Source organism: Varanus komodoensis, unplaced genomic scaffold (genome assembly GCF_004798865.1).
Source record: "Varanus komodoensis strain SLA01 unplaced genomic scaffold, ASM479886v1 scaffold8, whole genome shotgun sequence".
Taxonomy (NCBI): Eukaryota; Metazoa; Chordata; class Lepidosauria; order Squamata; family Varanidae; genus Varanus; species Varanus komodoensis.
The window spans coordinates 14,630,463-14,774,641 of NW_025336481.1; the positions used below are offsets into that span (position 1 = coordinate 14,630,463).

General features: G+C 42.9%; 1 protein-coding gene across 1 annotated transcript; it reads left to right on the forward strand.

Annotated features, from left to right (window-relative positions):
• The first annotated feature begins 6,466 nt into the window (after window positions 1-6,466).
• BCAS1 (brain enriched myelin associated protein 1) lies at window positions 6,467-58,617 on the forward strand. Its single transcript, XM_044455565.1, has 11 exons — window positions 6,467-6,538; window positions 8,699-8,786; window positions 19,396-19,958; window positions 29,275-29,433; window positions 30,953-30,997; window positions 35,123-35,257; window positions 40,361-40,396; window positions 40,663-40,884; window positions 46,803-46,961; window positions 51,213-51,482; window positions 58,515-58,617. The coding sequence occupies exons 1-11, from the start codon at window positions 6,467-6,469 to the stop codon at window positions 58,587-58,589; spliced, it is 1,824 nt and encodes a 607-aa protein (XP_044311500.1). The 3' UTR covers window positions 58,590-58,617.
• The last annotated feature ends 85,562 nt before the right edge of the window (window positions 58,618-144,179 follow it).

Consider the following 144,179-nt stretch of genomic DNA (forward strand, 5'->3'; position numbering starts at 1 on the left):
CGAACCTTCATAGGAGATTTTGCCAGCTTCTCAAGTTACAAAACAGAGTGTGGTTTTGTTTGCTTGCCAGCGTGGCTGACATATTTGCCTTTTGTTCTTGCGGACGACTGAAGCCTTAAACTAGAATCATTTTCTTTTTCTATAGAAAGCAGAGCTCTAACAGGATCGGGGCCAATCCTGCTGAGTATGCACCTGAGGTTATACTTTCTTCTGGATGCTGTGGCATCCCCCATCCAGACGGATCCTGAGCCACAAGGATCCATAGGGGCAGTGCTCACTCCAGGCTATTCCATGTTCGCAACAACGCTGTGGGGCTGCTTAGGCTGATGGGTCCAAGATCGGTCTGTGAACTGGCATTTATGCGCAGGACTCCCCAGCCATACCTGGAATCCTGCAGCCATCATGTGACACTGGGTGCGTTTGCACATCATGGCACCCAATCATGTTCATGCCCTGAAATTCACAACAGCCAGAATGAGCCTGGTGGGCAGCCAGGATCATCACCTCTCAGTCGTACAGGACATGCAGTGTAGAATGGAGCAGCCAACTTGGAACCCTTGCTCTGCTGTGAAGCTCCCTTGGCCCAGCCTAGCCTACCTCACAGGGTTGCTGTAAGAAAAAATGAGACTGGATGCAGTATATTGCTCTGAATCCCTTGAAAGAAGGGTAGCGTAAAAACATTATAGCAGACCTGCCACCATTTGGAAGTGGCTTGTAATCATCTGTTTATGAGATACATCCCATCTTTTTTCTTTTTTCTAAAAAGTGACTTACATCATTCTCTCCCTCCTGTCCTCAGTCTTATCCCCAAAACAACCCTGAGAGGTAGGCTTGACTGAAAGTCTGTGACTGGCCCAAAGTTTTCTAATTGGCTCCATGGCTGAGTGGGAACTCAAACCCAGGTTGTCTGATTCCCAGTCCTACTCTATCAACCACTTCACTACACTGGTTCTTATATAAGATGCTTTAGCAAGCAAGCAAAAGGAAAAACATACAAAGCTGGCAATAAGCAGAGCTTCTTGTATCTTTCAAGTTGCAAAAACTCCTGGATCAACAAAGAATTCATTCCCAGAGTTCTTTCTTTCGTTTTGCTCTTCCCTCCCCTTCCTGTCACACCCTATAATACTATACAATAAGTGTTGGACATGGATGCATTTGTCATGTATTTTATTGTTGCTGTCTGCATATGCAAGTATTTCATTAAACAGAAATTTGTCTGCAAAAAGCAGCCAGCATAGCCCTTTCATTTGTGCTGACATCTTGTCCATAACTACAAGTTCCAATTTTTCTCAAACCAAGCGATGATCGGTGGCAGGTTTCCATCTAACTGCTACTTGCATTTTAGCAGATCTTAATCATAAGGTTAGATTCCTTCTAAGTTTTGGTATGCAGAGGAAAGAGCAGCTGGTTTGGCCAACATCTCCCAGGATCCCTCACCTGGACTAGGGCTGAATGTAGGCCAGAACATTTCACAGGCCACAGGTTGTGCCCCCTGTGGAACGGCCACCACAGGTAGACATCCCAACAGTTCTACCTGGGCAGGTTGCTCCCAGCACCCCAGTCGCACTCTCATTCAGAACCATGGTGCCCTACCATTGGCCTCCATTGCAAGCACTCAGTGCTGCATATACTGCAAAGACAGCAAACAGTCAGTCCCTTAATTGTGACTGCTGTCTTTATTCCAGGAAGGAGGTGCTTGTGGGATTTTCTTTTTCCCTCAAAAGTAATTTGGCTGGCCTTGCAGACTATGCACCTCGACTTGTCAGGCAGAGTGCTATTTGCTACTTCAACTCAGAGCAAGACATCTTGGGCCATCCATGAAATAATACAGGTGCTTTGTGGAAACAGTCGGATGGCAAACTTACATCAAGTCAATTGTGGAAACAGTAAAATGCCAAATCTCTCCAACGATGCTGGTGAAGGTTCCTCACGCTGATGTAGCAGTGGGCCAGCAGTGGGTATTTGCCGTAGCGGTGGAGATGGCCTCTATTTATTTATTCTTTATTTGTTTGTTTTCTGTGGCTCCTTCCTGCCAAAAAACAGAGGCTAACAACACAACAGAGGTTAAACACAACTTATCAATTAAAACTTTGTATAGAAATAATCAAAATCAGTATACAACAAAGAAATAAACAGCAGCAACCAGGTATTTATTTATTTATTAAAACATTTCTATGTCGCCCCTTGCCAAAGCCTCGGGGCGGCTTACAACACAATAAAATACAATAAAATACAAAAATAACAATATAAAATTAAAATTAACAACATAAAATAAATAAGCAATATAAAAGAAGTCGCCCTGGCCAGATAAATAAGCAAATATTGTTAACAATTAAAATGACGTTTAAATAAAAAGGTCTTCACCCGGCGCCGAAAAACAAATAACGACGGTGCCAGGCGGACCTCTCTGGGGAGCGCATTCCATAGATTGGGCGCCACCGCAGAGAAAGCCCTCCTCCGAGTACCCACCCTCCTAATTTCCTGCACGGAGGGTTCCTGGAGAAGGGCCTCTCCTGCTGATCTCAGGGGGTGGGAGGACATATATGGACGTAAGCGCTCCTTCAGGTAAGCAGGACCCAAGCCATTTAGGGCTTTATAGGTCATCACCAACACCTTGAATTGGGCCCGGACTTCAATGGGAAGCCAGTGAAGCTGACGGAGGACTGGAGTCATGTGAACATAACGCCCAGTCCCCGTCAGCAACCTGGCAGCTCTATTTTGAACCAATTGAAGTATCCGGACCGTCTTCAAGGGAAGCCCCACGTAAAGCGCATAAGGTATAGCTCTTTCAGCAATGGGCCACCTTTTGTGCTATAAGCTTTTCTGAATAAAAATGTATTTTTCCACAGGTAAAAATGAACAGGGAAGGAACCCAGCTAGCATCACTCAGCAGAGAGTTCCAGACAGTGGGTCTCTTCTTATGGTACCCCAGCTCATACTTTGCAGGGGTGGGTACCTTGTGGCCTCCCCAATGTCTACAACTCATACTGTTCCTTATCACTGGTTAATGTTAGAGGAGTATGATGGGAGTTGTAGGCCAAAACATCAGGAAGGCTACATCGCTCTCCCAGTCCTCTGCACCAGTCATACAAATAAATCCCTCCTGTAATCAAACAAGCAAGAGACCCAATGAGAGGCAAGCTACACAGTACGCCAGTAAGAAACATGAAGCTCAGCTGTAATGGCAGCTGCTTTGTCTGAAGAAGAGGAGGGTTGGGAGAACCCATGTTGACTGAAGTAGCAAGTGGCCACGGGAAGCTTGGCCCTTTTCACCAGCAATCATTGTATTTATTACCTTCCCCAACTTGCCTTTCCCTTTGCAAAGTTCCATTTGTCTCTCCAACTGCTGAATGTCACTCGCCTGTTTGAATAGTTCAAGGGTGTTCCTTGTTTACTTGGAGTGACTAATTCCTCTCCGTTCCCTTTTGCTCTGGGCTTCGAAGCAGACAAACTGCTTTTCACAGTCAGATGAATTTGCCTTCCACAGATGTGGGGTCTCCTTTTACTGCTTGAAATCTTTAGGATGGGTGCAGAAATATTCAAGGGGTTATTCTGAAAGTTCTCCACAATCTCCCATGTTGCTGTTCGGGTGGGTAAACAGATAGCATCTGCTTCTGGGTGTTGAAGCTGCTGGCCACACACCCGGATATTGACTTAGCAAGAGGTGCTTAGTCATATGTTCAGCCTATTTCACATGTTCAGCATATCTCATCTCCCCCTTGCCTTCTGTCATGGTCAAATATGGACTGGAATCGGTGTCTCCCAGGATCATGAAGCAAAACTGAAGATCCTGAGCTTTGCTACTGCACTAACAAGCCATGTTGGTTATGGGTTCTGGTTATGGACATCCTGATCAGACTGTGCCTTATTTATTTATTTATTTATTTATTTATGGCAGCAGGAATGCTTTAAAGTAATGTTAAAAGAATAAATAAGTACTGAAGCAGTTCGCAGCAGATATCCAAGCAATGCAAATGGGAAAAGGCAATTTTAATGCTGCATTAAACAGCATTAAAATTAACACAAGCAGTAATCAAACATTCTTTTCATATTTTGTCCTTATTTATTCATTTAAATGGGGAGAAAGAAAAACATATATACATCCATATATTAGTATATATGGAAATCAATGAATACATATGAAATGCATATGAAAATGCAACTTTCCAGTAATTATACATAAAGTTCAGCATAAGCAGATCAGATATACAAATATGTATTCATTTAATGATGGGAGTGTATATGCCACCTGTTCAAATATCGACAGAGCTATAAGGTCTTTAATCCAATGCATTACAAAAGCCAAGCAGTTATCCTTCCTATGTCACAATATCCAACTTTTAGCTGTCAAAAGAAAATGGAAAATCCATTGATGCTGACCATTTCTTAATTTCTATGAAGCAGATAGAACATTTAAAAGAGCATGCACATAAGGGCCTATTAAAGATAGTTACAGTGCAAAATATGTCTGTATAATATTTTCCCAAAAAGAAGCAACAACTGAATATTCCAAAACATTTTTTAAGCATTAGCCATGTTGGAGTACCAGCAATTGGTTGAATTAAGCAAACTATTATAAAAGAAATGCTGCAGCATTCAATAACAGCAGAGGAAAGATCTCTGCTGAATAAGATGCAACCAAGATGTATGGATGAGGCAGGTATAGATGTCAAAGCAGCAATCCATTGACTGAGCAAAATGGGATGATACAGGTATTACTACTACTACTACTCCATTCCTGCTTAAAACCTTGTACATCAGATTTCTTCACCAGTACAAAGTATTTCTGGACAAGGATTGTGGATTGCTTGGCCTGACCAGGTTCAATAAATATTTCCCGTAATGATGCTATGAAGGCTTCTGGGCAAAACCCAGCTGCTAATAAATACTGCAGTTATGAAGCATTGCCTTTCAGTCATAGCTGGCAAATAATATTTGACATGCAGGATAGAGAACAACAAGGAATCATCACCTGCACCCAACAGCTAACCCAAAGTAAAAATCACCTTATCAGTCCAAGTCTACTACAAAACCTTTTCTGATCAAAGTTTCGATCTGGATTGCACATCAAGTCAATTTTGCTTAAGAAAACAGATGACAGTGTAGTGGACATGACATTATATACTGCACATTTCTAACAGTAGAAACTGTATGAGAAATCTTACCCACTCTTGTATTCCTAAAACCTAATGCTACGCATATAGAATGAGGAAACTAGAAGCTTCCCAAAGTGACCAAACAGAAGTTACAATGTACGTGAGAAAGATCAAAATTCAGTACTAGTCAACTGATAAACCTGATGACATGCAGCAAGATCCAGAAAACCAAATTCATCTTTAATTGGAAAGTGCATCCTTTTCAAAGAAAAGTAGGGCAGAGAGGAACTACCCAAACCTTTATAGAACAAAGTCTTGATTTTCTGAAAACATCTGCCAGGTAAAGATAAAAGAATCCCATACACAACCAAAATAATCTAGAATATAACATTCATCTTGAATGTATTTACTGTGGCTCACAAGCTCAGCTTTAATGATGCACTTTAAAGGTATTTGCTTGGCACCACAGAGCCAACTAAGTAGATGACAGGTAGACCTCCTGGGACAGCGTATCACAATTTGGGGGCCCACCACAAATAAAGCCCACTCACAAGCAGTGATTTTATTAAAACTTTATCACTGTAGTGTTACAAAGTGTTCTTTTATTGCATCCCTTGGAATATAATGGTACCCTTGGAAGAGAAGTCCAGTTTAAAAACCAAGAACCTTCAAAAGGGAGAACTGGCTGCATGCAGCTTATCAGCTCATACACCGCTCACTTCTTCAAAGGTTTTCCAGACTATCGTGAGTTGTCACACAGAGATGACCGGTGTGGTGTCATGGTTAGACTAGGACGCAGGACATCTGGGTTCTAGTCCCCACTCAGCCATGACGCTGACTGGGTGGCTTTGACACAGTTACTGACTCTCAGCCTGAACTACCTACAGGGTTGTTGTGAGCGTAGGGAGAGGAAGAGAGACTGGGTAAACTTCCTTGGGTTCCTTGCAAGAGGAAGAATGGTGGGGTGGAAACGTCACACAGAAATAATATGTACAGTGTTACGATTTATTCAAAATAGAGCAATTTTCTATATGTACATCTATACACATAAATGTACAAATGCAGCTTTTATGCAGATCATCACCCTCTTTTGTGTGTGTGCAATCAATTTCCTCTTCCATGGTTATTGACAGGTGGCCATCCTACCTCTAAAGGGTACCATGGACATTTGCACTTTGCCAAAAAATGGGGCAAGATCCATCAAAAAAAGAGGGGGCAGGAGCATACCAGTATGACTCAGAATTTCATTTCTCAGACTTTGACACCGGATTCTGTTATCTATCCCTGCTGCAAAGTATGGCTAAACCCTGTCCAACCAGCCTTTTGTTGCCTAAAGGTCCATTTTTGTGTTCTCAAGCACAGCAGCCACAATGGGGAACAACATATCTCTACAAAAGGAACCTGAAGACCAAGAAACTGTTCAAGGAACTTCATATGTGCAGGTGAGTTTTAGTGGAGACTTTTTGTCTGTCTTGTCTTGGCTAGTGTTCTGTGTGGAAGTGACTTTATGTTGTGAATACAAAAAGGGCATCTTTGGGTGGGACACAACACAGGACGTCTAGTGCTAGCAGTCAAGTGGCATCCTGCAGCTCTCTGTGTTTTCCCCCTTAACAGAGTTTCTGCATTAAAGGAAAAGAAACAAGAAATAGCTGTTAAAGGAGGTTTACCAGTAGAAAACAATGCTATCTGGACCTCAGTAAGCCTCCACGAATGAGGCAGGGTGATGGGGTCACAAGGGCTTCCTTCTGGAGCGCTCATGAGCAGTCCAACACAGACTTTCTAAACTGCAAGCGATGCTGGCTGTATTTAGAGAATGGGAGGGAATCAGCAGGGAGAGGCAATCACTCAGCTACATAGTATTTGAATTTGCTTTTTACTTGGACTCCTACCATTGTGTTGGGCTTTTCAATATAAAAGTCGTGTGGTCTAACCCTCCAGCACCACTAGCTTCTTTTCTCCCTGCCTGGTGTTTGCCCTTTTGTTACTCTGTCCAAGACCTTTTCTGTGCAATGCTGCCCTTCCCTGTTCTTGCTTTGTGTGTCCTATTTGGGTTACCATGCCTTGCAAGGTGCTTCCATGCAAAGAATCCCTTGTGCAGTTTTAACAGGTAGGGCTGTCAGTGCATGTACAAGTTTGTTACCATTCTCCAGAAGGGTAGTGGATGCATGGTGGCAGGAGTGGATATTGGGGCTGCTGATATGGAAAAAATGTGAACAATTCTGCTCTGATCATCCAGTCTGTAGAGTGACCCCCACATAGGTGGAGTTCTCGCTATTCAGTGCTTTAACAAGAAGTATTACTAGCCAGGGCTGCTGGTTTAATAGGGATGCAATGGATTACTTTTGTTTTAAGGACAGAGAGTGATTTCTTCCCATAGTTGTGCTCCCTCCCGCAACTCCAGGGCAGGTCATCATGATTCTGGTTTGTTTGTGAGTGTCTCAGGATGTTCTAGAGCACAGTTAGAGCTTCACTGCCTGGAAGCCTCTGCCAGCAAGGAACGCTGGCTGTTGAAGCCCCAAACATATGGAGATCGATGTTCTGTGCATCCCTGCTCTAAAGAAGAGGGATGAGTTGCAGAGAACAAGTGACTTGAGTTTCCACTCTCGCTGCTTCAGAGTAGGATGTTGCATATTCTGACACTGCATTGGTAGATCGGATTCCCTGTGGAATCGGTCCACAGCTAACGAACTATTGTCACAGAAATAAGGTCTCTGTGCATGAACAAAGTGATCCATTGCACCCATACTAGAAATTACTTCTAGAATCTAGACCCTTCCAGATCTATGCAGGCCCTCTAATTGGGTGGCCCTCCTAATCCAGCACCATGTCATGGCAAGGGATCAGACTGGGCATTGGCTCATCTCCCTCCTCTCCCTTGTCCTTTCCCTTCACTTCCAAACCCTCTCAGTTCCCATGGTCTGCCTGAGCACATGGAGGTAACCTCACCTTCCTCCACCATCTCGATTCTCACATTCGTTTCCCAGCTGTCTCAGTCCTCATCCAAAGAGTTGGTGCAACCCTGACCCTAGAAAGCACTTCATGAATAATTCCTCTTTCCCAACACAGTGTCAGAGCACAGAGGAGCGCAGGCTATTGATGGCTTCCAGTTGAGCTGCTGGTCTAGAATATTCTGAGCTCCTCTCCATGATGAAACGGAATTGTAGAGCTAGAATTATTGGTGCCCTTCATTCAAGCTCTCTGTCTTACATAAGCAAATGGCACTGAGTGGAGGAGGCCGAAGCTTCATGGATGCTCATGTGCATGTTGATCAGGAGGGATGAAAAGAATCTCTGAGCATGCAGCTGGGTGCTCAGAGTGTTTTTCCACATGCTTTCAGGACACCTGCTCTTTTGTCGTCTTGATGGCATGCTGTGAGCCTCATCACTGCAGCTCGTGAATCAGCAAAACTGTTCAGAGGAACAAAGCTGCCAGGAAGCCATGTCACAAAACCACTTCTCTTCAAATTATTGGGACCCTATCAGGGTTTTTTGGTTGAATCACTGTTTCTCCCCAACTTTAACCTGAACTGAGCAGCTGTTTCTTAGTGCAGTGCATCTGTGACAAAGAAGTTCTGGCAACTAACTTTTTGGTTAATGATGCAGGTTTCATCAGAACCTCCTGGCGTCCTCCAAAATGGGCATGTTGAAATCCAGCCTGTACAGACCGATCCTTCTGCAAATGGGGATGCAGGTATGTTCTGAGAAAGAGCCTGTGATACCCATTTGTATCACCTGGTACAATTGTGGCCGTGTTGTGCTGGACACAAACGAGGTGAAGGAACATTATTTCAGTAGCAATGCTATAACTGGTGAATCATCTTCATAATATAATGGACAATGCATTGGATTTGCTCAGACGTAGGAAGTTTGCCAGTTCGTGTTAGGCATGTCATTACTTGCCTAGCCTACCCTGCAGATGTTGAGAGGATAAAATGGGATGACCCTGAGATCCAAGGATGACGTGGAAATGTGTTAAACATCTAAGCACCTTCTCAGATGGTTGCTTGTGTATTATTTATTTATCAAATTTATGTACTGCACCCAATAGTTCCACCTGGGATTCCTTTCTGAAATAGTGGCTATGATAGACACTTTAGGTCAGGGTTTGGGTGAGCCAAGCACACCCCACAGACTGCATGCGGCCTGCTGCCCCATCCCTGCTGCTTCTGAACAAACTTTTGAAAGAAAATGCATGCATGCCAGCTAAATTTGGCCATTTGGGCTCTCCATAGACACCGCAAAGCATCAAAAGAGCCCAATTTAGCTTGGGAATAAGTTAGGTTTAACCACTATAGAACTCTATAGTGGGTCTCTGCTGAGCTTCAGCAGTGAACCTGCCCTTTAGGCACTTTTAAAAACAATCCAGTATGTGATTGGACTTCAAGTAGCTTGGCTGGATTCTCCCTTCGCTGCTCCTTCAACCCTCTGAAGCATACCCAACAGCATGCGGAGAACAGCTGGGGAGATGGAAGTCCCTTCCATCGGTACTTCCTCCACCGCACACAGACTGTTACTGTACTGACCTGCAGTCTCCTGTATCTTATGATGTGCAAATAGGGGTTTCTTCTGGCTTTCAGTATGCCACTCCAACAGCACCTTTTTGAGTACTACTTTGATGCAAGAACCCCAACACCACTTGGGCTCTAACACAGGCTGCAGAACCTCAGACCTAGGAGCCAAATCCAGACAACCTGGGATCCCACTCCAACCCTCTCGGGTTCCTCATTCTTAGATCATGGACTAGACACAACATAATATACTTTATTCTGCTAAGTGAATGATCCTAAGGTGCCCAGGCATCACCTCAAGGCAGGCACAGGTAATTCAGATTCCAAGTGAGCTGACCTCATAGGGGGGAATCCACAAACCATCCTCCCTCCCTCGCACAGGCAGTTCAGAAAGAACTATGCCAGCTGCCTCTCCAAGGTCAGAAAATCAACCTCAGAGAAGGAGCAAAGGAGGTGTTTTGGAGGTCAGGGAATGAAGAAGAAGAGTGGAGCTGCCAGGATATGAGGTCTCCAGATAGCATCCCAGCCTCCTTTTATCCCCGTCCAAAGGCACGTGGCCATCCAGCTGAAATGAAGGGCAGGAGGTTTGGGGAGGCAGAGCGAGCTTCCGTTGCTGTCCCCACTCCTGAATGGATGATACTCCGGATCCTTCAAGTGAGGGCATTTGGGAACACTGAGCATGCAACCTGTAGAAATGTGCCCTGAACTTGCATTCTCATACACTGATGATACTGTGCCACAGATGAACGCTCTCACCGGTTTGCCATTCTTATTTCTGTTATGCGCTACTAATTGCAGAAGATATATACACATTATCTAAATTAAAGAGACATTAATCATGTTGGCACAGACAAGGTCTGAGAGCTCAGAATGACTCAGAGCCAAGGATAGCATGCATGAGATAAAATTTTCAAGACAAAGACCACATGCCTAGTCACACCCTTGGGAAAACCCTGTTATTTGTAGTTTTCTTTGCTTCTGTGTGACTCTATCAGTCCATAAAGGTGTGGAGAAGTGTGTATATATACTCAGGGCATGGAGATCCATTTGAAAAACAAAGGGGAAGAATGTTATGTGATGAGCTGTGATACGATGACTGTCCTCGCTATGGCTAGCCCCGTAAAAGTCAGCCTCCTTAAAATCCCAAATGGGCTCACTGCCCACTTACATTGGAAACACCAGTCCACACAGAGGCAAACGGAAGCATCTGAAGAAATCACTCTCTGCACATTTATTTATTTATTTAAAACATTTCTATGCCGCCCCCATCACAACAAAGCCTCGGGGCGGCTCACAAAGAATACATAAAAACATACATAAATAATAGTAATATAACAATTTAAAAGAAAAAAACATTTAAAAACCTCCAGTGCATTCTCAGCTTATTTTAAAATCCTAATTAATTCAATAATTTAGCAATTAAAATAAGTTTTAAATAAAAAGGTCTTAGCCTGGCGCTGAAAAACAAATAACGACGGCACCAGGCAGACCTCTCTGGGGAGTGCATTCCATAGATGGGGCGCCACCGCAGGGAAGGCCCTCCTCCTCCACTCCCACATGCTCTGGGTACTGTCTTTTTGATATCTGCATCAAATGTTATGGGGTTACAAAATTAGCTATGATCTCCTCTGGCATTAGTTTACAAAGAAGCAGAACAGAAAATGTTGTTCAGCTGAGAAAGGATGAGAGGTGAGCCACTTTTGGATAGCAGGTTGATGGCTTCCAAAACCACTTTTTTCCCCGATGGAATATTTGGACAGTGGGCTGCACTGTTTCCTGGATGTACCTGCTGGATCCATTCACATATACAACTCATACAAACGTGCACATATGTCTGCATTTCTCAAGATGAGAAGAGCCCTCCTCCATCAGACCCAGGGTCCATCTAGTCTAGCACTCCATTCACACCGTGGCCAACCAGGTTCCCACAGGGCCCTACAAGACCTGCACGGCTGCCCAGGTTCCACAGCCACTGGTGTAGCAAACAGCAGCCATTGGTACCCTTCTCCTCCATGGATGGCTTTGACAAATAGGTTGCCATTAGATTGTTTTAAAAATCCTGCCCAAGACCTTACAGGACCACTTTGAAAATCAGTCCTTGTCTGCCTAGCCTTGCCAATTGCTTCCTGTCTGAGTTCACTTGATTATGTTCTGTGTATACTGCATAGGTGGAGGTGCAGATTTTTAGCACAAAAAGTCAATGTGTCGATACCATGTATAAGTTGTGGGTGTTGGCTCAGCCTTGGAATGATTCATGGTATTTGAATAGGTCCTGACTCATCCAGAATTGGACCTATCACTCCTGTCTTCCATGCTGTGCTCTCCGCAAAGGAGTAAAGGAACCTGCCCATGGCTTGTGTGAAAACTCGCACATTCATGCATGGTGAGCTTTCTTCAAACCTGCCTGACCAGCCACTGGGGGTTCAACATACCTCCAGTTTCTTGTTGTCTGATGCAGAAGCTAAAATAAAATACGGTACTCATGGGAAGGACTAGCAATGTGCAGACTACGGCAGGTAGGTTGGCCTGGGACAGGTTAACCTGTCTGGAGGTTAAACCTTCCTGATGCTGTTTGCAAGCAGCTCTTCTGGAGATGTTAAAAAGTTCATTTGAACTTTGAAAAAGTTCATTTGAATTAAAAGTATAAGCACATATCCCTCACTGCTCCCTGTCCGTATTCCATTTGAATCTTTTCTTTCCTTATGTGAATGCTGCTGCATGTTTTTGCAGCGTTTGCAGCCAATTGGATTATTTATTATTATTTATTTACTGTATTTGTATAGCATTGCATACCTAGGCAGATACTTTGTCAACAGTACAAAGCTAAAACAAATAAAGAAACAAAAACAAAAGATTGCAAACTAGAAGACCGGAAAACCATAGCTGCCTGACAAGAAGGGCTTTCCGGAACAAGGATGTTTTCAGAAGGGGATGCAAACAGCATAATATGGGAGCCTGCTTGACTTCCAGGCAGGGAATTGCATTGAAATGGGGTCACCACACTGAAGTCTCTGTTATCAGAATGTTATCTGATGACTTCAGTGACCAGATGGATGATAAAGGAGAAGGCATTCATTCCCTCAGTTATCCTGGTCCCAAGTTACTCAGGGCTTTGTATATTAGTAATAGTACTGGAATTATTATCAGGTGCCATGATGCACCAAGCTTCACCACAACTGCAGTTTAACAAGGCAATTTGGTCGTGCGGATTCGATTCCAAGGACTGTGTTGTGCAGAGCAATACTTAGCTTGCAAGGATGCAGCACCAGCACTTCTGAAACTCACATGGATGCTGATGTCACTGCCGCCCTCCATGCCTTAGAATTTCCTCTTTCCTCTGAGCTTCACTCTAATCCTTGCAGGAGCTGAAGTGAAGGGGTGGGAATCCCAGTCACCAAGTGTTCCTGTCATGGCTGGGATGCAAAATGTTTTGGGCTGGCCAGGTCCTGAAAGGGCCATTAAGACCGATTAGCCTTAATAAAAGCCTGTTCGTGACCATGACTGGTTTGTTAGATCAGTGCAGCCATCTGTGCACTGTTATACTGAGTGCCTACACTGCAAAAATGTATTTCTACACCACAGTGCAATTTTTACACTGCAGAGTACAATTTTTACTCAAGGCTGCCTCCCCCTAAGCCCTCCTGTGATTTTATATCATCTCATAGGAAGTATCTACATATCTTTCCTACATACAAATAATACACTCAGTCTCCTTATGGAACCATACGTACACAAGATGGGAGTGTCTGCAGGCTTGGAGGAATCTCAAGCTTTACAGAAGTGCAAATAAACCTTGAGAAAAGAGAAGGATAAGGAAAAGGTTCCTCCCACTTCCAAAAGGGTTCAGCAATAAGGTGCAGACTGCTCAGTGACTGCTGGAATGAAGACAGAAAACCAAGGGAATGAAATAGAAAGAAATATTTGACTTTACGGCAGGTATTCCCAACCTTTTAGAGACTGTGAGACATCTGGGAATTTGAGAAACAGCTGTGGACGCCACAATAAAATGCCTAATCAGTGGATCACTGCTTGGGCATCTCCTGGTTGCATCTGTGGCTCTTAGGCTGGGCCTCATCCTACAAAGACTTTAGTTTCATGTCTGTTAGAGACCACAGCATCTTTCAGATAAGGGGCTGCCTAATTCAGCTACTTGCTAGCAGTGCAGTGCAGCTAGTGCTATCCTGTGGGTATTTCTTTTGGAAAAGAGGCTACACCGTTGCATTTGTACTGGAAGTGTCAGAGGCAAATCATTCATATGGAGCCCTGACTCTCCGAGAGGCCAGCTGCCTCACCACCCTGCTGCCCCTTGGCACATGCCGAAGAAAGGTATGGGGTCCCGATGACCTTGGCCGTCTCTGATGTCCCTGGATTAACTGGTGTTCTGGGCACATGTGCTCCAGTTCTTGCTGCTCTCTTCCTTTGAATTTTCCTGCCTGCAGTTTTTTCCCTGAAATCAGATGACCCCCGCCACCTGTCAATACATCCCATTTTTCAATTGAGGGTGCCCGGAGGAGACAGTACCCCTTAAATTTTAAAGACACGTCTGCACACAGTGGGGATGGTGGTTAGAGCACATGTAAATTAGCATATGTGCACGCTGTTGTCCTGAGTCCTGGGTCTTTTCAGTGCCTGGCATTTACAGATCCATGCCAGAGCCTAGATAAACAAACAGGTATGCTGAAGGTTTAAGAAAAAGCAGTGTTTTTATTAGAACAGCACTACAAAAATGTGTGTGTGCAAGAGAGCAGGTTTCAAGACACTGTGCCCATTTGAGAGTCTGCCAGAAATGTATACATGTCACAATGCATAAGAGAAACGCCTAAGCACACGGTAATTTTTTCAAGTTACTCATTCTACAATGTTTTTATAAACAACTCTTGTCACTAAGTGTAACATTTTACGTATCTTGAGTTGATACAAGCAAAGCTTCCTCTCTGTGTTCTCTGTTTCTTTTACACTGTTACAAAGTTCATGTCATCCCAACCTAATCATTTCTTTGTATTGATTCCTACCATGTACATGGTATATTAAATCATTTCCCTGCTTCATAGAGATGAACAAATGGCAGGGAAATGGATTCTCTGCAGCCGTTTGCAGCTAAAACCTGGCTATTGCAAAAGCTGGAAAGAGGAGCATTCATTTCCTGTCATGCAGGAGATCTTACAGTACTTTCAATAGATGAAAAAGTGGCATGTAGATGCCAGCTTCAAATGAATTCATATATGATTATTTGCTCTGCTTTTGTTGAAGCCTGTGTACAATTGCGAGAAAGCTGTACACATTTCCTACAAGTTTAAAAAATCAGGGGAAGGAAAGAATGGGTACCACATTGGGTACCTCTTCTCCAGTGCCATCGGAATTGCCTGCGTGTGTGGAAAGACCTGCTTTAAGTAGCGTATGGCTAACTGCCTGGAACGCTCCACATCGCAACATTCTGCTGTTCCAATTGTCTCCTCTTGTGTCTTCTTATTTTGAGATGGGGGAGAAAATGGTCCACATTTTGAAGTGCTCTGAAATAAACTAATTTGCACCTCCTAGGACCTAGACTGATACATGGATTGGAACACAGTTACTGTTCACATTGCACACTTTAATTTTGCAATGCATTTCTTAGTTCAAGTCTTGTATACAAAAATGCAGCTATTAAGGGGGGGTTGCATATAAAATGCATATATTAGGAAACTTGCATATGAAAATGAATGTAAACTTCTGTGCAGGGTGTAAATTTATTAAAAATTGAAGATTGATGTGGAAATTGGTCAGAATGGACTTATGACTGAATGCACCCCCCTGAAGAAAATTAGTAAATATCCTTGCTCAGCACAAAGTTACTTGATGTACAGGTATTATTATTATTAATAATAATAATAATAATAATAATAATAGCACAAATAATCATCATCAGTCAGTCCATGTTTAGGATTTTGGATCATGGTAAAAAATGGTTGAACCCCAGGGAAGATTTATACATGGTTAATATGGGCAAGAATATAAGATGATCTCAAATTATATGTCTCTTAAGGAAGTGGTCAAGCTGCAGTTCTAGAACAAGGGCTGTGTCCCACAGCACATCAGGCCTACTGTTTCTGGTTCTTTTTTCTTTTTTCCATGTCTTTTGTTCTGTTGGTTCTTTTCCTGGGCTTCCCAACACTCTAGCTGATATTGTATATGCTGATACTGTAGTGTATTTAGTAAATGGGTGTGAGAAAAATGCCAATCTACTAAAATAACAGAAGCAGCCCAAGATAGTCAGCCTACTCGAGCCTTTCCTGCATCCTGATGGAGCATCGGCACCTGCAAAATCACCACTGCTACCTGTTTCTTGTTGATACACTGGTGCGCTGGGCACCTGCTTTGTCGCATGGCTTCATTCTGCTGGAACAGATGCTGCTTACTTGGCAGAATTCACCCTGCTTGTTTCTCTGGCTTTTGAAACAGAAGATCTTAATGGGATCTGAGGTGGTGATGACTGACCGAGGAGGAGACGGGATTGTGGTAGACAGCTTGATAAAAATGTCAACTCAGCATGCAGCTGCTGAGTTCAGTGCAAATTCCCTGTTAGGCAGAATGAGGAAAGGAACTGCGAATAAAACTGCCAATATCACAACACCCTTCTAGAAATCTATGGTGCAACTGCACATAGAATATTGTGTACAGTTCTGGGCAGGGCTTTTTTTGTCATTGAATGCACCGGAACAGCATTCCGGCACCTTTTTTTCCAATGGATTTTACGAAGTGATTTTGAATCGTAGCAGATCAGCAGCAAACATCATTACCATAGTGCCTGCTGGCTGCTTTTGTGTCTGCTCTCTGATAGTGAGATAGTGAGGGCGCTGCTCTCGGCTTGGGACGCTCCGCTGTGTGTGCGGTCACGCGCTTCCTGCCGCACCGACACCGTTTTTATTTTTTTTACAAAAAAAGCACTGGTTCTGGGCACTGTGCTCAAAAAAGGAGATTGTGGAATTGGAGAAAGGACAGAAAAGGAAACTAAAATTATCAAAGGGTTGGAGCAACTCCTCTATTAAAAATGGGTTACAATAGGTAGGAGAAAAGAGAAGTGAGGGGGGAATGATAGAATTAGGCAAGGCATGAAGAAAGTGAATAGAGAGTGATTTCTTTCTCCCAGGAAGCTGATCGGAGGGAGATTCATGACAGATAAAGGAAGGACTCTTTCACACAGCACATAGTAAAAAATATGGAATTTACTTCCACAAGATGTATTGATGGCCACCAATTTGGTCAGCTTTAAAATGGGACTAGACATTGGAGGAGGAGGCTATTGCTGGTTACTAATCCTGATGACTATATGCTCTCTCCAGCAGCAGAAACAGCAAACCAATGTACACCAGTTGCTGTGGAACCTGGGATGGGAGGATGCTGTTGTAGACACCTCCTGTTGCGGGATCTTGTGGGCAACTGGATGGCCACTGTGTGAACAGAAGGCTGGCCTAGGTGGACCCTTGCATTGTTCTGCTCTTCTCCACTGAAAAGCAAACCTGGAACAGAATCTGATACAGGCATAAGGAATTAGCAAAATCAGTTTGTTATTCAGCATGCAGGAAAGCAGGACTTGTTTCAGTATCTGACTTGACCTGTACCACGAGGCATGCAAAACACGGCACAGCTCCACCTCGTAGATTCAGGGTGAGCTCACATGAGTGAACAGAGCAGGGGTAATCCTTTTTCCGGCTCTCCACTTCTTTGCTACAACTCCTTTACAGCACTATGGCAATGGAACCCATGACCTGGGGAGGTGGTGGGCTCTCCCACAGTGAAATCATTCAAGAGGCAGTTGGACAGCCATCTATCAAGGATGGAGTCATGCAATGAGGAGGGGGCTGCACTCAAAGCTCTGACAGCCCCCTTCCAGTTCTACTCTTCTATGCTTCCATTCTACACTTAACCCTGCATGGAATTCCTGTTGTTGCTACAATTAAAGTGCAATCCTGTCCCAATTTAGACAGTTCACTTCATTCCCCAGCAACCATGGGAGCGCTGGAATCTGTAGGACTTTTTTTTCCTATCTAAGCATGCATGGGATGGCCTCCCTAGGCATTTAAGCCCCTGGATGTCTCTTCGAGGTGCAGTTGAAAGGGCTGACTAAACATGAACATTTGGAACTAGCTAGGTTCCACCACACAATTGTGGTTCATTTCAGTCCTACTGGAGCACACAGCTCAAGCTTCATGGGCCAGGCTTCAGCCCTGTCATGTTTTGCATGTTTATTGAAAATGTCTCTGTTTACTTTGGTTTTTCTCCAACAATGCACTATCTTTGAAACTACCTGTAATACAGACTTTGCCAAGCTAGTGTTCAACACATCTGGAAGCGGACTGGTTGGGAAAGACTGTTTTAATGTAATACTATGCTATACCTTTTATATCCTTTGATCCTTTTCTGTTTCACATTTCTTTAGTACTTTTTACCAGTGAGAACTGCATATAAATGTTAATTTAATTAAAGTAATAAGAACAAGAAGTTATGCAGACATGCTTTAGTAATAGCTCTTGAAATGAGAAGACTGGTGCTTTTTCCTGTAGTATGTGTAGGATACTTACTTTCATCTTTCCTTTCCCTTTCTATGAATCTGTGATTTTGGATGCACATAAATAAGCATTATACATTGAACACCTTTCCAGTTCATGGCTATTTCTGTGCAAAAATTATCACACGCTTTCAGATCTTTCCATTTCTCTGTTTTGTCTTGTATGCTTGGCTCAAGTCTTAGCACAGCGGTTGAAGAAACACCCCTTTAGAAAAAAAAATAAAAATCTTGAATTTCCTGCCTCAGTGCATTTTCTGAAATCCAAGACATGTCATTCTCCCATATCCCTATACCATGCTTTTGTCATTGTGTTTGGCTTTGAATTTCTATGAAGACAATTATTGGACCAAGGTATTGCCAGATATGGGTACAAAGGCATTGGTTTTGGGTTTTGGACGGGGGTGTACAGTGCACTCACATGGACCTTCATTTCAGTATAACACAGAAATAGTTGAGGGAGAATGGCAAATCAGGATCCAAAGAAATATTTTTCAAAGAAGAGACAGAAGAAAGTACAAGGGGTGGTTAAAGGGATTGGAATGGGCAGGAAGCAGTGGATAGACTAGTTCTTCAAAAGGGGTTAATGGAGAGATTATTCATTCTAAAATAAAAGAATGGGATCCTTGTCTTTCATTTCCACAAACCTAATTCTCAGAAACAGCACCTGGAATCTCCCAAATGTCTAGTTCCCTTTCTTTTGGGAGAGCGCCACACTGTTTCTCACAAAGAGAATCCTCCCTTTGCTTAGTCACCTTTCCCACAACTTGCCAGTTTTCAAAAGGTCCCTGTTTTCAAATGTTAAGGAACTGGCTACACCAAACTTAGAGTAATCCACTTGATCCAGCAAAGGGCTATAATCAGAAAGTTACATTTTTTAAACCTTGTTCTAAAACAAGAAGTGACATAGCATAAAAGGTATTTGCAAATGTAAAGCACTGTACAACTGAGGGCAACTGATTAGTAGTATTTGTATTCTAGCCTTGTCACCCTCTGATTTAGGGAGCACTTTTGTGTCACGAAAGTGTAGAGTCAACCAATGACAATACCATGAACTTTCACAGCCCAAATCACTCCTGCAAGCTGATAGGCCAAAGCTCACACTTGGCAAAGAGAACGACACGGACACACTGTGCTTGTTTAGGCATTGCAGTTTACAATCAGTCCATTAAAAATGCAGGCAGCTATGATTAATAGTGCATCTTTCCTGTTGTGATGGAGAATTGCTGTTTTCTTGTTTGTACATGTAGTGGATGCAAGAGTGAGTGTTGTCCAGGATAATGTGGCCGTTTCTTCCCAGAAGACAATGGAGATAAGCTCCGTCTCTGAGGCCACTGGAAATAATCTTGGGAATGAGGCCAAGACTGCCCCGCCAGCTGCCAAATCCCGTTTTGCTTTTGCATTTTCACGGCCTGTACCAGGACGTACCGGAGAGCAGGCGACAAATTCATCTGTTGAATCAGCTACGCTTGATGTCAGCTCAGAAGCACCCCAAGCAAACAAAGCGTCGACTGAGAGGGTGGGCCTTCCTGCCACAGCTGTGCCAGAAGACGCTCAGGATAAAAACCTAAGCCAAGTCCCTCTCACTGAAATTGAACTCACAGCACCAGCCAAGGCAGAGGATGCCACTTTGCCCAAACCCAAAGAGCTAACCCTTTTTGACCGACTCTTCAGAGTGGAGAAGGGGAAAGATAAGAGCAAAGCACAAGAACAAAGTCAAGTGGAGGAGCAGGTGGAGCAGCCTGTGATAGTTGTCACAGCAGAAGACACTGCGGGATTACAAAGCACCCCGGATCATGTCCTGCAGAGAAAGGCAAGTATATGAGCAATTTTGTTCCTCATTGCATCTGGAAAAGGTTTTCATAGCACAGGATTTCTGTCACCTGAGACACAGAAGTTGTACATCTTAAAGCCTGCGGAAGCACAGTCCTCTGTGGATCAGAAATAAAGCTCATGATGGCTTCGGTCTTTCCTGAAGCCAAATCTGGCCCACAGAACAACACTGCTTCTCCCAGTGACCTTGCTGAATTTTAATCCTACAGGAAAAATCTTTTCCTCAGCTGCACTCATGAGGAAAAGGAAACAATTTCCAATTCTATAAAAGACTGAGATAGTTTGCAGATTGGGCAACTAGGTGTCCTATTATAAAGGGGGCGGTTGTCCATTTGAAGGTAGTCTTCTGTCTGAAGGCCTCTCTGGTCCAAGTACAGTTTTTAAAGATAAAGTACTATAAGAAAAGCAGCTGAAATTGCCCATCAACAGTTGTTGCTCAGTCTGGTCAGGCTTCCCTGCTCTGTACTGCATTTCTATTTAAATATTAGTTATTATTTCTAAAATTGTGTTTGTTAGCATATGCAGGTGTTATGCAAATTTGGGTCCTCATTTTGGGGGGCGATGCATAAGCAGACATTGGTTTTTCTGATCAAGGTTCAGCCATCAAACAGTACTCCATGACTGTGGAGATAGTACTCTGTGTTGGGGTGTGTGTGTGTGTGTGCGCGCGCGCGCGTGTGCATGTGTGTGAGAGAGCGAGAGAGAAAGTAGAGAGGTGGGCAGGACTAAGTACATGGCAAAATAGGCTTTTCCAGACCTGTACATAAAGAATAGACTGAATATAGAAGTGGACCATCTCTGATCTGCAGTTCAAATTCAGTCATGTATTCTTCATAATGTTACATCATGTTCAGGTCATTCTCAGGACGAAGTTCCTGATGTTTTAATAGGCTTATGTGGGTTACAAAATGGCTTCTTTTTCATCTTTCCTATTGCATCCCACTTGTTGATTGTTATGCTGACTTCTGAGATCATCCTTAGAATTTGTGTTGTTGAACATAGTCTACTGTGACAGGTGCAAAGTTATGGTACAATTTCATTTCAAACCTAGTAAATTTTAAACTTAGCTTTTGAGCAACATTATATGAAAAAGAAAGAAACAGGATTTTTTCTCTTCAAATCTTCTTTAAAAATAAAGAACCATACAGTGGGAGAGCAGATGCCTTGAAATTGCCCATCAATTTTGAATTTTGCAATTAAGTAGTTAGACCAATCAGCCAACATATAAAATCAGGTGAAAGTAAGTATAAAACAGGTCTATATTGCTGAAATATGTGCATTAGCCAAAGTGCAAAGAAAGCTGTAACTATTCAGCTGAATGAGCATAAAATTGCATACAAATTTCCATGCATTTTTTAAATGCAGACTTTGGGACAAATCAGACTTAGGATTTCATAAATTCTCAGTGTTCAGACTGAACTGAATTTAAGACTGGGAAAATGAGAAAATGAGAGAAAACAGATCAAAACAGGGCCTATATGTAAACTGAGCTCTGAGCTCAGATTTCCTTGGTTCACATCTTGCCATGAATTCATTTCATAGCCGTAGGCAAGTACAGTCTCTGATCTCAGTTTTGCATAATTATGCAGATAATTACACTGAACTGCCCTACAGAGGGAGTGTTGAACCTCTTTCAGGCCAAAGACCAGATTCAATTTCAGAGGAGTTCTCATGTGGTAAACTACGCAGAGCGCTTGAGCTATGGGGAAAGTACAGAAATGAATCAATTGTAATGATAATGATATCAGTATCAATAATAATAACAATTAATAATAATAAACCACACTGAAGTGATAGGCATGGCTGAAGGCAAAGGAGGTAGGTCAAAAAAAACCTACAGATCTGGAGAGGTTGCACAGATGCCGTCAACCCTTCTCAAATCCAAGGCTGCTCAGGTTTCTCCCCACAACTGCTATTTACATCTTAAAAATGCATGTTACTTGAGCTCACACAATCCCTGCCACATGGACTCCATTAGGACACTCAAGCAACATTCACCATGTAACCTGAAAGGCAAGAATACGTACAGTGCTTTACCAGGGACAAGCACCATGAGATATGGCTGCTTCCTGGCAGATACACCTTCAGAAGTCTGAGTGCTCATCATGACACTCCCCTTGCTCATGGCACCCTCAGATGAGTAGCCAAACCTTCAGACAGCTATGGTTATCCATACCAACAAACAAATGTGAGCAGTTTTCATCTCTGCCAAGATCCTTTGCAAAGCCCCTCCAAGACAAGCCAGATCAAAATACATTGCCATGGTTAGAGCTCACAACCTTATGATGTTACAAAGAGAATTCATTCCACCTGAAACTACCGCAAGCATTGCAGCCAAGTTCTGAGGGACCTGGGGGTTCTGAGGGAAGCCTGGGAAGCAGGTTAGAGGATTAGATTAGGATTTGGGTTCTCACTCAGCCTTGGAGCAAACTGGGTGAATTTGGACCAGTCACTAACTCTCAGCCTAACCTACATCACAAGGTTATCATGAGTATAAAAATGGAGAGGTGGAGGAGGATTATGGAACCTGCCTCAGGTTCCTTGCAGAAAAAAAGTCAGAATATCCATAAAATAAAGGAATAATACCACCATTTCATTGTGGACAGGGTAAGAGGAGGGAGTTTTAAATTCATCCACACTGAGTGTAATGGGAGTGACTTTACTGTGCTAGCAAAACAGCTCAGGGCTATCAGGGAAAAGGGGCCTTTGGTCTCACAGGTCCACATATGCCATAACATATCCCACTGATGGGGAAACATCTATGAAGCTAAGGATTTCTATGGGTGTGCCTACTGGCAGGTATCTTCTTGACCGTCAGGGCATATGAAGGTTCCATGCTAAAGCACTTCAAATGGCAATAGGATTACATCCCAAAGTGCTAAGTAGGAGAACATGCTAAGCATTGTTTTTCTGACTTTGCAGTTCTAATGGCTCTCCTTTTACAAGACATGAATAGCCTCACAAACCCAGCAATTCCCAGCCATGTCTTCTCTTCAACCCAAGTGAAGTGAACATGACCTTTGATTCTGATTTGCACACATGTTCCAGTACAGCGGATTGGGTACTGTGCATGTGGTTTTTTAACTTATCAGGAATTCTTCCCCAGCCTTGTTTTGCTTTGGTTTTATCCTGAAAAACAAAGTGTCAATTCAGATTAAAAGGCTCCCAGGTTATAAGCAGCACACATTCTGCAAAACTGGTTTCTTCAGCCCAACAGATGGCAGACAGCCTAATTTCTGATTATATGGATGCTATATTTATACTGGAAGTCTAAATATTTGATATAATTGTAATTATGCAGCTTTGGCCTCAGGCCCCCACCACTCTTTGAGTGAGCCATGACTGATAGCTTCTGCAGGAGCTTAATCACATCAGAACTTTTCCCACATGACATTATGCCAACACACAACAAGAAGCATTGCTGAGAAGACGGGAGGGAGGGAGACGCCTCCATTTTGGATTTGAGTCCAGAGACTACACAAGCATTCTGTGTTTGGTTGAACCACGGCCTTATTTTTGAGCACCACAAAACTACATTCAGGAAGCTCCATAATTAAAACAAGGGCCGGATTCATGAAATGATGAAGCATTTACTATTCAAGCCAAGGTAAATGATGTGCCTGAAATGTTTCTCTGACTGAGCCATGCTCAATGCGAACAAAGAAAGCCTGGCAGGAAGACATTCTTTTTATTTAGGTTGACTCCCTACTGCCAATGGCTGAGCTGATACTGACATATATCCATTTTATGTTTCTGAAAAACATACCCAGAAATCATGGGACATTGCTGACTTTTTTCTTCTGCAATCTTTTTTTCTTTCTGTGGTATGGATTTTTCTTTCACTATGTATAATCTGTCTGGCTGGTCTGGATCTGGGGTGAAATCTTGATAATTGCCATTATATTATATTATATCGCATTATATTAGCATTTGTAACAGAAGCAGTGTTTGGGTGGCCCAGTCTTTCATTTGGACCCTCAGATCTCGAGGAGACCACCTGCCCTGTAGAACTTCCCATTGCCCAGAGGGGCCCTGATAGTCTCTCTTGAGTTGATCCCCCGGGGCCGCTGGCTTTTTGCCCTCCTGTGCTTCACCTTCTGCTGCCCCCCAACTCGTTTGCTCTTTCTCCCTGAAATCAAATGCTCTCCTCCTTAGGGTGTCCTTAGGAGGTACAGCCCTTTAAAGACACACAGAAAGACTTCAGAACATATGTAAATTAACATAAGCAAATTTGTGCTTTTTCCCTTTTAGCTAGCACCATCCTTGATTATAAACCACCTCTTGCTAAAATTCAGTTAATGCAGTATATGTTATTCAAACACACCCATACATATGAACTATAGGAGAAATAATGAACCAACCACCTCAGAATATCTTTCCTTGCAGCTGTTTACCGATACAGATGTTTATCCCCCTTCCCAACCTTCTCTTTCTGTGTCATTTCCCAAACACACTATTTCAAAATTCCGTAGTTTCAAGAATAAAACTAGGACATCTGTTCCATCTACATTTTGCAGATTGTCAGGTAGGATTTTGAAGATCCCGCAGAAATCGGCTTACTTCTATTTGTTGGACTTCTTTCTCATGCTCAGTCCTGGCTTAGGAAGTGCTGCTGGCTGAGACAAAGTCCTCAGATGCCACTGGAATGCTTTTTGCACAATCAGACAACCTTCCTTCGCAGCACATGCAGCAAAAACAAAGCCCTCGAGTCATGCACCATGTTTGCGCAGGCTCAGTTCCTGGCAGGCACCCATGTGAGCAAGCGGGACTCAGGGCTGCAAAAAATCAGCCAGAGTCTAGGGAGTCCCACCTCTAGAGCAGTTTCCTCACACATCCCTTCTGGCAGGTGACATGCCAAAAATTGGTGCTCAGGGTGACTAATACTGAAGTCCAAATTAAAAACAAAATCTTAACAAAAATATAACATAAAAACAGATACATTTAAAAAATACAATACAAACGATAATAAAAGAAATACACTTTATGCAATTAAGTGTACAAACCTATACTGGGATAATGCTGGGAATGGTAGATTTTTTTCTGTTTAAACATGCATTAATTTGTGCCTTAAAATGTCCATAGAATTGGGACTTTTCATTTAGAAATGGGACTTTGCTCCAGACATGGAACATGGACAGTGGCTTCTTGCTTGTCATGAGATCTCACTTGCCTTCCCTAACCTGGTGCCCTTGAGCTCCCATTTGCTCTTGCCAGTATGGCCAATAGTCAATAATTCTTGGAGCTTTCATTCCAACATTTGGTGGGCCCCAGGCTGGGAAAAGTGGGACCATCTTATCAGCACTGGGCACTGCTGCTTTCTCCTGGAAATAGGAAGTTTTCACAGCTTCTGAGCATAATTCTTCTAGAAACGTTATGTGTGTGTCTCAAATAAACTGAGTGAGGATAGTCAAACTCAGCTCCACACTAATCAGGTTCTAGGTTATGTATTAATCCAAAGTTAACCCATGAACCCAGATAATGTCATATACTATTGTTGGTTTGGAATCGTAATAACCCAAGAATAGGGGTGTTCCTGGATTGTTTCCAAAAGTGGAAGCAGACAAGTGGGTGAGAATCAGCACATTTGCTTGTTTGCAGTCACAAATATCCTCTGATTCATTAACCACAGCTTGCTTAATCACCCGAAACAAGTCACTGCCAAAAATTAGAAAACAAAAAAGAGAAGATGGCATTGGGTACATAAAATTGCCTAACATTTTCATATGCCCATTTATATTTATGGAAGAAGACACTGTCACTGAAATAGAAAAGTAGTCCATTCCACCAGTGTGGGGAGAACTGTGACCAGTTGACACAGATGCTAATAGTTGTTGGGAAACTTCAAGCCCTCTAAATTCCCCCCTTTGTACCTGTAAAGTGGAATTCATGGCCACCCTAGTCCTCTGCCTCACCTTTTTCACAGAAAGATCGTCACTACGATGAGCAAGGTTCCTGGGGCATGAATGCACATTTCCCCTTGTTTAGTAGCAGCTGGTCTTAATCCGGTGCTACATCGCTTATTGCTCAAGATTTCTAAACAACTTTTGGGACAATTCAGGCCACATGAGGAGTGTTACTTTGGCAAAGGGCAGCTTGCAAAAGGGTAGGCGGTGTCAGGGCAGATTAAGTTGGACATTTCCCTGCACTTTTGCAGATTTAAACAGATGCATTTAACCCTTGGGGTGACAGCCTGAAAATGAATCCTTTCTCCGTGAACCTTTCCTGGAGTTAAGACCTTTGTTGTACTGCGATTCATGCATGGAAGATTTGACACACATCAAGAATCTCTGTCCTCAGCCTACTGCTGTCCCACTCAAATGTATGATCCCTTCTCAATAATACGTAAAGCATTCTCTAGAAATTCTTTATAAGAAGGGAATGAAGGGATGGAAGGGGGCAACCGAGGGACAAAAAGGCTTGGCAATGTGGCAAAGCAATATTCGTTGCAGGCGGAGGGTGTTTTGTTTTTCTGAAGAAATAGCACATGAGTTCATAGTAGATTTGGTTTGTTTGTCTCATGCCAACCCAAAAGTTGGCTTTTCTGAAGAGGTCTTATAAGGCCAGGAAGGGAGTGGAGCAGGGACTCCAAACACAAACAAGAGAATAAACTGCAGATATTATGATCCAGCAGTGGCATGTAACCATTTCAGACAATACAGGCACTGTTAAGGAATTCAATGAGCAAAAGGACTGCTGACTTGGGGCCACAGTTAAGGCTACCTCATGTCGGCTGGTTCTTGAAAAAGCCAGGAAATGGGAAAAGAAGGCTGATGCTTTAACAGATGTGATGGTGAAGGCTGATGGTGTTGTGTGCTGCACATATAGAAATGGGGATTATCTATAATTTAAATAGAATTACAATACATCTCACCAGAGTAGGAGAAACTATGAGCTGTCAGCTGCCCAGGTGAAAACTGGGGATGGACAACTTCAAGGGCTCTGGTGCTCTCCCTTCTAGTGACTCTTCTTAAATTGGACTGGGACCAGATTTGGGAACTGGGATCCTTCCTTCTAGACAACTGGCAGTTCTTGGGCATAAAATCATTTTATTTCTAACAGACAGACAGCAGACTATTGGAAGTGTCTCTGATCATGAACACAGAGGTTTGTTGAACCCAAATTAGGAACTATTTCTGGAAACCTTCCTTTTCGGTAACCCTGGGCTCCACCCTCCTGGCGATGCCTCTCTGAAGCAGGGCTTGACTCCTGGATCTACCTAGGTCCTCTAGTTGGCCAGCCTTCTCCCCGTCCACCACGTCATGGTGTCAGGGATTGGACCAGGCTCTCTTTTTCCTCTCGCAGGTGCCCAACCTGCACTTCCAAAACCTGTCAGTTCCCAAGGTCTGCCTGAACACCTGGAGATGGTGGCCTTGGGATGATCCCTTCCTCCTCCACCATCTCTATGTCCACACACCTCACTTTGCAGCCTTTGCCATCCTCATCCAAAGGGTTGGTGCCACCCTGGCCTGGGATGTGCACCAAGAATAACTGCATCTTCCATTCCAAACAACAGAGGACACCTTCAAGAGAAAGGACTGCCTCTTGCAGCCCTTCAGAGAGAGGACTGTAAAGGAAGGCAAATGGCCACCCTATTTGAGAGGCAGCTTGTCAGTAGCAAGCACAACCATATCCATGTACTAAATGTCCCCACAGCCTTTCTTGACATGCCAGTAAATCATCATGGCAGAAGAACAATGTGTCTAAAGGGGTGCATTATAAGCTGAGCCGAGCATCCCCTTCATCATCTGTGAAATGCTGGAAGGTGTGAAATCAGTTAGAAACTGCTGGGCACTCAAGACAAAGGAAGAGAGAGAAGGGGGCAGGCGCATAACAGATGTCAAAACTGAACTTTGGACTGTGACATGACTGTGCAAAGACAGAGTGGAAGAAAAACACATGTCCTTGCTTCACCCATCAGTGGGTTTGGCACTGTTTGAAAGCGAGCTGGAAGAAACGCAGAAGCAGAGACTTGCATGCACTGGCATGCACACATATCTAGATGCCCTCTCTGGGCAGGAAGAGATTTGGCTTCCTCAAGGGAGGGGTGAGAGGAAACACATGAAAAGTTTTATAGGCAGCACAATCAGGTGGCAAATAGGGTCCCTAAAATGGTTGCAGGTTGATTTATTATTTATTAGATTTATACCCCTCCTTCCCTTCCCTTCCCTTCCCTTCCCTTCCCTTCCCTTCCCTTCCCTTCCCTTCCCTTCTTTTCTTTTCTTTTCTTTTCTTTTCTTTTCTTAACTCAGAGTGGCTCACATCTTTCTCCTCCCACTGCCCTCAATGTTATCCCCACAACAACAACCCTGTGAGGTAGGCTGGGCTGAGAGTCTGTGACTGGCCCAAAGTCACCCAGTTGGCTCCATGGCCGAGTGGTATGATCTTAACCACTGCGATGCACTGCCTCTCCTACATGACACTGTTACTGTTTCTGTGTTGGGCATCTGGTGAACTGGATTACTGTAAAAAGGAATGGTAGAGACAGAGAGGAGGGGTAGGCACTGGAGAAAAGGGATGGCCCTCCCCCTTTTCTTTCTGGTCCCACCCACTCTTGGGTTCAGCCCCATCCATTATCATCACGCAATGCACAACAAATTACCCATGAGGCCATACAGCCCAAGAGAGGGGAAAAATAGTTGTTCATCCCTGCAGTATGAAGAGATATTCTGAATGCAGGCTAACAGGGCTTCTCATTTCTCAAGGATTTAGCTAGATCTAAACCAAAACACAAGCAAACCCAATTCTCCAAAGCTGGACACAAACCATTTCCTTTAACCTCTTTCTGAAAATGGTAGCAAAGAGTGCACTAGGAGCTCCCTATGATCTATTGATGCTTTTAGCAAGGTCATGATAGTATCATCTTCTCATAAACTTGCATGAATTAGTTTCTATTTTATTTTCCTGGAAATTCTAGAAATGTGAGCCACAGGGGCTCTCTCTGTGTGGTGTGATCTGACACTAAGAATTCAGAGTTCAGAGCCTAAACTGTATATTCAGTACTCAGCTGCCTCGAACAGAAACATATTTGTTCTGTGTGCCACATGCAACCTGCCCTCTTGTATGTATTGTTCTTGGTGGTTCTGAGCAATGTTCCCCCAGCCAATGGCGATGCTGCATCTATTAGACATGGCTCGCATCAATGCCCCATTGTTCTGGATATGTAGGCTGGAGAAATATGGATGGAATTAGGATTGTGCCCGGGTTGGTGCAAGTGGCAAACAGATTACTTTCACCATCTTTTGCTGGACATTCAGCAAGAGAGGAACTGGAAAAAACCGTGCTCCCTTTTCATCCAGGACGTCATAGATGAGTGCAAGCAAAGTGCTCTGCAGCAGGACTCGGCAGGTGTCAATTCTCAGGCCTCTGAGAATCTCGCCCAAGAAGAGGTAAAGCCAGAGAGCGTTAAGACGGTGTCTGGGACTGACAATTCCGTCATGAGCTTCTTTAAAACACTGGTAAGACTTTGCATTAACTTCTTCCTCTGTAGAAGTGGCATCCACGGTAAACTAAGACTGCGGTCAAAACAACAAAGACTAGTCAAAGACTAGTGCATTATTCTGGCATAAGCTTTGTTGGTCTTTAAAGTGCCATACTTTGTTGTTTTCATTGCAACAGATGGCTGTTCTTCTGGAAATTGCTGTCCAAATGCTTTTTTGTGTGGTGCGGGGGGGGGGGTGAACACAATGGACGCTGAAAAGGTTTGAGGTCAATGTGAAATGATAAAAAGGGAAAATAGTGTGAGTCTGGGCATTGTTTTCCAAGGCAGGACACCACTTATAGGATTTGTTGTAAAAGAAGTTTTGAAATGCAAGTAAGTGCTAGAAGAAGGGATCTTACTTGTGTGCTAAAAGGGAGTGTCTTTTATTCATTAACCATAAAGGTCAGAACAAAAGCATCAATTACTTCTGTTTTTTCAACAGTAGCATTTCCAACGCTGCACAACTTTGCCATCGTTACAGAAGGAGAAGAAAAGCTATCAGACAAATGCAAGCTTCTTTATTTGGATATGCTGCCCACTGAGTTCAATGGCATTTACTCCCTTGTAAATATGGATGTTTGCACGTTAAAGCTGCAATCCTAAACGGATGTATTAGGGACTAAATCCCACTGATGATAGTGGAGCTCACTTCCGAGTAAACATGCATGGATGGCATTGTAAATCTAAATAAGACAGCAACATAAAATAAGAGGAGGTATTACCAAGGAAAGCAATCATTTCAGTGGAGCTTTGCAAGGCTTTCCAACATGTGTTTGGCTCTGTGTTTTAGCAACTTCTCCAGCAATATTTAGAACAGAATTTACTGATTTAGTCCACAGGCCATACAAAAGGAAACAAAATAAAATGCATTTAAATTCAGCATAAAAGTATGCACAATACTTTCATATTTGGTCTTTACTATAACAAAACTAAGAGTTAAGGTTTTTTTTAATTTAAAGCTATGATTCCACTTTAGAGTCATAGTGAAGGCTGCAATCCCAATATAAACACACACCCAGAAGTATTTCTGGGTTTATATCCAATTAGACATGCACGTCTAAGATTATGCTAATAGAAACCTATTCTGTCTAGTCTCTAAAAACTAAACTACAGCAGCCACCTTTGCGCATAGTGGGCATGCTTAGAAAAGAAGGTGCAGCCGTCCCGTCTCCTTTTTCCTTCCCCTCTCATCTGTCTTCTTCACCATGACAGGTGACTGTCCAATTTGTTCTTGAAGACGTTTTTATGACTTCCCTTGGTAGTCAATTCTAGGTCTGAATTGTTTTCACAGATTCTCTTCCTACCACTTACCTTGAATTCCTCTGTGTATTTTTAGGCTACTGACTCTTGCCCGGACTTTGTTTGTGTATTCTTAGTTTTAAACCTGAGGGTGTAAATGTTTTCTATTGGGCTTTAAGCCAAAACTGCTTTCACGGTTTGGTTTAGTGTTTAATATGGCACATTTTATGGATTGGTTTGTCTTCTTGAATTAAAAGGTTTCTCCAAGCAAGGCAGATTCCAAGGCCGATTCTGAGGATAAGGTGAGTGTTGGTTCCCAACAAAGAGGAATCCCTCTTTTTCCTTAGAATACCTGCTTAACTGGATGTCTTGGGATTTTTTCACACGTGTGGATCTCTGAAGCTTGCATTTGAGTTGGTATCAGGCAACGTTAAGGGTTTATCTGCAGTGTTATTGTGATGCGTTACTTCATTTTCATCTTGCCTTTCCTTCAAAGAGCGAAGAGTAAGGCACTTCTGTCTTTTCGTGACTTTGCCATGTTGGTTATGCCCATGGTCATCCAGATTTACAGCTGATGTCGTATTTTTCTGTAGATTGGCTCAAACTCATGCTACCTGATCAAGTCCCTGGTTGATGTTGTACCTATGAAGCCCCTCATTGTAAAGGGTGCGTGGCTCCCTTGTGATGGCTAGGCAGCCATAGGGTGAGTTCCTGGCTCCAACTGCAGAAATGAGATCTAAGATTGGAGCTGAGACTGACCTTGGAGCGCCCTTCCTCTGCTCTCACAGCTGGCACCGTTCTTTCGAAGTGCGACTGCAGAGCTGGTGTGAGTGGGCATTCTGGGAGGCAACTTCAGAGCTGGTGGGCACAGGGTTGGAAAGGGGAGGAGAGAAGTTCAGCTGGGATATGCAGAATCCCGTTGGTGTCTTGACAGCTCTTCCTCGTGACCAGGGGCAGAAGGTAGAGATGGGAGAAGTTGGCCATCTGTGTCATTTGCAAAGTGGGAGAAGTACAGAGGAAATCCCCACATCTAAGTTCCTCCCTCACTCAGTTGGATGTCTGTAATCTTCCAAGCTCAGTGGCTTAGGGGTTGCCAGAGTCAGAATAGGACAAGGGAAATGCAGGCAATACTCCTGCTCATCCATGAAGGTTACTTTGAACTTCTTATTGGGCAGTCTACCCCACAGAGTTGTTGTGCTGACAAAATGGGAGAAGAGAGGAATGATGCACACCACCATGAGATCTTGGATGAAGTAAAATAGCTTAGCCCTATCTTGAGTCTGGGACTGCAGGTGGCACAGTGGTTTAAACCACTGTGCTGCTGGGCTGGTTGATTGAAAGGTCGCTGGTTCGAATCTGCAAAATGGAGTGAGCTCCCGTTGCTCTGTCCCAGCTCCTGCCAAGCTTGCAGTTCAAAAGCATGCAAATGCAACTAAATAAAAAGGTGCCACTTCGGTGGGCAGGTAACAGCGTTCCGTGCACTTCGGTGTTTAGTCATGCCGGCCACATGACCACAGAGACTGTCTGCGGACAAACGCTGGCTCCCTTGGCTAGGAAATGGAGATGAGCACCGCCCCCTAGAGTCAGGCATGGCTGGACTTAACATCAAGGGGAAACCTTTACCTTTGATCTTGGATCTACCCCACTAACTATAAGTTCTGTTTGGTGAACTTTATTAGGGTCTTAATATTTTTCCCATATTTTAATGCATTGGAGACATATTTCAAAATGTATGCATCATGCAAGCACATGTGTGAGACAGTCAGCTTTGCCTGTAGCTCCTTGTTCAATGAATATTACTGGCACAACTGAGGGTTTTATTTTTGCTTTTTTAAAAACAGAAACCACCATGAGATGCATGACATGACCATTAGAAATAACCTTCTTGCTGTTTGTTTTGGCACAAGTCTGAGACTCCATTTCTTAAAAAGCAATTGACACAAAATGAGCCAACCAAGGGCCAACAAAACTGTTCCCACTGAAGTTAGGAAGCTTGCAAGTGTATGTAGGAAGCTACATACACACAGTAGAATCTTCCCTTTCATGTTTCCAGCAACAGGGATACACAGGTGTGCAGAATCTAATGCCTGATGCAATCTATTGCCATCATGACTAGTAGCCATTAATAGTCAGCAGCAAATGTATAGATTATGTGTGAGTCTTATTCTCTGGGCTGCAGGAAAGTCATATCCTGCACGGATAGTATGAATCTGGTTTCCACTGGGCCACATTATTGGTCTGCCTAGCTCAGTATTGTTTGCATCTTTGTGAGTTATTTATTTGCAGCATGTATATACTGCTCTACATCTAAACAAATTCCAGAGATGTGAACAATAAAAAGATTAAAAAATAAGGTAAAAAGCATAAAACAATGTGTTACCACAGGAACAATAAAATCATGTTTGGTCAGTAAAAGAAGGCTTCCTGAAATCAAGGGATTTCCAACGGTGCCAATTCAATTTCAATGACTGCCTGACCTCAACAGAGAGGAAATTCTGCAGAAAGGGAGCCACTGTGCTGAAGCCTCTTCTTCTGGTGGACTCCAATGGGACCAGAGGTCCAAGAGGAGCAGGCCATCTGATGCTCTGTGTCTGGGCAGGTTGGAAAGGGGGAGATGCTCACCTGGCCCCAAGTGTAAGGGCTTTAAGCACCAGCTTGGTAGCAAACGAGTCACCATTGCAGCCTCCTAGCAAAGGGGTTGACTGCCGAAAGGTGGCAGCTCCCACAAAAATTGAACTCTGCATTGTGCACCAGCTTCAGCTTCCAGAGCGGCCTTAAGGGCAGCTCCACATACAGTGCATTGTTGTGATCCAGTTTTTTGTTTACCAGTGTTTGTACCATCATGGCCAAGCTATCCCTGTCCAGAAGAGGCCATAGCTGGTGAACCAGTATATGGTAAAGAGCACTCTTATCTACCAGGATCACTTGGGATTCTGGTGACAGTGATGGATGTAGGAGTGCCACCAGACTATGGCCTGATCTTTCAAAGGGGGTGCAATTCTATCTAGTACAGGCACTGCACCTGTCTCCCAGGCTTGGAAACCACAGAGGGCTTCCATCTTGCCATCAGCTTCAGTTTATTGGTCCTCAACTTAGCCCGTCTAGACACTTTCAGAGTCTAAACACTTCCAGAAGCTCTCCAGTATCCTCCACCTGTGGAATATTTTTCCCCTTCATTTGGTACTCAAAATCTTCTTAACAGGAAGTACAGTTAATTGAAAATTAATTGTTGCAAGCCGTCCTGAGATGTTATACATAAAGGACGGCATATAAAAGGTTTAGATAGATGAATAAAATTTAACAATCTATCTTTCTTTGGGATTTTGCACACAGTCAAAATTTACACGTTTATGCCTCACGCTGTGCTTCAGAATATGCGTTGTCCACAATAATATTCCTCACTCAAATGATTATACAGAAGGGACTGTTCTAAGGCCATCACTGAGAAGGTCTTCTTTCTCTTCTGTATAACAAGATCTAAATTTATTATTCATTTTTATTTTATTTAGGAGATTTATAGGCCATCCATCACTGTCATCCCTGGACGGCTTACAGTATATTATAAATCCTAAACAAAATAAATTGGCTACACCGCAACCGAGTATAAATGGCAGGCACATCTTAATGTATGGGTAGGATTGTCCATACAATCCTATAATCCATATAGGATTTCTCCATATAATCTAGTTCCAAGCTATTTGGGCTCTAACCTTCAGACCAGGTCTTTGAATTGTTGATGGCTCCCCTTGAATCAAAGGGACTTGCATCAGTGTAGTTCCCTAAATGTGCTTGGGCAACCATGAAGTTCATCGAAAACTTACCAGATTTTCCTTAATGCGAAAATGTCAAGGCATGCAAACTTCCTTGAAAAATGTCTTGCCTACTGGTATTGATTTCCCACTGCTGTGGGAACCATAGGAGAGTGCTGGATGCATTTTCAGTTGAAACTATGCAGGATTGTTATGACACTCAACATGAGAATTGATCGGTGCACCACGTGAGCTCAACATGTGGCTTAGAACATGTGTCAGAACAGTCTTCACTAAGCTGGAATGGATTTCTATGGCAAGTGGGTGTCCCCCTGAAAATCAGTAGGTTTCCCTAAAGGCAGAATGTTTGAACAGGGCATATAATGTTTCTTATATGTAATTGTGCACGTGATATTGGAAATCATTCCAAGCTATTACCTTAAGCGTATGCTGTTGGAAGATGCTGTTTTGGTGTGGAGAAACTGAGCAATGATCAGTCAAAAACTGAAAATTATAGAATTTTATATAATATAAAATTCTCGTTAATGAGCCAGGGTGGGGGGATATGTGGACTTGTTTATGACAATACGGTGTGTGTCATTTTGCTGATGGATATTATGAGCAAAAGGAAAATGCAGCATGTAATGGAGACTCAGCTTTGAATGATGTCGCTCAAAGGGATCTCAAACAGGCCAAGGTGGGCAGCTTTCAGAGAAGACGGCGGCTGATGCCCTTGTGAAAAGCTCCAAGAAAAAGAAGCCAGACAGCCCCAGATTAGGACACAGTACCTTTAGCAAACTGTTTAGGCATAAGGTTGGTATTGGAGAGTAAAACAGCCACCACCCTGAACCCTGAATTGCAACAGAGGAGTCTTAAACTGAATGAAAAATCACAATGATTGGACTTAATAAAGAGCAAAATGATGCCAAGTACATAAGTATCCCCCTCAAAAAAATCAGACAAAGGAAAGTGTATCAAGTCTTTTAGAGTGTGAAAATTTGTATCTCAAGTAACATCTGTGAATGCAGTGTTCAGGGGTGGAAAGAACCCGCTGGCGACACCTTAATGTCCCTTTCCTCTTCCCCTCACTAACAACACCCATGTTGCTTTCACGCAGATCTGACAAACAATTTGGTTCTAAAAGTTCCCTTTGCAATTATGCTTAGCATGTGAAGTGATGCATTTAAAGAGTTCCAAACAAATTGACCTATTGGATCTTAATTGCCATTGCAGCAGGAAGGCAGCACAACTTTTATCCTCATGTTGCAGGAGGAGAGGAGGTATGAGGTTGAGAACGTGCTTCAGCTACCAAGAGAAGTCATTCATGTCTGAATGTCAAATTTCCCAGCTTGGTTTCTTATCGCATTGCTTCCATGTTATATTTCTTCAAGATATTTTTACTAGAAAAGTGTGGCTATGTTTGGATGGCATTTCTTGGTTTCACATGTCTCTATGAACAATCTATTTTCCCTGCATGGAGCACCATTGCAGACACTGGTGAACAAGCCAGGAGGTTATGTTCTGCTAACTATAGTTTCCTGTTTCTTTTGAATAGAAATGCTATGATTAACAAATTCAGGAAAAGCCAGGATATTAACTGTGATACTGATTTCCTATTCTGGTTTACTCCAAAGCTGTAAGCCAGAAGTTCCTGGTTCATAAGAACAGTTAACATCTTGGTTTGTTTGCCAGCTCCCACAGAGTGGGGTAAAGATTAGAGCTTATTAAGCTGTGATATGATCATCCAAACCCTCTCCATGTGAGTTCTGAAAAACCTTTACAGGCACACATAAGTTTTTCCCTATGGGGCAAATAACAGCTTTGGAGGTGGCTTTGGAAATTGTTCAAGAAAATGGTATTAAATCCCGCTTGAAATTCTGGACTCCCAATCCAAGTCAACTTCTCCCAAAAAAACACAGTACTGTTTATTTTGTTTTGAATGTAGAAGGATGGTAAATTCAGCCAGGGATCTTAATGTATAGTCTACTTTGGGCACAAGAAGCAGAGGAGTCCAATAGATGCAGAAGAGAATTTTGGTTGCGCTTGTTTCAGCCTAATATCAAGTAAGACTCATTTACATTGAATTTGATGAATACTCAGGAGAGCCCTCCTTCCAAACACATCACAATCCATCAAAAATGGGCCCTGACTCACTTTATATATTGCCATATCGCTGCTTGAACATCAAGCGTGCAACCGAACCCCTTCTGTGTTAACAGGCCTTGCAAAAGAGATCTTACCAGTAGGTTATATTTTTTGGCTTTGACATGCAGAGATGTGTGAGTACAAGAGAATATTATGCCTTTCTTATGGCAATCCATTATTTCCCTCCTTTCTTATATTTACATCCACTCAACAGATGTAGTTAGATCCCTCTGGTGTTGCTTATCTCCCATAGAGCCCAAGATGGTGTATACTGCACCTCTTTGTTAATGCAGTAGGTTGGTTCTGCTTCTAGGTGACCTTCATAACAACCTTTAAAAGAGCATAAGAAAAGAAGAAGATCAAGCAGACCAAGTGTTGGCCAACCTGCTGCCCAAAGGAAACCTACAAGCAGGGCATGACTGCAACAGCACCCTCCCACCCATGTTCCCCTGCAAGTGGAGGATAGTCTACTAAATCCCACTACCTAAGTTTACTGGCTCCGGTAGTGGAGGTAGCATATAGGCATCAAAATTATTAGCCATGATGCTAAATTGCTTTATTCTTCATGAATGTGTCCAGTTCCCTTTCAGGGCATCCAAATGGGTGGCCATCATTACCTCTTGTGGAAGTGAATTCTGTAATTTAACTCCTCACTGTGTGAAGAAGGGCTTCCTTTTATTTATCCTGAATCTCCTACCACACAGTTTCATGGGATGACTAGGGAGAAAAATGCCTTCCAATCCACTTTCAGATTAAACAGGGGTCTCAAACTCGCGGCCCGCGGGCCAATTGCCGGGACAGGCGGGGGCACGGGGGAGGGGCCCTGCGGCCTTCAAAGCGCTGGCGGCGCCTGGGCCGGCCACGGGATGAGCGGCCCACCACCACCGCGGGGGTGGAATACTGGATGCAGCCCAGCCGCACCCAGACTCTACTTCCAGCGGCCCCCAGGTCAGTTGAGTTTGAGACCCCTGCGATTAAATATAGCAATAATGAACCAAATTTTTGCAGTGTTTCATCACTGGACAGTGGGGAGTAAACATTGCTTCTCTCTGTTTAGTCCCTGGTCTGAGAAGAATAGGGTCCTGTATTGACGAAGAAAGTATGGGTGATGCTTGCTTTCAAAGAGTCATTTTAGCCAACTCTTGTTGTCAGGAAGAGAGTCATTAACTCTAGTCTGGAGTTTTTCTGTTGTCTTTTTTTTTTTTTTGGCAGTCTTAAAGAATTCCCAGTTACTACTATAGAAGCAATTAAATATTGAACTGTATCACAGAATTATTGAGTTTTTGAATTGAAAGGGATCTTGAAGGTCATCTAGTGCAAACTCTCATTCAGTCTTGCAACTACAACATCCCTGACTGTTACCCACTCAGCCTCTTCTTAAATATATCTTGCAAAGAAAAGTCCTCCATTTCCCAAGGCAGCTTGTTTGGGTGTCAAAGAAGCACAAGGAATAAGAGTTTGTGGAGCAGAGACTCTGCAGGTGAAGCATTAACAACAAAGGACCAGAGCAAGTGCCTGGTTGATGCTGCGAATTTTGTCTCTCAGATTTGGGTTAGTACAGAATTCTATCCATAATGCTATTGATATAATATTGGATTTGAATGTAAATCAATATTTCCTTCATTACTATATGGAGGTCTGGAGAAAAAGAATGCCAGCATTATATCCTGAGGAATGCATATACACAAAGATCTTTGACTTGTGGATGGAAAATTAATTACTGAATGCAGAAATTCTATTTAGACACCCACACGGAATTTTTGAGAGCATGGGGTCTTATATAATAAGAACATTTATTTGGAATATGGGCTGGTGCTGGAAAGCTGCTTAGGTTCATTAAATAACATTAACAACATATCTGATGTTGTTTTTTAAAAATGAAAGAAATCACCCATCCCCCTAAAGAGGAATGAGCTATAGATTTTCACAACAGCTATAACCACCAGAGTTGTGGGGGCGGGGATGTAAAGCTATGCTCCTATTCATACTCTTAAATAAATCATAGTTTTTATGCTGGAATTAATATAACTAGGATCAACTAAGGGAAAAGATGCCCTCTAGTATGTTGTCTGTGTGTGCAAGTGTCAAGCTTCCATCAAATAATTACTGATATTATACAAGTTTTAAAGTTTTTTTAAAATGAAGTATTTCAGGCAAGGAATTGTCAGAGATTATATGACACGTAAAGAAGAAGAAAAAAGTGTGTCTCACATTTCCTCTTTAGTGATATTCAGGTTGCTTCTATTGGGGTGATCCTTTACACATCACAAAAAGGAAGACATGATAGGCTAATTTATAGCATAGATGCAAAAGTAGAAAGCATATTTCAAGCAACAGTGCAATGCATCTCACCAGAACGGGGAGGACCATGACCAGGGGCCTCGTGTGCCTGCTCGTCTGTGTCCAGGTGCCAACTGTGGTTGTGCAATTCAGTGCTCCACTTCTCCCTTTGGGGCTGCTTTTATTTATCTGTTTGCTTGTTTGCTTGCTCCGTTTCTATACTGCCCAATAGCTGAGGCTGTCTGCTTCTACACGATGCTGCTGTGGGACCATATCCAGGCCCCTTTCACAGAATTGTATGGGAAACAAGACAACATCATCTCCCACTCATCACTTTCCCATGTTTTCTTACCACTTCTTAAAGCTAAAGGCCTGTTAAAGAGGCGGAAAAAGACAGGACAGTGGCACAATGTCTTCTGAATGCTTCCCTCTGTCTGGAAGCGCTCATCTGTGAACCAGACTTGCACCAAACAGCCCTTCCAATAGGCTATTATGCTCTGCAAAGTAGGATACACGGTCCCCCTGTGATACACATCACATCAGGTCTCACAACAGAAGGAAACACATGTTCCTCTTGGAATGTTAGGAGACAGCACAGAGAACAGCATCTGCTACTCAGTCATGCCTCCTGTTTTCTGGTATCCCATAACTTTGGTGGTGGAGATCACTTCTACTTGAAGTCTTAAAGAAAACAGTGGAGCACAAGAAGTACCAATAGCTCATGTTTCCTCTCCTCCTCACAGCTCAAAACATTGGAGACCAACCTCATTTTCTTTTCTCTTCCCAAGCTGACATGGTTTTCAGGCCTCCATGTTGAACCCTAATTTCAGCCCCAAACCATTTTGTCTTTACAAAGTTAATATCACCAAAATAACATTGATACTAACCACTAGCAACTTCCATTTTGTTGCATGGGTTCAAGTCAGTAGTTCATGTGTTTAAATTTGCAGTAGCAATTATGAATGCTTGCCACATTTCCAAAAATAATCCCTGCAGTAGGGATTTAGGGTGGAATGGGAAATGTTGTGAAACATACAACCTTGAAACAGTAATGGGTGAAAGTGGTAAATAATGATGTTCATGTGGCGGGCAGCCCCTTCCCACAGGTTGAAGCGGGTAAAACTCATGCTGGGTGTAGCCAAAAGGGGATAAGTAAAACAACTGATTCTGGTTTCTATAGGTAAAGGGATCTAGGATGCCACTGGTGTTCATACGTCCATTTTCTTTTGGTGGCTTGTGCAGAGAAGACATCACAAGAACATGGGAAGAATCGTGCTGAATCAGACTAAAGGCCCATCTGGTCCTTCATTCGGTTTCCACAGTGACCAGACAGATGCCTGTGGGAGGCCCATTAGCTATAATATATATTTTATGACTAAGTGAACCTCTCTGTGTTCAATCTTTAAACATGAACCCAGATATTTCCTGATACTATGAAATGATAATGTCTTGAATGATTCACCCGTGTATATGTGTTTTCCCCACTTTTAGGCAAAGAAAGATGCCCAACAGACAGCAAATACCAAAGTGAGTATCGCCATCAAAAAGCACAGATCTTGGACGTGCTTTTTGATGTGACTAAGATGTCGATTGCCACGCTGTGGCCATGGCCTGTCTCCTTTAATCCTGCGATATATGATGGCAAACGTGTGAATGAATGACTCTTTGTAAGGTGTAGATGTGCCATGTTGTTATCTCTTTTTTCTTCCCATTGTCATTACCTGTAAGATGTTCTGCCATTGGCAATGCTGATGATCATTGGTTTTACAAATTCTTGCATGTGTACCTTCTAGAGTACTGAGAACCTTGATACAACGACTGTTGTAAAATCGGAAACAAGCATCCCTCCATCACAGGAGATTCCAACAACAAAGCAGAACACAAAAGCCCCTGAACCTGTCACACAACAACCAGCAACAGCAGCTGTGGTTATTACCAATGAAACTCCAAAAGAGATTACAAAGGAGAGATCCTCTTCTACTCCCACACCTCTAAGTAAATTCTTCTGGAAAAAGGTACATGAAGGTTTTAGATCATCTTTTACCTAAGTAGTTAAATTACAGTTATGTTTATCATTAGAACTTTTCTTTTTCATTAGCTTTGCACTGGTCGAAAGCTGAGAGAGATCTTAATGCTTATTGTGTCGTATCAAGGCCAAATTTTTAAATGTGCACTTGTTCTTACCAACACATACACATTTATTGTATGGCAATTCAGAATTACTCATTGAGCAGAACTGATGCTGAGCTAAACAACCCGATGTCTTGTCTGTCTCTTATGGATATCCTGGCCAGTCCTGCAAGCTCACAGTAAAACCAATATAGATATATCAGTAGGCATAACTTTTAATTTTTGCAAGATGATTTACGCTCAAGCAGTGCCCACCAGGAAAACTCCCACTACCAGCTCCTTTTTGCTTTTTGCTATTATTACTATGGCTTGGCAAAGCATAACATAGCTAATAAATTATGTCTGGACATTTTCTTTGAAGAAAAGAGGTGCCTGGAATTTCCTCACAGGATACAATTGCTATCACTAGTGAAAATAAACCCTCTGCATCGACATAACATGACAGCCAAAGTGCATTTGGGCAACAACCATAGCAGCACAAGTTGGATTAGGATCCTCTATAATGCCATTCCTATTTTGTTTTCTTAAAAATTGTGTCCTGGAAGACAGCCTCCACCTGATTGGCAATAGTGCTTTGGAAGAGAACCAAGTTTGACTTGCATGTCTGAGTTGGAGAAATAAATGTTATTACTATGGGAAGAAATGTAACTGCTAAAGTAGCTTCTTGTGTAATGGCTATGAAGAAACAGCATCACGGATAGGCTGGTTAAAAATTGCATTTGGAGAGGGTGCATTTGACAAGAGCACTCATATCAATATTAGTTGTTTTAAAAGTAGGAAAGCTTCAATCCAGACAAGACGGAGGTTCAATCCAGACAAGACGGAGGTCCTGTTGGTTGGCGGTTCGGGCTTCGGAGAAGGTGACCTGAACCTTGTCCTGAATGGGGTTGCACTCCCTCCTAGGGACAAGGTCCGCAGCTTGGGAGTGCTCCTCGACCCGGAGCTTTCACTTGAAGCTCAGGTGACAACAGCGGCGAGGAGCGCTTTCCTCCAGCTTCGGCTGATTCATCAGCTGCGCCCCTACCTGGAGTACGACTGCCTTGCAACAGTGACTCATGCGCTGGTGACTTCCCGTCTTGACTTCTGTAACGCGCTCTACGTGGGGCTACCCTTGAAGACGGTCCGGATACTTCAATTGGTTCAGAATAGAGCTGCCAGGCTGCTGACGGGGACTGGACGTTATGTTCACATGACACCAGTTCTCCGTCAGCTTCACTGGCTCCCCATTGAAGTCCAGGCCCAATTCAAGGTGTTGGTAATGACCTATAAAGCCCTAAACGGCTTGGGTCCTGGTTACCTGAAGGAGCGCTTACATCCATATTTGCCCAGTCGCCCCCTGAGATCGGCGGGAGAGGCCCTTCTCCGGGAGCCCTCCGTGAGAGAAATTAGGAGGGTGGCTACTCGGAGAAGGGCTTTCTCAGCGGTGGCACCTAAGTTATGGAATGCGCTCCCCAGAGAGGTCCGCCTGGCGCCGTCGTTATTTGTTTTTCGGCGCCAGGCTAAGACCTTCTTATTTAAGCAACATTTTAAATGCTAAATACAATTGAATTTTATCTGGCCAGGGCGGCTTATTTTATAATGTGAGTTTTAATTAAGATTATTTTATATGGATTTTAACTTGTTTTATCTATGTTGTAAGCCGCCCCGAGGCTTCGGCGAATGGGGCGGCATAAAAATGTTTTAATAAATAAATAAATAAATAAATAAATAAATAAATCCTATTCAAGTTTGGGCAGGAAAGGCCTGCACCTCCTGGCTCTGCTGGCTGGGGCATGCAGGGAGGTGTAGGGCTTTTCTCGGTCCAAAATTGCATGGGATGGCATCCTAAATGGCCTTTTTTGAGCAATTTCATTGGAATGTATTGGTTGTAATACATTTATTTAGTAGCTGTGGTTAAGTGTAGGATATTATTTTGGATTGTGTTACGTATTTTCGGGTTTCCATTTCTGCCATCAGGATTATTAAATTGCATTCTGCTTAAGAAGAAAAATAAACTTTAAAAAAGGCAAGGTGATGATATACTGACTGGAGGTTATAATGAAGAATAATCATGCTAGCTCTTTCTAAATTTGCTTTGTGGAATCATGATCACCACCTATATATTTCTTCCAGTGAACAGTCTTCTCAGCTTAGCTGATGGAATATCTATTTCTACTACTAATTTGGTCAATGGCAAAATTGCCAATGATTACTTGACTCTTGAATTTAAAAATAAAACTAAATGTTGTGATGAAAACAAGGAGCTGCTGCCAAAAATGGCATTTCCATGTTGAGGTTCCACTTCTTCTGTAATTATTTTGCAAATCTTATCCAAAGTTCAACATTATAACATTATGAGTTTCCTCAGTCTTGCTCACATACTTGGCAGCCATGGGTCATTCAGAGGTCAGAACCATGGTAAATTTTATAACATCATGCTGTGGAATCTGGGGAGACAGTGATACAACTCCAGGCTGCTTTTGGGTTGCAGCCTGGAGTTCATCCTGATGTGTCATTCTTCTCCCAAGAACTGATCTTGTGGGTTAGTTCAACAGAATTGCCCTGTTTTTGCCTCCTTGCCTTCAGTTTGGAGTAGTCTCCCAGTGCCCACCAAGGAAGAACATCACCACAACCAAATACTATTGCTAGGTTTGGGACAAACCCTAGAAGCATCCATCCCTTCAAAATCTAGACTTTCTGTCATGCTTGGCTCAGTCTTGCAATTAATTTAATTTAATGCACTGGCATTGCATACAGGTGGACTCCATCTAACTGCTGATAATATACCATGTCTGGAGTAAGTGAGTTCCACCAGGCATGTCACAGCAAAGTAGGTGAATTTGCTACACAACCAACAAGTGCTGCAATAAAAATATTTTGCACCTTCACATCTTGCATATATCAAGTACTATTTAAATCTATTTCAGTTCCATGTTGGGACCCAACGAAATCTGGGAAAAAAATCAAAGCAATTAACTCAATTTTTAAACATCCACAGAATTAGTTACAGCTTCAGTGGGGGGAGTGATTGTGACTGTGTTGGAAATCAGTTGGGAAAAAGAACTTTGAAACTTAAAGCTATTTAAAGAGACTTCAGCTTACTGTAAATATTTCAGTTAAAATTTAGCATTTCAGTTAATTTAATTTTAAGTAGATTCAGCTACAATAAACAATACTGGCTTGTGGTTTATGAAAGAAAGTAAAAGCTTCATTCTCAATTGTTTAAAGTGTTCAGTGAACTTGAATCTTAAAATAAATAAAATATAAAGTATTATATGGATTTATACAGATATTTAAAAAGCTATAAACAGTGGAGATTATGATAAGCTGAATTCCTGAGCAACTGATATAGACTATTGAGTCTAGAGAAAAAGAAAATAATAACAAAGAAGTCATGATTTAATATGGCTATAGTGCTCCCTCTGTTGGATAAATGATGTATAGCCATTTTAACTTGGTGAAATAAAGCTCAATGATTTGATATGGATATAGAGCTCCATCTGCTGGATGAATGTTGAATAGCCATTTTTTAATTTGTGGGAATAAGTGATTTAGTTGGATTTTGAATATTGACTTGTTGGTCTTAAATTGCTAATGCTGTGAAGACAACCACAATAAAAAAACTCACTCTGTCTGGACATGTGAAATAAGAAGATTTGAGCTACTAGATTAACACGTACAGAGTGAAGAGAAATTTGAAGGATACACAAGGAGCGAAACAATGGCTGAAGAAAAGATATTGAAATCTTTTAAAAAGATTCTGGACTCAAGTATGAAAGAATTAAAATAAGATAATTCTCAGTAATTGAAATGGATGAAAGAGCACTTGTCAGAGGATATTAATGAGCAAGCAAAGGCTATTAATCAGATAAAAATTGAAAATCAGAACGCTTTTACAAAAACGATGAATCAAATGAAGGTGATGGAGAAGAAATGTGAAGAAACAGAGATGTAAGCTAATACATTAGACATAATTTGCCATTTTGGAAAAATAAAAGCTGGAGTAAAAGGGGATTGATTTGGAGATCATAGAAGGAATTTACAATTGAAAAATACATCACAATGACCATCAACAGAAGAAAAGCAACTCAGAAGTGAAGTGCTTGCATGGTTTAAAGAAATCATGCCAGATGAGAAATGAGAAGAAGATGATATAGACAGAATACATTGTGTTGGCCTCCAACTTCAGGTTAGACTAACTCCGAGAGATGTATTCTCCAACTTCTATAAGAAGGAAAAGCTGATAAGAAAGTTGAGTGAAAATTCAGGTCAACTAAAGTTTAAGAATGCACCTATTCAAAAGTTTCAAGTTTTATGTTTCCAGGCTATTTTGTTTAGATGTGCGTTACAAGCATTTAAGAATATTTTGTTGAAGAATAATATTAAATATACTTGGGGATACATGGAGAGTCTGGCATAATGGAAAATATTACAGAATAGAGTCACTGGAACAAAGTTTAAAATTGGCTCATGAATGAGGACTTATGGACAAAGATCAGTGGAAGAAAGAAATTGAAAAGATGGGCCAGAATAGAAGACAAGTTCAAGAATTCACTTCAACAGAAGGAAATAGAGTGGGACAAAATATTAAAGAATAGATGAAAAAAATATTAACAAGTAAGGAATTGCAAGGAATTGGAAAGTAAAAGGTGATTATTAAATAGATGACTGATATAAAGATGTTTGGAATATAACTATTATTCTGTGTCCTGCACTCTGGTATCGCCAAGAAGAGAGCTTGACCTTCCTCTTTGTGACTGATTTTGAGGTACTTACAGAGGAATATCATGTCCTCCCTCAGTCTTCTCTTCTCAAGGCTGAACGTGCCCAGTTCTCTCAGTCTCTCTTCACAGGGCAGTGTTTCCAACCCCTGGATCATTTCTGTTGACCTCCTCTCGACCCTTTCTAATTTTTCTGCATCTTTCTTAAATCCTGGTGCCCAGAACTGGACAAAATATTTCAGATGAGATCTGACAAGTGAGGAGTATAGAGGAACTACTACTTCTCATGATTTGGAAATAATACTTCTGTTAACGCATTAATACAACCCAAAATAGCATTTGCCCTTTTGGTGACTGCATCACATTGTTCCCTCATATTTAGCCTATTGTCCACAAATGATCTTACATTAAGTAGCAAGAATTTTTGGTCCTGGTGGGGTAGCACCATTATTATTGTATTATTTAATTATGCTTATTATGTTTAATTAATATTTTAAAAAGAAGATGGCAGAGAATGGTTTCGTCTTCTCTTCCATGTGCTGCTGCATGAGATATCTAGACATACTTTTCCAGAACCCCTGGTTACAGCATCATTGACCAAGGGGCTCAGGAATCAGGGGAGCTGGTTTTCAGGTGGGCATGATACCTGCTAACTGTCAGGCAGGAAATACTGAACACAGCTATATGAAACCACCTCATATAAAGCCAGGCATTCTTGCTCAGTGCTGACTAGTCTAACTGGCAATGGCTTTTCTGGGTTCTGAGCAGGATTCTTTTGCTTCTGCTCCCTGGGATCTTTTCAGCTGGAATACCAAGGACTGAACCTAGTGCCTTCTGTATCCAAAGTTTCCCCTGTATTATGGCGCTATGGGACCTTTGGATTAAGCATTGCATATGGGAAAAGGCGGGGGGAAATAATCAGTTTCTACCTCCTTCCAAGATGACATGTAATAAAATCTGGCTGGCTGGCTTTTAAAATTTTGAAACAAACATTTATACTCCTGTAGATGATGATGATGATGAACAGTTTTGGTTTATTGAAATACATTGCTGTGAAAGAATACCTGTGCCATTTCCTAACATTTGTTACGAATAACTTGCAGACTCCAACAGATGACATAGAAGTGATAAATACTGAGAGAATTGAAGCATCTCCTGAAGTCCCAGCTAAAGAAGAAACCAAAACCCCAGAAGCTGCAGAAACAAAGTCCAAAGTAGATGAGAAACCTACCAAAACAAACCTGAGGAAATTCTTTAAATTGGTAAGAACGATATTTTTTTCATTTTAATTTTCATGTGAGAGAGATATGGTCCAAGAAGAATTAAAATAGCCATAGACTTCTGTTTGCAGTTATTCATTAGGTGTGGTGTATTGCTGGGTACGCACACATGGGTTGGGCCTGTACAGAACATCAAGCCAAGCAAACCTGTTTTCCCTGTTTCTGGTTTGTTTCTCTAGCACCCATTTTGCTAGTCTTCAGAGCAGTTGCATTTTCAAGCTGCTATTGCTGGACATCTCTTTCTCAGGGCAGACACCAGAACCAACAAGCCAGGGATAAGCCACAGTGAACAGCATCCTTCTGATGCAACATGGAAACTCACTTGTGAGAACACTTGTGACTGAATTAAATTTAACATGGTTGTTATACAAAAACATGGAATGCAAGTATATGCTGTTGTTAAACTATTTAGCCCCACAGTGCCTACCATGACTGACAGAGGTCTTCCCAGGACTCAAGCCTTGGACCTTCTGGGATAACACTTAATTTTGGTGATCTTTCCCCCCATACACCAAATCAAGTAGTCCCCAAGTGAACTCATAGCAAAGGACACCCAAAGACATTGCGGCCAATGGGAAGCCTAAAGTGTAGGCTTGATGAAGAGAGGAGTTGCCAAATTCATACTAAAAGGGCATGGTAAGGAAAGTCTTCCACAGGAAGCTTCTCCACCTTATTCACAAGGGCTAAGACAAAGGGGCCGCCTAGGTTCACCTGCTAGTTATCTGTAAACGCCGCAGAAACACGGCAGCAAAGCTTGTCATCCTTTGTTATTTTAGTCAGTCAGGAGCGATGCAAGGGCAAGTCCTTCGGAAGAGGTAAATGGGCAAGTGCCTGATTGCCAAGTAAGTTCACGGCTCAGTCAATCTTTCTTGGTGATGGGTTCTGCCGAAAGTCCACGCCTGTAGAATTTTCCTTGCCTGGTTACCCTAATGATGGTGTCATTGATTTGCACACGGCATTACATGCATCCTTTGACCTCTTGTATTTCATTCTGTCTTTCTTTCCTAATCATGTTTTGCTTTTGAAGTGGCACTGTTACGTTAAAAAAGAAAGAATAAAAAGATCTTTGGAAGCAATTCTATTCGTGATGAACCTAAAATGAATCAGGTAGAAAGTGTTGCACTGAATCAAGTAGAAATTGGTATAGTGCAGTCCTTGTAGAGGCAGTGCAGCATAGTGGATAGAGTGTCAGGCTGAGAAGTTCCAGGTTCCAGTGCTCACTCAGCCAAGAAACTCTTGGGTGGCTTGGGATCAGTTGTTGACTCTAGGCCTAGCCTACTTCACAGGGCTGCTGTTGTGAGATAAAATGGAGAGGAGGGGAACTTTGCAAGCTCCCTTGAGTTCCTTGCAAAAGGAAGACAGACAGGGCATAAATGTTATAATGACTATTACTGTTGTTGTTGCATTGCATTTCTATTCTCTTGCAAGGAGCCCTCAGCAGCTTACATAGCTCCATGTTATCCTCACAGCAACAGCCCTGTGAGGTAGGTTAGTCTGAGAGCGACTAGACCAAAGGCACCCAGTGAGTTTCATGGCTGAGTGGGGACTACAACACAGATTCCCTGGGTCCCCAGTCCAGCACACTCACGACCACACCACAGTGGCTCCTGATCATCTGGAACACATGGCTTGAATGTTGCTAGAGGAGAACATTTTAGCAGAGAACATGGGCAGTAACAGCCACCTGCTAATCCTTTGTGGGAAATGGTCATTCCTTGTCCTGCTACTGAAGCCCGATGACCTAGGAACCCTATAAGTGCCATCAGGGGTTCTAGAAAGAAGAGCCGGCAGTAAATGTAACACCCTGCCAACTATAAGGATATACCAAATAAATCGGACAGGTTTAGTATTAAGTTCTGCACACAACACTGTCAGTGCACTGGGCCGAGTGTTTCCTGGCCTTAGCTTTTCCGCAAAGCCTTAAATTGAAACAAGGCCTTTCAGGGACTGGTGCTCATATGCACCCTGCGCAGAGTGCGCAGTCGCCATGCAACTTTATTTCAGCTCATGGTGGTCACAGTGCAGAACATGGAGAAAGAGGGGAGCAGTTGCCTGGCGTCCACAGCAGCATCCAGAGAGCCCTTGTTCAGGAGTCCCTCAGGGCAGCTGGTGGCAGGGTGGCCAGTTGCTCCTTCAGTGGGACCATCCCTGCTTGGATGGTCTGCTGTGCTCTCACTCTTGAGGACTCTTTACTGGAGTGCAGTAAAGCAAAGATGCAGGCATTGCCGATGACATTCGGCTCTCCCATCCATGAAACTCTTGCCTCCTGCAGCTCCAACAGCAGCCTGTCTCAACATGGCACTTCTCAGATTTCTCAGCCTTCCAGACCAGCACCTCCAGGGGCCTAAGCAAATTGAATGTGGAATACATGTAATAATAGTGATAAAAGAATTAAAAATCACGAGAAATGTTAGGAGCTCGCATTGTACCCTAGCTGACCCATAAGCATGGAAAATACGACAACCGGTGACCCACCTTTTAAAGGCTGGCCTTGCTTTCAGATGTCCAACCTTGGCATAATGTCCCAGAAGTCCTGCAATGGCTTAGATGGGAGAGATAACTATTCATTCTGTGTACTTTGTAGTATGGAACTAACAGTGCCATTTGGTTTCTTATTCTTTTAGAAACTGTATAGTTGAAGTGTGAATCCTTCTGATCCTCACTCTTTCTCTAGATTTTGGTGTTTTGTTTTTCCCTCCTGTTATAAGGAACTGCTTTGGAATTGTCAATGTTTTCCAAAAAAAAAAAAGTATAAATAAATAAATGGCCATGTTTATTCCATTTGCAATTTCATAAAGAATGTTCTGTGGCATTGGATTTGATCAAATCATGGCTTGTCAATCTTCTGGTGGAATATTGTGATTTCATACAGGGGGAATTCTGTTCTTACCACCTTTCCTTCCTATAGTTTGGTGTTATCTCTCATCTTAATCTGTCCAGTCTCCTTTTTTCCTCTCTCTTCTGGTTCCATGCTTCATTCCTGCTTTATCATAGTGCCATTGTTTGCATGCATGTATGTAAAAGGCCTGTTTTCCTAGGGCTGTGTCCAGATGCCAACTTCCAGGGCTTCAAATACGATGTAGCAGACAATGGGGAGAAGGGGACACAGTCCAGCATAGGAAGCTGCTTTCTCCTAAGTCAGACCATGGTCCTGTCTTCTTCAATATCACCTGCTCTGACAGGTTACAGCAGTCCAGGAACTTTTTTCAGCCTTACCTGGAGGTAGCAGGAATTGAACTTGGGGCCTTCACCATACAAATGATGTGCTTTATTTGGAAACCCAAGAATCATCAGCAACATGGAAGGCAAAACACCTTCTGCGCTCATCCCAGGCAGGTTCCTGTGGATCAGTGGTCAGCTAGCATTGACTTAAGCATCCCACAATAGAGCTCACCAGGCTGTGGAAGATTGTGACCAGGTGACTGCTCTGTTCTTCCATTGCTATCCACCTAGTTCTCACCTTTCCAGGGTTCTTTACCTTCAATTCAATAGAACGGTCCTCTGGCAACCCTTTACACTGAGGACTGTCCTCTGTAAAAGAGGATATATAACCAATTGACATGGTTAAAACCTTGCCACAGCCACAAAGAGCTCTTCCTTGGCCTCATAACCTCATTTACAATATGAAGTTATAACTACAGAGGGCTGCTTTACATGGTTGCTGCTATTATTCTGATGTCATGTGTGCAACAACCTTTGAGCAATCAGAAGTATGCTAGAAATGTCAGGAAATGCCCATTTTTTTACATACCCCAATGCCAAAATAAGAGCCATCTGGACACAGCCCCATGTCAAATGTCTTTCCTTTTTTTCCCATCATGCAAGAAGTCAAATAAAACTAGAGAACTGTGTAAAAGGGGGAAGAAAAAAAAAAAAGAAATGCTTTGCAGAAAACCAGTTATGCACTTTTGCTCACATGAGTAGGCCTGCAATTGCAAACAAGCAACTCTTGTGTGTAATGGTGACAGACTCCATTCCATGTTAATATGCCGGACAGTTCAATTAAATGCAATTTTATTGGAAAGTAGGCCCGGCTGCAGCACCAGCATTAATGAGTTTGCATAGATGGCAGCCTTCAATCTACTGGGTAACTGATTTTTCCTACCCACCCACCCATTATTTGGCTTGCAGGGAGGGGAACTTTAACTTTCCTAAGCTGAGGAGCCCTGCCAAATCAAATGCATTTCTTATTTTAAGCAAAAAAGAAATAACTGATGTTTGAAACTGCTTTAGACACTGGACTTCACAGACAGGCCCTTCACCCAGGCTGAGAACAAGGAACCTGTGGGCGAGAAGACTCAAGAGAGCTCAACAGAGAAGCTGAGCATGCAGAAAGGAAACCCACAGGAAACCAGCAGGAACCAACGGGAAGATCAGCAAAATTCCAGAGAGCAAGAAACAGCTGAGACAAACTCCCTTCAGAATGGAGGGGATGCTGCGAAAGAAAGCACTCCCAAGAGGGCAGAGAAGAGGCAGTCACTTGGAGGGTTTTTTAAGGGTCTTGTACGTTACCTTTTTTCTTCCTTTGGTGATCCTCACAGAGCCGCCATTCCTGGAAACTTTCTTATTTGGCCAGATTGGGGCTTAATGTCAGAATGCTTCCAGGGCTGCATGCTAAGCCAGAAATGGTATGTGAGGATCTAAATGCATTTGATCCTATTCAAGAAATGGCGATCGTTTTAGGAGGCCCTGGGCAAGCTGCCTCCTGTAGCTCTGCCAGTAAATGTATCAGGAGGTGAGTAGAAGTGGGGAGAGGTCACAGCACTCAACCAGTGTAGCAAAGAAAAGGGCTGGGCAAAATGGCACCCACCGCGACCACCATCTTTGTTTCCCAGAATATTTCCGGGTCAGTGAAGATGGTGTTGGCCAGATTCTTATCCAGCCTTCCTCTTTGCTTCACTGGGAACAACTGTGAATTGTCTTTAAAAAATTATTTTAAAAAAGAAGTGAAGAGAATGTTAGCTACCAGACTCAGTCATGCAAATGTTCTGTGGTAATTTCCAACACTAGGCCTAGCAAGGATGGGCAGTATCATAGCGAATACATACTGAAACCATAAAAAGTAGTCTTGTAGCATCTTAAATGCTAAGATTGATTGTGGCATACACTTTGGAAGACTAGAGCCTACTTCAGAGGAAAGTGGGTGCCGGCACACAAAAATTCATAGCAAATTTCTTTGAACTTTTCTGCACAAGGCTGTATCTCCTTTTGGTTTTGATGCAGAACTGAGATCTAAGCACAACTGAATACAACTGCACATCTGGACAGTCATGTGAACTGGATGGGGTCACTCAGTGTCCTGCAATAGCTGGGAGTTGGACTCAACAGCCTTCTGGTCCCTTCCAACGCTACTGTTCTATGATTCTAGGAAGTATTCCCTTCCTTGCTTTTCCAAGACATTTCCTCTAGGTCGCACTGTGGTATAGCAGAATAGCATAAACGCACAAAAAGAAATAGCATTTTTTCTTCTTTCACAAGTTATAGCACAATTTCTCTGCCAAAATGAAAAACAGAAGTGAATGGAAGGTTGCAATGTCATCTGAAGAACTCTTAAATAACTGTGAAGAGAAAATGATGAGTACATAATAAATGCCTTTGTAGAAATGTTATTAGGGCTTATGGGCATCTAAGGAAGATCAGGGCAAGCAGTGGAGGCAATCTGTGCCGCTCTGTCCTCCCACTCTGCATTTTTGCCCACATAGCTGGGGTGTTTCAGCTGGGGGAATGCAGCTGGAGTGGGGTCGGGACACCTCATATCCTGCCCACTCCAATCTCCTCCTTGCCTCCTGCTCCAGCCTTTTTAGCTCCTCCGGCACTCCCTTTACCAACCTTACAGAGCACTGGCTGTGAGTCTGCTGGCACTGGCTGGAAGGGGAAGGGCAAAAAGCAGGAGGAATGGCGCCCAAGGACTGGAGTCTGCCTCTGACCTCAATGCCGGGAATCCAAACCAACCTATGACCCCTTAGGCAATGTCACAGGGCCACAGGATCATTCCCTTACGGGGCAATCCTGGGCATATGTAGGCAGAAAATCAGTCCAGGAACACTCTGCATGCCCAAGCCTGAAGAATGCTAGAAATGTTGTTGTTGTTGTAGTTGCCTTGTATTTATATCTTTCCTCATTTCTTCTTGTGAGGAACCCAAAGTGTTTTACTTAGCTCCATTTTAGCCACACAACCATGTGAAGTAGGTTAAGCTGAAAGGGAGTGACTGGCCTGAAGTGGGGACTAAAACCCACATTTCCAATGAGTTTTGTGGCCAAGTGGGGACTAGAACCCAGATCTCCCAGGTCCCCAGTCCAGCACTTTCACCACAACGACAATCTGGTTCTTTGTTTACGCATGCACAAAATTGCTCTCATAATTGTGAAAGTGCCACAAATCCATTCTTTTTGCTCCAAAGGGCTAGAGGCCAAACAAAATATGGCCTTTACACGCTTGGGTTTCGTTTACTACAGGGCACCCACACTAGGTGGAAGGGAAGAATCCACACTGAAGTGACAATGAAGAAGGATTTAAGGCTTTGCCCCACCATGGTTCTGATCCAGATCACCCCCTAATGAATAGCTGTTCAGAAAAAAATGCACAGAAGAGCCAGTAGCATCCTGAATGGCATGTCTAGGTTGGCTCTCATAGAACTGCTCCTCCGGAGTTTTCATGATTCTGCAGAGTAGCTAGAAATGTAAGGCTGGAGAAATCTATCCCATGAGTGATTCTCCACCTGTGGAACATGCAGCCTGTTGCTGGTGACTCTTGCCTTGGATGAACAAAGGCAGAATAATAGAGATGCCTACTGAATTGCATCCTTTCAACCAGGACAAAAATCTTTCTCAGAAGCAGGTGTCACACCCTGAAATGGACAGAGTGGCGGCCCTTTTTTGTTTCAACAAAATATGAAAGTGCATCTTATTAACTGGGGATTTGGGAAGAAATGGCTTTCCTACACGGCATTTACTCTGCACCTCCTATTCCCTAAGCACAGTTGTTTATGGGTTTTTAGACAACATTGTGATGCTCCAGTTTTGTTTCTGTGTCTAACCAACATTGAGTGTTTTTAGAGCAGGGGAAATGCAGTATTTCATTCAGAAAGTGAAAGTACAACTTCCTCCAGTGCATCTGTTTTATTCTGCCGCACCACAGTGCCACCTAGAGGCTATGAAGCAGAAAAGCAGGAAAAGAAACCTATTTATTCAAGGAGATGCAGCAGATTAACATCTTCTTGGTGAAAAGGTCAGAGGAAAAGGAACACAGCATTTCTTCACTACAGAGGTCCAGTTTTCAATTTTGCACTACACTAGAATGGATACCTATTTATAAAATGAACGGTCCTTAGACAAGTAGCCCAATCAACAAGCCCACATGTAGCATAGTGAAGTCAGGCTCCCATACCTTTGGAATCACCAGGCATTTTGTGCATGTCTATTTTCTACACATTTAGCAAGGAGCACATCATCACCACCATCATCATCTCTATGCCACCCATAGCTGAAGTTCTCTGGGTTGTTTAGAGCCATGGGTAAAACTAAACAATACAACACAAATATCATAAAAAACAAAACAATGTTAAAATGAGTTTTACATTATCTTAAAATAGCTTTAAAACATAGTGTTTTAAAAATGACACTATGTTTCAAGGCTATTTTAAGATATTTTAATATATTAAATTGATATCAATTATTATTTAGTTAATATATTAAATATTGATTATTAATAATATATTAATAATTTAATAAAGACCCTGCAAGGAACCTTTATGGCTGAAACAACACAGTACACCCACTTTTTTCTCCCTATGAAAGAGTCTCAGTGACTGAGATCACACAGGGAAAAGATTCTTAATGCTTTCTTCTCCATATTTGTCTATTAAAAATGACCCTCACCCCCAAGTTGCTTTCCCAACTGTGAAGGGAAGGACAGAGTATCCAAACGGATGCTGCAAATTCTCACCTGCAAAAGGTGAGAATTTGTCCTCAAGCACTGCAGGTGCCGTTTGAAGCCTTGACATTTAAGGTCTTCCCTTTTTCACAGGCAGCACTCTTATAATTCACAAGACTAGCTAAGGGTTACTGAACTGGGGAGGGGGGGAGCTGGGCATTCCTTGCAGTTTGCTTTCTACCCCCATTGCTAGAGATTCAACTCAGTGCTATGGAACAGAAAGGGAGAAAACCCCCCACAAACATAGCTGGATTTCATGTGCATCGACAGCTGACTTTTTTGTGCTCAGACACTCAGTTCTCCCTTCCTGAAACAATGTGGGAGCCAGGAAGCATGGCTTCTGTCTGCATGCTGCAGGTGCACCTGTGCCATTTTCCATTGACTCAAAGTGCACCTCTAATTGTTCTTTGAGCCACGATTTGCAAAATGGGTGTCCTGGTATGCAAAAGAAGTGTGGGGGGGAGAGAAACAGAGAACAATCAGATATTTGCAGGGGGGGGAATCCCACCTTTTTATTTTTTAAAAAAATCCCTCTCATAACCATAAGCTACCCTAGGCTCTTTATTTACCCACAGGTAAGCAGGAGGTGAGCTAGTCTGGATCAGGACCAGCAAAGGTGAGGAGGGGAGCTTTAAACCTTCCCCTTCTGGTAGTCACCTGTTCCAGAAGATCGTTTACTTAAGGACAATAACCACCTCCATAGACTCCAGCGGAAGGTTTCCCCCTTTCATAGCCCTCCTCATGCGCAGGTGCAACTCTCAAGCCCAGAGCAGGAAGTGATGGTTTGCACATCTCTCTCCCTGTGTGCAGTAGCCCCAGTTCAGTTCGGCCCTGTGAGCAATGAAGGAGCAGAAGAACAGCCACTTGTATGTGGTTCAGCCCTCAGTCTGCCCTGCTGGAACAACTTCCTCATGTGTTACTGAATCCTCCACTTCTTCTGGAGAAGGGCAACAGACGAGTAGCCCTGGCTAAGCTTCCTAGTTGCAGCAGCCAGTGAAGGCTGTGTGGAGGAATGGCCCACATCCTGGAGCGGATGCGGATGGCGTATGACTCTTTGCGGTGCATTTGTCTCCCTGACTGGATCTTGACATGTGATCTAAGGCAGAAGGCAACAGTGTCTCTAAAAGAGGATGCTGCTCACTGCTGTGGGACACCATTGCACTGTTTCCTGCTCCTTTTCCCAAAGCCACTGAATAGGGACCTACAGGGTCGTTTTAATTTCCCATGATGCCCTGCAGTGATGCTGCATCAGAGCACACCGACTGCATGCCTAGTTTTAAATAAAAAACAGCGCCTTTGTCACTCCACCACGGAAGGCCTTGCCACCACTGTGCTGCTGCCGTGGAAGAGGAACAGAGCTGCAAAAGACTCCATGTGAGCCAACAGCCCCGCCAAAGAGCAAAAAAAGTCAGTGTAATTCAGTACGTGTTGATTTATCCCTAGCTGGGAACATTTCGTGCTCACAACGTAGGGACTTTTGGGTGTGATCCCTGAGCTCCCAAGGCCTGCCTTGTGCCCCTTCCAAGGCTTTGCCCTCAGCAGTGATACAACGGCGCTGCGATTGATATGAAATGGCTGGTGATCACTCTTTGGGTCTTTAGCAGCTCCTGATTGCCTGCAGCCATATTTTAATGCTGCAGACAGCACTGAAGTGCAAGCACTGGCATGGGGAGAAATAGTAGAACAGCTACACAGTCTAAAGATGGATGATGATGATGATGATGATGATGATGATGATGATGACTTTGTAGTGCCGCACATGACCCATGGTCTCCCGGTCACTCCAGAGAACTGGGGCAGCTTGGGCTTAATAGGGGCCATGTTTCCCAGCAGCAGTTGGAGCAGCTTATTTCTAGTTTGTTCTGGTCACAGTCCTGTAATATGGTGATAAAGTAATGCTGCTCACTTGATCATGTTTGCATCACAAAACCTGAAATATTATTATTGCTGAAATCACAGCTAGCAGGGACTTGCTGGAATTTCAGAAGTTAACACACATCACACTATCATTTATGTATTAGATTTATATCCTGCCTTTTTTCTTACAAAGAACTCAAAGTGGCTTACATCCTTCTCCTCCTCCTGCTCTCGAACTTATTCCCACAGCAACAACCCTGTGAAGGAGGTTGGGCTGGGAGTCTGTGATGGCCCAAAGGCACCCAGTTGGCTCCATGGCCAAGTGGGGACTAGACTACTTGAGCATCTGCTCAGAACAATTGATCCCGTGTCTTTTCCCTTCCAGTCTGCTTTCCATGTATGTGCTGTTTGTTTGATTAGATTGTGAGCCTTTGGGCAGGGCTGTGTACTCTGCAATTGTAATGGGCAAGCTGTCAACCAAGGGTGTTGAACCTCAAGGCCAAATCCATCCCTCCTGAGCTTCCACACTGGCTCTCGGTGCTCCCAGGCCGTTTTGCTCCCTTGCCCACAAGCGTTAATTCTTTGTTGGTTTCCTGGCTTCGCACAGCTTTATTCCCACGGATAAGCTGCAAGTGCCTGTCCAGAGGCTGACTTACTGGCAGTAAGAACATGCTGCTGTCTGTGACATCCTGGCCACGTGCTCTTTGCCTTTGGCTCTGCCCAGCTCCAGAATCTGGTGCCAGAGGGCTTCCCTGAAAGTGAAGGCAGCCCTCAGGCTGAAACGGGCTCAACACCCCTGGTAAAAGTAAATGGCCAGTATTCATGATGCTTATACCTGAAACCATTTTAGTTCATCTCATCCAATTCCCTGCCGTAAGGGGAAAATCGAACTCCCTGGCACTTCTCTGGAAGCAAGAGTAACTTTTCTTTTAATATTCTTTGGATATCAGGGCTTAAGCAAAAACTACTGGTGGAATTTTAACAGAATGCATAGGTAGGGGGTGTAAAGTCCTTACCTTTATTTCTAAAGAAAGAAAAAATGGCAAAATCTTATAGCTGGAGAAAGAAAATCTGAGTAACCTTTTCCAACCCAGTAGCAGACAGAAAGTTGTACAATATGCAGGTTTTCTGGTTGTGAACATTGAGCCAGAAAAGGGCTATCATATGAATGATACGAAATGAAGAGAAAATGTCCGGAGACACTTTCAACATCTAGAAATGTGCTGTGACATAAGCTTCCAAATTGCATGGCCAGGTTTGTATGTATGTTGTGATTTTGCATAAGTGCAGAATGTGACATGCGGAACAGAATCTGAACTTTTATTCAAGAAGAACAACAGAAAAAGCAAAGTGCCTGGGCTTTATGCCTACAAAGCCAAGCTAATGCCTGAATCAGATACAATTTCCAGTGGTTTGAATGTGAGACTTAAAATCCTTGGTATACTCCATAAGAAGTAATAGGAATAAAATGTGCAAAATCAAGCCAATATGCATATTTTTACAACTTGCAGCATTTCTTGGCACAGGATTTGTTTGACATGGGTACAGAAGTAATGCTTTTAAGGAAACATTTTATGTATCACCCTGGCTGTAGCTGATTTCATTGTCTATATAAAGTGGTCTTCCAGCTTTGTGGGGTCATACATGGAAAAGAAGGCCTACCTGAGCTTCCCATATAATCATTTTCTGAGCATCTTCAGCACTATCTATACATTTCTCACTTTCTGTTTTTTCCCCTTCAACAGAGCCCCAAACGGATGCTTGATGCCGAAGTGCAAACTGATCCGGTCTCTATCGTGTCTGTCGTGAAACCCAAGTAATGAATACTCTGAAGCAACTGAAGAATCATCCGAGACCTATAATTTAACCCCTTGCATTAAAAATATGACTCGTTTTGGTCCATCTCTCCTTTGCTTCCCCCTCCCCAACCCCCACACACACTGCTCTACATGGCTGCCAAATACAGGCTGCATGTAAGGCAAAGTTGGATGCCCATTTTGAAATTATATCGTATTTCATATTGTTAAAGCAAGTGAATTACTAAAGGGCACTAAGAAACATATTAATGGGCCATTAGAACTGAAGAAAGGCCTGAGATGGCTAGGTTAATGGGAAAGGAAGAGCCAAGAGCACTGGTCCAAGGGGTAGGGAAAGAAGATCAACTATTGGCACCAGAAACTCATCCCAGCATGAAGTCCCCAGCTCATCTTTGTCAAAAATCATCTACAGGTTCAGGCAGCGACCTTCTTCCCAGCCCTGCTATTAGGTAGAATGAGGCAGTCAGCTCAGGCGGCAGAAGCTGGGAGGTGGCAGGAAAGTTTTGGAGGAGAGAACTGTGCATCCGCACAGCTCATGCTGCTTTCCCTAAGCCAGCCTGAGCACTAAAGTAAGATTTAAGCAGCAGCCTCTGGATGTGAAAAGGAGGGGGAAGCATCTTGTCCATCACCTCTAGCAACAGAATGCCTTGGGTCAGCCCTGCCGCATTCTGCCCCTTCCTACCTCATCTCCCATTCCTGTACATCCTGCCTGAGCATAACAAAGATCGCTGGTGAGCAGTTCATGATGCACAAAGACTTTGGCTGGGGCTAAACCAGCCAGAATGGTCTATTTCAGGTCCAGTCTGGAAAAGAAGCAAAGGTCTGAGTTGTAATCCAAGCCAGAATAAGGCTATTCATCCAAATTGGCCAAATTCAATATAACCAGTATGTATATGCATAATGTGCATATACATTGGTGATTCATATAACTTTCAAAATACATTTTCCAAGTGTGTGCAGTTGAAAAGTGTGCAGTGAGCTAGTCCATTTGTTTTCTACTTGTTAACAATCCCTTCAATGTGCCATTTTAATCTGGATTAACTAATCTATAATATTGATGAGTAAGCAGCAGTGTTGCAAAAGTAGTCAGGAGGCATGCATGTTTTCCTTGTCATAGGTGTGGGGACAATACAGGTTGAATCAAGGGACAGTGTCTAGGAAAATGCAGTTTGCAACAGGACATCACAAGACTGTATGTGGAAAATTAAAATCTACCCACTCTTCTGCCTATGAACCTGTGGAAGGTGTCTTATTCTGTCTGAGTTAATTGGCCGAACTAGCTCAGTACTGTCCACTCTGACAGGAGGTAGCCCTCCAAGGCTTTGGGTTTTGTCAACCTGATACCTGGGATGCTTTAATTCACTATTATATCTGGCAGTTTCAAAATGCAAAGGTTAGTCTCTGTCACTGTGCCACAGGTTTTCTATATTGCCTCTGGCTAGTCTAAGGATTTATTTTTTCCATAACTGAGTTTTGTAGGTATATGATGCAATATGTGGGAAAGGCAGAGAACCATTTGGGAAAAGATAGTCATTTTACAGATATTTGTTACACAGAGTAGATGTAATAATTAATCATGGTTAGCGTTTGCTGCCTTAAATCTGGTGAAGATCCTTTGCAGTAAAAGGATCTTGTTGGCTTAGCTAAGCTCTGCAATCAGAGGATGGCCAAGCTTGGACACTCATTTGAGGCTTCATAAACCACAGTTTATGAAGACAGAATCTATGGCTGGACCAAGCACTCCTCTCCTTCCTTCCCAGTGCTAGTGCATTTCAAATTTGAACTGAGATTAAAATCTTTGGCTCGATGTCAGTTAACAAGCCAGGATAATTAGCCAGAAAGGAAACCCTGAGGCAGTGCACAAGATGGAGGAGCAGAAGGAACACTCATTCCTGGCTTCATCACTTGTGAAGCCTGGAACAATCATGCAAACTAGCCAATGTGTCCAGGGGAAATTGGTTGCCCCCTTGCAAGTGGGGAAACTACCTTAACCATGGTTTGTCCCATGCATGAAACGTTTAACAATGGCTAATGGAAACTATGGTTTGCAAACACCTTTAAGGCCACAGTTTCAGATCATGTGCTAAGCTAAAGCTTAAGGATAGTTTGATCCAATATGCCACTGGATACAATGCTTGTCTATGGTCAAGAAAAACAAGCCATGGTTGTTTGTACATGGGAAAAGAATGTGAACTCCCTAGCCCCCAAGAAGAGCAACTGGCTGCAATACTAACGAAAGTGCACTTACTCAAAAGTAAGCTCTCTTCAACATAGTGGGACTTGCTTCTGGGTAAATATGTCTGACAGTCCTATAAGAAGGTTCAAGTTAAACTTAATAATGGTTAGATGCATGTGGTAAGAGGGAGGGGGGCATTGGGTGGCAACATTATACAGAGGGGAAAGAATAAGCACATCCACAAAAATCATCTCTTGAAGAATTGTACATTTATGAGATTTTAAAGCCATTATTAATTGTTCACAGTTATAAGAGCATAGAATCATACATTTTAAAGGGTCTGCTTCAGATTGATTTCCAACATATTAATATTATTGAAAAGGCTGAAATGTACGGGTCTTCTAATTAATTTTCATGTATTTCTTTCTGGATGTAATAAAATGGAAGAAATTAACTTCTTAAAAGAAAGTAATTAAAGTATTAACAAGAATGCAACACCAGGGGGCAGACCTGGAGCCCTTCATATTACTAACTCCAAAGATGTATTTCAGTTTTCTGTAATTAATGGTTTCTATCATTAAGGAGAGAACCTTAAGTTTTAAATAATTTTTTTTAAGTTTATGCCTGTAATTAAGCCTAATTTCTCTTTAAAACACCCCCCAGATTATGACTGAACACTATTCTGCATACTTTATGATATGCAAGTCCTGTGATATGCAATTTTAATAGCATTTATAGAAAATTCAGATATATACATTATTGTAGAAGTTAAAAGACTAATGTTATAATTTAAACTAGCACCTGAATTCTAGATAGCTGTATATTTTGATTTCCTTCTGATTCAATAAACATTATTTAAGAAAATTCCTATACGGTTTTAGTCTTTTAATTGGAAATTGTCATTTATTGTTCTTTTTTATGTCTAGCATGGATTCATTAAAGGGCCCTATTATACAACAAATAAGCTTTATCCTGATGAAGAATCTGCATCTTGCAGTATACCTAAATCAGTTTTTTTACATCCCATGTTCAAACTGAATAGGTAGAAAACTCATTAGAAGGAAGAATGCACTGACCATGTGAGTCAGTTGGACCCCAATTTAGAATATAACCCATTTCAGTTCAGTTCAACTAAAAGACCACCCATTTTGGCTTAATATGGAAATGCAGTTCTTCATAACTTTCTCTATTTATCACGAGAGATAAAGATCTATAACTTTTATTAATTGTATCAAAATCAAATCAAACTTGCAGGTATAGTAGTCCAAAATGGTGTAATGATGTTCGCTAAATATCAGAAAAATTGCAGGTCTTTTTGTGTACCATACCTCTACATTTCTATATGAAGTTCGGCCATCATTTTCAATGAGGACCTTGACATCTAACAGGTTGTGAGTTGTCCACGGTGTGTCCGCAGGTGGCTGATAAGGCCAATACGGGCACGGAGTGTTCTGCCACATGCCGGGCAGACATGTGTGGACACCACTGTTGCAGCATTTGCAACTCTGGCTTTACGGAACGCTCGCTTCTCTTGTGCTATGGTTGTCCTTCTGGCTTCAGAAGTTTGGCAGCCTTGGTGGATCAGCGTGCGCCATGTCGATCAGTCTTGTGCCAGGGTCTCCCAGGAGGTGGTGTCAATAACCAGGGACTTGAGAGAGGCTTTCAGCGTGTCTTTGCATCACTTCTTTTGTCCCCCGTGCAATCGCTTTCCTTGAGACAACTCACCATAGAAGAGCTGTTTGGGGATGCGGTGGTCTGGCATCCTTGCAACATGGCCTGCCCAGCATGTCTGGGCTTTCATCAGCAGGGTGTGAACTGATGGCAGGCTTGCTCTGGAGAGGGCCTCTGTGTCTGGCACCTTGTCCTGCTACCGGATCCTCAAAGTCTGTGGAGGCAAGTCGTGTGGAAGTGGTTCAGTTGCCTAGCATGCCTCCTGTATACTGTCCAAGTCTCACTGGCACGGTAGTTAGCACTACTGCTCAGTAGACTTTAAGCTTTGTAGCAAGGCTTGTTCTACAGCGGTCCCACACTTTGGTCTGCAGTCTGCCGAATACAGAGCTTGCCTTGGCGATTCTGCAGTTGACCTCGATGTCAATTGTCACTGTGCGGGAAAGGGTGCTGCCAAGGTATGTAAATTGGTCCACCACTTGCAGCTTTTGTCCCTTCACTGTGATGGTGGGCTCTTGGTGTTGAGCTTTCGGAGCTGACTGATGCATCACTTTGGTTTTCTCTGTGTTGATGAGGAGGCCGAAGTTGTCATTTCTATATATAGAAGTTGTATATACATTTCTATATATATATAGAAAGTGGCTGGTTACTTCTTGACAGAATAGGATAAACTTTGCCAGGGTCCTTGCCCCTTCCATGGGAATCATGCCTGTCAAGTTTCTGATAAATAGACGTAGACATTTTTGTTCAAGGGCAACCATCACAGCAGGGGTGGAGAACTTCAGGGTTGGGCTTTTGAGACTATATTCCTCCCATCTGTCCCCATGCAACCTGGTGGGAGCCACAACATTCTCCCTGCCATTGGAAGAGGCTATTACCATGGAAGACTCAACAATTCTGCTGGGAAATAGGGCAAACAGGAGTATTTTCATGAATACAATAGGGTTGAAGGTGCTACAAGAGTCTTTGTTTCTGCTGCCACAGATTTTTCTTCTGGAAGAAGACTTTCTTGAGATTTTCAAAGCTAGTTCTCTCCCACCTTTGCAGTTCGTTGTGCGAAGTGCCCTAACAATTCAGAAACCCAAATCTTGTTTCACCAAGATTGCTGTCTTGCCTGTGGAACAGAGTTGGGTGGAGAGCCATATGCTGATGATACAGTTACATAATTAAGTGGTGTGTGTATGTTGGTGTAGGTGAAAAATGAAGAAAAGCAGGTTGGGCAAAGGGTAACATAGTAATCTTTTTGTGTCACAAGCACACACATTAGATATGGCCCTACTCCATTTCCCTATCCATTCACTTGTATGGTGAAAACAACTGTGGGGACAACCACAGACTCCTTCTCCTTCGTAGAATATCCCACATACCAGCTGAGGAGCACATTAAGTGAAAAGCTGGAATTGCTACACCTGTGCTGTTGAAGGTTTGCTCTGTAGCCATCTGTTTTCACAGAGTTTTTTCCCTCCTCTCTTTCTTATGAATTTCCTACAGATAAATAAATGCATAAAAATGACATTCACCTCCAACCAAATTCTTCATCTGTGCATGCAGCAGACGGAGGTGCTAGAATCCTAATGTTGCAAGTTGCAGCCTTCCCCAACCCTGTGCCCTTCGGGGCAGTTGTACTGCAGCTCCCAGAATTCCCATCCAGCAGGGCCATTGACTAGGAATTCTGGGTTTCACGGTCCAAATGTGTCTGGAAGACACAGGGTTGGGGAAGGTTGGTGTAGAGCAGGACGTACGCTTAAAGCTTAATCTGATCACAGGTACATGGGAGCCACTTACTTTCAAATCCATGGGATTAGTTGGGAAAGTACAACAGTAAAAGTGAGATAGAGCAAACAATTATTCATGCAATTCAAATAATAGAATCTCCTAAATAAAATAAACATTGTGTGCAAACCAGATTGGATACTTTTCAGTTTCTCAGCCTAAGTTCCAGGTTAACAGCGTCCAACCCAATCTGATGGTTTGGAAACTAACTAAACATTTACTTATGTAATATTTGATTTGTTTGAGGAATTCATCTCCTACTTTTCCCTTCCCCAAAAAGAATCAATAAAATCAGCATCAAATAAAATAAATGGTGGAGTGAAGAATAACCAAAGACAGCTTTTCTATTGGAAGTTTTGGTCCTTTACATGACATTTGCATCCTTCAGGGCATCCAGTCTATTTTCCAGCTGTTGTGGTTTTTTTAAAGAGAGAAGATAATGCAATATTTTCCTGCATGACACCCGTATTTGCTATGCAGGCCCTGCCTATGTAAAGTCGCAGTTCCATCCCCTACCATGGCGCCATGTTATGCTGTGCAATGCAGCATATATAAAGGCAGAGAGGAAAGAACTTTGGGGAGGCACTTTGGGAAAAGGACTTTCTCCCCCGGCAAGAGAAGTGAAAGAAGCAGCCTTGTTAAAGCCCTGGTTTGAATGCCTCTCATGGGCAACTGCAATATAAAATTGATCAGCCACAAAGACAAATGCTTAGTTCAAGAAAACAATGTTTTCCCCTGCTAGCAGAGCAGAGATAAAGAGAAAGATGGTTAGAATGACTTTATGGACTGAATGGTTAGTATGGTGCTGCTACTTCTCCATGCTGCTCAGGAGAGGCTAGGATTGGCCTTCGCTGAGACCCAGTGTAAGGTAATAGTTAAGAGTGGGGATTGGGACTCAGGAGATCTGGGATCTAGTCCACACTCAGCCATGGAGCCAACTGGGTGGCTTTGGGTCAGTTACACCCTCTCTGCTTAACCTACTTCAAAGAATTGGAGCTGTGAGGATAAGATAGAGAGAAGAATGTAAGCCACTTTGAGCTCTTTGAAAAAAAAAGGGGGAGCAGGGGAGAAATATAATAAATAAATGGCCATTTCTGCTATTCTGGACTGGGATTTATTGTGAATATGCCGATTTATTAAAGAATGCTACAAAGTTATCATGAATGCATGAACACTCGTCTTTATAACTATGCAACCAGAGGAGCCACTGCTGTGAAGGTCCAAGTGAAAGGCTGGATGCAGGCGCAGACCCAGGAGGGGCCAATGGCAAGAGACGCCTGGAGTTGATGCTCCTCTTCAGCAATGCAGCCTACTTCTTCCCCTGCCTCTATTCCTGTGCCAAACATCAGTGAAAGTGAAAAAGTGAATTATAGCAATGCTGAGAAACAGGATGAGGGGCAACAGCTGCTGATGGCAACTGCGATGAAACAGCAGGGTCACTGACTGGCTGTGGAATTGCAGGTGCAGGTATCCTCTGTGATGGCTGAGGTTCACCCCTTGCATGCTTGTGTCTCAACATCTCTGCCTTAGCAAGCCCCAAGAACTCTTTTGCAGTGACCAGAAGAAACTGTGCAGTTTTGTTACCCCACGGTGTCAGCTTCTGTTCCTGAGGTCGATCTGTTGCAACACAGCCAGGTATACATGGTGTATATGCAACTGCGTTCCAGGGCTGGCCTACCATGGATATCTGCTCCCACATCAGCCTTATGACTGTCCCATTGATTTTCAGTAGAGTGCAGAGATTCCATTTGGGCGGATATGTGACTAGTGACCCCCAAGCTCGAAGTTCTATGGGAATATCTCCAGGACAGAGCTGCCTTAATTGTGTTTCTGATCTGGCTTCTGCCTCCAGTTCTGCATCTTCTCCATCAGTGTCTTGACTCATGCGTGTTCCTCACTCTGCCCTTATCTCTGGACCCATTATGTCTTACCAAGTTCTCCATCCATCTCCACTACTTATGGTCCTGGTGTTCCCATCATAACTCTAAAAGCTGTTGTTACAGTGTCGGACTTATAGCAGCCATATAATGGCAAAGCTTTTGCACATTTCGTCCTGATAAACTCCACCCTGGAAGCTAGTAGTCCAGTTCTTTTTAATGCCCCAGCAATCCCCCCACCAGCGCCCTAGAATGAATAAGGCCTTAGAGCGCCTTCCAGTGGAGAAGCTGCTTTTTAGCTGTTCTTACAGCAGCAACAAGAGCCACCCAAAACTGCTTTTCTTGGTAAGAGCCTTCACCAGAGTTGCCACCCACTTCAGTCTTCTAGGGGAGATACGCAAGTACAGGCGTGGGGACGCCATACGGGGCAGGGAAGGCTGCTTAAGCAATCAAGTCAGGAGTATGGGGCGCAAGCGGGGAGGAAAAGTGAGAGCAGCTTTTCACAGACCTGGAGGGTGTGATTTGGAGGTGGTGGAGGTGGCAAAATCCAAGTAGCATCTCCCACAAAGCACAGGGAAGGTGTGGGATGCCGTTGTTGCAATGCACATTCACCCCAAGGAGTCAAAAATGGTGTGAGGTGTGAGACAGAACCACACCAACATCCACATCAGCGCTGACACAGACAGGCAAAAATAGCAGCACTAAACACCAAAAAGTATGAGAGTGTTTCACATGGAGGGGGAAAGGCATCATGGGATACAAACTGCATTGCAAAAGCACTTGGGCTACATAACCCTGCCAACTGGTGGGCTGGGCAGAAAGGAGCAAAACCAGCCTGAATGTGGTGGGATACCATGGGTTGTTCCATGTTGGCTTATTCACCACCCAACCCATGGTGGCTTATTCACAGGATGGCTTAGCATGATGTGTAAATGCACCCACCGACTTGGGGGGCCTTTTAGGGTGCCTTGCCTTGGGTACTTGAAAGAGCTGAAGCTGATAGTGCTTTGAACAAATACACTGGGGGGCGCAGGCTTTGAAATCCCCGGGCAGTTTACCACCATCCTCTTCCTACACCCTGTCAGTCGTGTTCCAAGTTGACATAAATCCAAGTAAGTCTGCTTAATTGGACATTTGGGGTTGTCTGCAAGCAAGTTGACAACTAGTGACTGGAAAAAAAGGAATAAATATTCTGTACTGTACTTCTGTTTCTGCTAAAATTCTAATAGCAACCTGTTTCCAGGAAACTGATGATTCATTGGAAATTATGCTTCTGGCTCACCCAAATCTCGATTCACAAAGCAGTGAGTGTTCCAATTATACGCAACTTAGTCAGAGCAGTTGCTCATTTCCAGTGTCCTCCCTCACCGAAGGGCCAGTGGGTGTGGTGGCAAGCATGCTGGACACGGGGGCCTTCATTCCAGTCCCTGTTCAGCCATGAAGCTCCCTGGGTAACTGTGGGCCAGCCATGAATACTCAGTCTAACCCTCTTCATGGGCTTGTTGAGGATAAAATGGAGCAGAGGAGGACTTTGTAAGATGTCTTGAGTTCCTCAGAAGAAGACAAGACTGAGCTATAAAATGTAATGTAATGATTTTTCTTCATAGCGTAGGATGGATTTACAAATATCATTCTTAGCATAATCTGATATTTACAGTTTAATGCCAGTCTCACCCAAATGTTTACAATAAAGAAGACAAATGTTGAGCAATGTCAAGTCACTGTTCCAGATCATTTCTGTAATAATACACCGTGTTAAAAGGTGAAGATTACTGGAAGGAGGCAGGGCCACTTCTCCTGATTCTGATGTGAAAAGAAATAAAAGCTAGCTAATTAGGGTGGGCCAGTTCTTGGCCAAATATCTGGAAGACATCAGGTTTCCTGTGGCTGGTCATATTCTTTAAAGTTGCACAGAGGTCTTCCTAAGACAGACTAGCAAGGTTTCTAATACTGAGTTCATCCTAAGTATTTCAACATCACTGCAATTGAGTCATTCAGGTTGAAATGAAATATTGATTCATTTATTGCATGCCTGTCCTGCCTTCCTTCTAACTGCATATATGATTCAGCTCCTCTCAATTTTGTCCTCATAACAAGCCAGAGAGAGTGTGATGCTAAGGGGTGGCCTTTAAAAAAATGTAATTACTTCGTTAATTAAACTCAGTGAATTAAGTTAGGCTGAGAGCCAATGACCATATGGCCTCTAAGCCTCACCAATTCCTTCTCTACCTCCATGTGGTGAGGCTAGAGGTGGCCAGGAATGGGATGCAGAAAGTTGAAGACCACCACAAACATAGAAAGCTTCTTCATACCTGGTTAGATCACTGGTACTTCCATCCCAGTCTTGTCGCTGAGGGTCAAAACAGGACTTGCTTTAAAGACCGAAGTAGCAACAACTCTCCTTTTAACCTCCTTTTTACTCTAGAAAAGCCCAACTGGGAATCCAGATTTGGGCTGGGGGTCTTGTGCCAACTCTAGCGTAAAAAAAGCAAGGATCGGACAGTAGTTCTCCAGCATTAAAGAAAAAAGTATCTTTCTTCAGTGCTTCTCATAGTAGGATTAACTGCAGGCTATGGAGGCTTGTTAGCCCAGATTGCCAGCTTTCAAATAACCAAAAGCAGCATGCCTCTAGTCCTCGAAGCATCCAAGATATGAGGCAAAATGTCCTAGCACATTCCAGTCATTCTGTGAGAAATGGACAGTTGTTTTGTTCAATCATCCTGTGAAAAATGAGTCTGTCACCACTTTTCAGTGCACTTAGGCAATGATGAAGATGGGTCTAGGAGCAACATTGATCTCTGTGATCATGGGACTAAATAAAGTAGTTGCAGGCAAAATTTGGCAGAAAAAACTTCCTGGTTCATTTTTAACTTTCTCTTTTTTCCCACTTTTATGGATTGCCACCCATAGAAACAAATGCGAAATCCAGACTTTTTGTGTGGCTGCAAACAAGTGGCAGCAGGTGTGACACAATTCCACATTCTTTCTAGTCCAGGTTTTATTTCATGCAAACAAAAAACAAACAAAAAAACCTTTCTCATGCCCTGCTTATGGTCTTTTCTACAAGAGACATCGTTGCGCTTTCATGATTCTTCATTCATAGATTTTGCAGGTGCTTTAGAAGAAGGCCTTTACTTTCAAGGGCCTCTTTCATGTCCTCCAAGCATTTCTGTGGAGTTATTATTTTTGTGGAAAGCCTAGTATTTGAGAGAAGGAAATGCTACAGTAGTTTTGCAATTCAGCTATGGCACAGGGTCATCTAAAGATTATACATGCAGAAAAGAAACCTGGAAAAATCCCTTCTTAATCCCCCAAGGAGCTTAGAAGCCACAACAAAGTGGCAAATTAAAAGCCTCATCAAGAAAAGCCCCAAGATAGTTGGGCCTCAGTGTCCTATTTTCCTAGGAACAGTCCTCTATTTGAAGGTCTCCTCTATTGGAACAGCTGTTAGGGTTCAGTCATTCCTCTGAGAGGGCCTTGTTCAAAAGGGGCATTTGGTCCAGATGGAGTTTAGAGGTAAAGACCCATAAGGGAGGGAAGGCACCTTGAAGTTGCCACTCAACACTTAGCATGGCAGCATTTGGACAGTATTCTGCGCAGACCCACATGTTCCCCTGCCTTCCAAGCAGATCAGGACAAAGGCTTTCTCATTAAAGTCTTTGCTGCATTGAAACTGACCAGCTAGTAAGAAGAGTACTGCAGAAATCAGTAACAAGACACTAGCAAAGTTAGAATGTTGCCCATTTCCATTAAGGATATCCACTCAATGATACATGAATGCCTTCCTTTCCATGCTAAAAAGAGTAGCTTCCACTTTCAAAGTGGCTCATGCTGCTTATGGGCCAACGGCCTAGAAAGTCTGACACTTCTCAGTTGGTCCACCCTCTTAACCCGATTCTGTATGATCGGACGAATGATTTTAAGTTTGCTCCCATCCATCTCAGTTTGCTCACAAGAATTTCCCGTGGAATTTGAAAACGTCTGATTCTTAGCAATTCGAGTCTTATTTCTGGTCCACAAGCCTTGGCATTTCAGGCTTGAATTCCAACCCCTCTACCTCCTCCACTTCTGAATAGAAACTGAATCAAAAACCATTGGAAGTTGGATTATAGGAGGCGTGGGACCGTGCCCTCTGTACAGTCTTCCTCACTGTGGTAAAGGTGATGTGCTTCCTACAGCTTTGCATGCCGTACTACTCTCAGTCCACCAAACCCCTGCCTAGCTATCCTTTTGCCTGACCCACCTCCCGTTCTGTTTTGAGGATCGCAGGAACCAAAACAAACATTGCTTTATTTTTGTTTTTCAAACTCAGCAACGACTCTGCCTTCAAGCCCTCTGTGCTCCAATGTTCTACCACATGGTGAGACAGGCTTCTTCTTCAAAAGCTTGCAATTAACAGTATTTGCTGTGCCGGAAGTCCTGCTTTATAGCCTAGGAAATTAAGAACATTCCACTCATTCACCATTCTGGTAGGACAACATGACCTGGGCATTAAACAGCATCGTGCAGCTACAGTGTAATCATCAGTATCCAATTACATCACTGGAACATAAGAAGAGCCCTCGCTGGTGCAGATCAAAGGGCCACCTAGTCCAGGGGGCTGTTCACACATGGCCAAACCAGCTGCCACGGGATCCCCCAAGCAGGACAGGAGCACAGCAGCAGCCCCATCAAAGCTCCCCAACAGCTGGTTCACATGCAGCCTACTACTAGAGGTAGCATATAGCCATCAGGACTAGAAGCTCAATTCCCCTCCAGCAGCATCTAGATTGGTGGCCATCACTAAATCTTGCAGTAGCAAATTCCATGTTAGAACAATGCACCACGGGAAGAACTACTTTGCTTGCCAAAATCTCCCACCATGTGGTTTCATGTTGTTATGAAAAATAAGAAAAATGTTCCATCATACACTTTCTCCGCACGTGCACTTTCACTACATCTCATGGAAGTGAATTCCGTGATTTAACTCTGCGTTGTGTGAATAGCACATAGTTTGATTTAGGTAAATCTTAAAGCTCAAGGCAGCAAATTGGTTTTAACAAGTGAAACTCGTCGTTATATGTTGCAGTATGGAGGACTCATCTCCATGTTTCCAGTCAGTTATGCCTTTTTCATGATACTCCATTACACCCTCTGCTCCCCAATGTTCTGTTCTTCTTGTTTGCTCCAATATAAAGCCCAAAGTCATTTAGCGCTCTGAATAGTAATACCAGAACTTTGAACCAGGCCTGGAAATGAACCCCAGTCAGTGCAGATGGAAAAGCACTGGCAAAATATGATTATCTCCATTAACAGTGAATCTCCATTAACAACCTTGCTGCCAATTTGGGGCTTGCTGGAATTTCCATGCCCTTTTCAAAAGTATGCCCACATATGATATATTGCAGTACTCCCAGAGAAAGATAGCTAGGATCTCTCCGTTTAGATAAAAATGTAATTTGTATATCAGCCTAAACTCATCAAAGGTGTTCCATGCTACTAAGTCTTACTGTGCTTCTAATGACAATGCTGGATTCAAGAATACCCCCAAACTATAAACCTAATTTTTGGGGGGAGTGCAACTCCCTCCAGAACAGGCTTAACTTCACTTAACTGGGCAGATGAACAACCCACTAAGAATACCCCTGGATTAAGCATCATCTGGATTAAGTCTCAGTTTATCAGTCCTCATTCAGTCCATTACCACACCCAGGCACTGGCTCCAGACTGCAGGGAGATACACAGTCCCTCACCTGGATTTGATGAAAAGAAGATGGAACCCTAATCTGGAGACCCAGTGTAAGATACAGGATTGTCATTTGACAGGACAGGGACCCTAATGAGGAAGATCCAAGCTCTGCACACCACAACTTTAGTGCATATGCACACACACAGACACACCTCCCAAGCCAGTGTCCGGGCTGCACCAAATACCCAGGAGCAGAGCTGGGAGTTAGCAATGTCTCCTGGTTCTTCCATGCAGGTTTCATAATGCACACCACTTTGGCTCTCTCCCCAATTAAATCACAAATTAAGGAGATTTTTGTTTTGACTGACCTTGCATTCAGCAGCTGTGCCACCTGGCAAGAGCAGCCAGGTGCCCTCTGGCCTGAGGAGAAAGCAGGTGAAGGAAAAGGTATATCCTTTTCTTTCTTTTCTTTTCAGCTGCCCTATGAATGCCCCAAAGCCATGCCTCTTCCTGCTTGTATCCACACTTACAGGGGCACCCTCCTTCCTCCCCCAAGGCTACCCAGTGAATTTCCCAGGCACATGCTAAGCAATCCATTTAAATAGATAGCCATGGCCACTACATGGACCCAGTCCTAAAAACCATCCACCAAGCACCTCTGGGATGCATTGCCAGGTAGAAATCAGCTCACTCTTGTGTGTGCGCTCTCTCTCTCTCTCTCTCTCTCTCTCTCTCTCTCTCTCTCTCACACACACACACACACACACACACACAATGTCCATTCCCCTGGAGAGAGAGAAAGAGAGAGAGAGAGAGCCCACATGAAACATTCTCTCAACAGGGGGATGTACATTCTCTGACTAACAGCTTCTTGGAAAGAGCGCACCAGATCTGCTAAGGTCCAGGTCCGCCCATGAGCTACAACATTTTAAATTTTTAATTATTTTTTCAATCTAAAATGCAACCAAAAATCCTTACATCAAAAATAAAAACATATAAAGCCAAACATGCAATTAAAATAATTCTTACAAATACAGTGCCCCCACCACCAGAACCAATGATACATGCTATTTTCTTTAAACTTATTCATATATTTCAGGGCATTTCCCCCCCCCCACCACCACTCCGTTCCACACTGTAGTAATTCTTTTGAAGGTTCAAATCCTTTCCCCTTTTTTAAAACATGGAGGAGGTACAGCAATTTGGAAGGTTTCTTGGTTCCATTTGTCTTTCTTCTGCTAATGTCTTCTGTTTCAAAATCCCAAATTGTGCTCTCAATCTCTCCCTCTCCCACACAGCCAGCTACGTCTTAGATAGTCCTGGCTGGTTTGTGATTACAATATGCAGGCCTTGCCCAGTTTTATTGACAAAGCACCTTCAACTGTTGCTTAATTTCACTTCCCTCCTGCACTCTCTGCTCCCCTCACCCCCCTCCCTTGCTCATTTCCCGAGCATTAACCTTCAATGACCAGCAGAGGGCGCACAGATTTAGTTTTCTTGGGGATAGCTCTGAAGTAAACAAAACAGCATTTCCTTTCCAAAATACAGAGAGATTTGGATGAAGTAGGAGCCTCATGAAAGCGCACTCACCACATCACAGTCAGCCTTTTTCTTCCAGGGTCGAGCTCAATCAGACCCGGTTTTATGCTGATGCAGCAGAAGCTGGTCCGGAGACAATTCTTGCCCCTTGGATATCCTGACAGACTCCCAGGGTTGTGGCTTGGACAGCTTCCAAGGAGCCGCTGCTGCTGAAGTTGCTGCTCTGAAGCCCAAGCCCACCCCACCAGAGGACCAGGTGATGGGCGCCTCTGCAAACAGGCCTGCATGTTGGGCTGCAGCTCCCTTCATCCCTGGCTAGCACAGCATGCTGGGAGTTGCAAGCTAACACATCTGGAGCTGGACTTTACTGATGTGTCGCATCCCCTGAAGATTTCAGACTGGGTCTTTCCCAATCCTGAATGCAAAGTTCTACTTTGCCTTACAGCTCTTCCCAATGGCTCAGGGGAAGGGACACTGCTTTCCATACAAAGATCCTGGTTCAATCCTGGCCTCTCTTGGGAGGGTTGGAAAAAATTCCTTCTAGAAACCCTGCTGAACAGTCATGTCTTGTCAGTAACTGGCAACACTGGATGAGAAGATCTGAGAGTCTGGCTTAGTAAAAGGTGGCTTCTATCGTTCCTAAGAACATTAGAAACACCTTCTTAAGTGTCACAGTGACAGGAGAGCATCATTTCAGCATGCAAATGGGGGGAATCACCCTTTTTAAGTTTATCCCTATTGAGGATGGATGAGAAGCACTCCACAATCAGGAACAGTCATAGCAGGGAGTGGGCTAAAATAAAACCTCTTTTCTGCATGTACTAGATTTTTATTTGCACAGAGTTTGGCGCATAGGAAAGTAACACGAAACGGTGTCTCCTCACCTCCGCCACTTGAACTCTCACATGTGCTGTCCACTGTGTCACCTCATCCTACAACATGTGTACATCCTGTCTCAGTCTTGCTCATGAAGCCAGGGAAGCCATAGAGTTCTGACAACGCAGCCACCTAACCTAAAGTTGTCTGAGGGAGAAAATCACATTTTTGAATGAATGCCCTTCTGCAAAACACTCAACATAAAAAGAAAACTAGCACGAGAGGGAGCATTGACCGAGAACCCTTTGTGATGCTCTTTATTTTTATATAGGGTGGAAGTTTTTATTCCTTTTTTTACACATGGGGGAAATTCAGAAATGGCATTTGCAACCAGAAATCTCACTCCACCACACTGCTATGTCAGTCTGTTGCATTTTAGACAAGGCTGCCTTTGGGTTCCCAGTGAAGTCCTGTTGACCTCGCATCAGGTTGCTAAATTTTCCTTCCTTTCTTTGATGACTTTGAGCAGCGGTTTGTCTTTTGGCAACATGAATTCCAGCCACTGAGATAAGAGTCACCCAATTTTGAAATCAACCAGTCTGGTAAGTGAGCAGAAACTTCTGGGTATTGTGGGGTGGGATTGGGGAAAGACCCCATGGTTTTTGATAGACTGAAGCTTCACAATAACAATCTATTTGCGTAAGCAGAGGCTTTAGAGCAGGAGTGGGCAATTAATTTTCCTATGGGGCCACATGAGAAACTTTGACAGTTGGTAAGGGCCGGACCAATACACTTACAGCTCTGCTCAATATATATCTTTACAAAAACAGTAAATGAAACATTACAATGATACAATGAAAATGTGGAGCACAGAACAACACTATTTAATGAATATTCACAAAAACATTAACATTACATGAAAAACAATAAATTCAATTCAATTTAGCAGATCCTTCAAAATAAAAGCAGTGCAGTTGTATTGCTTGCATCTATATTACGACGATATATATTTGCATCGACTTTTAATTTGCCAGTGCCCTCGTGCGGGCCAGTCAGGGTCAGCCATCAGGCCGGATGTGGCCCGCGAGCCGTACAATGCCCAGGTCTGCTTTAGAAGAATACATTTAATTGAAAATGAGTTAAGCCTTAAAATGTACAGCTAAAAGGGGGAGAAGGGAAAAAATGCTGCCCTCTTATTTCTCTAGGAATCAACTCAAAAGCGAGAAAACCAGATAGCTGATTTACCACCGTATATGCAGAAATATCCACCTGCTTAAGTGTTGCATGGCTACAGTCACAAGAGCAGGGCCAGGAGAAATGCGAGCAACCTAAGCCTAGCATTTCTCCAAGCACTTCACAAGGTCATCTTTACTTGCACACCTTACGAAGATAATTTGGGTTGCAAAGCATTGGTGTTACCAAATACTTTGAACCCGAGAAAAGGAAAAATACAAGAAGGAGAACAACCAAATGGACTAATATGTGAATGGGTAAATGAACGAACTGACAAAGGAAAGCTTCCTGCAGAGGAAGGAAATACACCCATTTATTTACTTGTGGGCTTTGCCACACTGTTTTGAAAAACTGCAGAAGAGAGACATTCATACACTAGTACGTCTTTCCTGGAAAATAGTTTTGCATTGCACTGCAGATAGTTAAACCAATCTGAGAAGTTTTCATGAAAGTTATCAAGTGGAAACAATTGCTTCTTCAGGGCAGTTTCTCACAGCTTGTAAACCCATTTATGCATTGGTTGTGCTACAAAGAGGCAGAGCAGATGTGTCTCTAAAGACTATCCCAGATTGGTCTTCAGTGCCATGAATAAATTGCCTCACCAGTTTGCACCAGCTGAAGAGTGATGGGGTTAGAGGTGGAGTGAGGGTGTGGGCTTGAACTGCTGTCCTACATCTGTGGAAAGGAAAACTCCTGAGGTGTCCTCTATTTTGAGCTTTCCTCTTGGCTATTGCATACATTGATTATCTGCCTCTGCCTTTTTGCTTTGCCAGCAGCTTGGAGACCTGAGTCCAAGAGGAAGAGTTTATTGTGAAATTGCATTGCTTCATTCACAGAACTTGGGAAGGTGGGATACAGATGCCCTTTTTGTAACCCTCCAGTGTTTTCTTACCACTTCTGCTGTCCTTTCCCTTACTGAAAAAGTTCTATTAAGAAAGGAAAAACAGAATAACAGCATGATTGAAGCACCTCTGAAGACTGTTCTAGAATATAGTACAGAGAAATTAAAGTGTTGCAGCCATGAGAGCCATGCTCTGTGTGATTCTGTGTGTGTGTGTGAGTGCGTGCGCACACATGCAGAGAGGGTGCCTCACCCTAAGCACAAATAACAATAAGCAGTTTTGCAATTTCCTTCATTTGTAATACACACTTTATTCGGAGACCCAGTGTGGTGTAGTGGTTAAGAGCCTGGGACTGGGACTCAGACGATCTGGGTTCTAGTCCCAGCTCAGCCATGGAGCCAACTGGGTGACTTTGGGCCAGTCACAGACTCTCAGCCCGACCTACCTCTCAGGGTTGTTGTTGTGGGGATAAGATGGAGGAGGAGAATGATGTAAGCTGCCTGGAGCCCTTTGTAGGAAAAAGGCAGGATATAAATCGAACAATAAATTAAAAAATCAAAAATTGAAATATTCAGGGATTGTAAGAGATGAGTCATAGACTCATAGAATAGTAAAGTTGGAAGGGGCCATGAAGGCCATTGGGTCCACCCCCTGCTGCTGCAGGACACCCATTTATACCATCCCACTCAGATGGCTGCCCACTTTCTTTTTGAATGCCACTAGTGTGGGAGAGCCCACCACCTCTCTAGGCAGTCATTATACATGTTTATAATGTGTCAGAACAGTGGTGGGTAGGGAGAATCATGGCTGATATCTTCTAGCACCTCTTTATCATGATTGGTTCTGTGTACATTGGCCACCTGCAGACAAGCCAATAAGTCATGGTAATTTTTTACCGTTGTTAGTCTGTCATGTTGTCTGAACCCAGTCATGGTATTTCATCATGGTAAGCTTGATCTTTAGAAACTATAATAAGAAACAATGGTTTCTAAATATCAATGGCCTCTCTGTACCACCATGACTTGTCATGTTGTCTGAATCCAGGATTGTGGTTTCCACAGTCCTGGTATACACATTCTGAATATGTATAGCCTAGGCTTAGAGACACTTCCTTCTTCCACATTGTCCTTCCCAATTCCAGATTTTGGATCTAGGAATATGGATGCTTTTCCATATCTGATCAATTACTGAAGTGCTAGGGCACAGATCAGGGAATTTTCTACACAAGGCAGTTTTTATGTGCTCATCACTTGCAGTTCACGGCTATTTATAGGTTCTTTAGTCCATGTTGTTCTCTCTAGTTTCTCTTCTGTGTCTACCCAGCAGTTCTGGTGAGGTTACATTGCATTTCATAGCAGGGGAAACACTGGATTCACTATGAAAGCAAAACAAAATATAATGTCCTCTTGTGTATTTGCCATATTCCACTGCACCGCAGTGCCAACTAGAGGTAATATAGCAGCCAAGCAAGAAAGGAAATGCCCCTCGTTTCAAGTCTACATTGATTTCAATTTTGATATAGAACCAAAAGTAAATGCAGAGGATTATTAGCTGCATAAAAACCTCATGTAGAAAACTCCATGTCTTTGTTCTACTAATGGCACCATCTTTGTGGCATATATTCATTCTAGAAATGCCTGTCTGGCTCTGCATCCCCTTGCTTCAGCAAGTTAAGATATTTTAAAGTTTATTTATGAAAATTTATGTTTATCTGCCTAATACATTGACAGAATAATTTCAATTTGCAGATTGATAATATTTAGGCCTGTCTTCATTAACTGTTGCTTCTTCACCCCTTTATTCATCCTGTCAATCAATTTATGAACCACTGTACACTGGAAGTTCTCTGGTGACCTAAACAATACACATACAAAACAAATATAGCAGCAGTGATAATAACAATAACATGTAGAATATATATTTTTAAAAGCTGTAAATTAACAGCAGTAATTTAAAATAATTTTAGAGATGCAAATATTCAGGCAGCTAAGAGACAGGGAAACTGTTTTCTGCACTTTTATTTCTTCACTTTGTGGATATTTTTCTGACAGTTTAGAATGAGCTTTTATTCTATGCACAACCTTTGGCCCCTCAAAAACTGGATACACAAATAAATAAAACAAGCATGCCTAATAAATCAGGCCTTCCACAATGCTAGAAAATTGGAGCAAATATCGCAGGCTGAAGTTGAAAGGGAATGGTTGAAAGGGAACTAGTACCATTGGGGGATCTTCCCATGTGCTCAGAGAGAAGACCCAAGACGGTGTAACATGCTTTCTGTCATGCGGGATGCGGAAGATGAAAAGGAGAAAGAATGGAAATGCTGACAACAGATATCAAAAGAGTCTGGAAACAAAAGGCGGCGGAACCATCAAGTCCCTTCTGCCTGTCACGGGATGTCTCCCTCTGTTGCTGCAGCATCACCTTGAAAGGGTTCCATTACCATCATACACCTAAATGTGGAGGAGGGCATTTCATGTCTCGTTTCTTGAAATGACTAATGACTAAGTTCGCCAGTTTCAGCTATGTGTACCACACCTGCTGTTTTCTTTATGACCTGAAGGACTGCAAAGCACTGCCATCACTCATCGATCATTAGAAAGGTTTCCTGCATCCTTTAGAGAGGCTACAAATAAAATGTGTAAGATAGCATTGCAGTATTGTCAACTGGGCAAAACCACCAGATGTATACAGCTTATGCAATGAAAACGAATACAAAGCAGTGATTACTAAGTGGTGACTTACACCAGTTAACATTTGACAAAGTGAGGCATCCACCCACGTACGCTTTATTCCACATCCTTAAACATGCGATTGGAGCGCTGGTGGGGTAAAATGCAGCTCCTCACATCCTAGCTGGGCGCATGCATACAGTGTTATGTCCCCACCTGAAAAATAGTCATTTATTTTTTTATTTATATCCCTTTTTCACAATGAACTCAAAGCAGTTTACATACTCCTCCTGCTTCTGCTATCACTCTTATCCCCACAACAACAACCCTGTGAGGTAGGTCGGGCTGAGAGTCTGTACCTAGCCCAAAGTCACCCAGTTGGTTCCATGACTGAACAAGAACTAGATTCCAGATGACCTGAGCCCCAGCCACTCTCTTAACTGCTACACCATGGTGGATCTATAGCGTTTCAGTCAGCCAAATAAGTCTTGCATGACTCAGGTTTCTTCTACTGCTGTTACCCAATTCTAGCCCAGCACAAGATAGGCGCAATTTACGCTTTGTCTGATTTTATCTCAGGCTTGATTACTCATCCTCTCTTGAATGTAAAAAACTTCAAGACAGTCTTCATGTCTTTTCTTAATCACTGTACCATAAGTTTCTATGGATCTCATGCTTCAAGCCCCTTCATTCCTGTAGCTCAACTTATTCCTGTTTCTCCAACCATGTTGCTGCTTACCTTTAGACCTCCAATAGTTAGCAACCCATTATAACATTGTTATAGTAACCCTATAACATTGAATTATAATTACTGCACTTGTCATGGTAATGGGGGAAATCTGAGTAGGTGTGGGAGAAGCGTAGGCCCCAAACCAGAAAGAGTTATGCCCAAATCTATATCCAGTTCATCAGAGGGCAGATTTTTCCTCTGTGCAACAGACTCCCAGACTGTTTTGTCTTATGAGAAGAGGTGCACATTTTCTGGTTCAGAAAGAAGCTAAAGCTTTAGTGTGGGTGGGCAGGAAGATTTCTGGTGAGGTTCACTGATGTATACTAGATTAAACAAGAGGTGGAGCCAGAGGAAATCAGTGTATGCTAAGAATATTTATTGTGTTCATTTCCCTGTGATTACTCCTGATGAATAATCAAAGAATCAGAACACTGGAAGGGAATTCTTTAGCCTTCTAGTCTGTCTGTCTGTCTATCTCTATCTATCTATCTGTCTGTCTATCTATTTCTTGCATTTACATACCACCCCAATAGCCCAGAGGGCTCTCTGGGTGGTTTACAAACATTAAAACACCAAATACATTGTCCAATCCTAAACAAATAAATAAATTGTCTACAGCATGACTGAGTATAAAATAACATGGTTAAAATGAAATAAATAAATAAATATACCATTACAATTAGTTAACTTTAAAATATTGGTTAAATAAAAAGGTCTGATCAAACCTTGATCAAACTATCTGATCAAAGGAAACTCAGAGCCAGAATACCCCAAATAAATGACAGTTCAGGCTGCACTTCAGGAGCTCTGGCAAGGAAGAGCTCACCAACCCTTAGATCACTGATGGGCACCCTTCGGAAGCCCTGGGTCCATTTTTGCCCTCTAGAGCCCATGTGCGTGGGTGGCATTGCACGCAGTGCCAGGCACTCTGCAGGACGGCCAGAAAAAGGTGGGCAATTCAGCACCCCTCTCCAACAACATGCAAAATGATTCGCGTGTGGCTTGTTCCAAAACTATCCCTTTGGTGTTCTGAAGTAGTCTAAAAACAAGCTAACTTAGACCTGTTTTCCATGCCATTACTCTAAGACTGCCATTAAAAAAAAGAAAAACAAAAAAAGCCAGACAGCCGGTTTGTTTTTGTGTTTTGTTTTCTCACTAACAGATTCAGCAGGAACGGTGGCAAATTTGGGGGTTTTGTCCTTTTCAGGCCATTTTCTATTGTTTCTATGAATCTACTCCCTGTAACATAAACCAATTTGATCTAATGCACCAGTCTGTGACCAGCACAGAACATGTGTTTGTCCTCTGCTATACACCAGTCCTCCAGGTCTTTGAAGAGTGCAGTCATATTTCCCCTCACTCTTTTTTTCACCAATGTTTCTTCATAGGGCTTGTTTTCTGTGCTTCCGTCCATCTTCTTTGCCTTTCTCCAAACCTGTTCCAATTTTTCTATATCCTCTTACCATGGGGCACTGCCAGATGGACACCGCACTTCTGATGAGCTCTGCTTAACACAAAATATACACCCCTTGCTGAAAACAGCAGCAGAAACAGAAGGTTCATATTACCAGTAACCCATTTACCTAGGCATGCACATACGTATACCAACTTTAGAAATAACTACTAGAGTTTAAATAGCAAAGATCATTCCTATTGGTCCCAGTTGGCTGAGCTGCAAGTGCTGTACAACTAGGTTGGCCATTTATGCATTGCCAAAAACAAACAAATAAAAACCAAATAAAAGGATGACTTGCGGTCAGTCACAGACTCTCAGTCCAACCTACCTCACAGGGTTGTTGTACAGATAAGATTGAGAGCAGGACGAGGAGACTGATATGAGCCACTTTGAGTTATTTAGAAGAAAAAAGCAGGATATAAAATCTAATAAATAATAGAACATGGTGCTTATTTGCAATCCATGTGTATGACCTCATTGTGGATATAGATTAGGAATGTTTAAAGATAAGTACTATAGAATTTAAACTTAGATGCAGTAAATTACAGTGTGGCATAGTGGTTAAGAGCATGGGACTGGGACTCAGAGGATCTGGGTTCTAGTCCCCACCCAGCCATGGAGCCAACTGGGTGACTTTGGGCCAGTCACAGACTCTTAACCCAACCTACCTCACAGGGTTGTTGTTGTGAGGATAAGATGCAGGAGGAGATGTAAGCTGCCTTGAGCCCTTTGTAGGAAAAAGGCAGGATATAAATCGAAAAATAAATAAAAATAAAATAAAATAAATTTCATCATAGTGGGAAGACGGTGAGTAGGGGGACTCCAGAGTTGCTTGGTCTATTGTCCAGGCACTAAATATTGGTGGGCAACTTCAAAGCACCTGCTTCCTTTCTGGTGACTCTTTACCTGTAAATTATATTTGGACTGGCAGTCTTTCAAGGAGAGGATTCCTCCAGACAAAAGACTGTCCTTTTTTGGTGCTCTCCATTTTGACAGTCACCATCAGTCCCGGCTGCACCTTGGAAGGGCTGTTCAAGAATTATGCAAAAAAGCACTTTATTTCTTGTAATTGTCGACAATGAGCTAAATATGAGCCAACAATGCAATGTAGCTGCCAAAAGGGCAAATGCTATTTTGGGATGCATTAGCAGAAGGATTACTTCCAAATCATGAGAAGTAGTGGTTCCCCTATACTCCTCACTTGTCAGACCTCAGCTGGAATACTGTCTCCAGTTTTGGGCACCAAGATATAAGAAAGATGCAGAGAAATTATAAAAGGTCCAGAGAGGGCAACAAAAATGATCTAGAATTTGCAAACACTGCCCTATGAGGAGAGACTGAGAGAACTGGGTATGTTCAGCCTTGAGAAGAGGGCGGATCATGGTATCACTCTATAAGTACCCCAAAGACTGTCACAAAGAGGAAAGTCAAGCTATCTTCTTGAAGGACGCAGAATAATCAAGCCAAGCTGCAACAACCCAGATTCAGGCTAGATATCAGGAAAAGCTTCCTCTCTGTCAGAGCAAAACAACAGTGGAACCAGCTGCCTGGAGAGGTGATGGCTTTCCCACACTAGAGACATTCAAGAGGAAACTGCACAGCCAACTGAGTGTGATGGTGTAACTTGGTGTCCTGCAACAGGAGAGGATTAGACCCGATGGCCTCCATGATGCCTTCCAACTCTACCATTCTATGATTCTTTTCCAGCCATAGTTGCACCAGCATTTTTAGGGCTTTGAAGAGTGACCTGGGGTTCTCTTCAGAGGGTGCCTGCTGCCAAGATGCAAAGATGCAGGAGGCATCATTCCTGGCCACTGCCCAAAGGATGCTCCAAACTGCCATTCTGCCTCATGGTGGACTTTTCAACCTCATCATCTCACAGTGGCAGGATAAGAATTGTTGCTGCATGTGGAAATCAGTTTGACAACACTCCTGCAGAGCAATGGACAAGACAGCATGCAGGTCGATAAGTCAAGTGCTCTGTGTGTGTGTGTGTGATGTGCTCTGAGCATCTGCATACAAGACCTGATCCAGAAGAGCACGCTGCATGAAAACCCGTGTGCCCACATTCATGTATCCTTTGCTGTATTACGGCAGTTGCATGTTCATTATGAATCTACCAGTGTTGAATATTCCACCATTGCTTTTGACCACAATGCAAGAAGGTCTGATATTTTCCCCAGGGTGGAAGTCTATAAATTACTGTTCACTCTCTCACAGTTAAGCAAAAATAGTCGTGCTTTGTGCGAAGGGCCCTGGGGCCTCAAATGAGGTTCAAATATTACCTTGTCAGCTTACAGGAAGTCTATATTTGGCTTGGAACTGCCATTCAGAGAATGATTTGAAACAAGAAAGGGGATCTGCAAACAGCCCTTCCAAACACCAGCACAGGAAGGGTTCCTTGTTTCTCCTCACAGTTCACTTCTTTTCTCTTTCTGTTTGGGATTGCTTGCCTGCATAATTTTCCACATCTGGGGATTTAAGGCCATCACAAGTACTTTGTTTGCCCTAAGTCATGGTTCTTGTTGTTAGGAAAGTTATAAAATGCAGACTCTGCGTCCTTGAGCTCTCACCAGTTCAAACCACTGCCCGCACAATGTTGGCATTGACTTTTGTCAGCTGTAAAGCATCATTTATTGTGTACTTAACAGTTAGGTATAATGGTTGCATCTTGACTTGATTTGGAATTATAGAGTTGAAAACTCTAACAGTAGCCAGCTTCAGCCTGAGGGCCTAATCCAGCACTCAGCTTTCCTCGATCTACTTTGAGATGCACTCCAGGAAGGAATACGCACCCCACAGGCCATGCCAGCTTGTCTTTGATCTCCCACTTCTCTAACTCATGAGGGGGAGAGTGAAAGGGAGTGAAGGCCCTGGTGGGTCTCATTTGGGCAGTCAAATAAATAAATGACAAAATAATACATGCTTATACATAAAAATACATATATAAATAAATACAGCTCAGTTGTATGCATTTCATAAAAATCTGTGAACATATAGGGCTTTTTTTTGGTGGGGGGGGGTAAAAATTGGTTGGCTATGGCATCCCATGGGTGCCAGTGGAGCTGCCCACAGGTGTCATGGCCCCCACAAGTGGCATTCTGGAGATCTCTGGAATAGATTCCCAAATGGCAGGAAGTGTGCAGGCATTTCGTGAACATCTGTTCACCCTCTGGCTCAAAAGGCAGAATAACGTTCACTTTTAAATTCAAGAGCAAGCAAGGAGAGTAGGACTTTCTTTCCCTGTTGCCACACAAAGGTTTTTACTTAGTAGCCATATAATATTTCAGGAAGCAGAATGCTTTGCATGCAATGCCCTTGTACTTCATGGATCTCCACGATGAACTGGGCATTTCCAGTGTTGCTGCATCTTTAGAGAATTCCCTCCTCAAAGAAATCACGTGCACGAAGGTGTTCTCCTTCAGACTCTTGCTTACATTTCACTGTCATTTTATTTCATGTTTGGGCTTTCCCCCACCACTGTGTCTGCAACCATCACATCGGCCACTGCCCCACTTTCCACAACCTACAAGTGGAATCTGGCCTACAAAGGCTCATGCCATCGTGGATGGTCCAGCCCTCCAGATGCTACAAGGCTTCATTGTTCTTTCTGTGAAACTAACGTAAGGTTCATTTCTCTGTTACTGTTCGCTCCAGCATGGGCTAAGTCTCTGCACGTGACATTTATGGGGGCAGCACACAGCATGTGAAGCTCCCTCTCTCCATGCTCAGAGGCACATGGAACTCTGTGCCTTTTCCAGGAAGGGGGAAAGCAGGGGTTAGGGCGAAGATGCCAGGCAGCATGGAGACATCTACCAACGTGTTGCTAGTGGGCAAGGGCATTCCCCCCGATGCCATCTGAACTGTGGTGGCCCTGGCAGGGAGCAATCTGGCCCTCTTAAACAGTTCCGCAGCCCTGCTGTATTGAGGCTTCTGCATTCACCTCCAAAGAGAGATCTCAGACTGGATACGGTTGCTCCCCCTTCATGCCTGACACTTATCGCTGATGTAGCAGAACCTCTTCCACATCTTCTCTCCCTCTTCCTCCCACGGATCTGTATCCTGCACAGAACTGAGGAAACACAGCTCGGGAACCACAGCCCACTTTGCATGCCGAAGAGCTTAAATTCCTGACCTCACCAGTTAAAATTAAACAGTGATTCACATGCACCAACCCGACAGAACTGCTGCCAGTCAGAGCAGACAGTACTGGGACACATGTAGCAGCCTGGCATAAGGCAGCCTCCTAAGTATCTCACCTCCCTCCATGCAGCCCTCACACATGCTCTCTTGCTGCTGCCGCCACCGCTGCTGCCGCCATCGCTACCACCTGCTACCTGCCAACCCTCCCCTCCCCTCCCCTCCCCTCCCCTCCCCTCCCTGTTGCAGCCACTCCACTGCCAGCACACCTTGCCACACACACTCTTCCCTTGTACCTTGGCTGCTGCCAGGCCGTGCCTGTGCTCTGTGGAACCACAGCACCAGAAGGGTAGCTTCCTGGGTCTTGCAAGACCGGGCCAATCTCTCACAGGGGCCTCGCCAGCCCCTCTCTGGCCACAGGGAGAAAGCCGAGGGCTTTCTAAGAGACCCCCTGAAGTGGTGGGCAGTGGTGGCCAGGCCGGGTGTGGGGGGACAGCACAAACTTGCCACTTCTCTGGCTCCCCTGCCCAATCTGCTGTGTCACCCTGTTGAATGAGCGGGCTGGCTCTGTCTCCATGGAATGCAGGTCCTACTTCCATGTTGCCTTATCACAGCATTTACCCATTCAGCTCAGGATTGCCTGTGTGGGATGACTGGCTGTGAAGTGCAGGCCTTGCCCAAGTTCTGCTAGCTGAACACATCATGGGAAGAACCGGTTGCTTTCTGCTTGCCAAGCATGCGTGGGACCCCCAGGTGTATGCATATCAGATGTTTGCCAGGAGGAGTGTAGATCCTTGTAGTCTTGGGGACCACTCTGGGAATTGGTTTGGCTTCCCTTGGTGCAGCGTCCCCAGTCTGTTTGCTGTAGAGGGTACACCTCGCATTTTGGGAGACCACCACAGGCACTCCTTGGTGCACGTGGCCAACCACAAAAGGTTCATTTCCCAGACAGCAAATTGGTGGGACTCAAATAAAACTACCCCAGGAGCACAAGGAAATGACTATGGAGAGCCAGTGTGGTGTAGTGGTTAAGAGCATGGGCTGGGACTCAGAGGATGTGGGTTCTAGTCCCCGCTCAGCCATGGAGCCAACTGGGTGACTTTGGGCCAGTCACAGACTCTCAGCCCCACCTACCTCACAGGGTTGTTGTTGTGGGGATAAGATGGAGGAGGAGAATGATGTAAGCTGCCTTGAGCCCTTTGTAGGAAAAAGGCAGGATATAAATCCAAAAATAAATAAATAAAAATAAATAAATATGGTGGGATCTGAGCTCTATAGCATGAAATCACAACTTCGGACCAAAAGAAAGACAGTGCTGGAGGTCAGTGCTTCCTTTTGAAACAGGCCAGCCTCCCAGTTTTCAAAAAAACAATAATTGATTTTTAAAATCTTAAAATTAGGAAGAAGACAGGTGTTCACTGGTACCCAGCTGAACTGTGCTGGAGACCCCAAATCTAATCTTCAGACTAGATTAAATTTCCCATAAGATACAGCTGCTAAGTAGCTTGATGTGGACCACTTCGTCTACTTCAGCTCTTTCCTCATAGCTAACTTGCCCTGGATTACATGGAGACGTTGGTTGGCAGGGGGTCGCGGTATGGAGAATACGACTTGGGCAGCCGGGGAATAAACTCAGCAGTCCTTTGCTTCCTTCTAGCCCTTGTGCTCACACTCAAACACATGTGGTTGTTACATAATGTTGATGCTGATGGTGAGTCATCCATATGATTCCAAACATTTCTATTGAATCATCCCCAAACTAGGGAAATTGCTATATGTTAACACGTACAAACACCCTTACACTCAAAAGTGGTAAATCGCACATCCTTTTGTTAAAAAAAAGGATGTGAGAAATTCTGATATTGCTCTCTTCTTAGGGGACATCAAAGCAGAAATTGGCATCCTATTTCCAAAGCTGTTTCCTAAAGACAAAAATTGAAGGTTGCAACATCAAACATGGCTCTTAGACCAACTATTAATGGTGTGCCAAAAATGGATGAACCACAAAATATTTTTCTGTGGCTACATGGTAGCCACTTGTTTCTAGCTGTGCCAGGGAGGGTTGTGACCATCTCAGTCAGAGAGATTCCACGTCCCTTCTCTTGATTTTTGGTTTGTTCATTAAGAAAAAGAACTCTGTAAATGAGCTTTGCCCAACCTGGCACATGCCAGATGCTTTAGACTACAATTTCCATAATTTCTGACTATTGACCATGTTGAGAAAGCTGGAGAAGGCTGCTCTTATCTTTCTAAAGTACAAGGTGAATTTCAAAGGGGAAACAGCCATGTGTGATGTCCTGAACTCTTTGGAGTTACATATTTAGAGAACTGTTCAATTCAATTTTCTTTGGTAAGGCCATGATAATAACATCCAAACCCTTCTACTGCAGCCTTCCTCAACCTGATGTCCTTCAGATGTGCAGGATCCAGTTGGTCCTTCTTGTAGAGTATGATGGGAATTGCCATGCTGGCTGGGGATAATGGAATTGTAGTCTTTCACACCTGGTGGGGGAGGTCTCCATGTTAGGGAATGCTGCTCTACTGTGTTTATTAAATATATATACCACCCAGTTTAACCAAACAAATGTGTAACAATATATTAAATATATGAATAATTTGATTTTTTAAAGGTGTCATTCTAAATTCTAAAACATTAACATGCCTGGGCAAAAGGGAACATTTTAATTTTATGACAAAATTAATTAGACTAAGTTGGTGCCTCTCATCTCTCTTTTGGTAGTTTATTCCAAAGCTCCCTGGAGAAGGTCTTTTCTTTTGTAGATACAGAGTGCATTTCTCCCACTGATAGTACTCCGAAAAGCAGTTCTAAGAAAACTTGGAAGTGGATTAAGGCATTTCATTACTAGCAAATGCTGAACATAAGAGGTTGTGTCACTTTTACAAACTTGCTAGCTAACTGGGTATCCTTTTAATATTTGCATTCTATTTTTAAATTTAGGTATGTTTTGTACAAATGTATAGCCAAGAAACAAAGTTCTTAAACTGAAGAGAATTACACTTGAGTAACTTAAACAAAGATGCATAATCGAGGGAATTTTACCTTAAGTTCAAGGGAATTTTACCTGTTCCTTTTTTATTTTTGTGGTGGGGAGGAGTAACCCTTGTATCTAAAATCTGCATATGTCCCTCCTTCTCATTTGTATTTAACATGTCTGAAAGATCAGTTGTACTGTCGGAAATTTCAGTGTAATGGGGGATGTGCCTGATGCCTCCCCACATCAAAATAACCTTTTGCGCTCCTGTGGGAACTTGCTGGGTCATCGGCTGAATTTTCGCTCCAGATTCTAAAAGAATGCACCAGTTCCTCCACTCCACTGCTGCTGTGTCCCAGGAAAGTGGTTAAAGCAGGCTTCCTTAGCCTGAGACCTTCCAGACATTTTAGGCTTCAGCTTACATCAACCCCAGTCAGCATGACTAATGGTCAGGAATGCTGGGAGTTGTAGTCCAAAACAGCTAGAGGCGGGAATAAACTGTTTGCCTTCCTCAACACTGACAGTAAGTGTACATGCACAGCTGAAATGTCTACCAATAATTCCCTTCTGAAGATGGACTCTCTGGCATCTTTGCCCATCTGAAATATGTTCTTACAGGGATCTTGTGTGATGAAGCCCTTAGAACTGGAACTCTAAAAGCCCACAACAGTGTCTGGTAAAATAAACCCCATTAATGGTTCTTGCAGGTTGTGAACTTTCAAACGCATCGGGTTCGTGCAAATGAACTGCGTGGTTTTGGAGTCTCTTCAAAAAAACACACTGGCACAGACAGAGGAAACTTCCTGTAGTTTCACATGCAAGGTACGAACACAGATCTCTATAATCTCTGTGCTGTTTATGCTAATAGAACATTGTGGTTGTTTCTGTCTGCTTTGGTTCAATGCTGAATAAAATGAAAGCAAACTCTTTTTTCCCTTTCCTTTTTTGAGATAATGAGAAAGCAACCAAGAATCCGGAGTTGCACAGAGAAGAGTCCCATAACTAGATAACCCCACGGTGGAAGGCAGAGCACCTCCTCCTTCAACAGGGCATCTCCACTGAATTTCAGTTCCCACTGTGAGGGGCAGCTCTGGATCCAGGGCAACCTTGAAGGCAGTAATCTGGAGATCCAAGTTAGCACATACTGAAATGTACTCCCTGTTCCTCTCTAAATACAAAACTTACTGAACGGGTTTTGTTGACTTCAGTTGTATGGGGAATTATCATTTAAATTATGCCTGGCTGCCTGAACCTATAGAGGCTCACACGGATTAGGTCTCTGTGGGATTGGTACCTTTTACTCACAAGTCAGTGTGCATAGACTGGCAGTCTGATTCTGGAAATGGTTTCCAGTAAAGCTTAGTTGTTGCTGATTCCTCATCAGCAGTGAGAGGGTTTAAAGGAACTAGTCCACGTCATCTCCCACATGAGACAACAATACACACATAAGGGGGCTGCAGGGACCAGACCAGCCACTTCTACTAGTTACATGCCCTGCTGGCTGCACATAGAACTCCATCAGCTGGCCAGGAAGCACATAGACAGTGGCCTGGATCACATGATATGACAGCCCATGATGGCTTAATTTACTCACAGGGGGTGTTGCATCATGCCTGGCACGCTCATGCTGTTTCTGCATGGCTCTCCTTGCCGTGTCATGTGAACCCAAAGATAGCAGGGTTGTTTGAGGGCTGAACAACCCTCAAATAACCCATGGTTTATTTTAAGCTTATTTGAGGTGTAGCTAACCTTCCCTCATCTGCCACCTGGGTTTGCAAGACATAACAAGCCAGTGCAAGGCAGGTGACCACAGGCATCTGGCACAACCCAATAGCCCCGTAGGTAAATTAAGCCATGGGAGGCTGTTGTGTCATGGGGGGCAGCCCCCATGGCCCCTTCACTCTTGCTCTGAAGAGTGGAGCTGCCTGAATCCCTCTAGTGACAGATGGGGCTGTGAGAAATGTTGGTGCAAGAAGCTGTCCTCTTCAACCAGAGTGTTAATATTTAATACAGATTAACCAAGGATGAAAAATGCCTTCCAGCCACATTTCAGAGGGTACAATCATATATTGCCACAGAAAACATTTACTTCTGCATATGAGTTTGCTGGGAGCACAAACACATTGTGCTTGTGTCCTGTTTCTGGGTTTTCCAGAGGTATCTAATTGGCCACTGTGTGGTCAAAACTTTGAACAAAATAAGGCTTTGGTGAGCTCCATCACGGCTCTTCTCCCTTTGTTGTGCTCTTAATGATGCAATTCTGTGTGACACAAACCCATGCTTTTTTTCTGGTTAATTTGAACTCTGTATCAAATCTAGACTATTGAAGACATGTGCTGTCTGTAGGGCTGTTTCCAGGAAAGTGTTTGGGAGATGCAGCTGGTGGCGGATGCTGCAGCCAGATAGCAATCCAGTGTCAGGATCACATGACTCCCCTGCTGTTTAATCTGAACTGGCTCCCAGTTGGTTACCAAGCCCACTTCAAAGACCACTGTCCATTATCTTGAGCACAAATCAAGCTGCTGTTCAACCAGGGACCAGCTGAAAATCCCTAGCTAGACTGGACAAGATCCCTAGGGCAAATCCAAGAGATAACCACCATTTCCTGCTTAGGGTGGGAAGAAGCAAGCAAGTTTGAAAAGCCAAGCAGATATGAAACCAGCAGCTGATGGGGCAAGAAAGGGGGCAGAATTCCACACATTACTTGAGATTTGTTGCCTCTTTCTTTGGCTGAAGGCGTCAAATAAATGAAAAATAAACCAAGCACTTGCAACATACCAATTATGTAAAGATATGCACTGTGGTTGCTGGAAAATGTGCACTGCACAAGCAAAACTGGGGGGCTCTTAGCAGCCTTTTGCAGGTTTTTAATGTATATAATAGATTACGCAGAAATAGCACCCTTCAGAGAGCTGAATATTGTATGATTCGAGGGCACATGACATCAAAAAACACATGTAATAATCTCCGCCATTAGTGCATTTGTTCTACAAAGAGCCAGCCCCTATAGAAACGTCAAAGTCCACTGAGGATTAATTTTAAAGAGATTTTCTTAATTAATGGTTGCAACAAATGTCACAGGGATATTCTAAAGGGGGACAGATTCCTCTGTTGAAAGAACAGAGTACCATTAGATCACTGATAGATCTAATTAGATTAGATCATTGTTTCATTATCAGGCTGAGTTCCAGCTGTCTGGGGAACCTATAGGGCATTGTGTGGCCCCACTCTCTTCCCCTGGCCCCACCTTCTTTCCCCCTAACCAAGGTTGTTTGGCAGTTTCCTGGGTTTTATGCAGTTTTATTCTCCTAGTCAGTTGTTGGTATGTGCCATCAGATTGTCTTCAACTTAGGGTAACCCTATTAATGAAAGCCTTTCAAACTGTCCCATCTATGACAGCTTCATTCAGCTCTCCCAAGTTCAAGGCTGAAGCTTTCTTTATGGATTTCAGCCATCTCATATTTGATTTTTCCTTTTATCGTCTGCCTTTCACTTTCCTTAACATGATTGTTTTTCCAAGGAGTCTTGCCTTCTCATGATGTGTCTGAAGTATGACGGCCTCTGTTTTGTCATTTTTGCTTCCAGGGTAAGCTCTGGCTTGATTTGATCTAGGACCCACTGCTCATCTTTCTGTCAGTCCAGGGTATTTGCGAAGCTCTCCTCCAGCACCATGTTTTGAAGGCATCAATCTTCTTCCCATCAGCTTTTTTTTAACTATCAGCTTTCACATCACACATAGTGATCAGGAATATAACAGTGCAGATTATCTTGGCCTTGGCCTCCAGTAAAATATCCTTCCACTTCTAGTTCCTTGATTGCTGCCCTTCCGATCCTCACTGTGCTCTGAATACCTTGGCTGCAGCCTCCCTTTGAATTGATGACTGAGCCGAGACATGTGAAATCTTTCACAACTTTGATTTCTTCATTATTAACAGTAAAGTTCTGTAACTCTTCTGTGGACATGATTTCCGCAGAGGTGTAGCAGGTTGAAATGCCTCTACTAAGTTACAGGCAGTCAGAACTTTTAAGCTTAAATATGCTGCATTTTTAAAAAATCATTTTGGCTCTGCCTGCTTTGCCTTTGGCACCACCCTCCACTCAATCACATCCCCATGACAAGAGTTTCTCTGAAACTGAATTTCATCCTCAGGTTGAAAGAGGTTCAGCACCTCCGCTCTCAATGCAAACTCGGCTGGTCCTGAGTGCAGAGAGGATTGGAGGGCCGGGAGGGCTGAGCAAGATAGGTCCAATGAGAAAACAAGAGAGCAAGAGATCTGTACACTGCAGTCCAAACATTTCCCCTAAAACAGCCGATCAGAAATGGGTGCTGGTAGGTGGGAAAAGGAAAACAGGAAGTGAGAAATGTAATTAAGTAGCCTGGAAAACATGTCTGGCAGAACTCAGCACTGCAGCTTTTTGTTGCAGTACTCCTTTGCTCTTCAACTAAATCTGGGCTGTTACAGCCCTCTGTAATTCCAGCGCAATGTTTACCCATGCAGATTTCTGCTTCTTTATTCAGGAAGTGGGCTACAATGTACGGCAATTCTTTCACATATGGTGTGTATAAATATACCTACACATGCATAAAGGAAGTCAGGTCAAATGCCTTTTGGTTTCTTGTCTTTTGCTAGTTAGAAGGAAGAATAAAATTAAGGTTCTTCAACTCCAACGTTCATTTAGTTTCTTCATGCCTCCTGCCTCCTATCCCATCTACATTTTATCTGAGGGGGAAAAAGAGGCAGGTTTTATTGTGATGTGGCAACATCCAAGTAATTGTGCTTTGTTCTGGATCATTCCCCGCATGTAGTTCTGTTCAGCTGCTGTTGAAACTTAAAATTTCAGAACAAGCATTTCTCCAACAGCTGTACTGCAGACCACTGGCGAAGCCAGCATGTTGCATATTTTAAAAGCTAAAACCTTACTTCCCTAACAACTCATATGCATGCATTAGGAAGGGGGGGGAGGATAATTGAAGGTGTGTAGAGGACTTTTTTTTTAAAAAAGTCACCAGACAGACAGGAGACAGTTTATCTCTTTGATCAACAGATACTAGTTTTAAATCACAGGTTATCAAGTTCCTCCAATTTATAATGACATTTACACTTCATGAACAGCACAAAAAGTATTTTTTTTTAATCCACTGATGGCAGGGAAAAGGGGAGTGAGGAAAAATGTGTGTTTTAATGCAAGATTATGCAGTATGTATTAAAACCCACTGGAGCCATTTACCCCCTTGTGGTGTTGGATAACTGGCAAAGGGGACTGTAGGAAGGTAATTACCCTTCATGGATGTTTCTCCAAAATGCATACAAGCAATTTTGATAGCTGTTCACTTAAGCATCCAGCTCAACAAATTTATTCAAGCCATTCTGGTGAGCTAAAAAGGTAAAGGTAAAGGTTTCCCCTTGACATTACGTCCAGTCACTCCTGACTCTAGGGGGTGGTGCTCATCTCCGTTTCCTAGCCGAGGGACCCACATTTGTCCGCAGACAGTCTCCGTGGTCATGTGGCTGGCATGTCTATACACCGAAGTGCACAGAACACTGCTACCTGCCCACCAAAGTGGTACCTTTTTCTCTACTTGCATTAACATGCTTTCGAACTGCAAGGTTGGCAGGAGCTGGGACGGAACAATGGGAACTCACCCCGTTGTGCAGATTCAAACCAGTGACCTTTCAATCAACCAGCCTAGCAGCACAGAGGTTTAAACCATTATTTTTTTATAGCCTGGAATGAAACTCTTTGCTCAATTGACAACGTGGGTACATCTGAACATGGCTTGTTTGAGGGGGAAACAACTCTCAAAGAATCCATGGCCTGCTGTTTGATTATGTGACAGTTATTTTGCTCTCAAACAAGACATGCATTACTTACTAAATGGTGAGGTGGTCTGTGGCTTGATTTCCTCTTGGGTCTTTACTTTTAAATGGAGCCACAGGTTGACTGCAGTGAGACTGGTAGGAATGTCACTACTGGGGGAAGCAGCATGTTTCCCAATCCAGAGCCCATATTGTAGAAGATCTGTGCAGTGCCTGCAATATGAATGTTACACATTTAAAACCTAAGAACTTTGCTGGATCAGACCCAAGGATGATCTAGTATAGCACTCTATTCCCACATGGATCCATCAGAAGCTCAAGGGAAGCCCACAAGCTGGAACACAATGGGGATTTTAAAGGCTTAATGTCAGCCTCTGGGTTGTGACCCAGTAACCCTAATGAATAGGAATTAAATGGGCTCCTCCCTGCCCTCCCCCCCCCACTTCTCTTTATTCAATCCCACTTATCAGTTTTACTTATCTTTATGTAGGGTTGCCAGTTTTCCAGCTGAGCATTGCACCTTCTAGCCAGAATAGCTGGGGGCACAAATATTATCCTGTGATAATGTTCATCTCTATGCCATTAAAAAGTTCATATGCTGACTTCCATGCGTGCTGCCTTTCCTAAAAGTATGCATGCTGATTTGCTGGTTTGGTGTTCATCTACCTGCTTTGGGGTCAGCTGGCAATCCCAGCTCTAAGTGTGTTTAGGACTAAAACCTCACCACATGAATATGGATGAAAGAATGCAGAACTACCAGCTCCACCCTTATCCTCTGTGTTTGTGCCACTTTGTTTCTGCCCTAGTCATTTCACCTACAGGTATTTTTAACCTATTCCTTAGAATTTCTAACCCATGTGAAGCAGCCTTGACAAACCACCATGGCGACAAGGTGGTGACATTTATTTATGTTAATTTGTAACCACCTTGCAAGAGCTCATTGTGCCATTAAGATAAACTTTGCAAGAGGCCAGCTGAAAGGCAGCCTAGAAAGGCAGGCAAGATTAGGATGTGCATGTGTGTTTGAGTTAGAAGACATGCATGTAGGAGTAGGATCAGAATAATGTGAATACTGAAATCCCTGACCTAGATTGCTCTGCCTTCTTTTCCACATGGATGAGGGTGTGGTCGGCTGGAGGGTTATAGAGTAATGACAGGAGGCAGAGAATGCAGAAGAAGGAAGTAGATTAAATGTACTGTTACAGGATTTTGAAATTTTAGTAGGATGAGTAATGCTACATGTGGCATACATATCATCTAAATGTCCTGGCTTTTTGGTTTTCTTGCCCTTTGGAGCAGTGCCATATTAAGAAGTAATAAACTTTGGTTAAACAATGTACTTAATCATTTTGTAAATTAGTGAACGCACATGCCTCTGAATATATCCCAGAGCAAAACAGGCATGTCACAATTCATGCCTTTTTGTTTGATGTTTGTGGTCTGTAATTTTAAAAAGTCAGAATCAGTGTTAATGATAAATCAGAATATTTTATACTATTCATCAGACAAACATCTCCCTGAGTTTAATTTACAATAAATTAAAACTACAAAAATCCATAATCCCAACCAAAAAACTGACATAGGAACAAAACACAACATTTAAATATATCCTCAACAATGACCCCAACAAAACCATAAATATAACCCATAACAAGCATCCACAATGAATCAAGCCAGGGGGCAACCAGCAATCCAAGATAAAATACTGTATAATGCATAATACTCAGTATAAATTTTAGTTATTAAAATGTTGGGGAAATAAAAAGAGTTTTGCCTGATGATGAAAAGAATAGAGCTGATGCCAGACAGACCTCGTTGAAGAGCTGGTCCCATAAATGGAGTCCCACAGCTGAAAAGACCCTTCCCCATGCGGGCACCCTCCTCACATCTTTGAGAAGGGTCTCTCAGAGAGGGACCTTAGCTGATGACCTTAGGGCACAAGAAGGCATACATGAAAGGAGGTTTTCCTTCAAATATCCTGCTCCCGAACCATTTAGGGCTTTCAGTGTTAATGTCAACACTTTCAGCTGGGCTCAGGCTTCAACTGGTAACCAGTGTAGATGATAAAGTACTGGGGTAATTGATTCTTGCCTCCTAGTCCCCATTAGCAGCCTTGCTGCTCTATTTTGAATCAACTGAAGTCTCTGAACCATTTCCAAGGGTATCCCTATGCAGAGAGCATTACAATAGTCCAGATGAGAGTTTACCAGAACGTGGTCACTGTAACTAGGCCCTGCCTGTCCAGGCAGGTGTATAGTTGATGGACCAGCCAAGGCTGATAGAAGGTGCTTTGTGCCACCATGTCTGCTTGGGCTTCCCGAGGCAGTTCTGGACCTAGATGCACCCCCTCCCAAACTACAACCCCTGTCCTTCAGGGGGAGTGAGATCCCATCCAGGACAAGTTATATATATTTGAATCTTTTACTCCATTTCCACTGACTAATAGGCTGCTTTTTAAAAAAGAGAAAGTGAAATTAAAATTCTAAAAATAAAGCCTGTGAAAACAAAACAGCAGCAGACTAAAATCCACATATCTAGCATAACTGCTGCGTCAAAACAAAAGCCCCTCTAGTGAATCATTCTGGTTCCACAGCGCCCAGCTGGATGCTTATGCAAAAGGACAGGAGCTGGTCAGCACCACCCCACACGTGTTCCCCAACAACTAGTGTACACACCACCTCTGATGCAGGAGGTAGCGTTTAGTCATCATGCCTCCTAGCATTTGGCAGCCATATCCTTGTTGAATTTCTTACTCTAAACACATCCAAGTTGGTATCTGTCCCTGCAACTTGAATGACTTTAAATGCACTTGATAATCTCATTGCAGGTTGTCAGCCACAGCTTCAGCTCAGGAAAAGAGACAAGCCTCCAGCCTGTCATTTTCATAATCTTGTCAATGACTGCCTTATCAGTTTGCAAGCACTGTCACTCATTCCTGAGCAGCTGGAGTGGTATGTTTTTCTGGCATTTTTCTGGTATTTTATGTGCATTTATTTTATATATATATATATATATTTGCCAGGAGGTGAGCAAGTGCACACTTAAAGCTATCTGCTACAATGCTTGCCTGTGCAGAGGCTGATTTATGTGCAATTGACAGGGACCACGTGCCTAACTTGGAAAAAGAGCAGAGAAACAAGGTGCACCAAAAGGAGGCAGCGGGTATGCTGTTAGCACTGTACTCATCCGGCTGCTAAGTGTGGAACTGGCAGTTTTCTGCACCCTCCACCTTTTCAATACTTCCCCATGTCTGCAGCTGTTCCAGAATGAGAGATCTTAACTCTGCCCTTCCTGCTTTTCAGGTTTCCTTTTCAGAGCTGTTACTGTTGTTCCCTGACAGGTCTTAAAAATGCCCAGTCTGGGGGGCTGGGAAGTACATGCCAATGTAAAGGCTGGGAAGAAAATGGCAGGGGAAAGTGCAGCTGCAGTAACAGCTCAAATGGTGGGAGTCAAGATCTTCCTTTCTGGGATGGAGGAGAGGTTTCGGGAAGTGTTGAAAGGGTGGGAAGCAGGCAGTATTTCCAGTTCGGCAGTGAACACTGAGGAGATCACTCTGCTGAGTGGGCAGTGTTGCTGCCACACCCTTTTGGAGCTCCTTCTTGCTCCACTCCCCCCCCCCACACACACACACACTTATTGGTGCTTTTCAGTTACAGCTTGGGAAACAACACCCAGCAACTGTACACAAATGCAGCCTCCCTTTGTCCTCCCTTTGACAACTGAAACGGATGAGGGAATTGACCTGGCAAAAGAATTTTCCTTTCCTTTCCTTTCCTTTCCTTTCCTTTCCTTTCCTTTCCTTTCCTTTCCTTTCCTTTCCTTTCTCTTTTTTTGATTGTGTAATTTTCAAGGGAAGAAAGAAAAAGAATCTCAAGTGCACTTTTTGGAGGCAGAAGAGAAGAGAAGAGAAGAGAAGAGAAGAGAAGAGAAGAGAAGAGAAGAGAAGTCTTTCGAAACTGTCAGCAAACAAAAAGGGGTAGGGAAGAAACAGACAAGATCATTTCTGCTGCAAAGAATACCGAGATGTGGCCAGAGTTGGCAGGAGGGTGAGCTGATAATCTGTCAGGTGCACCATGGGTGGTACAGCAAGCGAGCAAGCAGCCCATCATAGCTTATTCACAGAGAAGTTTAGTGCAGCAAGGATACCCACCTATTCGTATTTACATTTGTCAACTCATGCACACCTATCTGGGCTCTTAGTTATAAGTAAGCATGCATGAGATTGCTCTGTAAAACAACCACATCAAAATATTCACACATCTGTTGCAGTAGAGTGGGGAGCCCGTTGTGTCTTTTCCTGGATACTGCTTCAAGCACTAGAGACAGAGATGCCTGCAAAACAAGCCTGGCTGGAGATAGAAGCAAAGCAGAAAAATAAGAAACAGATGTGATCTGGGCATTGACAGCTGCACGGGAGGCGCAGGGAATTGCAAAGCAGGAGCTGCAGCCGCGTGGCCCAAGTGCCTGACACTCAGGGCCAGAGCAGTAGCACAGTGCAATATGGTGTCAATAAGGGTCAGGTGACAACGAAAGGCTAATGGGAGGCTGCTCGCTGGCTGAAGCCTGGATAAAAGGCACAAAAGAGCTGCTAGCTTGTGTCCCCACCCCACCCCCGCCCTCAATGCCAACCTGGCCTGACCCCACATCTTCCACACCACCTCCTGAGTCTCTGAAAGGGGAATGAGCACACTGACAAAGACCCCCTAGCTGTCTGGGTCTCCAACCCCCATTACAGGAACATAAGACCAACCGTGCTAGATCTGACCAATTGTCCATCCACTCCAGCACTCGATTCACACCGTGGCAAAGCTGCTTTTCCCAGGATCTCTCAAGCAGGATGGGTACAAAGCTTCTGCCAGCCCTTGCTCCTCAGGAACTGGTGTATGCCGGCATGCTGCCTCTGATAATGGAAGTAGCACATAGTCAGCACAGCTAGTAGCCATGAAGAACCTCCTTCTCCAGAAATCTGTCCAATCCACTTTTAAAGCCATCCAAACTGGTAGCCATCACTACTCCCTGTGGCGGAAAATTCCATAATTTATGAGCCATGTGCTTTCATTTATCTGTCCTGACTCTTCCACCAATCAGCTTCATGGATGACCAGGCTTCTAGAATTAAAGGAGAGGGGAAAATAAGTCTTCTTCTACACTTTCTGCACACCAGGCATACTTTTTAATATCTCTATCTTGGCTCCCTTTATCTCCCTTTTTTCCTAAGCTAAGCAATCCCAACTGTTGTCACTGTTCCTCATGCGGAAATTGCTCCAGCCTCTTGATCATTTCAATTGCCCTTCTCTGCACTTTTTCTGACTCAATACTGCCCTTTTTCGGTTAAGGTGACCAGAGCTGTACTCAGTATTCTATGTGTGGTCACACCAAAGATTTGTACAAGAATTGCTCTTGCTAGTTCTGTTTGCAGGTCCTTTCCAATTATGCCTAACCTGGGGTTTTCCTTTTTCACAGCAGCTGCACACGGGGTTGAAATTTTCTTTGAGCTGTCCACCACCACCCCAAGATCCCATTCTTCATCAGCCACTGCTAGCTCAAACCCCATCAGCCTATGAGTTAGGGATTTGTGCCAGTTGATCTCCTTGCCATTGGCTATTCTAGTAGGCACCTAGACAGTGGTAGTTGGGGAAGACTGGAGTAATTCATGGCATTTCCATTCTCTCTGTGGAGTGGGGCCATTCCCATGACACGACAGGTGGCCTCATTCAACCCAAAGTAAGGCCATGGTGCATGGTACAGCTGCAATTTGGAATATGCAGCTTGTGCTCAGAGATTGGGCAAGTGTGTATACTGTGGCTGGGTTTGTATGGCTTATTTTATCATGGCTTATTTAACCTACAAGTTGTGGCACCCATGAGAACCAACAGGGAAAGAACCTGTTTTTACTTCCAAAAGCACTGCCAAACCTTTGACAAGCCTCTGATTATTTGTGCTCTTCTAAAGAGCAGAGAGGTAACCCAGGATGCAGAACTATCTCATATACTGATTTTCTGCATCAGCCATTCAAACGAAGCCAGAAAATAAAATGCAATATGAATCAAGCCCCAGGAGATAGGATTTTCAACTACAGCAGTGAATAAAACCAAATATAGGAATTATTCTCACAGGTACCCTGAAATCTAGCAGTTTCATATAAATAACTTAGTGTTCTTCTCAATTACTTATTACTTTTTTTTACTTTTAATTACTTTTATTTCCACATAATGCTGACCTTTAACATATATCTTCAATTCTTTGTCTCATCTTTTGAAGTGTAGTGTGATTCTTCTATCCATTTACTCCAAAGTAAATTCTAAAGGATGCAATCATGCTTATTTCCAAGCAAGTATGTGTAGGATTGTGGCTTTAATATTCCCAAACCCACAAGATACCTTTTTATTAGGTTAAGCCAAAGATCAGAAAGTAGTTTGCAAGATAACTTTCAGGTTCTCTCCCCATCAGGTGAGATGGTAAGCAAAGCAGAAGAGGCAAGAGGAGGAAAAAATGATACTGAAGCCACTGGTGCCCCATTCTGGCTTCTGAACATGGAGAGGGAGCATACAGGTCCCATCCCATCCAAATGTGGTTGCATTGCCTGCTATTCATGGAGGGCAATTTTCTGAAGATCGAGGCTCAGCATATGATCATATGCAGCATCCCCACAGACCTTTTTGCAAGGAAACAAACTGTGCTGGGTGCATATAGCTTGTTTACAACAGAATTGCACTTCCAAAAGCCTGATTTTCCTTGCTCCTCGCCAAAAGGGGTGCATTTTCGTTGTCCACCACCACTGTGGTGACAAAGTTCAATAGCAGATGAAATGGCGGCAGAGACAGATTTCTGTTATTGCTTAGTCCTGAGGGGAGGTATAACCTAGACCTCCCCAACCTGTCACTCTCCAAATGTACAGTGGAAGGGAAAGGCACTAATGTGTCTGCAAAAGAACATGCTGTATACAAAACAGAAGAGAAAATGTTATCAGGAGACAGAAAAAAAAGCTTTAATAAGTTCAACATGTTTCAGAAAAGTGTTTCTTCCTCTGGGGCTACAAATAAAATTCCATTGTAAAATATAAATTAAATTATAATATAATATAATTTTAAATAATTATAATTAAATATAAAATATAATTATTTTAAATTTAAAGCATACTAAAGACTGCAGAAGTTGTAAGGATTATCTATAAGAGGCAAGACCAGTGTTCCTATTGGCAATAAATCCTAACCATTACAAATGATATTAAATATCGAGAGGGGGGTTACCATGTGGATACTGCACAGACACAAAACTTGCAGTAAACACAAGTGAGTACTGCATATACGTATGTATTGCTACTACAACTCTCAGACTTCTCAGTGATCTTGTCAAGGGGGATGGTGGGAGTTGTATTCCAACACAGCTGCAGTTCATCAGATTGGGGAAAGCAAATGCAAGGTATTATTCTGGATTGTAAACTGATTTGAGCGGATTGATGGAAAGGCTGTGCAAAATGTAGAGAAAAAATTAAGTACTAGGCATGACACTAAGCATGGCTTTATATTTGTAACTCTTCAGACTGCCAGCTCAAAACCAAGGGTACAAATCCATCTCACTGATTGTACACACAATAAACTTTCCCTGAAGGCTGAGCTCATGGCCTCTCTTTTCTTAACAGATGTTAACTCTGCAAGATGTCCCGAGGGGAAAGCTATGTATTTCAAATGGCACTTTTACCATTTCAAATGTCTTTTATTTTCTTTACTTCAAAATGTGCACCACCTCTTTCAATGATCACATAAAACTCAAAGTGGCCTACAAATAAAAGTATAAATCGCATTTTAAAAAAACACCTTAATGATGAAAAAGAGAATGATCTGTAAGAACAGCATCATAAATGCCAGATCCACAGCCAATAACACTACAAAACGATGCAAGTTTCACCAGAAAATACAGTCTTCCAGGTCTCTTTAAAGCAGGGAAAACAAACAAGTTCAGTTGATAATTTATGCCAGGCACTGTAAGAAAATTAACCAAAACTCCAAGCCACCTACTGTTTTGGCTGCTGCTTGGTCTAAGAATCTTGATTTCCGCAAAACCACTGCAGACGCTTGGCCTAGTAATGATTAATCTACCACTTTATTTAAAAGGAGGTCCATATTTATATCAAGGGCTCAGCTTCGCATAATCCGCATTTCTCCCAAGTGGAGATGATCTAAATAAGAACAGAAATGAGAGGTCATATTCGGTTGGGAATAACTTGCAGAAGCCAGTAAGCTTGGCTCCTTTTAAGAGTTTTGACTTTTCCTCTTTAAAAGATAGTAGCAGTCCTCGGATTATGCACAAATTTTGTTGATGGAGTAGCTGCCTCGTTTTCCATTGTGAACAAATGGAGATGCAAATACAGCCTTCACTTCTGGCTCCTTGGAGATCCAGCCCCATTGATATGTTAATGTACTCTTTTTCTCAGATTTCTGTAACCCAAGACTGTAGCTTCTGCAACACAGAAGCTTCAGCAGTTAACTACAGCAGAAGAGTATGACCCGAGGATGGTAGCATTTCTGTATGGAAATTAAATACATTCCATGATCAGGAAGACACGGATTAGGAAACATCAGTGAGATAAAATCAGATATTCAGGCGAACTATTTTAATACAAGGCTGGATTTACCATAATACGCTTTTGAGGTCAAGTAATACAATGTATGTATGTATTTCATGTTGATACTGCCCAATAGCCGAAATTCTCTGGGTATAATCCTATGCTTGTTTAGACAGAAATCAGAGCGAGCCTTGGAGTTTTAGGACTTACTTCTGGCTAAACATGCGTTGCATTGCACTCTTGTTTATTCAGTTTTTCTCACTTCTCAACTACAATTCCCAAAGAAGCTAACCTTAAAAACGTAAGGTTTTTAACTTAACTTTAACCTTTGTAAACTTTATTGCAATCAGACAATGCTCATACAGAGACATGGTAACATTGTAGATGATTGTATCTATGCTCCTAATAAAACTGATTTCTTGGAAGGTGTTTTTGCAATCTCAATCCTAGAAGCCAAGATGCAGAATTAAAATAAAAAAGAAAATAGAATGGGAAAATATTGCTTATTTCTTCCACTAGTTGGTGGTGGTGGGGAGGGAATATTTTAATCTTATTTTTATGATGTCATTGCTATTTATTAATAAAAAGTAAACAATTTTGTTCCATTTGATTTATTTTGTTTTCTGTCTCATTATATAGGACTAAGATTTGTAACAATTCTGTTTGAGCAATCAGTTACTCCATCTGGTTTTTTCCTCCCTTTGGAGGAGGACAGAAATCAATATAGTCTAATAATAGGTTACAATAGTTTACCAGTTCAGCCTGTGACCAGATCTACCATATATTTGCCACCTCCATCATCATCATCATCATCATCATCATCATCATCATCATCATCATCTACTCATTGCCCTGCTGGGCTTTGTTACTATTAGCTGCTTGAGTTTCATTTCCTTATTATTGGGTGATTCATAATTATTTTTGTCTACATTGGATTTTTTCTGACATTTTCAAAAATTGCAATGCCCTCATAGAATGTTATTAGAGGAGGTGATGGGAAAAGCTATTATCCATTACTTATCATGTCATCCTATGCATCCCACTGAATTAAAATGTATAGGAAGGATTGCGACCTTCCTTTCATGACATGAGCTCCCTTCAGTGTCTTACAATATGAGCGAGGCAGTGTGGAAAGGAGGCGTGGAGCCAGGACAAGGCCTCGGAGGGAGAGTTCACATGGCCCAGTGCAGTGGCAGCGACTCAAGCCTTGGCCCATTAGCACAACCTCCCTCTGCAAATGTGCTGGACTACACCTGTCGGCACCCCCCAGGCAGTCTGTGGATGATGGGCATCACAGTCATGCACACCACCGGGCACCAGGTTATGGAGAGACTGGCTTGGGAGTGAAGCCCAAACTTCTGCAGAATTTTTGCATATTTTGGGGGTATTTTGGAGGATCTGGAAGGAGAAAGAGCAGTGGGGTGCCTCCTAAGGGAATTAGTCCAATACAGCAAAGGGAAATGTTTCAACCTGATACATTGTTTGCTTCATCAGGGCAGCATGGGGGAGGGGACCCAAAGTTACCTCTTGTGAAATGCAGGATGGGGGCAGGAAGGCAATTTCCATTCATTCCTCCTTCCCTGGGCAGAACTGTTTGTTTGTCCACATGTAGAGCTTTTTTCCACACAATGCATTTATTGTGCACCGGTGGTTCCTTCTTTATACTTGTTTGCAGCTTTTTTAGAGGATTGCTGAGATTCTTTAGTTTAGCTTCTGCTTTTTAAATGCAATTTCTTCTTTTTGTTTTAATTGGGTGGGGGCAGGGAAAATGGAGTATTATTTCTGAAAGCAACATACAGGATACTTTCCTGCTAGTGTACTTCCACTATTTAGCTGTTCATTGCCATTTTGCTGTTCAGTGCTGTCTAGAGCTTATGCAGTGGAAAAACAGTACAGAAAAATTTATTCCACCCTTTATACCTGAGACTGTTAATTGCTGTATCTACCTTGAGTTATAGAACTGAGATCCACTCAAAGAGTTTTTATTTTCCTGCTCTTTTGCACACAACCTTCAAACAAACCTATGCTGTAGTGGAATATTGGAATTACACACATAGAAAAATATGATTTCTTTCATTTTCAGAAATAATATTCAGAGGTTTTCGACCTTTGTGGATCCATGGATACATGGGGAAATTTGAGAAAATACTGTGGGCATCACCTGAGAATGGCTTCCACAGAGGATGTGGTCAGCCACAGCTGGACTGCTCTGCAGACCTGACTTTTTAAGTGCTTGTAAAAACAGGCTTGAAATTGGAGAATTGCAACATCAGCTGGAGAATGTGTAAACAACCATGAGTAAGGAGTCATGAGCTCAAAATAAACACCTCCCTTAGAAATGCCAAGGGGTCCCATGACAAAAATCTCCCACGAAGATTTTCAGGGGCACTGGAACATGCAGGGGAGATATGGGAAAGTTCCCTCCCCATTTTTGCCCACAGGTGACTGCATTCAGCCCCACAAGATTTTGGAGGTAACATGCTGTCAAGAATGCAAACAAACATACAAACAAAGTTCATGTAAAAATAATTTTGATTCCCACTGTTTCATGGAACACCTGTATGTTATTCCAGGAAATACTGTTTGCTATTGTTTATCGTATCCCTTTTAGAATTCTTAATAGGTTTCAATCCAATAAAGAATATTTGTTTAGAATAAGTGTATTTTGATAAGATTTTGTAGCATTGTATTGTATTCCTTTTAAGAACTGTTGTAAACCTCCTGGAGAGGCTAAGCTATTGGGTAGTATAGCTATAAAACAAAAGCAAAAATAGGATAGCACAGATTTTTCAACGGCTAGAATATAAAATATTAAATTTTGCAGATCTCCTTGTAATATTTCTCTGATCTAATATATGCATTCATTTCTTGAATTCCGAGAGGAAATTATCACCTCTCAACCCAGTGGAAGTAGTCATATGTATCTTATTTCCCAATAAGCATGATAAAGAGCTAATGAGGGCCTTCTTTTACTAGACCTTTCCTGGTAGTGTAGAAAAAGGGAGAGGCAAAACATTTTTACATGGGAAGCTGTTCTATCTACTTGACAGCCTGCTAGTTTATTTTATTTTATTTCCCAGTCATATTTTATAGTGATGTGTTTTATATTGTTTTAATAATTAATGTTTTTATACTAGTTTTTTATAAGTAAATTTTTATTATTATTATTTTCTACAAACTAAAAAAAAGAAACTAAAAAAATCAATGATTGATGTTTTTATACTAGTTTTATATTTATTGTATTTTTATATATTTTGTAAGCCATCATGAGCACTTGAAGCAATAGGACAGGGTATACATGGATGTAATAAATAAATAAATGCTTGGAATGAGAGTACCATTTTTTTTCTTCACTTGTTCCTGGGATTCTTATGAGAGAGGAGAGGGCAAGGGGATGCATTTTAGAATGCAGTCCCTGTGTATACAAGTCAGAGATAGCTGAGGATGATGGGAGCTGTAATCTGGCACACCTGACAGACACCAGCTTGAGAAAGACTAGCAGAAGTATATGTGTTCGTTTCCCATCTTGATGGCTTGGAAACCTGTATGCAGATTAGAAAATGACAGGGCTGAGCAGTTCCTCCTGGGAGCTATTTTTAAGAAGGATTTGCATACTGCTGTGCAACTAAGCTCATGCTCAGCTGTAACAAAGGCCACACCCTGAGAGCGATGCATAGAGGTGGCACATCAAGGGTGGCACCCCAGAATGCACTGACACAAATGTGGTTTTGCTTTTGGAAGAAGACTTCCAAGTGAAGCCAGTTCAAATAACAGCAAACCTGAACCACAGGAGTCTTCCCTTCACTTTCGGGGCACCAGGAAATAAAGAATCCAAGCAGAGAGGAAGGGGTGTTCCAGAAGCCTAGAAATTCTCCATCAAAGCATGTGTTTAAAGCACAAACCTATATGTTTAGACGGAAGACAGTCCGACAGTTTCCAGCATTCCTCAGCCAGCAATATGCAAAGGATTGTACCTTTGATTTTCAAAAATTCAAAAACCTATGACTGAGTTCAGTTCCATGCATTTCAGTACATCTACTCTAAGTATAACTAAGCCTGGACCCATTGCAGAGTTGCCAAAGGTAACTCATCTCTAATTTTGCAGTTCAGCCAGATCCAAAAGGATTTTTCCACAGATATAATTGTTCATATCCAAACTGGAGAAATGACTCTAAATATCAGCTTCTTTGGAGATGAATGCATGGGTACATTTTTCTGGGTTTAGCTGGATTCTGTGTGTGGTTTTTAAAGTGAGTAAAGATGGCCTTGCTCGGAACTTGGCAGAAACATCTCCCAGCTTCTGTTCTGCCACTTGTCTTTTTGGGCCCATGAGAAGGATGGTGGCTCCTCTTTTTCTCTTTGATCAGTCTGTTATAACCCAAAGTGCTAACCTGACTTTCATGAGATTATTTTGAAGGACTCCTGTTATGCTGTTCCTAATAGGACCATGGACACATTTTATGCGAAATAACCTGTGCCCAACACCAAGACTCCCTGCAGCAACAAATAAACATGGAAGATCAGCCGAGACAACTACTGCATCTGAGGATATGCCAAGTTTGGTACCTACAAGTGGTATGTGTAGCAGAAGTTGGTGTCTATGCACAGCCCGTAGCAGGGGTGCCTCTGTGCACTGTTCCAGCCAGCCGTGTTCTCCTCCAAGATAGTATAAGCTGTAAACAATTCAAGTAGGCATTGCACTTTCTTATCTAATTGATACTCAACATTCGTGGGTGGCTGCTGAATACACTGTTTTGGAGTGGGGGTGTCCTCCTGATTTTACCCCCTTTTTGGAAGGGGAAGTTTTTTGTACTGTTGAAGAGTCCCTCAGTGGCACTCTTTGGCTACAAAGCTATTGGCACACTGGGGCTGGGGTCAGCATTAACAGGAATGATGTAATATTTAGGGAAAATACATTGCTCTTCATACACATGTTCTTACTGATCCTTAAACAAATCCATAAAGTGGCCCCAAATTTCATGGTATATGTTGGATTATGTCAGCTGCTTTAAGACTAGTTTTTATTGAAACAGTTCTAGATGGTTAAACTGTTTTTGCACTTTTGTATATTGAAATTTTATACTGTTTTAAAATTGCTTATTGGAATTTTATATTGTGTTTTTATTGTATCTGTATTTTAATTGCATTTCTCTTGTATTTTTGAGAAATTGTTGGGACCCATCCAAGAAGCTTCAGCTATTTAGTGGTATAGAAATCATCATCATCATCTCCTATAAATTTTGGGGAGATTGTCAACTTAAAGCCTACAGTTTTTATATCAAAGGTTTCTGCTTCCACCAAATCATCATCGCTTAGTACTTACAGAATTTTCAGTAACACAACAGCCTTGTAAGGTTTACCAGCGCTATGATCTTCCTGTCCTGTCGCACTGGCATGAGAGAATAATTATGGCCAGCCAAAAGTGAGTAGAATAACAATAGCTGGCCTAAGGCCAGCTGCCTCAGCATTGTCTCTTCCCTATTCTCACCTTTTCGGGAGGCTCTGGTATCATGCAGCTGTTCCTTCCGAGACCTCTCAGAGCAACAGGTCTTTATTGCCCCATGAAATTCCATGTCCTCCTTTGTTATTGTCTGCTTATCTGATTGAACAGTGAGTGACTTATGGTTTTGTGCTGGTATGGTTTAGATCTTGCTATCAACCAATATGTTCAAAGATTCTGTGTCTGCCTGTGCCACAAGCAGGGAAGACCAGAGTATGTTCCACTCCAGAGGCCCAAACAACATGGAATAAATCAAGCAAAGTGCCAGTTAGGGGGGAGGAAGGGCACACTGACCCCAAAATATCCATGAATGGAATTGGGCTCCATAACACTTTGCCAAAAATAAAGATCTGAGCTCCTCCAGGTGTCGTTTTGTACTTTCCAAAGGGTTTTGAAGGGTAAATTTTGCATTTTGCAGTCCTCTGTGTAACAAGCTCATTCTGTACCTTTCTCTAGCTCCCTTTTGCACATCTGCAAATACTATCAAGCCACATTCCTCACACCTCTGGATCAAGGTGTAATGCTGAATCTACAAAGGGGGTTTAGGAAACACTCTGTTAGTTCAAGGTCTGTCTCCCTCTCCAGTTGTCTTTTAAAATAGAATCTGCATTGTGAAGACTTACTAACAAGAGGATCCTCCTTGCACTAAATTAAATGCACAGTATGAAAAAATATGACCTGCAATATAATATTAAGGCTGGCCTAATGTTTCCATACAGGTGTTTCCAGAGGGAGGGGCCCTTGCTCCAGCACTCAGAAGGCATTGCACCACTGTCCTGTCTTTTTCTCCCTTCTGTGTTTGGGAAAAATGGAAGAAGTCTCAGGCAGCAGTGAGGACAGAAACACTCAGGAATAATGCAGGGTGAAGGTGCCAAAGCCATCTCACCTGAAAGCAGCGTGCTGCATCTTCTCTCTGCTTTTCAAGGAAGCAGAAAGGCTGATTGAAATAATTGTTGGCCTTTGTCTTTTCTCCTTTGAATTGTAATTAGGAGTGTGGGGGGGGGGGAGTCATTTCCAAGGGCATCATGGCTAGGTGAGAGACCCCTTTGCCTTGTCAAATGTAGACTCAGCCTGAATGGTCTCATACTGAAAAAAAAGTGCAGCAGAGGGAGTTTCAAAATCATAAACAACTTTATTCGTGTTAGGTTAAGTTTGCAGTTTACCTCTTTCTCATTTTCTTCTTACAATTTTGCAAACCCCATTCATGAATTTCTTGAAAGCATTTCCGGGGAGAGTCTGTCTGCTGACAGCTGCAATACTGGTTTATCCTTCACCCCAGAGCATAATGTCCTGTTCATTGATGAAAAAGAACACTTAGCTGCAGTTGTTGTGCTTGGAAGCAGCCAGAGATGGATTTGCGGATTTCAGGAGACGCAGTATTAAGATCAGGTTGATTAAAAAAAAAAAAAAGCTAGAAAATGACAACTCTGCATCAAAGAAATGGATCTCAAGGCAAACAGGGAAGTCTACACACCTGTTTCTCCTCCATGCCAGCATCCTTTGCTCCAACCTACCTTATTTACATGAAATAAAATGAGCTGGCTTCTCTTGCATTCCACTTCAACCTCTGTTGTTGGTGGTGGTTTTGCTCTCTAACCTCATTAGTATAACCGTCCATTTCTCTCTTTTAAATATGCAGCCAAGGTCACCATTAAAGCAGATAAAGGGCAGTTTGATGAGCATCATGAAAAAATGCAATTCTGGTGGGTAGAGTTGGGAGGTTTTTGGAGGAAAATGGGGAAACAAACACCACTGGTTTTAACCAGCTCTTGTTTAGGATTTTAAAGACAAGCTCTTTGTGCAAGGCAAGTATCAAGATACCTACTGAGAGTATAAGAAGAGTCTGCTGGATCAGGCCCAGCAGTCCAGCATTCTGTTAACAGGATCCCTCAAGCTGGATATGAGAGTCAATGTCAAGGAGAGTTAAGAGAGTCAGGGTAGGACCTGGGAGATCTGGGTTCCAGTCCCCACTCAGCTATGAAGTTCGCTGGATGACTTTGGACCAGTCACTCTCTCCCTCAGCCTAACCTACCCTGCAAGATTGTTGCTGGGAGGATAAGATGGAACTATGTAAGCCACTTTGGGTGCACAAGAGGGAAAGGGGTGGGATATAAGTGCAATGTAATAATAGTAATACAGCAGCCCCGCTCCTGCCCAAGTTCTCCAGCAACTGATGTTCACAGGCATACTGATACTCTGATACTGGGGACAGCACACAGTCATGAGGACTAGTAGCCATGAAAGCCTTCTCCATTAATTTGTCTAATCCTCTTGTAAAGCCATCTAAATTGGTGCCCATCCCTACAGAAGGCCCACTCTCTAGCCGGAGAGCTGAAAACAACCCCTTCTCTTCACAACTTCTGTTTCCTCATTCACTTGTCTCTTGCTCTGGTCCAAGGAACAGTGCAGACTAGAAGGAGAAGCAGAAGATGCCCCTGCTGATTGGCTCTCTGGCTCTCTGCTTGGCAAGCCAGCACATGGCTGCAGTGATGGGCAAGAGGAGCAAAAGCATCTGGGGACAGGTGCTCAAGGTAGACTCACAGGGGGATGGGGCCACTGGCGCTCTCCTGTGTGATGGCCCTGAAATGGTGGTTCCTTGTGTCTGTTGTGTCATCTGAACCCAGCTGTGGTATTTCAATGTGCTTGTGTTGCAATCTGGGCTCCCTTCTTCCTCTCTATCAAATGAAGAAAAAAGCTCTATTTCCATCCAGCAAGCTATTAGCCAACAAAGGAAGAGTCTCTAAGGGTGTACTGAGCAGTTTGTTGAACCCAAACTAGAGGCGATCTCTGAGAACTGTCCTTTTCAGGCACCCCTCTGAGTGTCCCCCTGTGGAGGTGGGCAAGCCTCCTAGAGCTGTGCAGACCCTCTGGCTGGCTTGTCCTTTCTTGACATCCATGGAGTCAAGGATCAGCCAGGCTCTTCTGGCTCCTCTCTCGCGTCCATTCCCAGCACTTCCAGACCCTGTTGGTTCACAGAGTCCACCTGAGCACCTAAAGACAACTACCTTGAGATAAGCTCTCCCTCCTCCACCATCTCTATGTCCACAGACCTCATTTCCCAGGCCTCACAGTGCTCTTCCAAAGATCTGGTGCCACCTTGGCCCTGAAAACTGTGCCAAACTGCTTCTTTCATTCCCAATAGTATGTTTGAAGCTCCCGTGAGAAAAAAAATGGTCTTTTGTTTTTGTCTTGCATCCTTCACCATGGCTTCTCTGGTCATCTCAACGCGGCATCATGGTTTCCATGGTCCTGGAATGCAGCTGCCACAGAGTCCCCATAGAGTCCAGCCATGCAACACGGGATTTAATTTCTGGTGTCGTGGCTGACGACGTAAGTGCTGACAGGGGATGGACTGAGCAAGGAAGTGGAAACCACACTAGAGGTTTGGTTGTCTATGAGGTACATCCAGGCACAAAAATGCACACTATAGAATCCATGCAGGGTTGCTTGTTGCAATGTGTGAGCCCAGCCAGTGTTTAAATACCATTGTACCTGTGTTTATGAATCACCATGGAATGCCTAGAGAGCTTCTGCTACAGGGCATTATAGAAATCTATCAGCCACAGCAGCAGCAGCGCCAGCAACTGTTATCCTGTTAATGCATTTTTCTTGACCCTTTTTTAACCAAAGGGAAGGGGATGAAACAGTGTTCCAGATAAAGTGGTGCACTCAATAGCTTCACACTGACTGTGGTCCCTTATATCCCACTGGCATGGGCAATTAATTAATTAATCAATTTTGTTTAAAGGCCACCTATTAGCATTGTGTTCTCTAGGAGGCCATTACAATAAAATTACTGGTAGGTAACATAAATGAAATAATACATTTAAAATACACAAGACAAAATAATATGCATAATCAACAATGATAAAACTAAGTTAGTAAATTAAAACCAGTGCAAACAGATGTAAAATTAATCTAGGTGGAACCATAAGTGTGCCAGAAAAGAAAACATTTTACATGCATATACCTCCACTTAAGAGAGGGTGCATGAGTGTGAATAGCATGTTCACCCTACAGATTAGAGCAGTGTGCCTCTTTGTAGGAAAAGTGCAATGTATTGTAAAATCAGGAATGTCTTAGTTTGCTTCAGACCCAGTTGAATTTGGATTCTGCACATTTAGTAGGTAGCTGCCCTAGTCCAGTGTCAAGCAGTCAGTTCATGTATCAGCCATACTACAGCTGGGTGTGCCTTCTGTTCCAATGAACGTAATTTGCATTGTTCCCTTTTATCTAGCAGTGGCAGAATAATTAGGCCAAAAGTGACCAGTCTGGAAATCAAAACATGTTAAGGTGTGCCTTTAAAACAAACAAGCTTAGTGATAATAAAAGGTTATGATCTAAAAAAGATGCAAAACAAAAACCAAACATTTTTCCTCTGCGACAAACTAGCAACCATAAAACTATAGCTAGAAACAAACAATCATCTTCCTCTCTCTTGTATTAAGAATGATCAGCAGTAGGCTGAGCACTGGGAAAGCACTTCACAGAACTGCAAAAGTAACTCATGGGCTACAATTCAAAGAAGAATTTGGCAATGTCTTGGATGGGACAAGGAAGTGAAATTTCCGTATTCACAGAGTCTCCAGATCTTCAAATGCCTCCAAAGCATTGACAAACAAGTCATTCTGAGAAACTGAATACTGCAATAATTAGTATGTTAATATGTTCTCAAAAATAAGTGAAGTCTACCAACACCACAGTAATAATATTCCTACTAGTAAATGTAGTAATAACATTTACTACATTCAAATATCTGCCAATAGTAGTCATTGAATGTTAAACACTAATTAATTTATTATGTTTGTATTCTACCTTTCTCCAAGGAGCTCACATGCATAGTCTTTCCACCTCTCATTTATCTTTACAACAGCCCTGTGAGGTAGGCTAGACAATGCAGGGTTAGCCTAGAGGGAATTTCATTGTTGCATTGGGGAGGGATTTGGAAAGGACCTTCTTGTACCTGGACTGACCAGTTATACCACTCTGTACAAAGTTCCACATCCTTTATGAAAGTCTGATGTTGACTTTGACACCTTCCTGGTGGGAAATCATTTAGGATGCATGATATCTGTCATTTTTATTTTGCTAGTAAAAGTTGTCATGATTTCTAGTAGGACCAAGTTGACCAACCTTCTCAGGCTGGCACCTTCCAAGTCTAGAGCCTCCATCAGCCCCAGGCCTGCATGTCCAATAGTCATGATGTCTGGGGATTATGGGTCTTACCATCCAAAACTTCTCTGGGCACAGGGCAGGAAAGGCCTGTTGAAAGTTGCCTTTCTTCCTTCTTATGTCTTCCTTCTCTGATGGCACCTTAATAAAACCCTGAATGGCATCACTTGTGTTGTTTCAGTGTGTTTCTACCCTGCATGTTTTACTTCAGTGATGACTTTTCTCTTCCAGTTGTGATGTGCATAATACACAAACCCATGTGTGGGCCCTTTAAATTTCTTTGCTGGTGCTCCCTACCTCCTTCTGTCCCAACCACCACCCACCCACAAGTCTCGCTTCCCAACTTAATCCTGTTTTTCTTTCGAACAATGATGGTAGACATTCAGTTTCTAATTCATGTTCAAGTCCTCGTCTTCTTCCTCTTCCTCTTCTGATTACCACTAGTCTGGTCACAGTGTTCCTTCCCTGCTGGCTCTGCTCCTAGGCCACTAACAGCTGTTAGCTCAGCATGGAAATTGATTTTGGAAGTCCACCCCCAACACACCCACGTCCAGAGTGGGAAGATCCATTCATTCAGTTTTGGGGAGGGTCAAGTGGTTGCTAATGGCGCCAATGAAATTAAACTGAAAAAGAGTCAGCCTAATGACTATCACCAGTATGATGCCATGGATGCAGTACAGTGCAATGGTTAGCACTGGGTCAGTGAGGCCTGTGACTGAGGAGACAGAGGTTCAAATCCTCACTCAGTTATGATGTTTAGTGCTTGTCTTTGAAACAGTCAATGTTTGTTTGTTTAAAATATGCACCTTTCACAACAAGTCAAGAACCCTCCCAGTCATACAATGTTTCATAAAACAAGGCAGTAATTTTTAAAACTACCTCATACCTTAACCTACCTCACAGGGCTGTTGTGAAAATAGCATGGGGAGGGGAGAATTCTGCACATCGCTCCAAGCTCCTTGAAGAAAGGATGAGGTATAAATGCAATCATGAAAGAACAACAGTGGGTGGGATAGTGGGGCTGGATTTTGGAAGTCTGCATTCTAGTTTTTGCTCATCTGTAAAAGGTGGCTGTGTAGGTTAGGCAAATTGCTGTGCAGCCCACTTCACAGGGTTGCTGTAAAAATCAAAATAGACTAAGAAATCTTGTTAGTGGCAATCATTGTTTATCAGGCTAAATTGCCTTAGTGCTAGTGACCTGAAATGGATTCATGTCTTTAGTGGATTTGTTAGCACTAAACAACATCCTACCTATCGCTTGCTTTCTTTGAACAGTGTTAATTCACATGTTCTTTTCCATCACTTTTAAGTGCAACCCTCTGCATGTTTAGTAAAGGGGGGAAAAGCTTACAGCTCCCAGAATGCACCAGCCCAGTGAGAGCCGCAGGCCTTTGTGTCTTTCTAGACATGCATAGAATTGTGATATTATATCTTGTAATAAACCTGAGAACTGGCAGTTTAGGGCGAACTGTATGTTTAAATGAAATTTGAAGACAGAAGATAGCTGGGATGGCACCTTCACCCACACAAGTCATCTCTTGATGTGGGAATAATCAGATGATGTGCATGTGTATGAAAGAGAGACCAGGAGGCAGATCAAGTTTGAAGTTTATGTTCTTCTTTAATAATACCTTGTCTGAGAAATCCTACACAAGTCACACTAAGGTGAATAAAAGCTGTGCAGCAGCAGTGTGTGATTAACCAGGACCCAAATAAATCCCCTCAGTGATACAAACTCCCTGTCTCTCCTCCTAAACTTCCTGAATTACAGGCAGGTAAACTCCCAGTCCTTCACCACTATGATTTTCCAATATTTACAACCATATGATATAGAGCTATCTATATAATTTATAGATTTAATAAGTGACACCCCCCCCCCCAGTTGTGTGGTTGTGTGTGGGGAGCTGCAGATCCCATCACACCCAGCCAGCAAACCAATGGCTGAACTGGCTGGGAGCAATGGGGGTTTAGTCTAACACATCTGGGAAATACCAGATTGCGGAAATTGAGAGAAAATATTAGTATTATTATTAGTACTTTGAATTTATTAAGCCTTGTTATACCATTCATTTGCACAGGGCTCTCAGAATGTATTTCCTGCCTTTTTTCCCCTCATGTGGGGAACCACTCCTGGACACTGCCTAAGATCAGCCTTTTTCTCATTCTCAGGCCTCCCATTATTCAACAGCCGTTCCTCAAGGGCATCTCGAAAGGATTCTAAGCCCACCCAACACGTGGAGGCCGTATGTATTCCGCACCTAAGCATCGCGGAGGCCACAGTCCAATTGCGAGCATTTTGGATGGGAATGAAAGATGTGGCCAGCAGGGAACGGCTCATGAAGTCTTCCTTTTTAATAAACTGATGTGGGGTGCTGGTCAGATTGGCATGGCAAAGCCAATCATTTATGAGTTGGAGTAACCAGCTTTGATTTCTTTTCTTTTCTCCATCTTTCTCGCAAAGGGTGGTGGTGGGAGACTTTGAGCAGAAAGTATATGCTTCTCCTTTCCTGAACTCTCATCTCTGCAACTGAGAAAGATGCACAACTCAAGCATCTTTTAAAGCATCGGTTTTCTTCTTCCTGGGACAAGAGGCACGTGTGAAGCCTTGAGTCCTGCTTCCTGAAGAGTTCCATCGCTAAAGGCCCCTGTCGTCAGGGGCTGATCAAACAGAGATCTTGCTTTGCTTCTTGCTAAATGGCCTGAAATATCCTGGTGCTGAAACATGGTTATTGCACAACTGAATTTGCCCTGCTTTATATCGTGCCTTGTTCTTCAGCGGAGTCCCCCGTCAGTCCTCGCAAAGGTTAGGGTTTCTGCTGGACTGGCTCCAGGAGGATTCGGAGAGATCAGATTTCTTTGTTCTAGCCCAACTGTTCAGAGAAGTGAAACCTCCCCCATGCAGGGATGTAAATGCAATTTAGTGAGAAGTTGTAAAACAGGCAGGGCAGGTTTCAGCTTCAAGCTCAGAGATTTTAGGCGTTATTTACTTTACTGCTTTGCTCGGGTGGTAATTATAGGAGAGTGACTTCATTAAATGGGAAACCAGTGACTTAATCGTGCAGCCCAAACTTTCAGTGTCTCTTTGTGCTTCTGATCTTGCTCTTATATTCCTACCACTAGGGCCATTCCTCACCCCAAAACATCAGTGTGGTTTCTGCTGCTATTTAAATGAGCAATATGCCTCTTCAGATACCCCAGATTATTATCTCCATCATGGCATTGCCCCCACCTTTCTTCCTCTTGCAAGGAACCCCACATGCCTTACAAAGATCTCTTCATTTTATCCTCACCACAAAAACCCTGTGAGGTAGGCTAGGCAGAGAGTCTGTGGCAGGCCCTGACTCACCCAGTGAGCTTCACGACCAGCTGGGGACTAGCATCCAGGTCTCCCGGATCCCTGGTCTAACAGTCACCATCACACGACACTGATGGAGTCGCACCCTCACAAGTTTCTTGCATGTATCATGGCATAAGAAATTCAGTGCCTGCAGTTTTTCCTATCATTCTAAAACTGTTGATCATTCTGGCTGAATTTCTGCCTATTGAATTCAACTTTAGCTGTTGATTTTCAGTCAGTTCTCCAGAATTTCTGGCTAGAAAGAAACGAGCAACCTCACAGTAAAGGGCTTCAGAACATAGCCCAGAGGTAGCCCACTAGCGTGAGAGAGCCAAATCTCTGGAGGGCTGCCTGCTCCACCACCCACCTGTTGAAATCAAGGAATGGGGCCCTGTTGATTTCTGTCCCACTTGCGTCGCTGGAATAGCTGATTATTCCTCCTGTTTGCTTTATCTCCTGCTGCCCCGACTCCCATCTTTCTGCTGGAGGTTTATGTTTTGTTGTTCAGTTTGGTTTTCCCCCTGAAATCAAGTGCTCTCCTCTTCCGGGGCCGTAACCCTTTTCACAGATAGGGCTGTTCCCAGACAGGCCCTTTTCAAGTCCCACACACACTTTGGGACAGATGTAAATTAGCAGATGCAACTTTGTGCATATTTGCCCCTGTGGGCCTGAACAGGGGATCTTTTCCAACCTGGCACCAGGCCTGTTACCAGTCAAAGGTGCTTCCACCTGAATTTTGCTGATCCTCCCTTTCTATAGAAAGCACCACACGGTTCAGCAGGATTGCCTGACCCTCGACCCTCCAGAGGGACTTTTTAGAGATGTGAGATGTTTCAGGAAAAGGAGACTGATTTGTTGCTTTGTGACATTGGTTCTGCTTGAGTAATGTTGATTACAACACAATTATAAGCGAAATAGTGATTGTATTACTTCTATGTTCCTTCTAAGCCATCTTTGTATCCTAAAAAGAACCATATCAGCAAATGCAATAAATAAATACATTAATAACTTAAAATTCAATAACAATGTACCTTTTGTAATAGATCCAGGAATTAAGGCTTAATATATTGGGTGCAAACTCTGCTGGCTGTATGGGGTGGGCCCCTGAGACAACCATGCACTTCAGAGCTGACACCAGTGGCTAACATTGCTCTTTGTCCCTCCACGGCCGTTCTGTGCCTTACGCTCCTGACCTGTTAGAACACCAACAAAGCAGCTTGCTAACTTGGCTTGGTTTTAAGCCACCTCTGATTTGTACAGTTTTGCATTTTAAGCAAAGAAGGCTTTGCTTCTCTGCCTCATCACCTGCCCTTCTTCAGGTGGCCATCTAAGCCCCCACCTGGTGCTCTGAGCATCGGTCCCAAGGCCTCGCTGAAGCTGCAGCACCAGGGATGGCTGCACGTCTGACTGCCTTCTTGGTCAGGGGCCTTTTCCAGGGGGACTGCTCAATGCAGGGGTCCCCAGCAAGGCAGAAAAAATCTTGAGAGCAACCCTTACCAAGATCACAAATGGATTCTAAGAAAAATCTTGGAAATGGTTAGGGAAGGCCCTGTTCTCTCCCCTTTTAGCCACTAGTCTTTCTCTTTTGCTCCCTTCCACCTTGTTGCCTCACTACTTCCACTACGGTCTGAGCCTCTAGCAGCATTCTTTCCCCTTCCTCTTTAGCTCATGTTTTCTATCCCTTCTAGACTTATTCTTTCTCTGCCTTGCCATGTTCCCTTCCCTCCCTCCCAGTGGTGAGAATGTTGGACTGCGGAGCATGAAGGTTTGGGCTCTAGTTCTCATTCAGCCATGAATCTCTCTGGGTCACTTTGGGCTAGTTACTCCCTCTCAGCCTAACCTACCAGGGGTTGTGGCTGTGAGGATGAAATGGAGTGGAAGCCTTGGGTTCCTCATAGAAACACAGAAACAGAGCGAGTCAAAAGGACTCTCTTGGGCCATCTAGTCTGACCTCCAGCACCAGCCGGCTCTGCTCACGACATGCCCACCATGTGGATGTCCAGCCTACCCTTGAACACCTGTACCAATGGGGCCTCAACCACTTCTCATGGAAGCCCATTCCACACCCTCGGGATCCTGACTGTCAGGAAGTGCTTCCTGGCATCCAAACGAAACCTTGGCTCCCTGAGCTTTGCTCCATTGGAGCATGTCCTGCCTTCCTCTGTGGGGGAGAACGGGTCTCTACCCACCTCCGTGTGACTTCCCCTCACATACCTGTATGTCGCCAACAGATGGGTTCCCTCATAAGAGGAAAAAGGGCAAGATGTGAATATAAAATCATTATTATCTCCATGACCACCACCACCACCACCACCACCACCACCACCTCATTATGGGTCTCTCCCAGTCCTCTTTACTGCACTTGTGATTAGCTAGGCCATTGCATGATCAACCACAGACTCTCAGCGATCATTTTGTGGTGGTGCCTGCAACAATTTCTCACATTCCAAAATGTGCCTTTGAGTCCAAAAAATCTGGGGAAGGTGAGCAGGTGGAACAACCAGCCCAGCCCTGCCCAGCCTAGCCATGGTTGAGACACCACCTTAGTAGGATAGGGGGTAACATGGAGGAGCACCCTGTCAGTGACTTCTCCTCTTGCCAGCCCCTTGTGGCCTCCATTAGTGGAGGCAGCGTGCCTGCACACAAGCGCCATTGCAGAGGAGCTTGTCTTGCACCCATTCTGGCTGAGGGACCCTGTGGGCAGCTGGTTTGCCCCTGTGTGTGTGGAGTGCTGGACAAGATGGACCATTGGTCTGATCCAGCGTGGCAGCTCTTGTGTTCTGCCCTTTAGGGAATGGACAAATGCACCCAGGTCCCATATCCGTTCTCTGATCAAATCAGTGATTCCCCCTCTGCCACCACTGCAGTTAGAAATATATTATAGTTTGGAAATCAGTCATGAGGATTTCTTGGCATAATGTATATTTTAAATCTTTGCAAGTTTATTTATGACATTTGTATGTGGCATAATCATTTAAATATAGAGTAACACACAAAACTATAAAATCGAAAGCAGCATGAAATTCAACAGCCAAACAAGAATCACAGCACCTCAAAATTAAATGCACAGTTTAGACACTGGTTGGTTTAAAGGCCCAGGTAACAAATTTCTCTCTCTTTGCCTTGGGCAAGTCACTCTCTCTCAGCCTACTTTACAGGGTTATTGTGGAGTCAAACTTACTCAGAGGTCCTCTGAGGAAGAACGTAATGAAAATAATTGGCAATTGTAGCGAATTCCCCCGTAATGTCCACACTAGTTAAACCTCCCAACGATGGGTAGTTAATACTCTTGCCTGCGAGTTTTCCATAGTTATTCCAGTTCAGCGGAGAGAAACCAGAGACATAAAAAGCTGCAAAGCACTTGTTCTGTTTCTATTGTTCTATTCCTCTGAATGCAGAGGCAGCGACCACTGGCAAGGTTGAAAGCTGTTTGGTGGGGTGTAGCAAACCTGAACTGACCTTGTTTGTTTTCTTTTAATCCTGGAGTTTGTCTTAATTTTGTAAAACATTACCAAAAGATACAGATATGTATACTTTTTTGTTTTGTAAAGAAAATGCAAACTTGTGTGATCTGGGAACAGATGTATTTATTGGTCGGAATCTACATTCTTGCTTTCCATTTATTTACTGACATGAAGGAACATAATGGGGAGTTTTAACATACCTTCAGGCGTTTTTAATAGCCTTCCTGATTTTGAAACAGAATGGGATGCAGACTTAGGGCGCAATGCTATGCACATTTTGATAGGAGAAACGCCAGCATAGCTGGTGTGGTGCTAGAGAACTGTTTTCTCTCTAAACATGCCTATTTTTGCACTCTTAGTCCCAGTGAGAGTGGACCGACTGAAGTCAGTGGACTGTTAGTCATGATTTAAATGGAATTCTTTCCCAGTAAAGGGCTCTTAAACATTAGGAATCAAAGTACATGGCTGTGCTGTTGTTCCCTCTCCTCTTCCTTAAGGGTTTCCCCCACCCCCAGCCGTAAGAAAAAGGCAGAAGCAGAAGCAGTGGGAAACCACGGGAGGGCTACAAATTGAAGACAACAATGCCTATAAAATTCCATGAATGAGGCAGGAAGATTGCACAACAAAAGCCTTGTCTAGAAGCACCCTGGGTCATTCATTGACTGTGCCATACATCTGTGTGGTGTAGATGGGTGGATTAGGAGGGAGATCTTCCCAGTTCTACATACCTAACACTAACACTATGTGATTTCTAGCTACAGCCCTACAGATCTCATCCTGGGAATTGACCCTTCTGAATTACATGAGACTATTTGTGTGTCATTACTGGTAAGCCTGTGCTACCCAAGAGCTACAGGTGACAGGCATCAGCAAGAGGGAATGTTCCCATCAAAAGCACAGGCAGATTTGGAAGAGAAGAACCATTCTTAACTATTAAAACTCCAGTGATCTTATGCAGACCAGCTGCTTATAATGTCTGTGTGGAATGCTGCTCATCAAGTGCCCGAACACTGCAACTATTGTATCCTAAGAGAGCCAACTGAACCCTGGATAATTGGCATGTAACCTTGTCTATTAATAGTGCAGACAGATATGTGAATTAGCTGAATGCCATGAACATATGCCGTGCATTAACGAAAAAGGCCTTACAATTCTCATAACCATTTGGCTAATGATTACACCAGTAATTATTATTTAAAACCAGGTAATAGCAGAGAAATAAAATAAATCCTCCAAGATCAATAACTAATGTGTCTAGGTGATAAAGGATCAATCATTCGGTAAGGTGCAGCAACAACTGGATCATGCAGATCATTTGGGGCACGATCCAATCAGTGCTAGCTGCCATCTTGATGGCCATTGGAGATTGTGCAGCTTCAGCTCTTGCCCTGGAAAAGCGCACAAAGATTGGAGCTGGGGATCTGAATTTGGAGTGCCTTCCCTTTGGCCTCACAGCCAGTGGGATTCTTTCCACACTAGTTATGGCTCTGAAATCACAAGTGGAACTTCAGAGCTGGAGGGGCATCCTGAGGGGGTGGGTAGGAGAGGAAAGTGCCTCAGCCCCTCCTCACAAACAGGAGTAAATTTCCATATTTTCTGGGGGCAGGGGATGTGGGAGGCAATCCTGGCCTTTGTGCACTTCCCACTGACCATTGGATGCCTGTAGCCCTCCATGTCCAGAGGTTTATGGCCACCCACATTGGCCTCTACAAACTTTGATATTCAACAGCTGCTGGGTTGCATTTTTTTCCTGTGTTTACCCATGGCAAGTCTGTAGTAAAGAAATATAAGCTGAACCATAAAGTTAAAGCAAGGTGCATATGGACATAACCCAGCATTTCTGTGTTGTGCAAGCATGTGTCTAACAGGATCTGGCTGCTAAGCATTGCCAGCTCATGAATGTTTCCTAGCACCCAGGAAATGGAGCATTAGAACTGGGGAACTAGCAGCAATGGTGGCAGTTATGGTAAGTTAAAATTAACATTCATCCTAGTACCAAAAGTAGTATTTGCTGTCTGAATTACGACTGTACTCAGAATCTTAGGGCAAAATTGATTGATATGGGCACCCATAACAGTCCTTATACACTACTGATACTTAGACACACAAATGCATGTTATATTTAAACACACAAATATGTCTGAAGAGCAAACAATTTTATTTATTATATTTATATTTATTTATAATATAAATAATAAATAAATATTATAAATATTAATGTGTTATATATTATATTCTTCCTATATTATATAAATTTATTATATTTATATTCTGTCCAAAAACATTATTTATAATTGTTTGCGCAAGAAATGCAAGGCCTCTTACATAATCCTTCTGCTGTTCCCCAGGTTCATCCTCTAAACAACCCTGTGAGGTAGGCTAGGCTGAGACTTGGTGACTGGCCCAAACTCACCTAGTTAGCTTCAGGGCTAAATATTCCTTATATTTTCCAGACCAGCACTCTATTATACTGCACTACCCTTGTTCTGTCAGTTCCTTCCCTCTAGGCATTGGTTATACCAGATTGTTTAGGTGTCTCTGAATGCCTAAACCAGGGGTAGGGAATCTGTTGCCCACCACACTTTATCAGATTCTAGGCCAGTGGCAATGACAGTCCATGGATTGTTGGAGTACTAGGAGCTGCAGTCCAAGAAGCAGAGTTGGAAAAAGTAGAGAAGAGCAACTGCAATGATCAAGACTCAATACTAGAGACATTCTAAAGGAAACTGGACAGCCATCTGAGTGGGATGGTGTAAGTTGGTGTCCTGCAACAGAGGGGGGTTGGACCCAATGGCCTTCATGGCCCCTTCCAACTCTACTATTCTTAGAGTCTATGATTCTAAGAGGTTGGAACAACTTCCTTATGAGGAAAGATTACAACATCTGGGATTGCTTAGCATGGAAAAGGGGTAAGTGGAGACATGATAGAGATGTAGAGAATTATGCATGGTGAGAAGGAAGTGGAAAGGGAGACATTTTTCTCATTATACTAGAATCCAGGGTCATCTCATAAAGCTGATCTGTGAGACATTCAGGAAAGATAAAAGGAAGTACTTCTTCAAACAACACATAGTTAAACTACAGAGTCCACTCCCACAAGATGTAGTGATTTGTCAAATCTTCCAGCTTGAAAGGGGGATTTGACAAATTCATGCAGAAGGAAGATATTAATGGCTGTTAGCCCTGATGATTCTGTGCTTCCTTCAGTTTCAGAAGCAGAGTGCCTGTGAACACCGATTGATGGGGATATGGGCACGAGGGTGCTTTTGCACTCATACCTGGTGTGTGGTTTCCCACATGGGCAGCAGGTTTTCCCACAGAGTGACTGTGTGTGGACAGACTGCTGGACAAGATGGACCTTGAATCAGATCCAATATGCCTTTTCCTATATTGTTATGTCCTTAAGAACATCTGGAGGGCAGCACATTCGTCATGCCTGCACTAAGCTTTCGAGCAAATTAGACAGCTATAAAGGCTACCTCTAAGCTCAGCAAAGGATAACCATGGTACATACGGCTTATCTTGCAAAACAAAAGAAGCTACTGTATGGTTTTGGACTACAAATTCTCCTTTCCCCTTTGTCAAAAAGAAGAAGAAGAAGAAGAGATGACTCAGTTTCTGGCCAAATGGAAAGAAAACAACTTGACAACGGTAGAAGAGGAAAGCAATATTGGCTCCAAGTTATGGAAGCAGAGCAAAGGTTGGAAGGAGCAGGCTGGAAAAGCTGCCTAACCTGTCTGGGAGTGTGGTAGGCAGGCTAACAGTCTGTGGCACACAGAACAAGCTGATCTGGAATTTGGAATATATGCAAAAGGAAAACTAGTCAAGGGTTACTCTCTGAGAAAACAATACCTCAGCACAATTGCTATGTTCAAACAGCAGATATTAAAAATTTGGAACTGACTTTCAAACATGCTCCCCTACTAAAAAAAAATAAATGGCAAAACCAGGCGTGTGTCTTACTGTTCTTCACCTGTTCTAGTGCATTATGAAGTGCTTCACTGAGTCATGCCAAATGGAGCAGTCCCCAGGCATTCTGGCAGCCACATTCTGCTCCGAGTGCTCTACTCACCTAGGGTTTCCCTCCCCCCTGCATGTCTTCCACTATCAGCTAGCACCCTATACCCACTGAGCATGCTTGGTCCTCAACTGAATATTATTTGGATTCAAATAATAATTTCTAATTTTGCATCTGTACATATAAATTGGTCTGTGCAAATATTACACAAAGCACTGAGCACTTTTGTCCTCTAGTTTCGTGTACTTTTTATCTTTGGAGAGTCCTAATTGGCCACCCTGACCCCTTTCCCTTTCTTTCAAATATTTCCCTTTCCTTTTCCCTCCATATCCTACATTTTAAAGTTTTCTTTCTTCAAAATAATGGGTAAATTACAGATGTAAAAGTGATGGATGAAAATGATTTAATACATAAGACATATGTAAGGCTTCTGAAGGAATGGTGCAGGGAAAGAAAAATAGAGAACGGAGGTGTGTTGTTAAATGTGTCATCGGCTCTATAACCGGGGTTCTTTTATTGTTAAGAAATCTCAGAAAACCTTCCAACTAAACACTGGAGACTCTTCTGTGCCCCACCAGTTCCAAAGCATGATTGGTTGGGACATCAGTGCACGCAAGCCCTGCAATAGTTTTAATAAATGAGAGTGATTTTAGTAATTGTGATTATTTTATTGAGATCTGAACAATTTGTGTTTTTACGTTTTTTAATCAATAACCCCATAAATACATAAGAGAAGATGCATAACCCTAAGAAATTCTTGGACAAGAGACAACCTAAGTTCATATTCAGTGGTTGATCATAAATCTCTACCAAGAAAGATACTGTGGCTGGACAAAATTACAGAGTGCCCACTTACACATCACCAATAAAATAAAATAAAAAAGCAGTAATAAAAAGGCTTCAACAGATTTAAGCTATTGGGATCATCTTGGTATGTTATCTATCACTGACAAGTTTGTTTTAAACTGGTTAGTTCATATACTGTACAGAATTCTGAGAACTTGTTTAATTGAATGGTATAGAAATGCCTTAAATAGATAAATAAATGTGTAGAAGGCAACTGGTTCCACCTTGAGAGTCATTTTTGCATCTGGCCCTAGTCCTTGAGGGTCACCTGTTTGCCCCTGGCCCCGGCAGGTTGTACTCACCTGGGCCGGTTTTGTATTATACAGAGTATTGTTTATTCTGCCAAGACTTAAGATACATCCACCAATCAAGGTATCTGGCTGTGAGCTCACATGGCAAAACCATATGCTCATCCCAGAGTTTACATCACACTTACATAACCCTAAACCTTGACTGTACATAGATGGAAGGATAAATTAAGATGACCACATTTGCCTTGAAGAGGAAATGGCTTGCTCAATTGCATATTTGTTTTTGTTTGGATAATTACTGACATGTCCACATACTTAAGCCATCTGGATATATGTCAGTACGTGTAATCAGTCCCATGTTTTGTAGGACATATTTTATATGTTCATTCATTTCTCTCAGATACTTAATGATACACAAGTTTTGTTGGTATGATTTAGGTTGAAGCCTCTTCCCTGTTGATGTGGGAGTAGACCCCACTGAACCCAGTGGCGTGTGTTTTTGCGTAGAAATGTACAGGGCTGTCCTGTTAAGGATATGGGGAAATGCCTCACTGTTAAGAATGTGGAAAATATTATTATTACATTTTACTTCTATACCACCAATTGCTGAAGTTCTCTGGGTGGTTCTCAACATTTAAATCTCTCATCCTGTTTTCAACCAGGCCCAACCCTGCTTAGCTTCTAGAAGTGGACTGTATCAGGCACTTCAGGCTATACAGAAGCTAAAAAATATACCTCAGTAACAGTTGTTAGGTTAATTTTTATTATTTAACTCACAAGAAACCCATAGTGTCTGAAATTTCATGCTGGAGAGCAACCACTGATTGGGCTGACTGGAGGCTGCATCTTCGAAATGGCAGCAACATGGGCCAGGCATATGCCATGGACAAACTGTGGTTTAATTAACCCAGTAACGCTGCTATTATGTTCAGATAGGGCCAATTAATTCAAGTCATCTGACTCAGTGATAATAAGAAATCAGAGCTCTGTCTTATTTTTATTATTTTCAATCCAAAGTCTACTTGTTCAGGAATTTATAGCTAGTGATAAATCATTTCCTGGGAAGGGGTGCATGGAACCGAGCATGAGCATGCCTGCAAATACTGCAATGTATTGTTGTTGAAGGAAGAGCACTGCAGGGTGCCATGATAGTCATTTGGGTTCTCATGCGGAAGGAATGCAGCAGATAATTAGCCAGAGATTAGAGTTACTGAATCTATGGGTTATGACAGAATATAGATGTATGCACCTCATTTTAACAGGACTGGCAGCTATTTGATTAATAATATTCAGAAGATTGCAAATTGGGTAAGGGGGCAAGAGAAAGATGGGTTTGGGGAGGCTGATACATTAAAAAATAGTGGCAAGTGACACATGGGTCCTAAATGGCCTGTGGGAATATCTGAAGCTTGCTGAGGCCTACAGAGCCAAGAGAGAGAAGGGTTAGAGACAGAAATTAGAATGAAATGCGATGATCTGTTCTGAAGCAAAGCTAGTAGGAAGGGACTCTGCCTTACATGTTTGCCTTTGAGGCTGGGATGTTTGGCTTTATTGGGCTGATCCTCAAAACTATGGGTGGGCTGCAGGAACCAGAGCAGAATGAACCATTTGACACAGAGATAAAACAAAGACCTGGTTTCTTCATGGGAGCTTGCAGAAAAATCTAGTTGGAAGTGAAGCAAGTTTTCTCACTGGTAGAGTAAGAAAAGTTACCTTCTACTCTGAGGGTGGAGTCAAGACTTTGGGAAAAGGATGGGAGAAGGGGGGTATTTTAGTTTTAAATATGCTCTTTACATGGGCAGAAGCTACTTTCACAAATTGGGGGGATTATTACTTTGAGTTATCCAACTTGCTAACAACTCTCATAGAAAGCACTATATTTTATAAGCTTTTCATTTTGATCTGTTGGTAAGGGAAAGGGGAGGAGAAACATGCTCACAACAGGCTTGGAGAAATGAATTCCATAGTTTAACTGTATGTGGTGTGAAGAAGTCCTTCCTTTTATGTGTCCTGAATCTCCCACCCATCAGCTCCATGGGACAAACACCTTTGGGTTCTAGTACATGAGAAAAGAAGAAAAAGAATGTATTGTCCACTTTCGCTACATTATGAATAATTCTGTACACTTCTAGCATGCTTCAGCTTACTTATCTTTTCTGTATGCAAAACAATCCCAGACATTTTGCTCGTGAGGGAGCTATTCCAACACTCGATTGTTTTAGTTACCTTTTTCTGTACTGTTTCCAGTTTTACAGTATTCTTTTTAGGTGCAGTGACCAGAACTGGACACAATATTCCAAGCATGGCTGCACAACCGACATGCCAAACATGGCAAGGTGGGCACTTGTGGATGCCAGGTAACAGTGGGCTATTGTGACATGCACACCAAGTCAAGAGTGGGCAGCTTTTTAAACCTTCAGGCACATGAATGGCTGTTCAGGAGCCACCTGCCAGCAGTGGGAACAACCAGGGACCCTCAGTTTCCTTACTTTCCTCTTTTCTATGTATATGTACACAAATGCACGTACCCATTCACATCTTCCCCGATACATTCACTGTCCCTCCTCCACATCCATACTCATTCACTCCTTCATTCTTTCTCTCAAGATATTTTGGACTTCAGTTCCCATCAGCCCCAGCCAGCATGGTCAATGGTCAGCCATTATGGGAGTTGTAGCTCAAACCATCTGGAGGGCACCAGGTTGAGGAAGCCTGTGTCTATCCAGGTGAACTCTTGCTTCTCTCTCCATGAGAAGACCACTGAGTAGGAAACCACAAAGTATGGACAGCTAGAGCATTCCTGAGAGTAGGACCACGGAGTGGAGTGGTGTAGGGCAAGAGGTGACTCTAGCTTTGCAAAGTCTATGGTTTTCCTCTCAAAGCTGCTGTTCCTGGGAAAATCTTAATGTTTGGTGGGCTACAGTGGCCCCTAAAGTTCACTTTAAGACACAGGGGAAAGAAGATAGCACAAGAGAGCTGCAGACACTGCCTTGGGCTGGTCTCTGAGAACTTTGTATGGGTTGTAGTTTCCCCACCCTGATCTATGTCACTCGAGGACAGCCAGGACAGGTCCCCTCCACTCATAGTCCAGCTCCTGGCTCTGCCTACCCTTTCCTAGACAAATGAAGCTATTGAACCAAGGTGCTAAGGAGGCATTTAAAATAGCAGTAGAGGCCAAGCTGTTAGTAGCACATGTGTTGCGTCACTGAACTATGGTCATTCTTTTTGCTCACCCCTCACCTTCCTTCAGGACCTAAAAAAGCCCAGTGAAAATCCCCCCCCACCCCGCCGCTTTCTGAGCTGTATTCATGCTTCATCCATATCATTCAGGGGAGTATTTCAACCCTGCAAAGTTTGTCTTGGGGCAGGAGGTCAAGTCCTAGCTTCAGGAGAGAGGAGCACATGAGAAACTTTCTTTCTGTAAATTCCTTTAGTTAACATCTTAGGACCCAAGGCAATGACACTTATTCCCAGTAGGGTGGCTATTTATGCATTTCCAAAAAAGAGGAAATGCCTTACCAAAAAAAGAGGACATCTTTTTTTTTTTTTTTTGCGAAACATTGCTTCTGTTAATTCATATGCATAACTGCACATTTAGAAATAACTATAATTTAAATGGGAACACGATACCTCTCCCCATATCGGGCAAGACTGTGACCAGGCAATTTGTCTGCCTGCTCTGTTTTCTAGGCATTAACCTCAGAGGTCCAGTGCTCCCTTCTGAAGGTTCTTTATCCTTAAACCAAATGTGTACTGGACAGCCCCTCAAACAGAGGATCCCTTTAAAGAGAGGACTGTATGGTGAAGTATGACTTCTGGCCACTCTAGTTTTGTTACACTGATGGCAGGATGATGAGTGGCTAATCATTAGGTAAGACCAGAGCCAACCTTTAGACGCTGGATTATCTGGTCTGTTGGCTGCAGTGTATTCAGTGCTCTGACGACCCCTTGGGATGGCTGCCTGTGCCATTACGGTGATCGTTATGCCTGCTGTGCAAGGCTTGAGAAGAGCAGTCCCTGGACATTGCAGTCTGAATGAAGAATTGCAATTTACCAGCCTGCTTCCAAATAAATGATGGAGTGATCTTAATAGCTGGACAGATTTATGAATGTCCTACATTCCCAATTATCAAATGTGGATGTAGCCAATTGACTTTGAATCCCAATTAGGAAAGTCAAAGATCCGTCAAATTTTGAGCCAGGATTTATGAGTCTGCTGTGACATTCTCACCCCTGCGCATTCCCTTGATTTCTGGTTTTCTGGTGGGTATACAGTTGTTTGCTGGCCAAAATGGCACCACCAACACAGGAGAGGGGAGGATCCGAAGAAACCCTGCGATCAGCAGAAGTACAATGAATCTGAAATCCCTTTGGTGTGGTGAAAGGGAATGATCCAAAATAGTCCAGTGAGGGCTTGGATACTTAGTAGCTGCAGAAGAGAGATTGTTGTTGGAGGGACCAGGAGGAAAACCAGAGTGGAGGCGAAATGGAAGTATATTGGAAGTCATGACTGACTGAAAGATGAATCCGAGGCACTTCCTCTGCACCCTTTTGATGAAGATCCTACTTGTTACCAGGTACTATTTGAAAGACAATGCATTGGGTGAGCTCATTTTAATGAACCAATGTCACTTGTTCCATATCCTGAAAGCAGGATACAGAATGGCTGCATTGAGAGCCACCAGAGTCCTTGTCTCATCGACCTTACAACTGGAGGTTTTCCTCCTGGGTGTTTTTCAGGCGCTATCGCACAACTCAGCCCAAAATGATCTCCATTCCTACTCCACATACACAAGTCATGCCGAAGCATTGTGACTTTCATCTCAGGGCTCCCCTAGACACACAGAAGCAAGACTGGCATTGTGTGATAATGCCTGAAGAGGACGGACTCACGCTGGACTCACCGTGGCAAGAATGCTGCATCACACCTTGGCGGTGCTGTAGTGTGCAATGGAGACAGGAGCACGTGAGCATCATGGAAACACTGTAGGGCAAGTGACCTTCTCTAGGGCCACCCTGCACCCACCCTCCCCGCTCACGCTCCATCTCCACATAGAGAAAGCTTCCCATGAAAAGTAAGATGTGCACAGAAAACATTCAAGTGCCTGGGAGAAAACTCTCTGGACTAGTCTTTTCTGCCTATGCTAGACAGAAAGGCAATTTCTGAGACAATCAAACCTGTTTCTTTCCCACATCTACAGTGGGAAAGAGGCACCTCAGGAGCTTTTTGCTTCTGTAAATTGGAGTGCTTGGAACAGTCCTCCAAACAAAAGAATTTGGCCAACTTTTAAAACCACCCATCTTCCCTGAATCACATATGGGATTCTGTGGTGTCAAAAGTTCCCTCCTAGTGCCTCCAGCCTAAACAAAGCCTATAATCCTGCTACCCAGTTACATCCCTGCTTTCTGCTCCCCATGCTGGCATTCCATTGCCTTTAACTGGTCGTATACCATGACAAACTATAGCAGGTATTCCTTGCAGCTCAGATATAAGACAAAATGTTTTTAATCCAATGAAGACCTCCATTTACCCTTCCAGTAATAGTAGCTGTGGTACATCCATAATAAATTCATACAAATGTGGTGATAGAAAATAGAACGCAGCCCAAACTTCCCAGATCCATAAATAATTTAATCTAAAACAGTTCTTGGCATGAAATATCACAATAACATGCTTTCAGTTCAGTTTGGTTTGGAAAAAGGTCTATTGTTTTATTAACAATTAGGTATTCTGTCTAGGTTCTTAACAGAAGTAAATTAAAAACATTACCGTAGAGTATTTGAGGGAGGAGTAATGGATACACGCCTATTAAACAGTAACAGGAAAAGCTTGTGGCAAGGCAACTGCAGAAGCATGATCCAGCCAAAATCGAGTGCAGTTGCAGCTCTTGATTATAACAGGACAAGACTTAAGAATATGCTTAAGATTCATGTTGAAATCAATAAGACCTTGAAATGCTTTGGATAGGATTAAACCCATCATGTTTTTTAAAAAAGCATAAAATAGCTTTGTTTAGTCCTCTGGTCCAATCTGGCACAACTTATCTTATGTTCTTATGAAACAAAGGTTCACATTTCTGCTCAACTCTGAAACTCCCTCGGATAAAAGGATATTAATCATGTGATGACTGCAGCATCGGGTGTTGATGTACATGTGTGAATGTCCATGAAATTTCTGATAAAGGAAGGTTTACCTTATTTTATGCATAGGGCTTTTCTGTTGCCAGTCATCAAGGTCTGCTTTACAAATACATCACTAGGTTGTCATATGCTTGATGAGCAACTGACATCACAGCCTTAATCTTATATCTACTCATCATATATTCCATTGAATTCAATGTGATTTACTGCACGGTAAAGGCATATAGGGTTACTGTCCCAGTGTGTGAACTGACTGGATCGAGAAGCCCTGTGTGAATGGTGAGTTAAAAGTCTTACAGGTGGTGTATCTGTGATGCTTCATTCATACAGACGCTTGAGATGTGAGAAGACTGTCAACATGTTTTCACACTCAAAATTGCTAGAGACTCGGCTTTTCTTTTTGCATGCAGAAGGGTCTGGACTTAGATATCCACATCTTTGATCAGATAAGGACATTGGGTTGGGAAAGACCTCCCAAGGTCTGAGACCTTGGAAACCACACAAATGGCTACAATGACCAGTGGACTTCTTATAAGAGAGCATCATATGTGTGTATGGTTTACAGAATGATATGAATTTTTATTCATGTATTAAATTAGTTAATATTGCATAATATGAATACCAAATCCCTGAAAAATATGCACAGTGCATTGACTTGACAAATGGTCATTTGTAATCCACTGGTACACAAGATTTTACATTTCTTTTTTAGATTTTATTTATTTATTTTCTATACCACCCAATGGCTGAAGCTTTCTGGGCAGTTTACAACAGTGCATTTAAAAATACAGTATAAAATGTACCATATGAAAGTATATTAAAACACCATAAAAGCTTACAATTCATATTTTAAAACAGACAAAACATACAGTAACTTGAAAATCTTAAGACCTGATTAATGACTCAGTAGACTAACTGAATGCTTGGAGGACATTTTTTACCTGGCACCAAAAAGATAGTAAAGTCAGTAAAAGGTGGGCCTCAGTGGGGAGTTTGTTCCAGAACTGTGGGGACAACACTGAAAAGGCCCTTCTCCTTGTTGCCACTGTCAGAATCCCGGAATCTCAATTTGAAACGAGGAAATAAAACTCGGATTCGTGGGAAAGACCAAGTGTCCAGACCATCTGAGGCTTTATTGTTTTACTCCCAAGGTTCCCATGGTACACTCACGATAATGCATGCATTACCGGGCAGGCAGAGATGAACTCTGCTGCAAAGCTTCAATACCATTACAGGCCATTTATAGGTACACAGGTACAGGGCAATTGATGACAGAATGCAGAGATTACAATAAGATTCTGAGGTCATCACATACAGAACAGATAAAGAAATGTTAGTCAATCACACTGTAACAATGAGATTAAAATATTTCTAATTGCCTGTATTGACACTTTAGTTGAGTAACTTGAACCCATCTCCAGGTCTGCTCAGACATGCAAATTCAAGCTACTAGAAACTATTCATGACAAGCTCAGACCCTTATCTCGACTCTAAACATTCTGCATGATCAGGGCACATGAAGCCCTCTGGACTATCAAAAGATTTTTGTAAACTGAATTCCAGCAATGACTATTTACAATGTATATTTGGGCTAAAATGGCCTGTCCAGTGTAGCCCACAGCTAAAGGTGAGAGAAAGGAGCGGGGGGGGGGGGGATGCCATTTTAAACAGTGACAGCTTGGTTTTGAGAAGGAAGACAGGATTTGATCGCACAATGCAAAGGCACACAGGAGTAATGCCTTTCAGACAGGATTTATCCAAATTTTCCCAAAACCACCAACCAAGCCTCTCTCAGGTCAGAGGCAGGGAACAATACTTGATTGTAGCATCTGGATAGATGGGAGTCTTAGTACCAGTGCTTACAGCATGGCTGTATATCCCCTTTCAGCCTGAAAGCTGAATTCCATTTCGGAGATGATGTCAGAAGCCAGGTTCCAGTTGTGGATAAAAAGACAGAAACCAAAATACAAGCATAACTACTTGCTTCAATTAGCCAACCTTTAGAAGGCACAGTTGAGTCTTTTAGAATGGAGGAAAAACTAAACAAAAGTCTTCTGGGGAACCATGGAAGGTTTGATTAGAAGCCTCAAGGACCAGAAAGGCCCAGTCTGAACCCCATGACAAGAATTCTACACCTCTGGTTTAAAGTATGTCCTTGGAATTTATAATAGTTCAATAGTTGCGGCATCATGCCACAGTAGTGTTCAGGAAAGCATTAACCAGTTGCACGTTCACATGAGAATGGTTTATAAGCATTCAGTGTTCATTTAGCTCGAATCCATCATACCTGAACTCTTAACAGATGGATGTTTCATAATACCTTATAACATAATACCTCCTCCAGAACTGGTTTTAAAGCTCTCATTTGCAACTGAGTAGGCCAGATTGCTGCTGGGGGGATGGTAGGAATGAGACAGCCCAGTTCAAAATGGAAAATAAGTAATACAGGAGAATTTGGTCCCTGGTTAGAATGAAGCACTGGGAAATACACATGCAGCATATCTGTGCTATGGCTTTGGGGTGCATTTAAGTCAGTTTAACTGGCATTGTTTCCTTCTGGAATTATAATAATCTTATAATAACCTGTGATAAAAGTTTGAGAAATCTGCATTGGGACTTCAGGCCTTTTTGTTGAAACTGTAATCCCCATTTTTCCTTGTGGCAGGTTGTGAAAATTAAAGCAGTTTAAATTAGGTGTGTGTGTATATTTATAACCTACTGCTTGCTATCATAAGAATTCTAAGTGGTTTGCATATTTTATTTATGCATTTATTTGATGTATAGCCCACTTTTTTAAAGAACAATAGCAGCTTACACAATTCTCCTTCTGCTCCCAGTCTTATCCCTACAACAGCAACAATCCTGTGAGGTAGGTTGGGCTGCAAGTCTGTGACTAGCCCAAAGTCACCCAGATGGCTCCATGGCTGAGCGGGGACTAGAAGCCAGATCGTCTGAGTCCCACACCTGTGCTTTTAACCACACGACCACACTGGCTATAATAAAATAGAATATACATATTACGAGATATATAATACAATATAAAAAATGGATACATTGACCGATCCAGAAACCGTAAAACAGAGTAGTTCAATGGCACATCAGGGAAAGCCTGAGTGAAGTGGTGCATCTTTGGTGGCATCTGAAGTTTACAATATTTTCCAGCTCTTGGACCATCCTAGAAGATAGGCGACACTACTGAGAAGGCATGCATTTGGGTCCCTTCTTGGCAAGATACTTCTTGCCAAGTGTGGTTGTCCTACAAAACCACTTCCTGGTTCTTTGTAGGACAGCTGCCCAAGGCACCTTGGAAATTATCAGGAGCTCTTGGTGGATCCAGGCTTTGAATGTCAGCTAGAAAACCTTGAATGCGGGTCAGTAGCTACTAGGCAGCCAAGAACATTCTTTCAGGTGTACAACTAGATGCTGCACCAAGCACCCTGGCTGAATATGCTCCATGCTGCACTGCCTGCAGCTTGTGAATGAAGTGTAAGGTAGGGCATTCACACACAGGGCACATTGTTGTTAGTCACGAAGTCATGTCTGACCCATCGCGACCCCATGGACAACACTCCTCCAGGCCTTCCTGTCCTCCACCATCCCCTGAAATCCACTTAAGCTCACAGTGACTGCTTCAGTGACTCCATCTAGCCACCTCATCCTCTACCGTCCCCTCCTTCTTTTGCCTTCAGTTGTTCCCAGCATCAGGGTCTTCTCCAGGGAGTCCTTCCTTCTCATTAGGTGGCCAAAGGATTTGAGTTTCATCTTCAGGATCTGGCCTTCTAAAGAGCAGTCAGGGTTGATCTCCTCTAGGACTGACTGGTTTGATCACCTTGCGGTCCAAGGGACTTGCAGGAGGCTCCTCCAGCACCACAAGTCAAAGGCCCCAATCCTTTGGCGCTCAGCATTCCTTATGGTCCAGCTTTCACAGCCATACATTGCAACTGGGAAAACCATAGCCTTGACTATGCACACTATTGTTGGCAGGGTGATGTCTCTGCTTTTTAGTATGCTGTCTAGATTTGCCATAGCTTTCCTCCCCAGGAGCAAGTGTCTTTTAATTTCTTGGTTGCAGTCCCTGTCTGCGGTGATCTTGGAGCCCAGGAAAATAAAATCTGTCACTACCTCCATTTCTTCCCCATCTATTTGCCAGTAAATGAGAGGACCGGATGCCATGGTCTTGGTTTTCTTAATGTTGAGTTTCAAGCCAACTTTTGCACTCTCTTCCTTCACCTGTATCAAAAGGCTCTTTAGTTCCTCTTCACTTTCTGCCATGAGAGTGGTATCATCTGCATATCTGAGGTTGTTGATATTTCTCCCAGCAACCTTAATTCCAACTGGTGATTTATCTAGTCCAGCCTCTCTCATGATATAAGTTAAATAGGCAGGGCGACAGTATACAGCCTTTCCGAACTCCTTTCTCAATTTTGAATGAATCAGCGATTCTGTGTCCAGTTCTCACTGTTGCTTCTTGACCCGCATATAGGTTTCTCAAGAGACAAATAAGATGGTCTGGTACTCCCATCTCTTTAAGAACTTGCCACAATTTGTTGTGATCCACAAAATCAAAGGCTTTAGCATAGTCAATGAAGCAGAAGTAGATGTTTTTCTGGAACAAACCTAATAATATCATATACTCTATTATCCTAAAATCTTCACAGGCCTTCTAGGTAAAAGAAAAGAGCCTGTAGGGATTTGTTTCAAAAAGCTCCAGGAAGAGAATTGCACTAATGATGGAAGTGCAAGGATCTGGGAAAGCGAGGCTGGGAGCAGTGCAACAGAAGGATCAAAGGGTGAAGCAGTTGAATGCAACACATTGATTTGACCTAACCCACCAGCCAAACTTTGCCTTGGGAGCCTTTTCTTTGTCTTCCCATCTTTTGTTTCCCTCCCTCTTTGTGAGCTGCTGCATCATTTTTTGGGCCTGGTGCCCTGCTAGCATGTGCAAACAGGGACAGAACTTGGAGCAGCTGACCCTTTGCTTTGGCCACAAAACCTCCTTTCACTTTCAAAACTAGGAACCGAGCCAAGCCTGTTGAAGAGCTTTGCTGGAATGGTGACTCATCACATTCTGTCCGTGCAGCAAGACAGTAATGCATTCTAATGAGGGTTACTGTATATTGTCAGTCCAAGGCAGTGGAAGACGATGGAATGCGGCTCGGTGACACACCGAGCAGTAGAAGGATGATGCTCTCTAGGTGCAGACAGACCCACCACCTTGCCTTGTGTCCTTATGCTCTTGTGCAGATACCACCTATCTTGACAAATGCTACTGATCCAAGAAGTTTCAGGGTTTAAAGTATCAGTGAGATGTTTATAGATGATGACACATCAGTGGGTGGAGAGACGCATGGCTTATTTGGCAATCAGTTGCACCGATTACACAGAAAGTAGAAACAGGATATCTGTGAGGCTGAGTAGCCTCAGAGGGCATTTACAGGGGGGAATCAATAGATATGAGAAGGCTAGGAGCCCTCTTTTCCAGCCTAATACAATCCTGGCCAGTTTAAAATGATTAAATACCTTCTTATTCTCCCAGGCATTTTAACTCTTGTTTTGTTTTTAAATGGTGTTAGCTCTTAAAAACTTGCACTGCTTCGGCTTTTCCTTTTAGTTTTATGCTTCTGATGATTTTTAAAAAGTGTTTCTAATTAAAAAATATATTCTATGGTTTTAAGCTTTTTGTTGTTGTTGAACTATTGAACAGTTGGATGGTGCAGACATGCAGCAATAAATCTCTGGATGATTTTCGCATGATCAGCAAAGATTATAGATTGCCAATTTAATAATGGCAGCAATAGAATTACTCTCCCTTCCACCCTAAAGTAAAATAAAATTTTGTATAAGAATGGATTTTGTGTGGAAGACATGAGCTCTGTTCCATTCTGGACCTGGTTCCTATGTGCTTTGTCTTTTGCAGCCAGCTCTGGAGGGTCTTACTTGATACATTCTTTTATGCATACAAATATCAAAGCACTTGAGTCAATGATATGACAATGTAATACAATAAAGTAAGTGCCCAACAGTACAACTGGGGGTTCAGGTGGAAAACAGAGAAAATGCTGCAGGTCTGGAGACTCTGGACTGCTGCTTTGCTCCATCTCTAAGTCAGCCCTGGTGCACCTGTCTGATACACCTGCTTCCCAGGCCTGTTCCAGTACCTAGTCAGTCTTTGCTTTCTTTTCTGCCCCCTACTCCCTCCGCCTCCAGAAAGCCAAACCTTCTCTCCCTGTCAAGCAGAAGCTCCGGGACAGTGTAGTTGCAAAACTCCAGTCTCATTACAACAGTCAATTTCGATAGCCTGATTACACCCAGTATTTTATGATCTGCCAGGAACTTGACAACCTCCCCATTTTATAATCCCAAGCTGGCAACAATTAGGTTTCTATAAACCTCTGCTGGGGTTGTTCTGAGTGGCTAGTGAGTTGTCCTTTGCTTGTCCACCACTTTATATTCACTAAATTCCAAACAGAAAGAAGAGGTTATTTGCATGTTAAGCACATTCACCTGCTGTAAAGCAAAGAACAGGAGCTGAGTATGTCTGTATATGCCAATTATTTTAATGCATTGCCTTAACACTTACAAATGCATTCATTTTTGCACTCTTGCTTATCCAAACCTTCTATTACTTGGCTAGGTTCAGCACATCCACTCTGATAGGGCGTTTCCCTACTGGGTGCTACTCCAAGTCTTAATCTGAACCCTGTTGCTATCTGGTAAAGCCTCAGTTCTCTTACAGGAGCACATACTTCCAATATTTTTGATAGGCCCATGCAAATTAGACCCATTGAAATATATGGGAGTTAGGCTAGTTGTGACTAATTTAACACTCATTCATTTCAGTAGGTCTGAACTACAGAAGATTAACTACAGAAGATTAACATAACATTAAAAGATTTTGCACAAAATAAGGAGACTTTTATTGCATTTTCACAAGGTTGGTTTAGTACTGAATTCTGAATTTCACCATGAGATTAGACACTGCTTATTTTTTAAAAAATCAAAGTAGCAATGTGACCATTTTGATCCTGTAAGCAAGTGGGGCCAGTGCAGAGTGCTTCTGTCCAAGCTTCCTGCCAGCCATATCCTCTCCAGGAGGCTCTGCTATATACCCCAACTTACCACACCCTAAACAGTCATTACTCTGCAAATGATGATCATATTGATTGGCTTCGCAAAACATGATAAGGCACCGTAGGACATTCACATGCATGGTCATGCTGTGTGAACCCAACCAGTGCCTAATCCAATGGCTTGTTGTGCTGCAAACAGCATGGGTTGGGGGAAGTGACTAGCAATCTTCTTGGCAAGAGCTGCAAAAAACTCTTGCCAGGCTGACTTGGGTTAGCATCACTACCAGCCATCCCTCCCCCCATGAGCAATGGCACTGACTCCATGCCCCCACCTTGATCACAAGCCCTTTCACTCTCACCTGTCTACCCACCCACCCCATTTTATTAAGATCACAAAAAGCAATCTCTGATTTGTGAGCCAGTGACGGGCCCTGTCTGGAGGGACAGGAGGGACTGTCACTGGTTCATAACCCCTTAAAAATTGTGCACCCCACTTGTGCACAATTTCTTTTTTTAATAGACTTGTGCAAGGGGGCACATGCAATTTTTTGTGGGTCCTAGTTGACACGTCTTGCCTGGGCAATGGCCACAGGGAGCTCTGCTCTCAAAGTGCAGCAGACACCCCTGGCAAGTATAGATCCAGACAGACTGCTAAGAACGGTATTGTTTGCTTCGCTTTCTCTTGACGGCTATCAAAAGACAACCTGAGAGAAAACCGTTTCCAGCCCTGAGAGATCGCCACTCATGAGCGGGGTGGGGGGTGACCAGCAGATCACCTCAGTTGTGGCAAGGACCCTCTAAGGATTTTTCTGGACCTGACTCACATCCCTTGAACCTTTTAACCCTTTCTGGAGATTCTAGATGCTGCATATGCCCACATCAGAACAACACGGGTCGCCCTGGCACAGGAAAATAGCAGAAGCATCACACATATGCACACACAGATCCTGTTTCTAAGTAGATGCTTTTTATGGTAAACAGTGTAACATATGATTTCTTAGGTAACATAAGCCTGATGATTACAGACTTCCTAAGTGCAGTTTCTTAAATGTTACTTCTACTGGGAGGAAAGCAAAGCAACAGTACCAGTCTCTTGCTCAATCAAGTGAGTATCAGCTGAAACTGTTAATTGTTGACTGTCCTAACTGTCAGAGAGAGAGAGAGAGAGAGAGAGAGAGAGAGAGAGAGAGAGAGAGAGAACAGAATTCTAACGTGCAAACTGTAGAATCCCCGTTGCTGATACAATCGTGTGGTTTGTTCCACTGAACCCTTGTGTCTGACTAGACAGAGAAGCTTGCTTTCTCCCTTTGCCCTTTAACCAGACTAGAAAAGTCTTTAAAGGGCAATCAACCTAAAAGCCCTCCCTGCAGAGCCAACATCTTGTTGCACACTCCAACACTTTGTGTGTCCCTGCCAAAGCAATGTGGGGAGGCGTGTTAAAAAGGTCCTTTAAAAGTAACCCTCCTTTGGACAGCCAGTGGTCTGACAGGGGATGCCCCTTTGTGTGTTCTTACAGGGGAGTGATCCAGGTGAGCATAGGGCTGTTGTAAGTACACAACTAAACAATGTGTACTTTGGCCTTTCATTCAGGCAAGCACTGACATGAAAGAGGGCTAGATGCTTATTTTAGCACATTACTGATGGGTTTTTTATTGTGTTTTATTATTGTTTTATTATGACTGTAATCCATATTGAGTGCCATTTTTCTTGGAGGAAAGGTGGTGCACAACTCGCATCTATTTAAAAAAAACCCTATTTGCTTCTTTAAAATGTTGAAATCCTTACAAGAGGAGCACATCCGAGACAGGTCCAAGTTCCTCAAGTGCATCCTGTAAAAACAGACCAATAATTGTCCTGAGAATTAATTTTATATTGGGAAGAAGAAAGGTAGCATAAACAATTACAAAAGGCAAGTGCCTATCTGATTAATCAAAGCCAGCTCTACTATTATTAGCAATGGTATTGGTGTTACTTAAGTGTCATCACTGTTGATGGTGACTAACAGAATGGCACAGACAACATAAGCTGGAATTGTATAACACTTACCTAGAACTAATCCCCATGGAGCTCAATCTACTTCATACACATCCATACTTCTGCATACTTGTGTCATGCATATCCTCATCCTTAGGACACCATCCTATGCCCTGAAGCTTTGATGGATGCAATTGTCCAAACTGAGAAGCTTATGTGCATCAGAATGATGGCCAGAGCAAAGCACAGGGACAGAGACTGCTTTCTCCACTAAACGTTGCTCCAGAAATTTTATCGAAATAGGGGAAGGAAAAGAGGCCTCATCCTCTCCCTGGTCCCCAGTACCCCCCCTTTCCCAATCAGAGGCCCAGTTGCAATCTCAAGCATAGGGGAGGGGGCAGCTGGTATGTGAGCCTTGCCCTATGGAATACCTGCTCTGGGATCGCAGGGTCCACAATTCCAAAGCACCCTGTGGCCTTCCAGATGGTGTACCCTCACCTTTTTCCTCGGTTAAACAGTTCTGGATTCTCTATGCTTTCTTCACAAAGGAGTTGCTCCAGCTCTTGGATCATTTTGGTTGCCTATTTTTGTACCTTTCTAATCCTTTATATTCTTTTCCAGGAAAAGGAGACACAGTATTCCAAGTATCATCACAGCTGGTTTTGAAGATCTTTGTGGAGCTCTTTACAAACCCTTTTTGTTTTAGGTAAGCTAAATAATTTGGTGTCATCGGTAAATGTGATCATCTCACTGCTCACTTCAAATTCCATTTATGAATAGGTTAATAAGTGCCAGTCCCAGAACAGATTCCTGGAGGCCCCCACGGTTTATACCCCTCCACTGGGAGCATCAACCCTTTATTCCTACTCTGCTTTCTGTTCTTTAACCAGTGACTGATCCATAAGAGGGTGACTGTTAAGCTTGTTCAGCAATCTTTGGTGAGGGGCTTAGTCAAAAACGTTTTGGAAGACTGAATAATCAGTAGACCACCATAATGCACTAGGAACTTTGTAAGATCCAGCTTCTAAGTAGTTTACATTAGAACAGCTGCTGCCAACTCTACTGTTCTATGATTCTATGAAAAGGGAACAAAAATGCATCATGCTTCAATGATCAATATTTCACCTTTTAATATCTAAAGGGAACAGTGATCGGACATAAAAAGAGCTATACTGGATCAGATCAGAACCCGTACACTCCAGAATTCTGCCCAGAAGCAGGACATGAATGGAATTTCTTTATTTATTAGATTTATATCCTGCCCCATTAGTCCAAATGACTCTCTTTTTGCAATAGCACTGTCCTGCTCATATTCTCCAGCAACTGGTGTCTAGAGGCAGTATGCCTATGGAATGAAGATAATATACAGCCGTCATGATATATAGCCATTGATAGCTTTCTCCTCCATGACCTTGTCTAATCCTCTTTTTAAAGCCCACCACCCAGCAGTATATATTGCTGAAGGCTCATTTCTGCTTTCTACACAGGCTAAATATCCAGTAGTATTTATTACCTGGAAGGGATGAGTATGGGAGAAGGAAAGAAGGCACTGGTATTTAGACAAGCAAGAAAGAACCCACTATCTGGACCTGGGTCACATTAACTAAAAGCAAAAGAGAGTTAAAAATATCTACCCCAAAGCTTATAATTTGCCATACATAATATGCATCTGATCCTCATTAGCTGCAGGCTATAAAATAGCAGTCTGAGCACTAGATGATGCACTGAACCTAGAAGGAATTCCCAACCTTCTAGGTTCAGTGGGCACTTTGGGGATTTTGAGAGTGGTGTGTGTGCAGTCACACAATGCCTGCTATGGGGAGGGGGATGAACTTGACCATTCATAAAATGGCCAGTCACGAAACACTTGTTTCCACGTGGCAAACTGGTGAAACTAAATAATAACATGCCAAGAGCCCAAGCACAAGACAGAGGTGGAAGTCTTAGCTTCAAGTACAAGACCACCATTTTGAACCCAAATGAGGATGACACTGGAGGCAAGTCCTTCACATGGCAGCATGCTACTCTCTCAGTTCATAGTTTTTAATTAAAAATGTATGAAATAAAACAGTGATTGGGTTGTGGTAGGAGAAGCCTAGAAGCCTACAGGCATGTTGGAGGCCCCAGGCTTCAGGTACTTCCAGATGAAGGGCTTCTAGCACAAGCAATGAGAAGGCACTGACTGTGCTCTCTTTTCTTTCTCAAGGTGCAATCCTGGCTAGGGCATGCTGGGAGCTGTAGTCCTTACTCTGTCTAAACATATTTATTTATAAAATTTGTATGCCGTCCAATTACTAATGTCTCTGGATGGCTAACAGCATAAATAAATTGATGACTCACTCTGGCTGCAAATTAATGAATACAATAATACATTTTGATATTAAAACATTACAATATTGATTAATAAAAAGTCTTAACCTGGCACCGAAAAAAATATAATGACAGCGCCAGGCGGACCTCTCTGTGGTCCATACTTAGCATTGTGATCTTGACTGATTTTCTGCAATAAGAGTAAAGATGGAAAAAATGGTAGGAAAACACAGAAGAGTTAAGAATGGAGGGTTATGATGTCTAGAACCCCATAAAATTCTATGAATGAGGAAAGCGAATGGTACAATAGATGCTTTATCTTGATGCACACATCATGTCTTGTACTTGGATCATTCCAGCAACAGGAGCATCCCATGAATTGCATTACACTCCACCAATGGAAAGGGGAAGGTGACTTTCACAGATTTACCTTTCCTCCTGCATCAAAGCTTTGTTCTGGAAGTTTGGGGAGCCCTCTGAAATAGAGGAAGCCTGCAGGAGTAGAGAAGAATCAGCTAAATTCCTGCCCCTCTTCTGCCAACAGGAAGCTACGTTTTCGGACAGTTGAGAACGTGAACTTTCATCTTTCTGTTGTTTTCTATTAGAAAAATTCTGGGAAGCACCCACACTTTTTGGAAGGGGTGCACTGAATTGTTGGGCAGTTGAAAACAGTGCTTAAAACAAACCTTTCTCAGTGTATTTCAATGTATCTGTGCATAGGGACTTGTTGATGGTTGTGAGTGGGTTAATTGAAAATAAAAGGTGATGTATCGATTCTGCACTGCTTTTGGAGGGATTGGGTCTGGCATGCTAAGGCTGAAAGGGCTTGTTGAACCCACAAAACTAAATATTTTGAAAGGTGTGTGTGTGTTCATTTTCACAAATGATGACTGCTAATTCTGATTTGTCAAATCCTTATGAATAACCCTGCCTGCTAAATGCAAGACATCTTCCACCAACTCCTTGAGAACATAACGTAAGCAGGAATAATGCTCTTTATTTACCATGTACCGCAGGGAAAGGTTCAGAGTTGCTTAGCATTCTCCCTGTGGCTGCCTCCAGAATTAAAGGCTGTACCTCAGTTCCCTTTTTAGTAATATTTTATTGCAGAAATCAATAAAAGGAATACACAATCAAAACAACAAATTATACCAATAAACACAAATATTCCATCAGTATTACATCGATGTAATAAAAATAATAATTCAGGAAGGCTATGGGATAGGTTATAAAGGTCTTACTGCACTTCTGTTATTTTTTTCAACAAAAAGGGAAAACAGATCTGTTGAAATGTGTATTCTTACCCGTTTGGACTCCTCTAGCAAACTCAGAGGTCTTCCCTGAATGAAGACTAGGAAATCATTGCTTTTCAATGCCGGTCCAGACAGCCCTTTTGCCCCGTTCAGCACTCAGTTGCCTTCTAGTAGAAAAGGGGCAGAAAATGCTTTGGGATGTTGCAGACCTGATGGGTTTCCTACAAAGCTGTGCCAAACTGTGTCCTCTAGTTTCTGGAAAGTTCTAGATGCCCACATTTAGTCACCAA

What these genes read in the sequence shown, in the direction of transcription:
- BCAS1 (XM_044455565.1), top strand. Translation starts at nt 6,467, where the DNA reads ATGGGGAACAACATATCTCTACAAAAGGAACCTGAAGACCAAGAAACT. An exon ending in GCAAACTGTTTAGGCATAAG is followed by an intron (nt 35,258 to 40,360) that starts GTTGGTATTGGA and finishes CCCCACTTTTAG; the next exon opens with GCAAAGAAAGATGCCCAACA. An exon ending in GAGGGTTTTTTAAGGGTCTT is followed by an intron (nt 51,483 to 58,514) that starts GTACGTTACCTT and finishes CCCCTTCAACAG; the next exon opens with AGCCCCAAACGGATGCTTGA.